The 110,764-nt window shown below is 42.8% G+C and overlaps 4 protein-coding genes across 6 annotated transcripts; 3 read left to right on the top strand and 1 right to left on the bottom strand.

The window, feature by feature from the left end:
* Positions 1-2,438: 2,438 nt before the first annotated feature.
* Positions 2,439-27,002, top strand: LOC139418914 (uncharacterized). The gene is made up of 7 exons (XM_071168699.1): positions 2,439-2,953; positions 15,114-15,244; positions 15,427-15,600; positions 18,964-19,122; positions 19,503-19,614; positions 19,939-20,066; positions 25,817-27,002. The coding sequence occupies exons 1-7, from the start codon at positions 2,659-2,661 to the stop codon at positions 26,732-26,734; spliced, it is 1,917 nt and encodes a 638-aa protein (XP_071024800.1). The 5' UTR covers positions 2,439-2,658; the 3' UTR covers positions 26,735-27,002.
* Positions 27,003-33,472: 6,470 nt separating this feature from the next.
* LOC139419701 (uncharacterized) lies at positions 33,473-49,579 on the bottom strand. Its single transcript, XM_071169687.1, has 6 exons — positions 49,001-49,579; positions 48,594-48,721; positions 48,230-48,403; positions 35,471-35,635; positions 35,062-35,173; positions 33,473-34,853 (listed from the first exon to the last, which is right to left on the bottom strand). The coding sequence occupies exons 1-6, from the start codon at positions 49,257-49,259 to the stop codon at positions 33,880-33,882; spliced, it is 1,812 nt and encodes a 603-aa protein (XP_071025788.1). The 5' UTR covers positions 49,260-49,579; the 3' UTR covers positions 33,473-33,879.
* Positions 49,580-51,933: 2,354 nt separating this feature from the next.
* On the top strand, positions 51,934-61,608 carry LOC139418920 (uncharacterized). 2 transcript variants are annotated; one of them, XM_071168705.1, is made up of 7 exons: positions 51,934-52,438; positions 54,165-54,295; positions 54,474-54,638; positions 57,728-57,883; positions 58,003-58,114; positions 58,263-58,384; positions 59,942-61,608. In XM_071168705.1, the coding sequence occupies exons 1-7, from the start codon at positions 52,162-52,164 to the stop codon at positions 60,893-60,895; spliced, it is 1,917 nt and encodes a 638-aa protein (XP_071024806.1). In that variant the 5' UTR covers positions 51,934-52,161; the 3' UTR covers positions 60,896-61,608. The 2 variants fall into 2 exon arrangements, 1 of the variants encoding a protein (XP_071024806.1); XR_011635365.1 differs by lacking the exons at positions 57,728-57,883; positions 58,003-58,114; positions 58,263-58,384; positions 59,942-61,608 and adding an exon at positions 57,080-57,360 and having other exon boundaries at positions 51,936-52,438; positions 54,474-55,933.
* Positions 61,609-80,977: 19,369 nt separating this feature from the next.
* Positions 80,978-107,294, top strand: LOC139418922 (uncharacterized). 2 transcript variants are annotated; one of them, XM_071168706.1, is made up of 7 exons: positions 80,978-81,488; positions 81,866-81,996; positions 82,194-82,355; positions 84,540-84,692; positions 85,081-85,192; positions 89,373-89,497; positions 102,575-107,294. In XM_071168706.1, exons 1-7 carry the CDS (start codon positions 81,212-81,214, stop codon positions 103,514-103,516), a joined length of 1,902 nt encoding a protein of 633 aa, XP_071024807.1. In that variant the 5' UTR covers positions 80,978-81,211; the 3' UTR covers positions 103,517-107,294. The 2 variants fall into 2 exon arrangements, with proteins under 2 accessions (XP_071024807.1, XP_071024808.1); XM_071168707.1 differs by lacking the exon at positions 102,575-107,294 and having other exon boundaries at positions 80,984-81,488; positions 81,866-81,987; positions 89,373-90,725.
* The last annotated feature ends 3,470 nt before the right edge of the window (positions 107,295-110,764 follow it).

The following is a 110,764-nucleotide window of genomic DNA, read 5'->3' on the forward strand; positions in this document are numbered from 1 at the left end:
GGAGTGTCCTATAAGGGTCATGGAGATTGAGGTGACAAATGTTAGGGCGATCAATCGAAAATAAAAAATGGAAAAGTGGTTTGTGCATATGTATTCACCTCCTTTGCTATGAAGTCCCTAAATAAGATCAGGTGCAACCAATTACCTTCAGAAGTCACATAATTAGTTAAATAAAGTCCACCTGTGTGCAATCTAACTGTCACATGATCTCAGTATGTATACACACCTGTTCTGAAAGGCCCCAGAGTCTGCAACACCATAAGGGGCTCTCCAAACAGGTCAGGGACAAAGTTGTGGAGAAGTACAGATCAGGGTTGGGTTGGGTTATAAAACAATATCAGAAACTTTGAACATCCCCATTAAATCCATTATTAAAAACAAACCTGCCAAGAGAGGGCCACCGAACAAAATTCACGGACCAGGCAAGGAGGGCATTAATCAGAGAGGCAACAAAGAGACCAAAGATAACCCTGAAGGAGCTGCATAGCTCCACAGCGGAGATTGGAGTATCTGTCCTTAGGACCACTTTAAGCCGTACACTCCAAAGAGTTGGACTTTATGGAAGAGTAGCCAGAAAAAAAGCAATTTCTTCCAATGATACAAGTGTTGGTACACGTTCAACTACTTCAACGATTTTCATTGGCTGATACAAAATTTGTTACAGGAAATAATCAAAGCCACCTGGTGAGATTAGCATAGGACTAAATGTGTAAATGTTTAATGGGAAATGTGCTAGTTTAACGTGTCTTCAGAAAGTATTAATACCCCTTGATTTATCACACATTTTGTGTTACAGCCTGAATTCAAAATAGATTAAATGTATTTTTATCTCACCCATCTACACACACAATACCCCATAATGATAAAGTGAAAATATATTTGTATTAATGTTTAGGAAATACAGATATCTAATTTGCATAAGTATTCACACCCCCGAGTCAATACATTAGAATCACCTTAAACAACAATTACAGCTGTGAGTCTTTATTGGTAAGTCTCAGCATTGCATACCTGTATTGTACAGTATTTGCACATTCTTTTTTCAATTCTTCAAACTCTTGTCAAGTTGGTTGTTGATCATTGCTAGACAGCTAAGTCTTGCCATAGATTTTCAAGCCTATTTATGTGAACTGTATCTAGGCCCCTTAGGAATATTCAATGTCATCTTGGTAAGCAACTTCATAGTAAATGTGTGCATATTTGGCCTTGTGTTTTAGGTTATTGTCCTGCTGAAAGGTGAATTTGTCTCCCAGTGTCTGTTGGAAAGCAGACAACCAGGTTTTCCTCTAGGATTTTGCCTTACAGCTGTGAGTCTTTATGGGTAAGTCTCAGAGCATTGTATACCTGTATTGCTCTATTCCATTTATTTTTATCCCTAGTCCTTGCCGATGACAAGCATATCCATAGCATGATGCAGCCACCACCATGCTTGAAAATATGAAGAGGTGGTACTCAGTGATGTGCTGTGTTAGATATGCCCCAAACATAACGCTTTGTATTCAGGACAAAGTTAATTTCTTTGCAACATTTTTTGCAGTTTTACTTTGATGCCTTATTCCAAACATATTTGTATTCTGTACAGGCTTACTTCTTTTCACTCTGTCATTTAGGATAGTATTGTAGAGTAACTACAATGTTGTCGATCCATCTTCAGTTATTCCTCTTGCACCCATTAAACTCTAACTGTTTTAAAGTCACCATTGGCCTCATGTTGAAATCCCTGGACGGTTTTCTTCCTCTCCGGCAACTGAGTCAGGAAGGACACATGTATTTTTGTAGTGACTGAGTGTATTGATACACCATCCAAAGTGTAATTAATAACTTCTCCATGCTCAAAGGTATAGTCAAGGTATTTTTTTTATTTTCACCCAGCTACCAATAAATGCCCTTCTTTGCAAGGCATTGGATTACCTCCCTGGTCTTTGTGGTTGAATTTGTGTTTGAAAGTCACTGCTCGACAGAGGGACATTACAGATAATTGTATGTGTGGGGTAGAGAGATGAGGTAGTTATTCAAAAATCATGTTTAACATGATTGCACACAAATTGCACGGAGTCACTCTGACTTGTTATGCAAATTTTTACTCCTGAACTTATTTAGGCTTGCCATAACAAAGGGTTGAATACTTATTGACTTTAGACATTTCAGCTTTTCATTTAAATAATTTGTGGAAAAAAATATATAAAAACATAATTCCACGTTAAGGTTATGGGGTTTTGTATGTAGGCCAGTGTAAAAAATCTAAATGTTATTAATTTAAAAATGAAGACTAAAAACAAATTGTGGAAAAAGTCAAGGGGTTTGAATACTTTCTAAAGGAACTGTATTTGTTGGGTGGTTGTGCAATTTCTTATTTCCTTTTTTTGTAAACGAAATGTGCAATACACGCCCCGACCTGTGTCAGGCAGCAATACACAACAAAACGTCTAGTCTGCCGGAAAACTACACGAAGAAAAACTAGTAAACGGAAGTGACCAAGCAGTGACCAAGACTACCTTAGCGGTTTTATAGTTATTTCGACATTTATTAACTCAAAATAAGACAAATATAATTTCATAGCAACACCTACCTACCACAGGCAGTCTTTAATTCGCGTTAGGGACAGCACTTGGTTAATTTATGTGTTATTTAGGTAACGCTAGCTAGCTGCTAAGGACAATGGCTAACTGTAATGGTAACGTTATGGTTTTTCACACTCAAATAGCCTCCATCATGGAGGTGCTAGCAAACGCAGCCGTGGCAGAGATCTGTAAACTCGTAGACGACGACTATGCAGTGTGTCGTTTAGAAATAACTCAAAGCCAGAAAGAAAACAGGACATTGCGGAGGAAACTACAGCTACTGGAACTGAAGGTGTCACGGGAGCGCGCAGAGAGGACAATGCGAGAGCGTGTCCTCGGCAACCGTCCCAGAAGTGTCAAGATCCTCGACCGATACAGAGGAATGGCAAGAGGTACATTTAGCCCCGTTCCCCTCTGCTCATGTGTTTGGATTGTATGCAATAATTAATCTGATGTGATTACTTGGATGTCTTGCAGAAAATTGTTAGTTTACATCCTTGCCAATTCTAGACAATCTCAAAACTGACCGAGAACACATTTCTTTTATATTGGGAATTCGGTGTATATTTTCTCTCGTCAATAGCTACCAAGCATGAGATAATACGATTTCGGATTAAACAAAGCGTACCATGACAATAATATTTTGAATCAGAAGATGGAGATATATCCACCACTTTTATTCGTTGTTGAATTATTATTATTTACGGATTTCAGTCTTCAATAGTTCTTAAATAGCATTCATTTTTCCATAGTTGCGGTCTCTGTACAGCTATTACAGTGCCTTCAGAAAGTATTGACACCCCTTGACTGTTTCCATATTTTCTTAATAAATTGCATGGACTCACTGTGTGCAATAAGTGTTAAACATGCTTTTTGGATGACTATCTCATCTCTGTACCCCATAAATAATTATCTCTAAAGGTCCCTCAGTTGAGCAGTGAATTTCAAAAGACCAGTGAGGTTTTCCAATGCCTCGCAATGAAGGGCACCTTGACAGAGCGTGAATAATACAAAATAAGGTGTAAAAATTGTACAATCCACGTGTGCAAAGCTCTTAGACTTATCCAGAAAGACTTACATCTGTAATCACTGCCAAAGGTGATTGGCTTTGGAACTTGTTCAGTTTGTCTCAGTTGTTGGATCTTGTTATGTTCATACAAATATTTACTAGAGGTCGACCGATTATGATTTTTCAACGCCGATGCTGATTATTGGAGGACAAAAAAAGCCAATACCAATTAATCGGGCGACTAAAAAAAAAAAAATAAAAAAAAAAAATAATAATAATAATTTTAAATGTTTTTTTTTTTTTTTTAATAAATGTATTTGTAATAATGACAATTACAACAATACTGAATGAACACTTATTTTAACTTAATATAATAAATACATCAATAAAATCAATTTAGCCTCAAATAAATAATGAAACATGTTCAATTTGGTTTAAATAATGCAAAAACAAAGTGTTGGAGAAGAAAGTAAGTGCAATATGTGCCATGTAAGAAAGCTAACGTTTAAGTTCCTTGCTCAGAACATGAGAACATGAAAGCTGGTGGTTCCTTTTAACATGAGTCTTCAATATTCCCAGGTAAGAAGTTTTAGGTTGTATTTATTATAGGAATTATAGGACTATTTCTCTCTATACCATTTGTATTTCATATACCTTTGACTATTGGTTGTTCTTATAGGCACCTCAGTATTGCCAGTGTAACAGTATAGCTTCCGTACCTCTCCTCGCTTCTACCTGGGCTCGAACCAGGAACACAACGACAACAGCCACCCTCGAAGCAGCATTACCCATGCAGAGCAAGGGGAACAACTACTAAACGCATGAAAGTGCTGTTTGAATGAATGCTTATGAGCCTGCTGGTGCCTACCATCGCTCAGTCAGACTGCTCTATCAAATCATAGACTTAATTATAACATAATAACACACACAAAATGCGAGCTTAGGCCATTAATATGGTTGAATCCAGAAACTATCATCTCGAAAACAAGACGTTTATTCTTTCAGTGAAATACGGAACTGTTACGTATTTTATCTAATGGGTGGCATCCATCAGTCTAAATATTCCTGTTACTTTGCACAACCTTCAATGTTATGTCATAATTATGTAAAATTATGGCAAATTAGTTCAATGAGCCATTGACTCTGCGTGCAATGAACGCAAGAGAAGTGACACAATTTCACCTGGTTAATATTGCCTGCTAACCTGGATTTCTTTGAGCTAAATATGCAGTTTAAAAATATATACTTCTATGTATTGATTTTAAGAAAGGCATTGGTGTTTATGGTTAGGTACACGTTGGAGCAACGACAGTCCTTTTTTGTGAATGCGCACTGCATCGATTATATGCAACGCAGGACATGCTAGATAAACTAGTAATACCATCAACCATGTGTAGTTAGTTATAACTAGTGATTATGATTGATTAAGTTTAACGCTAGCTAGCAACTTACCTTGGCTTTTACTGCATTCGCGTAACAGGTGTGCTCCTCGAGGCAGGTGGTTAGAGCGTTGGACTAGTTAACTGTAAGGTTGCAAGATTGAATCCCAGAGCTGACAAGGTAAAAGTCTGTTGTTCTGCCCCTTAACGAGGCAGTTAACCCACCGTTCCTAGGCCGTCATTGAAAATAAGAATGTGTTCTTAACTGACTTGCCTAGTTAAATAAAGATTAAATAAAAGGTGCAAAACAAAACAAAAAAATTGCCGTCCAAAATTACTGATTTCCGATTGTTATGAAAATTTGAAATCGGCCCTAATTAATCGGCCATTCCGATTAATTGGTCGACCTCTAATATTTACACGTTAAGTTTTCTGAAAATAAACACAGCTGACAGTGAGAGGACGTTTCTGCACTTCATTTTCAATACATTTCATGACAAGCATTCTAAATTTGGACATTCTGACATAAAACATTTTATTGTAAACATAAACATTGGGTGCCTGGAGAAGAGAGGATTTCCCATTATTGCATTTTTACCACCAGCCAATGTGATCACATCACACCAGAAAAGCTCTTGCCATTCAAATCTCCCCGCCAATTCACTGTGAACACTGTAGCCTATTTTTTTATCCAGCAAGCAAGAGCAAGGTGCTTCTTTCGTCAAATATACTGTACCAGTCAAAAGTTTGGACACAGCTACTCATTCCAGGGTTTCTTTATTTTTACTATTTTCTACATTGTAGAATAATAGTGAAGACAAACTAAGAAATAACACATATGGAATCATATAGTAACCAAAAAGTGTTTTTTTTATGTTTCATCCTTTGCCTTGACAGCTTTGCACACTCTTGGCATTCTCTCAACCAGCTTCTCCTGGAATGCTTTTCCAACCGTCTTGAAGGAGTTCCCACATATGCTGAGCACTTGTTGGCTGCTTTTCCTTCACTCTGCGGTACAACTCATCCCAAACCATCTCAATTGGGTTGAGGTCAGATGATTGTGGAGGCCAGGTCATCTGATGCTGCACCCCATCACTCTCCTTCTTGGTCAAATAGCCCTTACACAGTCTGGAGGTGTGTTTTAGGTCATTGTCCTGTTGAAAAACAAATGATAGTCCCACTAAGCACAAACCAAATGGGATGGCGTATCACTGCAGAATGCTGTGGTAGCCATGCTGGTTAAGTGTGCCTTGAATTCTAAATAAATCAGACAGTTTCACCAGCCAAACACCACCACACCATCAAATCTCCTCCATGCTTCATGGTGGGAACCACACATGGTGAGATCATCCGTTCACCTACTCTGCGTCTCACAAAGATACGGCGGTTGGAAACAAAAATCTAACATTTGGACTCATCCGACCAAAGGACAGATTTCCACTGGTCCGTTGCTCGTGTTTCTTGGCCCAAGCAAGTCTCTTCTTATTATTAGTGTCCTTTAGTAGTGGTTTCTTTGCAGCAATTCGACCATGAAGGCCTGATTCACTCAGTCTCCTCTTGAACTCTGTTAAGTATTTATTTGGGCTGCAATTTCTGAGGCTGGTAACTCTAATGAACTTATCCTCTGCAGCAGAGGTAACTCTGGGTCTTCAATTCCTGTGGCAGTCCTCATGCGAGCCAGTTTCATCATAGCGCTTGATGGTTTTTGCGACTGCTCTTAAAGAAACCTTCAAAGTTCTGGAAATGTTCCTTATTGACTGACTTTCATGTCTTAAAGTAATGATGGACTGTTTCTCTTTGCTTATTTGAGTTGTTCTTGCCATAATATGGATTTGGTATTTTTACCAAATAGGGCTATATTTTGTATACGTTTTGAGAATGACACAAATATTAATTTCCACAAAGTTTGCTGCTTCAATGTCTTTAGATATTTTTGTCAGATGTTACTATGGAATACTGAAGTATAATTACAAGCATTTCATAAGTGTCAACGGCTTTTATTGACAACTACATGAAGTTGATGCAAAGAGTCAATATTTGCAGTGTTGAGCCTTCTTTTTCAAGACCTCTGCAATCCGCCCTGGCATGCTGTCAATTAACTTCTGGGCCACAACCTGACTGATGGCAGCCCATTCTTGCATAATCAATGCTTGGAGTTAGTCAGAATTTGTGGGTTTTTGTTTGTCCACCTGCCTCTTGAGGATTGACCACAAGTTCTCAATGGGATTAAGGTCTGGGGAGTTTCCTGGCCATGGACCCAAAATATCGATGTTTTGTTCCCCGAGCCACTTAGTTATAACTTTGCCTTATGGCAAGGTGCTCCATCATGCTGGAAAAGGCATTGTTCTTCACCAAACTGTTCCTGAATGGTTGGGAGAAGATGCTCTCGGAGGATGTGTTGGTACCATTCTTTATTCATGGCTGTGTTCTTAGGCAAAATTGTGAGTGAGCCCACACCCTTGGCTGAGAAGCAACCCCACACATGAATGGTCTCAGGATGCTTTACTGTTGGCATGACACAGGACTGATGGTAGCGCTCACCTTGTCTTCTCCGGACAAGCTTTTTTCCGGATGCCCCAAACAATCGGAAGGGGGATTCATCAGAGAAAATGACTTTACCCCAGTCCTCAGCAGTCCAATCCCTGTACCTTTTTATAAATATCAGTCTGTCCCGGATGTTTTTCCTGGAGAGAAGTGGCTTCTTTGCTGCCCTTCTTGACACCAGGCCATCCTCCAAAAGTCTTCGCCTCATTGTGCGTGCAGATGCACTCACACCTGCCTGCTGCCATTCCTGAGCAAGCTCTGTACTGGTGGTGCCCCAATCCCGCAGCTGAATCAACATTAGGAGACGGTCCTGGCACTTGCTGGACTTTCTTGGGCGCCCTGAAGCCTTTTTTTTCACAACAATTGAACCGCTCTCCTTGAAGTTCTTGATGATCCGATAAATGGTTTAGGTGCAATCTTACTGGCAGCAATATCCTTGCCTTTGAATCACTTTTTGTGCAAAGCAATGATGACGGTAAGTGTTTCCTTGCAGGTAACCATGGCTGACAGAGGAAGAACAATGATTCCAAGCACCACCCTCCTTTTGAAGCTTCCAGTCTGTTATTCAAACTCAATCAGCATGACAGAGTGATCTCCAGCCTTGTCTTTGTCAACACTCACACCTGTGTTAACGAGAGAATTACTGACATGATGTCAGCTGGTCCTTTTGTGGCAGGGCTGAAATGCAGTGAATATGTTTTGGGGGATTCAGTTAATTTGCATGGCAAAGAGGGACTTTGCAATTCATCTGATCACTCTTCCTAACATTCTGGAGTATATGCAAATTGTCATACAAACTGAGGCAGCAGACTGTGAAAATGAATGTGTGTCATTCTCAAAACTTTTGGCCACGACTGTACTTTTGGGACACGCATTGGGCTAGGCAACTAGTTCAAGAGCTATAAGAGGAATAGAGAGGATGGAAGAGCGAGAGGCCAGGTCCCAGTTTGAAGTAAGGACCCTTATAGGATGGTAGGAACATCGTACTTTGTCTGGCACCCGCTTTGTTCCTTTAATTAAGTACCATACTGTGTCACCAACGTTGAAGTGTGTCCTTGCGGCATTCTTGTCATACTGCTTTTTGGCATGCTTCACAGACTGACCCCGAATTTCCCTTTCAATCTGGTGAGCAAGTTCCAATCTGTCTCGTAGCTGTACAACATACTGTGGAGGGTCTTGGTGTGCTCATGATCGGGTTACAAGCCAGCCACCAGGTTGATGGGTTCTGTTACTTCTCTTCCAAGGAGCATCATATTCGGAGTGAACCCTGTTGAACTGTGCTTTATTGCTCTACAGGCTAACCTTTTATTTAACTAGGTAAGTCAGTTAAGAACAAATTCTTATTTACAATGACTGCGTACCCTGGCCAAACCCTAACGACGCTGGGCCAATTGTGCCCCACCCTCTGAGACTCCCAATCACGGCCGGTTGTGATACAGCCTGGAATCGAACCAGGGTCTGTAGTGATGCCTCTAGCACTGAGATGCAGTGCCTTAGACCGCTGTGCCACATTCTTTGGAAGACTTCAGAATCAAGCCTTGATTGCTGTGGAGTGTCTGTGGGGCTCCATAGCGACACACCCATTTAGCTGTCAGAACTTCAGCCACTGTCACGGCTTGATTGTTGGGCAGAGGGTAGGCTTCCACCCACTTTGTGAAATAGTCTTGAATAGAGTTGCAATCTTTCTGGTACATTTCTGGAATTTTTCCATGGGAAGTTAAGCCCTGGGGTATTTAGCTTAAATTCATCAAAAAAGAGCTTATAACAGTGAACCTTTGTGGGATACACATAAGGCAATTCAAGGTCTTGTGGCATATTTTGGTTAAACTCTCCCCAACTCAATGGAATTGCAACCCTCTGCATGCCCAGTGCATTCTTCCATCACATGTACAGCTGATTCTCAAGATCTTGTACACTAATGAGATGCTATTGGGCCCACATTACTACATTGTCTGAGCCAAGGACTATATCCTTTCTGGTAAGTTTTGATTACAATACTGGGTGGGGTGAATATATTTTATATGACATACATGATTTTTTGTTAACTAGTACATAGTAACAGGAAAATACCGTACATACAGTGGGGAGAACAAGTATTTGATACACTGCTACACTGCTCACCTCTCGTGGGGCATCAATGATCATGAGGAAGGTGAGGGATCAGCCCAGAACTATATGGCAGGACCTGGTCAATGACCTGAAGAGAGCTGGGACCCCAGTCACTAAGAAAACCATTAGTAACACACTACGCTGTCATGGATTAAAATCCTGCAGCGCACGTAAGGTCCCCCTGCTCAAGCCAGCGCATGTCCAGGCCCGTCTGAAGAGCATTGAAGATGGGTCATGGCTGGGTCTTCCATCATGACAACGACCCGAAACACACAGCCAGGGAAACTAAAGAGTGGCTCCGTAAGAAGCATCTCAAGGTCCTGGAGTGGCCTAGCCAGGCTCCAGACCTGAACCCAATAGAAAATCTTTGGAGGGAGCTGAAAGTTCGTATTGCCCAGCGACAGCCCCGAAACATGAAGGATCTGGAGAAGGTCTGTAAGGAGGAGTGGGCCAAAATCCCTGCTGCAGTGTGTGCAAACCTGGTCAAGAACTACAGGAAACGTATGATCTCTGTAATATTGTACCAAATATTTAGTTCTGCTTTTCTGATGTATCAAATACTTATGTCATGCAATAAAATGCTAATTAATTACTTAATCATACAATGTGATTTTCTGGATTTTTGTTTTAAATTCCGTCTCTCACAGTTGAAGTGTACCTATGATAAAAATTACAGACCAAGCTTACAAGCTTTATAAGTAGGAAAACCTGCAAAATCGGCAGTGTATCAAATACTTGTTCTCCCCTGTGTGTGTGTATATTACACACACACACACACACACACACACTGCTCAAAAAAATAAAGGGAACACTTAAACAACACAATGTAACTCCAAGTCAATCACACTTCTGTGAAATCAAACTGTCCACTTAGGAAGCAACACTGATTGACAATAAATTTCACATGCTGTTGTGCAAATGGAATAGAGAACAGGTAGAAATTATAGGCATTTTGCAAGACACCCCCAATAAAGGAGTGGTTCTGCAGGTGGGACCACAGACCACTTCTCAGTTCCTATGCTTCCTGGTTGATGTTTTGTTCACTTTTGAATGCTGGGGGTGCTTTCACTCTAGTGGTAGCATGAGACGGAGTCTACAACCCACACAAGTGGCTCAGGTAGTGCAGCTCATCCAGGATGGCACATCAATGCGAGCTGTGGCAAGAAGGTTTGCTGTGTCTGTCAGCGTAGTGTCCAGAGCATGGAGGCGCTACCAGGAGACAGGCCAGTACATCAGGAGACGTGGAGGAGGCTGTAGGAGGGCAACAACCCAGCAGCAGGACCGCTACCTCCGCCTTTGTGCAAGGAGGAGCAGGAGGAGCACTGCCAGAGCCCTGCAAAATTACCTCCAGCAGGCCACAAATGTGCATGTGTCTGCTCAAACGGTCAGAAACAGACTCAATGGGGTGGTATGAGGGCCCGACGTCCACAGGTGGGGTTGTGCTTACAGCCCAACACCGTGCAGGACGTTTGGCATTTGCCAGAGAACACCAAGATTGGCAAATTTGCCACTGGCGCCATGTGCTCTTCACAGATGAAAGCAGGTTCACACTGAGCACATGTGACAGAGTCTGGAGACGCCGTGGAGAACGTTCTGCTGCCTGCAACATCCTCCAGCATGACCGGTTTGGCGGTGGGTCAGTTATGGTGTGGGGTGGCATTTCTTTGGGGGGCCGCACAGCCCTCCATGTGCTCGCCAGAGGTAGCCTGACTGCCATTAGGTACCGAGATGAGATCCTCAGACCCCTTGTGAGACCATATGCTGGTGCGGTTGGCCCTGGGTTCCTCCTAATGCAAGACAATGCTAGACCTCATGTGGCTGGAGTGTGTCAGCAGTTCCTGTAAGAGGAAGGCATTGATGCTATGGACTGGCCCGCCCGTTCCCCAGACCTGATTCCAATTGCGCACATCTGGGACATCATGTCTCCAGACCTCCATGGGTTGATACATTTGATTTCCATTGATAATTTGTGTGATTTTGTTGTCAGCACATTCAACTATGTAAAGAAAAAAGTATTTAATTCATTCAGATTTAGGATGTGTTATTTTAGTGTTCCCTTTATTTTTTTGAGCAGTGTGTGTATGTATATATATATATATATGTATATGTATGTATGTATATATATATATGTATATGTATGTATGTATGTATGTATGTATGTATGTATATATATATATATATATATATATATATATATATATATATGAACCTTTGGGCAGAATTAAACTTGGTTAATGCTTTTCTAGAGTCTGAGTTATTTACTCTGAAAAATAAGAACCTAACAACATGGCACTGAAAATAATGGATATACTACAAGAGAGCCAAGGAAGTGGTTAGGTATGTGAAGGGTCATCAAGTTCTTGCAGCAATCTACCTCACCAAGCAAAGTGAGAAGAATAAGAGCACCACAATGAAGCTGCTCAGCAACACCCATTGGGGTGGTGTTGTCATCATGTTTGACAGTCTCCTGGAGGGTAAGGAGCCTCTCCAAGAAATGGCCATATCACAGTCTGCAGATATGGACAGCCCCGTCAAGAGGATCCTCCTGGATGATGGATTTTGGGAGAGAGTGGTAAGTAGCCTGAAACCTATAGCAGTAGCCATTGCAAGGATTGAGGGAGACAATGCCATCCTGTCTGATGTTCAGACTCTGCTTGCAGATGTAAGAGAAGAAATCCGTACTGCCCTGCCCACTTCACTGTTGCTCCAAGCAGAGGAAACTGCAGTTCTGAAATACATCAAAAAGCGTGAAGACTTCTGCCTGAAGCCCATACACTCCGCAGTGTACATGTTCGACCCCAAGTATGCTGGCAAGAGTATCCTGTCTGGTGCAGAGATCAACAAGCCCTATGGTGTTATCACTACCGTGTTTCGTCACCTTGTCCTGGATGAGTGCAAGGTTCTTGGCAGTCTGGCGAAGAACACTTCCAAGCAAGGGCTTTGGGCTGGAGATGCAATATGGCAGTTGTGGCAACATATCTCATCAGACACCTGGTGGAAGGGATTTTGTGGATCTGACGCTCTTTCCCCTGTTGCCACCATCATCCTCCAAATCCCACCAACATCATCCACCTCAGAGCGCAACTGGTCCTTGTTTGGGAACACACAAACCAAAGCCCACAACAGGCTTACCAAATACAAGGGTTGAAAAATTGGTGCCCACCCGGGCAAATTTTAGGCTTTTTGAGTCTGACAAGCTATCCTCAACTAGGTTGGAAAGTGACAGTGAAGATGAGGCCTCAGAGTCTGATGTTCAAGAGGTGGACATTGAGGTCGTCCAGGGAGAAGACAGGGCCTGAGAGGAAGACACCCAAAGCTTTAGTTTCTAGTCTATCATTTTACCGATGTATGTTGAAAATGTTTTTGGGGAGATGCGATGGATCATTGGGGATCATTCAATATTTCCTTTTGTTGTTCAGTGAAATCATCCCATGTGAAGAGTCAACTCTTAATGTTCAATTTGTAACTAAATTGTTATTTTTTTTATTTCTATTGGAAGGATTTAATAATGTGCAATTATGTCTAATTATAAGGTAAAAGGTTTGTCTCCATATGATATCGTAAATATATCCAATGTAAAAAAAACATCATTTAAATGGTATTAATATTAATTTGCAAATATTTCTGTTTATTTCCGTTAATTCCCAAAGTTTTCACCTCTGAATATTCCCCAAAATGTGCAACCCTAGTCTTGAACAACCAATAAGTAGTGATTGTAGCATTCTGTCTCGTTCATGGGGCCCATTAGATCAATGGTGATCCTCTCCTTAGGTACTCCCAAGCGGACAGTGCCCCTAGGTGCTTGGGGCTTCCTCGAAGGTCTGGCTTTAGCGGCACAGCTGGTACATGTACGACACCATAGTGTGACATCCTCTCTATTTCGGTACCAGTAGTGTCTTGTCTGCAGCCGGGCATTTGTGCATTCCACGCCAATGTGACCACCTACTGGGCCGTCATGCATCTGCTTCATGATATCTGTCCCGAACACACGAGGTAGGGGTATCTGTGGGTAAAACACTGCGCCTTCGGTACAGTAGAAGCACCATAAGAGAAATGAGACATAGTCTCATAAGAGTTCTTGACATAGTCTCTTCCACTGGCTCCTATATGCCTCAGTCGCTGGCCCGACTGGCGACACAGGCCCCCCACGATGGCCGTTCCTGACCTTCCTCGAGCCATCTCGGGGCCCATGTCAGTCAGCCATCTGAGCTTGACGTAATTCCTCAATAGTCAGTCCATGGAACAGAACAGTGAGGCTAATCTTTTCTACGTCCGACGTGTCATCTTCACTGTCCCGATGACCCGACTCCACGTCGCTGGTGCGTTGCAGAGCCCTAAAGGCATCACATTTCACTCAGAGGCCCTTCCTGCTGCAGAAAGCGGCCACCTTACCGTCGCTGGGAATAAGTTCTACCTGCCAGTAGCCTGACGTTAAGTCCAAAGTGCTAAACCATTTGGCCGTCGACAGGGTATCTAGAGTGTTTTGGATACGAGGAAGTGGATATGCATCCTTAACAATATGCTAATTTAGATCCCTGTAGTTCACACAGACAGTATGGCTGGTTCTTTTTGCGTACCATAACTAATCGGCGAAGCCCAGCTGCCGTGGCTTGGAGAGGCTACTCCGGTTTCAAGACTTTGCTGGTCTGCATTGAGCTGTTTTTCCTAATGTCCATTCAAAAAAGTATAAGTGAGGAGGAACAAATAGAACTGAAATGAGCATTAGATTGTAAAAATGTAAGCAAGTCATGATGACCAGCCAGTGCAAGGAATGAAGACGGGTGCCAGTTCTGCATAACTTTCCTCTTATTAAATCAAATGTAGCTCGATTGAATCTTGTAAGCTAATATTTTTTCTATCATTATTTCTCTCTCTCATGACGGAGTCATCTTTGAACAACATGATCTTGCATTGACACTGCCTTCTCACAAGGGAATTACCGCAGCAGGCATTGTCTTATGTCAGAGCGCGTTGGATTCCGCCATCTGACGTGAGACAATGCATAGTAGGTTAATTGTTGTTAAAATTCATTCTATTTTGCCAAATTTGTGCGGACGCCATGTTCCATAACGTTGTCATGGAAAATATTAATGCTGCCAACTAACAATCAGCAACCTTGCAGTAAATCCGTCTGCATAATGAATGTTGAAATTGCCAAACGCCCAGTCTCTTTGGAAAATGACAGGACTGGAATGTTAGCTAAGACTGGTACCGAGACTAACTCCTGAACAAAATGTGTCATGAATATGAAAATATGTTCTAAATCAGGGGAGGATGGATAAAAATCCACTTTTTGGGGCAGGCTTGGCACACTTTGTTTAAGAGCTATTGAAGATAGCATATATATAAATATTTAAAAAGGTATGGACTCGTTTAACTCCCCTGAGTTCTGCAACAAAATTGTACGCTTCGCCCTCGTGCGGCAATGTTTGCAAACACAGAAAGGGGTCTACACCGTTGAGCAGACAGTAGCTAATCTAACAACCCATTTTCCCCCCATCACTCTCTCAGGTGAAGGACATCTCACTGAAGGCCACAGGAGCTTTGTGAAGCCAGCAGGACACAGCACATGGACAGATGAACAACCAATCACTGTTGATGAGGGGAGTGGAACCTCAACCCAGCACGTTATCGTGATAGAGGTTAGTGGAATAGTGTTGCATTAAAAATGTGTTACTTTGTAAATCAAATGTGTCCCCAGCTATTCACTTGCTTACATGTACATCCTCATTTATCTGCCATAGGGCAGCTTGTGAGACTTCTCTATGACATTGTTATCCAATTCAACCATTGTACCGATAATAACCACTTCTTTTCTTGTCAGTCTGCAGATGCAGAAGCTGCAGGTCCTGGGTTCAAGCAGGAGAGGTCTGAGGGACAGAAGGACACACGGCACAGCAGAGACATCCAGACTGGAGAGTCTGGTGCGCCCCCTGTAGCCACGGAGAATCCCACTACCACCCCAACACAGCCAAGGACCCGACACAGCATCACGGAGGTCAGTGGAACGCAGAACGTCGTTCTCAAGTCAGCGACAGACACCAAGACGTTAACTGTAACACACAGGCTCTTACACACAGGTTCTGGCCACATATCAGAACCAGAGAGACTGGGGGTGCGGAGACTGGGCTGTCCTCCTGCCCCCGGCTCAGAGTGTTTACCAGGATTTCACCAAAGCCAGAGGACGGTTCATTCAAGTGGTCATGGTGAATCGTTAGACTCTGGCAGTGATGATCCGTCTTGTTCTTACACTACAGAGATGGACCCTGGCAACATGTCCTTGTGTTTAGAGACACAGACTGATCTGTCTAGAGGGGACTGGAACCATTACAGTAGTAGTGTATACTCTGAAGGGTGCCGAGATAAGAAAGGGGAGGGTCTAGTCGTAGATGAAGTGACTGTGAAATTGGAGGGTGACGTTGCCCCCACATGGAATGCAGATAGTAACCTAGGAGATGGACACCCACAGGGCAGAGATTTCTTAGATTACAGGGAAAGATTAGAGACATTTCCAAATGTTGCGACTCACTCTCCTTTACACTTGTTTAGGGATCACGACCCAGTGTCCACATCGATGGTTCCTTCCGATTCAGACAGCCACGTCCTTTTCGATCAGGTTTTGAACCCAAATGACAGGGCTAGAACCCAGGCTCAGGGAGGGGGAGCCACATCAAGCAATAGTAAAGAGAAACGGTTCAGCTGTACCCAGTGTCACATGCGCTTCACCGAGGCTGGCACCCTGAAAAGGCACAAGAGGGTCCACACAGGGGAGAAACCCTACAGCTGCCCCCAGTGTGAGAAGAGGTTCTCCCGCCAGGACCATCTAAAGATGCACCTGAAGATCCACACGGGAGAGAGGCCGTTTGCCTGTACGCACTGCGGGAAGAGGTTCTCAGAGAGGAGCTACCTCAAGATACACCTGCAAAAAAACCATTCCATAACATAGAAAGTAATCATTCCACTCGATAGCTTCTGATATTTAGATTAAACCCTGTATTGAAGGTAGATTCAGCAAGATGACGTACAGTGCCTTCGGAAAGTATTCAGACCCTTTGACGTTTTCCACATTTCTTTAGGTTACAGCCTTATTCTGAAATTGATTAAAACGGTTTTTTCCCCCCTCATCAAATGGACACACAATACCCCATAATGACAAAGCAAAAACAGGTTTCGAAATTTTTACTAATTTATTAAAAATAAAAATATGACATTTACTTAAGTATTCAGACCCTTTACTCAGCACCTTTGGCATCAATTACAGCATTGGGTCTTCTTGGGTATGACTCTACAAGCTTGGCACACCTGTATTTTGGGAGTTTCTCACATTCTTCTCTGCAGATCCTCTCAAGCTCTCAGGTTGGATGGGGAGCATTGCTGCACAGCTATTTTCAGGTCTCCAGAGATGTTCGATCGGATTCTAGTCCACTCAAGGACATTCAGAGACTTGTCCCGAAGCTACTCCTGCCTTGTCTTGGCTGTGTGCTTAGAGTCGTTGTACTGCTGGAAGGTGAAACTTCGCCCCAGTCTGAGGTCCTGAGCGCACTGGAGCAGGTTTTCATCAAGAATATCTCTGTACTTCGCTCCGTTCAGCTTTGCCTCAATCCTGACTAGTCTCCCAGTCCCTGCCGCTGAAAACAAAACAAAAAACAGCATGATGGTGCCAGGTTTCCTCCAGACATTATGCTTGGCATTCAGGCCAAAGAGTTGAATCTTGGTTTCATCAAACCAGAGAATCTTGTTTCTCATGGTCTAAGAGTCTTTAGGTACCTTTTGGCAAATTAAGTGCGCTGTTGTGCCTTTTACTGAGGAGTGGCTGCAGAGATGGTTGTCCATCTGGAAGGTTCTCCCATCTCCACAGAGGAACTCTGGAGCTCTGTCAGAGTGACCATCGGGTTCTTGGTCACCTCCCTGACCAAGACCCTCCTCCCCCGATTGTTCAGTTTGGCCTGTTGGCCAGCTCTAGGAAGAGTCTTGGTGGTTCCAAACTTCTTCCATTTAAGAATGATGGAGGCCACTGTGTTCTTGGACTTTCGATGCTGCAGAAATGTTTTGGTACCCTTTCCAAGTTCTGTGCCTTGACACAATCCTGTCTCAGAACTCTACAGACAATTCCTTCGACCTCATGGCTTGTGTTTTGCTCTGACGTGCACTGTCAACTGTGGGACCTTATATAGACAGGTGTATGCCTTTCCAAATCATCTCCATCTTCCAATCATCTCCACAATTGAAATTACCTATAGGTGGACTTCAATCACGTTGTAGAAACATCAAGGATGATCAATGAAAACAGGATGCACCAGAGCTCAATTTCGAGTCTCATAGCAAATAGTCTGAATACTTAGGTAAATACGTTTTTTTAAATGTAATCTTTTTCACTTTGTCATTAGGGGGTATTGTGTGTAGATTGCTGATGATTTTTATTTAATCCATTTTAGAATAAGGCAGTAACGTAACAAAATGTGGAAAAAGTCAAGCGGTCTGAATACTTTCTGAAGGCACTGTAGTAGATGCATGCACAAAGTAAACCGCAGTAATGGATCAATTTCCACAAGAAACAAGCGTGTTGAAATGCAAGGCCCAGACATTGTGGAATATATAAGTCACATTTAGAGGACAGCAGGTAGCCTAGCGGTTAAGAGCTTTGGGCCAGTAACCGAAAGTTGGCTGGTTCGAATCTAAGACAAATCTGTGTGCCCTTGAGCAAGGCACTTAACCCTCATTTCTCCTGTAAGTCGCTCTGGATAAGAGTGTGCTAAATGACAAACAGTATAGCATAAAAAGTATGTTACATATTGTGTTTGTACTGAGTAGGCTATATGATGTTCACAAATGACTATTTCATTACTTCCAACTACTTTTTATCCCGAGACACTTTTAATGAGAAAAAGAATGCAGTTCATCAAGTTCATGTTGATTTCTAGTTGAGACGTGTGTATGTGTGGTTTTCATCTGGTGTATTTAAAGCTTGTTTATGGTTAATAAACACAAAATGTGACACTTCATTCCAAGACTTTCATTGAGACTCTTTAGTATACATCACATCTAATCTCACCCTATTTTGCATACACCTGACAGCGCTTTATAACCAATATACCAACACATACCTACATACTAAGAAACACCTACTGTACACGTCAAAATAATTTAGTCAGGTTTGTCTGACTTTTGACTAGCTGACTATTTACCCACAACATCATATTTATATCCACCATGATGGGTTTAACAACAATGAAGTCATTCTGTAACTACAGTATAGGACTCGGACGTAGTGGGGATGGGTTAATACTCCATGGTGAAAGTGTCTGTGTGTATATGTACCTGAGGGAGTGTATGTCTAATCTGTATCACCTGTCTCTTCCAGGAGGGTTCAGAGGTGCTGCTGGTGAAGGAGGAGGGGTGTGAGGAGAGTCTGGGGAACCCTGAGGGGACCATGGTCATGGCGGACAACGAGACTACACCTCCTCTTGAACCCACAGAGGAACCAGCTGAGCAGCACAGGAACACACACAGTCTCACTGAGGTGAGCCCTCTGTAAACTACTGTCTGAATTATATTAGGTCAGGGCCCAAATCCACAAAGACTCTGAGTAGGAGGGCTAATCTTTGATCAGTTTTGCCTTTTAGATCATAATGAATGAGATTATATGGAAAGATCCTAGATCAGCACTCTTTGTGGATACGGGACCAGGTCTTGATTCATTTTGTCTTAAGTGTGGGACCATGCCTTTGAATTATCAAACAATTAAAGAGTGTAAAGTAATCAAATCAACTAATACTTTTGCATAGTAACAAATTAACTGAATGTTGCATAGTACTCATACCCCAATCAGAAGATGCTCCATAGCAGGGTGCTCATATCAGATTTCTGATCCAACATCCTCTCACTCTGTATCTCTTACAGTCAGAAGACATGGAGGATGGGAAGCCTGACCTGCTGCTGGTCAAAGAGGAGACGGTAGAAGACGGACCAGAGAGCATTGACCTGCAGAGTGGACTAAAGATGGGGGAGCAAGGTAAGAGTGAAATACATATAACCCATTGTCTTCCGACAGGTGGCATCGCTTCTATGCAAGGCCCATCCCTCATCAGTCCTGGAGTAATCGTCTCACTATCTGACGTAAGACAATGCCTATAGTCTACATACAGTAACAGATCTTCAAAAGGAAAATTGATGCGCCAGGCTATTTTTTTCCTCATTCATAAAATAAAATCAATAGAACGTATGTTTACATACAAAAACACATTATAATGGCTGAACTTGACCAGTTAATTTACCAAAATGAAGTGAGTTTTCCCTGTCATGTTTGGAAAGTCTGTTTTCTAACCTCTTCCTGCAGGTGGTTGGCTGGAGGCTAATAGAGGAGACTGGGCAACCATCTTGGATTCCCAGACCCTGACCGGTGCAGCCAAGAGCCCAGGGGACGACATCACTGAGCAGGTCAGGACCAGAGGTGACATAGTGGAGGTCAGTGGATGGGACTGCGTCCTCAACTCAGGCTAGGGAATAACATATTAACCACAACCAGAAACACAGTCGAAAAACAAAACACACCACAGGTTAATTGAGAAGGGTGTGCTTGAGTGGATGCACATAACTCTGCAATGTTGGGTGTATTGGAGAGAGTCTGTCTTAAATCATTTTCCACACACAGTCTGTGCCTGTATTTAGTTTTCATGCTAGTGAGGGCCGAGAATCCACTCTCACATAGGTACGTGGTTGCAAAGGGCATCAGTGTCTTAACAGCCCGATTTTCCAAGGCAAGAAACTCTGAGCGCAGCCTTATCCAGAAATCTGGCAGTGGCTTCTGATTAAATTTGATTTTCCCAGAACCGTTTGTTGCAATTTTGATGAGGCTCGCTTGTTCAGATATCGGTAAGTTGACTGGAGGCAGGGCATGAAAGGGATAACTATTCCAGTTGTTTGTGTCATCCCCTTCGGGAAAGTACCTGCGTAGTTGCACACCCAGCTCACTCAGGTGCTTCGCTATATCACATTTGACATTGTGCGTAAGCTTGAGTTCATTTGCACACAACAAAAATCATACAATGATGGAAAGACCTGTGTGTTGTCCTTGTTAATGCAGACAGAAAAGAGCTCCAACTTCTTAATCATTGCCTCAATTTTGTCACATTGAATATAGTTGTGGAGAGTCTCTGTAATCCTAGATTCAGGCGAGAAAAAACATCATAGGCCAGTCATGTGAGAAACTCGTCATCATGCAAGCGGTCAGACAAGTGAAAATTATGGTCAGTAAAGAACTTTAAGCTGGTCTCTCACTAAAAACAAAGTGTCAATACTTTACCCCTTGATAACCAGCGCAATTCTGTATGTTGTAAAAGCGTTACATGGTCGCTGCCAATATCATTGCATAATGCAGAAAATACACGAGAGTTCAGGGGCCTTGCTTTAACAAAGTTAACCATTTTCACTGTAGTGTCCAAAATGTCTTTCAAGCTGTCAGGCATTCCCTTGGCAGCAAGAGCCTCTTGGTGGATGCTGCAGTGTAACCAAGTGGCATCAGGAGCAACTGCTTGCACGCACGATACCACTCCACTATGTCTCCCTGTCATGGCTTTTGCGCCATCAGTACAGATACCAACACATCTTGACCACCAAAGTCCATTTGATGTCACAAAGCTGTCCAGTACTTAAAACAATATCATCTCATGTTGTCCTGGTTTCCAGTGGTTTGAAGAAGATAATGTCTTCCTTAATTGATGTAACGGACATATACCAAGAGCTGTGACTGGCCCGCCACGTCTGTTGACTCATCCAGCTGTAACACATATAATTCACTGACTTGTAAGCGAAGCAGTAATTGTTTCAAAACATCTCCTGCCATATCACTGATGTGTCGTGAAACAGTCGTTTGATGAATGCATTGTCTATAGTTTTTTGGGCCTTTTCCCCCAGCATTGTCCCAGCCATATCTGCGGAGCAGGAAGAATGAAGTCCTTCACAATAGTATGGGGCTTGCCTGTCCTAGCCACTCAGTAGCTCACCATATAAAGACGCTTCTAGCCCCTTATTAATGCATATGTTCCTTTGATACATGTCATCTTTATTCTCAATCAAATGGTCATGTTTCGTTTCTAAATGTCTGCGCAAGAGTGAAGGCGTCCCACGAGAAGGTAACGGTTAATGTGATTGGATGTTAATTATTTGACTAGGCTACCTGTAGTTGACATTGTGTTGTTATTTCGCAGTGAAAACGAGGCTACTCAGGCAAAAAATAAACCTTGTCCAAATGTATAGCCCCGTTGGAAAATATAAATTTATGGTTTGAAAATGTGAAGAAAATTGTAAATGTGAATCACATTTTTATTTGGCGTACACCAGTTTGGGAATACCTGCACACGGGGAACAAACCGTTCGGCTGCCATCTGTGCCAGGTCAATGTTTCACACTTGTCCAGATGTAGCAGCAGAGAAATCCTACAGCTGCACCCCAGTGTGAGAAGAGGTTCTCCTGCCAACACCAGCTGAAGAATCACCCGAAGGTCCACACGGGAGAGAAGCTGATCGCACTGCGGGAAGATGTTCTCGGGGAGGAGCTACCTCAGGATACACCAGCAGAAAATGCACACGGCCCATTTATAGAGTATAGTGACATGCAATGTAGTACTAGTTAGTTTGCTGTTAATTCTGTTGATTGTGGATGTAGTAGGGAACTGGTTGAGGTGAACTGAGGAAGGAATGAGTATGATGAGGCTGAGTAGATATGGTGATGGTTGGTGTGATGTCTGTAAAAATGTTTCACCGATTTAAGTGTCATGTTTACTTGACAAAGTAGTGAAGATGTGTGTGATGAACTTTTTCCAAAGTATTCTAAATTGTATTTTAAAAGCGAAGGTACAGAAAAGTCTATCGACAATGTACTCAGGTTCTCCCTCATTTAGAGGCACAACCCAGTTTCCCTTTTTATAAAAAAAATAGTTTAAGACAAAAGAGGAAGATACTGTATAAATGGGTCTGTATAAAGCAGATCGGGTTCACATTATTTAGGTAAAATGCCTAATGCATAGAGTTCTAGTAGCCTATCAGAAGCTCATATAGCTATTCAGGTCTAACAAAGGCCAAATCTGAAACCAAATACGGAACACAATGTAAGAAATACAGCATGGCTAAAATGCATGGTTTAAAGATGAAAATGCAATTGGTTTTGCATGAAATGCACTGAGAATCTCACTGCAGATAGGTACCTATCACAGTGGGAGGTCGTTCCTTCTCTTGCAAGAACAAAAGCGGTACCTGCTGTGTGCCGAACCGGTAGCGACGAACCTGCCGTTTCTACTTGCAGAATCATAATGCTCGTCATTGGCCAACAACTTGACTTTGAGCCGAGAGCACGAACTGGGGGAGTAAAAGGACTGACAACAAAAGGGGGGGAAATAGGGCATTTTCTCTACATCCACGGTTAAATGTCATGAGCCAGTCACTCTTCATATGCAGTGTAAGCTATTGGATGTTAACGTTAGCTAGCTAAGTGCACAGACGCAATGCATACAACAGTAAATACTTCCTCCCAGCAACCTAACCACTGTAGCTAGTAATGAAAGCAAAATGGATTAGTTTCCATGAAACAGCTACCTGTGTTAGTGCAGTGTACTTAGCTAGCTATATTGTGCTAGCTAGCGAATATGCTAACGATAGCTAAACATTTGGCCATGGTCTGGTACTGGCTGTCGACACTGTTCAGAGGTACTGTCGGCAGGCAAACGTTTGACAATCCTACCAGTGTGTCTGAGCTTTCACAAAAATCAATACAATCAGCAAAAAGTAACAAACCGTTTCTTATCTGTAACCCACACGGAATGACTCAAACGGGCTAGTTACACATTATCAGGCTTCCCTTTTGAGAGAAATGGAGCATGTCATGTACTTCATTTATGAATAGCGACAGTAACTAATCTGCATTACAATAGTCAACGTGTCCAAAACAGCGACGCAACGCATGTTCTCACACACACTGTATCCCCGTCTGTCGGTTGTAGCTCACCGTGAAGCAAGAATACCGGACCGATGACCATTGTCTAACTGCGCGCAACACTGCTTGAATAACACGCTTTTTTAGCAAAGCGTGGTCAGTGTTGGCCAAGTAAGAGAGACTGCAGACTGCCATACTGTTTCCCTTTAATCTTCCGGTACCAAGTAGGGTCGGGGTCTGACCCCAAACTTCTACCTGGTTACATTAACAGTGAGAAAATATATTTTACTTGTCACGTATCGTTTTGTGCGATAAAGGTACTGTACTTCAAAGTTATGTGAGCTTATGACTATTCTGTTGAAATTAAATACAGAATTGACTCTGCTAACTAGATTTTTTATTTGTATTTTTAGGGACTCAGTTTCTCTTATCTCAGTCAAACCAAAACATTATACTTCATTCTTAAATCAACACACATGGAATTGTTTTAATAATACACTCCAATGGCTCCAAATTGTTAAGGTACTTACAGTGCCTTGCGAAAGTATTCGGCCCCCTTGAACTTTGCGACCTTTTGCCACATTTCAGGCTTCATACATAAAGATATAAAACTGTATTTTTTTGTGAAGAATCAACAACAAGTGGGACACAATCATGAAGTGGAACGACATTTATTGGATATTTCAAACTTTTTTAACAAATCAAAAACTGAAAAATTGGGCGTGCAAAATTATTCAGCCCCTTTACTTTCAGTGCAGCAAACTCTCTCCAGAAGTTCAGTGAGGATCTCTGAATGATCCAATGTTGACCTAAATGACTAATGATGATCAATACAATCCACCTGTGTGTAATCAAGTCTCCGTATAAATGCACCTGCACTGTGATAGTCTCAGAGGTCCGTCAAAAGCGCAGAGAGCATCATGAAGAACAAGGAACACACCAGGCAGGTCCGAGATACTGTTGTGAAGAAGTTTAAAGCCGGATTTGGATACAAAAAGATTTCCCAAGCTTTAAACATCCCAAGGAGCACTGTGCAAGCGATAATATTGAAATGGAAGGAGTATCAGACCACTGCAAATCTACCAAGACCTGGCCGTCCCTCTAAACTTTCAGCTCATACAAGGAGAAGACTGATCAGAGATGCAGCCAAGAGGCCCATGATCACTCTGGATGAACTGCAGAGATCTACAGCTGAGGTGGGAGACTCTGTCCATAGGACAACAATCATTCGTATATTGCACAAATCTGGCCTTTATGGAAGAGTGGCAAGAAGAAAGCCATTTCTTAAAGATATCCATACAATTGTCGTTTAAAGTTTGCCACAAGCCACCTGGGAGACACATCAAACATGTGGAAGAAGGTGCTCTGGTCAGATGAAACCAAAATTGAACTTTTTGGCAACAATGCAAAACGTTATGTTTGGCGTAAAAGCAACACAGCTCATCACCCTGAACACACCATCCACATTGTCAAACATGGGGGTGGCAGCATCATGGTTTGGGCCTGCTTTTCTTCAGAAGGGACAGGGAAGATGGTTAAAATTGATGGGAAGATGGATGGAGCCAAATACAGGACCATTCTGGAAGAAAACCTGATGGAGTCTGCAAAAGACCTGAGACTGGGACGGAGATTTGTCTTCCAACAAGACAATGATCCAAAACATAAAGCAAAATCTATAATGGAATGGTTCAAAAATAAACATATCCAGGTGTTAGAATGGCCAAGTCAAAGTCCAGACCTGAATCCAATCGAGAATCTGTGGAAAGAACTGAAAACTGCTGTTCACAAATGCTCTCCATCCAACCTCACTGAGCTCGAGCTGTTTTGCAAGGAGGAATGGGAAAAAATTTCAGTCTCTCGATGTGCAAAACTGATAGAGACATACCCCAAGCGACTTACAGCTGTAATCGCAGCAAAAGGTGGTGCTACAAAGTATTAACTTAAGGGGGCTGAATAATTTTGCACGCCCAATTTTTCAGTTTTTGATTTGTTAAAAAAGTTTGAAATATCCAATAAATGTCGTTCCACTTCATGATTGTGTCCCACTTGTTGTTGATTCTTCACAAAAAAATACAGTTTTATATCTTTATGTTTGAAGCCTGAAATGTGGCAAAAGGTCGCAAAGTTCAAGGGGGCCGACTACTTTCGCAAGGCACTGTATATCACAGTATTAGTAATGGGCTTGGCTGTGGTTAACAGTTTATAATATCATGTCATGTTTCTGTGTGTACAGCAAATCGTTTTTTTATATAAACCTTTAAGCTTTTCTGTACAATCTTTTTTTGCAGTCTGCAGTCGAAGAAGATCTGCTGATATCCAGTGTTACTGGTGGGGGAGAGTGGACCTCTGAAGCGGCTGATCACCAACCCTGGCCCCGGATCAGGATCCTGAACCAGGAGCCATCCCTCTTCCTTTCTGAGTCAGAACCAGGACCCAAACGCGAGTTTGAGAGACTCCACCACCACACAGAACACAATCAGTGGACAGGTGGACTGAACAACCTCAGTCCTGGTGGTCATCAGAGCGACGGAGGCTCCAGTCAGGGATCCAGTCTGCAGCCCAGACCCTTCTCTTCACAGTCTCAGTGCAGGGATGAAGCAGGGCCTGGGGCTGATAGAGAGAGATCCTCCTTTTCATATGATGCAAACACCATAGTATCCATGATGAATAGAGCAGGTCACCCTGGGCTTCAGCCTTCACAGAGAGTGGTGGGAGACCGTGGTAGTCTTTCAGGAAGTCGGTCTTCTCCTTCAGGGTCTCATCTAATGTCTGGTGACTGGGTTCATAGAAGGCCTGGACCAGGACCTAGCCTTCCTCAGCTGCCTCATGGTAACCCCACGAATGCAGACAGGGTCAGGATAGGTGTTCACCATGAGAGTTACCTAGCCTATAACACAGCACACAATCCCAACAACACCCAAACAATGGCTAGAGGAGGTAGCTCGAAGTTGGCTCCTACTTCTCCCTCTACCTCATCTGGTGTCATTGGGTCACAACGTGGTAGGCCGAGCATTAAGACGGACGCCGACAAGCCGTATGCCTGCCCCACGTGTGGAAAGCGCTTCGCTCATGCGAACTATGTGAAGCAGCACCAGACTGTTCACACCAAGGAGAGGCCCTTCATGTGCAAGCTGTGTTACAAGAGCTTCTCCTTTCAGAGTAACCTTATCAAACATAGGAGTGTCCACAATGAGGAAAAGTCATAGCCGTGTGGCTTAAGATGTATACAGGGGATGTCTGGGAACCATTGTCATTACCGTGTCTTGCGGTAAGAGGGTTTTTTGGATTACTAAGCGCTGTTCAATGTCAGTCCTGGAGGGCCAAAACCCTTCTGGGTTTCATCTTCTCCTAATAAGGGACTAATTTAGACCTAGGACACCAGGTGAGTGCAATTAACTACCAGGACTGAACAGTAGTTAGTTTTGTACTAAATAAATAGGTGAGCAAATTTGTTAATAAATGAGATATGTTGTCTTTTTGATGTGTTGATTTTGTATTTGCTTGTTTATCATTTTGAATTCAAATTGGCCTTAGTCTCCTTGGCTTCCTTCAAACCTATAGGTGTCTGTCCTTGCCAACCATTCCTTTTAGGTCATTTACAGTAATTTTTCTTAACAAGCCTGCTCTGAGCTTGAAAGATACTGATCATGGCCTTTTCTCAATTGGTTTTGAGCAACTCCGGAGTCTTCTCTTCTCCGGCCTCCTTTTGAAAAAGGTCAAAGGTAGAGTAGAGGGAATGTGGATGAAAATGCGCTTGAATGAAATGAGACTGCTTCTACATATTCGCGGGTCATGAGGCAAATAATGTTTAGGGCTTGATCCCAAAATAAATGTGTAAAGTGATAATTAAGTTAGTTGTGCAAGAAATGTTATAGATAAAACATAAGTAACATACAGTGGCTTGCAAAAGCATTCATCCCCCTTGGCATTTTTTCCATTTTGTTGCCTTACAACCTGGAATTAAAATAGATTTTTTTAGGTGTTTGTATCATTTGCTTTAAACAACATGCCAACCCCTTTGAAGATGCACAATATTTTTTATGAAACAAACAAGAAATAAGACAAAAAGCAGAACTTGAGTGTGCATAGACATTCAACCCGCCCCAGTTAATACTTTGTACCTTTTGCAGCAATTACAGCTGCAAGTATTTTGGGGTATGTCTCTATAAGTTTGGCACATCTAGCCACTGGTATTTTTGCCCATTCTTTAAGGCAAAACTGCTCTAGCTCCTTCAAGTTGGATGGGTTCCGCTGGTGTACAGCAATCTTTAAATCATACCACAGATTCTCAATTGGATGGAGGTCTGGGCTTTGACTAGGCCATTCCAAGACATTTAAATATTTCTCCTTAAACCACTCGAGTGTTGCTTTAGCAGTGTGCTTAGGGTCATTGTTTTGCTGGAAGGTGAACCTCTGTCCCAGTCTCAAATCTCTGGAAGACTGAAACAGGTTTCCCTCAAGCATTTCCCTGTATTTAGCACCATCCATCATTCCTTCAATTCTGACCAGTTTCCCAGTCCCTGACGATGAAAAACATCCCCACAACATGATGCTGCCACCACCATGCTTCACTGTGGGGATAGTGTTCTCGGGGTGATGGGAGGTGTTGGGTTTGTGCCAGACGTAGCGTTTTCCTTGATGGCCAAAAAGCTACATTTTAGTCTCAGCTGACCAGAGTACCTTCTTCCATATGTTTGGGGTGTCTCCCAAGTTCCTTTTGGTGAAAGCCAAACGTATTTGCTTATTTTTTTCTTTAAGCAATGGCTTTTTTCTTGCCACTCTTCCGTAAAGCCCAGCTCTGTGGAGTGTACGGCTTAACCTCTTAGAGCTACTTTTTTCAATTTCCGCCTGAAGACATACCCAAATCTAACTGCCTGGAGCTCAGGCACAGAACCAAGGGTATACATATTCTTGGTACCATTTGAAAGAAAACACTCTGAAGTTTGTGTAAATGTGAATTGAATGTAGGAGAATAACACAATAGATCTGGTTTAGATAATACAATGAAAAAAACATATGTTTTCTTTTTGTTGTTGTATCATCTTTAAAATGAACAAGATTAAACAAACATTCAGATAGGATGATGGGGACAATTTCAGTGAAAAACATAAGAGGGCAACAGTACTTGTGCAAAGTTTCAGAATGATAACTTACAAAATGAGTGTGCTACATGACATTTATCATGAAGTCACCCAGGTGTCCCACACAAGTAGCCCAAATGTACAAGTGGCCAAATTGGTGAAGTTATACATTTTGAAGGGAATAACTATATATACAAAATACCAAAATGGTATTCGAACACCCCCCCCCCCCCCCAAAAAAAAAACATTTTTTTTTAGAAAAAACATGAAAAACAAAATAACACTTTCAATATTTGGAAGACCCTAAGTCCTCTACACAATATTATGCTGCTGATGCTAGGTGCCATAGCACATCCATGCCTGCAGAAATACATTTGGGCAGATGAACACCACTTGTGGCAGGAGCTGGATGAACCAGCTTCAGTGGGGGATGGACCCCATTAGCACTGGGGGCTCCCAGTTGGAGTCAGTGTCACTGTGAAAGAAAATGTTCAGTTAGAATAGTTTCACATATGAGCCCTGTATCAACAGGTATAATAAACAGATATATATAGAGTACAGGGAACATAAGGTTGAATATATTATTATAGACCTGCTAGATCTACTGTCTCATTTATATTATGACATTTCAGCTAGATCTACTGTCTCTATTATATAATAAGACCAGCTAGATCTACTGTCTCCATTTCCCTTTGGCCATTGTTGTGGGCCTGCCCTCCCCTCAACAGCCTCAAATAGGCTATTTCATTTCACAAATAATATTTTATATTATTAATTTCAAACAACGGCATTAGCATGAGAAGAACTTACCAGTCCAAAACGATGTCCTCTCCGTTCAAAAAATATTCCTCCATTTGGGAATCGCTAAATGAATTGTCCTTGATCAATTTCTTCTAAAATTGTGTGTACATCTGTATATCTAGACTTAGATGTAGCTTTTCCTGACTTAGTTGCCACACTGATTGATATATAAACAGGAGCGTTGCTCCTTCCGGTATGAATCGTCAATCGCGAATAAACCTCTTTACGCCGGAGTTTACTACATGGGTTGGTCTTCCAACACATAAACATTACATATTGCCGTTTACCTCAGCTCATTGGCTATCTACCCAGCTAGATTTCAAGACGATCAGTGGTCATTGGGTTAAAATAGTCAATCAACGAAACATCGGGCAAATCATTGGTGCACAATGTCATTACTTGTCTTCAAATCGGTTTCTTTCAGTCAATACGTCCCGCAAAATGACCCATCAGGCTTAGTTGTGTTACAAACAAACCAGTTGATTGCAATGAAACCAAACATGACTGGAAAAGACATGTTCTGTGTGTGTACTTACCTCAAATGTGTCGTCAAAAATGGAATGAGACGGAATTCACAACACAAGCGGTTCACAAAATGTTTCGTGTAAGGCTATAAAAATGGATTTTATCAAACAAAAAATCATTAATTGTGTAACAATGAGCATTGAGATTGCAAACAGAGGAAGATCGTCAAAGGTAAACAATTTATTTTATTGCAGTTTGTGATTTTGTTACGCCTGTGCTGGTTGAAATAGTTGTTTTTTATGGGGCTCTATCCTCAGATAATCGCATCGTATTCTTTCACAGTAAATCCTTTTTTAAATCTGACAACGCAGTTGGATTAGCAAGATTCTAGGCTTTCGAAACCTGTGAGACACTTGTATTTTCATGAATGTTTAATATGACTATTTATGTAGCGATCACCGTATGTTGTCGAATTTCATCCCGCTACCGGGTTCCGTGCACAGAGGTTAACCCCCCTGTTGATCTTCTGCGCTAAACTCTTACACCCAACAATGTCTCTGCTGCTGTCACTACCACATCTATTTCCTGGGATTTATGCTCCATCAGTGCAGTATATTTAATAACCATAGCAATAAACTCAAATCCTACCTTACTAAAAATCATCCTCTCTGGATCTCTCTCTTCAGACCTACTCACTAGGTGGCTCCCTGTCAAATTACTCACCCCGATCCTCTCTTTACTGCCTCAGCATAGGAAACTTTCTGCCCCACTCGAACTGTGGTAATCTATCACTAAAGCTCTGTTGAGGGCCCTAACAGAATAGCAAATGTAACGTTATGACTACTGTTCCCTGAAGGAGGGAAACAAGGTATAACATACTATGATTGGATCTGAAATCCACTCCTCGCTGGCAGTCCCGCCTTCCATAGGTGATAAGCGTAAGGCTCGGACTCATTCCTTCAATTTAATACCACTCTTCACAGAGCCCAGTAACGGGTGGTGCGAGTCCAAACGGCTGTCTCCGCAGTAAGCATGCTGTGGGCTAAACACGGAGCAGTGACATCCAAGCGATAAAACCTCACAAAAGTGTGTGGTGATGCCCAACTCGCCACAGCACAAATATCTCCTACAGTCAACCCTTTAAACAACGCCCAACACGCTGCCAGACCCCTAGTGGAGTTGGCGCGTACCACACTACAGTAGGTAACCCTTGCTGCTATATGCCAGGGAGATCCTCCACAACCCAGTGGGAGAGACTCTGCTTAGAGAGCGGGCTAGGTACCTCTTGTGGTGAACGCCCATCCTGCCCCTGTCTGTATTGGTGGGGTAACCATGAGGTAACTGAGGAAGTCTAGACCCAGGTCCAGACCTTCTATGAACCCAGTCAGCAGGCATTAAACAAGATCCTGAAGGAGATGACAGACTTGGGATAGACTCTCTGTGGAGGCTGAAGCCCAGGGTGACCTGATTTTTTAATCATGGGCACTGGTGTTTGTATCATAGGAACAGGAGGGTCTATCAGCCCCAGGCCCTGCTTCATCCCTGCACTGAGACTGTGAAAAGAAGGGTCTGGGCTGCAGACTGGATGCCTGACTGGAGCCTCTGTCTCTCTGATGACCATCAGGACTGTTGTTCAGTCCACCTGTCCACTGGTTGTGTTCTGTGTGGTGGTGGAGTCTCTGTCCCTCGTGGTTGGGTCCTAGTTGCAACTCGGGAAGGAAGAGCGACGGCTCCTGATCCAGAGTTCTGATCCGGGGCCAGGGTTTGTGACCAGCCGCTTCAGAGGTCCACTTTCTCCTGCAAGCAACACTGGATATCAGCAGGTCCTCATGAACTGCAGACTATAAACACTAATTGAACAGAAAAGCATAAAGGTTTATAAAAGAAACTCTTTGCTGTACACACAGAAACATGACATTATAAAATATTAACCAGTCAAGCCCATCTCTAACACTGAACAATATGGAGCCATTGGAGGTTATTATACAAACGTTCCATATGTGTTGATTGAAGAATTAAGTATATTTTGGTTAGACTGAGATAAAGGAAACTCAGTCCCTGCAATGATACAAAAATAACCATGTCTGTCAGCACAGAGTCAATTTTGTATTTAATTTTAACAAAATGGTCATACACTCAACTTTGAAGTACAGTACTTTTATTGCGATACATGTGAAAGTAGAATGACTTCTCACTAAGGTAACCATTTTCTGTAAATCTGGTACCCTCACTTTGATAACATTTATTTTAGAATACTTTTGAAAAGGTTCAACATTACAGTACACACATATTCACTACTTCATGTCAAGTAAACATGAATTAAGGCACTATCATTATCTGACTATACAACACCAGTATCAACCTAAAGGGACAAAGTTTGTCACTCTTCATCAGTGAAGCATTTTTACAGTGTGTTTGTCTACAAGGCTGAAGAAAGAGGTAGCTCCTTATTAAATTAATTATTGATCTCAATTTTCAAACGGTTGGCTGTAGGCTACATGTAATTTATTGTGGGGGGGGGGAGAAAACGTGAGATTCGAACCCTTGCCACATTCTGCGACAGTTACATGGAGCTAGGCACTCCATACAAAGAGCAATTTGACCAGTCAGTGAAATACACTTGATGTAGTTGCTTTAATTATCAGTATGTGCTGTTGTACTTCTCTGAGGAAGCTTCCGTGAACAAGTCCAAGGGTTTTAATTGGCTGATACATAATTTGTTACAGGAAATAATCACAGCCACGTGGTGAGGTTATCATAGGGCTAAATGTGCAAGGTTATGTAATGGGAACAGCTAACATGTAGCTTTTGATCACGCGCGACTACATCAATGATTTTAATTGGCTGATGCTTAACCTTGAACTTCTACTTTTTCCTAATGTTCAAAAGTATGGCCCCGAAGTGTTTACCCATCCCCACTGTTTGAGTCCTATACTGTAGTTACAAAATTACTTAATTGTTAAACCCATCATGGTGGACATGTGTTGTGGGTAAATATGAGTCAGCTATAAGTCAAAAGTCAGACAAACCTGGCAAATATTTTGATGTGTACAGGAGGTGTTTGTTAGCATTTGTAGGTATATTAAGGCTTAGATTCAATATGATCCATCATTAACCGGCTATAGCAGACACCTGCATGGCTGTTTTGGTGGCGGAATTGTCAAATCGGTGACCAGCAGCTCGTGATCATTGCCACGAAGCTACACCCGTCCCACTCTCGTTACAAGTTCAGAATGAGAAAGTGTAGGCTGTACAGAAAGTGACGCTCAAATTGAAAATCATTCAAACAAAATGAGGCCTAATCGGGGTATAGATTACATCTCAAATTCCATTGTTCAAAATTGTAAAGAGGGCTGCATGGGATTTCTCTTAATGCGACTTCGTGCAGCCAATGGCAATGTCCGCTTTAGGTATAATGCCTGGAGCCGCTTGTGGATTTGACAGTGCTACCTCCAGTTCCACCTCCGACACCTCAAAACGTCAGCTATGTAGATATTGTCTAAAGTGGATTTGATTGAATCGGGCCCTTTGAAGGTTGTATTGGTGTGTGCAGAATAGGGTGAGATCAGATGTGATGAATACTGAAGACTCACAATGAAAAGTCCCATTTTGTGTTTATTAAACAAGGTGTCAAATACACCATATGAAAATCACACATACACATGTCAACAACAAAAATCGGCATGAACTTAAAAAACTGCATTCATTTTCTCATTAAAAATGTGAAAAAATTTGTCGTTCTATGGATGTAATGGAATATGAATTTGTGAACCTCAACCTACTCAGTACAAAACAATATGTAACAGACTTTTGGGCTTATATATGCTCTATATATCACACAATGTCAGGATGCAATATTCTACCTAGGAATGTTCAACACTGAAATCTGTTAACCTCATTATTCAAAATGCACCTGTGGATCTTTTTGGCTGACAACAATGAACATTGTCTTAAATGCAGAGCTTGATCTAAATGTAAAATAATTAAGTGGAATTATGTCTATTTTATAGAATGGAATGGTTTTTCTGCTGGTGTATCCTGAGATAGCTCCTCTCTGAGAACCTCTTCCCGCAGTGCGTACAGGCGAACAGCCGTTCTCCCGTGTGGACCTTCAGGTGCCTCTTCAGACTGCCAGCTTGGGTGAAGCGCATGTGACACTCGGGGCAGCTGTAGGGTTTCTCCCCTGTGTGGACCCTCTGGTGCCTCTTCAGGTTGGACAACTGGGAGAAACTCACCCGGCAAAGATGGCAGCCGAAAGGTTTCTCCCCCGTGTGCATCCTCTGGTGGATCTCCAACTGTTTGGGGAAACTGAAGGCTTTCCCACAGAAAGAACACGGGAAGTGCTTCTCTTTTCCACCGGATCTGCTGATAGCGTCACAACTACTGTCATTTGTCAAAGGGCTTGTGTAGCCATTTAGTGCACTGGCATTGTCTGAGGTCTGGTTTAACATTAGGAGAGTGTGAGGAGGATGAAGGCCAGGGAGTGTCTGTGTTGTTGCAGGGTCCATGTTCCAGTTGATAGATCCTATAGAAGGCAGGCTGTAGGCAGCACCTGTTAGGGGGTTAACCTGAGGCGCCATCAGTCTCTCTGAATCACAACTATAGGAGCAAGATGGAGCATCGCTAGCAGAGTCTGTGTCTGTTCTCTCCTGCCGCATACTGACACCACCTCGTCCCTGCGGACCAAATCTATGCTTCGTCCTGGTCGCAGCCAATCTGTTGTCATGGAGACTAAATCTGGATGTTATTTTGTGTTCCAGTTTGGTTTTTGTTTTGTGGTCGACTGTCTGTTTCTGGTTGACAGTGTTGTTCCCCAGCCCAGAATTGAGGACACTGTCCCATCCACTGACCTCCACTATGTCGCCTCTGGTCCTGGCCTGCTCAGTAAGGTTGTCCCCTGGGCCTTTGGCTGCACCGGTCTGGATTTGGGAATCCAAGATGTCCACCCAGTCTCCTCTGTTAGCCTCCAGCCAATCACCTGCAGGAAAAAGTTAGAAAATATACTTTATAAACACGACAAAAAAAACTCCACATATGTGTTTTGTCAAGTTTCTATATTGTGTTTTTGTATTTAACATAAAATTGTATTGATTGAAAAAATATATAGCCAGAAGCGTCACTAGAAGCGTCACTATTCCCATTGAATAACTATTACTGTATGTAGGTTTTATGTATTTCTCCCTTACCTTGCTCCCCCATCTTTAGTCCATTCAGCAGATCAATGCTCTCTGGTCCATCTTCTATTGTCTCCTCTTTGACCAGCAGAAGATCAGGGTTCCCATCCTCCATGTCTACTGACTGTAAGAGATACAGAGTGAGAGGATGTTGGATCCAGAAATCTGATATGAGCATCCTGCTATGGAGCTATGAGGGATTGCTTTGAGTACAATGCAAACATGTTAGTTAATTTGATTACTTGACATTCTTTAATAGTTTGATAATTCAAAGGCATGGTCCATATATCTTTCCATATAAATCTTGTTCAATATGATCTAAAAGGCAAAACTGATGCTAGATCAGTACTCCTGCTCTGAGGTTGTGTGGATTCAGGCCCTGACCGAATACCATTCAGACAGTAGTTCACAGTGGGCTCACCTCACTGAGACTGTGTGTGGTCCTGTGCTGCTCAGCTGGTTCCTCTGTGGGTTCAGGAGGTGTAGTCTGGTTGTCCTCCACGACCATGTTCCCCTCAGGGTTCCCCAGACCCTCGTCACACCCCTCCTCCTCCTTCACCAGCAGCACCTCTGGAACCTCCTCCTCCTGGAAGAGACAGGTGATACAGATTACACAGACATACACTCCCTCAGGTACACACACACACACACACACAGAGAGATAATAAACACACTTTCAGGAGGGTTTACCCATCCCCACTACGTAAACAATTTTGACGTGTACAGTAGGTGTTAGTATGTGTAGGTATATTTGCTTATAAAGCGCGGTTGTGTGTACACAGAATAGGGTGAGATCAGATGTACGTATACTAAAGAGGCCCTCAATCAAGTCTAAAACAAAATTAGATTTTATTCTATTGAACATACATTTAAAAAAAAATCTGCATGAACTTGAACTGCACACATTTCCTCATTCAAAAAAAGTGCCTGTAAAAAAAAAAAAAAAAAAGTAGTTCAATGGAAGTAATGAAATAGGCATTTGTTATCATATAGCCTACTCAGTACAAACACTATGTACCAGCCGTTTTAGGCTTATACAATGCCAATGAAAGTATTCATACCCCTTGACTTATTTCACATTGTTGCGTTACAGCCTGAATTCAATGGATTTCTCTCTCATCCATCTACACACACTATCCCATAATGATAAAGCGAAAAGATGTTAAGATATTTTTGCAAATGTATTGAAAAGGAAATTTTAAAAAGTATTCACACCTGTGAGTCAATACTTTGTAGAAGCACCTTTGGCAGCAATTACAACGGAGTATTTCTGGGTAAGTCGAAGAACTGATGGATTGTGCAATATTTGCCCATTTATACTTTTCTAACATTTTCAAGCTGTTATATTGGTTGTTGGTCATTGCTAGAAAACCATTTTCAGTTCTTGCCATAGATTAAGTATATACAGTGGGGCAAAAATGTATTTAGTCAGCCACCAATTGTGCAAGTCCTCCTACTTAAAAAGATGAGGCCTGTAATCATCATAGGTACACTTCAACTATGACAGACAAAATGAGGAAAAAAGATCCAGAAAATCACATTGTAGGATTTTTAATGAATTTATTTGCAAATTATGGTGGAAAATAAGTATTTGGTCACCTACAAACAAGCAAGATTTCTGGCTCTCACAGACCTGTAACTTTTTCTTTAAGAGGCTCCTCTTTCCTCCACTCGTTACCTGTATTAATGGCACCTGTTTGCACTTGTTATCAGTATAAAAGACACCTGTCCACAACCTCAAAAAGTCACACTCCAAACTCCACTATGGCCAAGACCAAAGTGCTGTCAAAGGACACCAGAAACAAAATTGTAGATCTGCACCAGGCTGGGAAGACTGAATCTGCAATAGGTAAGCAGCTTGGTTTGAAGAAATCAACTGTGGGAGCAATTATTAGGAAATGGAAGACATACAAGACCACTGATAATCTCCCTCGATCTGGGGCTCCACGCAAGATCTCACCCCGTGGGGTCAAAATGATCACAAGAACGGTGAGCAAAAATCCCAGAACCATACGGGGGGACCTAGTGAATGACCTGCAGAGAGCTGGGACCAAAGTAACAAAGCCTACCATCAGTAACACACTACGCCGCCAGGGACTGAAATCCTGCAGTGCCAGACGTGTCCCCCTGCTTAAGCCAGTACATGTCCAGGCCCGTCTGAAGTTTGCTAGAGAGCATTTGGATGATCCAGAAGAAGATCGGGAGAATGTCATATGGTCAGATGAAACCAAAATATAACTTTTTGGTAAAAACTCAACTCGTCGTGTTTGGAGGACAAAGAATGCTGAGTTGCATCCTAAGAACACCATACCTACTGTGAAGCATGGGGGTGGAAACATCATGCTTTGGGGCTGTTCTTTTTTTTATTTTTTTGAATTTTACCCCTTTTTCTCCCCAATTTCGTAGTATCCAATTGTTGTAGTAGCTACTACTATCTTGTCTCATCGCTACAACTCCCTACGGGCTCGGGAGAGACGAAGGTTGAAAGTCATGCGTCCTCCGATACACAACCAACCAAGCCGCTGCTTCTTTAACACAGCGCACATCCAACCCGGAAGCCAGCCGCACCAATGCGCCGGAGGAAACACCGTGCACCTGGCCACCTTGGTTAGCGTACACTGCGCCCAGCCCGCCACAGGAGTCGCTGGTGCGCGATGAGACAAGGACACCCCTACCGACCAAGCCCTCCCTAACCCGGGCGACGCTAGGCCAATTGTGCGTCGCCCCACGGACCTCCCGGTCGCGGCCGGTTACGACAGAGCCTGGGCGCGAACCCAGGGACTCTGATGGCACAGCTGGCGCTGCAGTACTGGGGCTGTTTTTCTGCAAAGGGACCAGGACGACTGATCCGTGTAAAGGAAAGAATGAATGGGGCCATGTATCGTGAGATTGAGTGAAAACCTCCTTCCATCAGCAAGGGCATTGAAGATGAAACGTGGCTGGGTCTTTCAGCATGACAATGATCCCAAACACACCGCCCGGGCAACGAAGGAGTGGCTTTGTAAGAAGCATTTCAAGGTCCTGGAGTGGCCTAGCCAGTCTTCAGATCTCAACCCCATAGAAAATCTTTGGAGGGAGTTGAAAGTCCGTGTTGTCCAGCAACAGCCCCAAAACATCACTGCTCTAGAGGAGATCTGCATGGAGGAATGGGCCAAAATATCAGCAACAGTGTGTGAAAACCTTGTCAAACGTTTTCTGTACGTCTTCACCTCTGTCATTGCCAACAAAGGGTATATAACAAAGTATTGAGATAAATTATTTGGTATTGGTCAAGTATTTGTTCAATAACAAAAGTGTTCCACCATAATTTGCAAATAAATTCATAAATCCATAATGTGATTTTCTGGATTTTTTTTCTCATTTTGTCTGTCATAATTGAAGTGTACCTATGATGAAAATTACAGGCCTCTCTCATCTTTAAGTGGGAGAACTTGCACAATTGGTGGCTGACTAAATACTTGTTTTACCCTGTGTGTGTGTGTGTGTGTGTGTGTGTGTGTGTGTATATATATATATATATATATATATATTATATTTATACCATTTATGAATAATCAATTCAATTGGGTTTATGAACACTGAGAACAGGGAGTTATTAACAATAGCTAGCACTTTTCAGATATGCAATTAAAAACTGTTTTAAGGTGGTGGGGATAGGATCGAGCAGGCAGGTAGGGCATATCTGTCAACCAGTGAAAATAAATCCATATTGCCTTTGCGTGGTAGGCTAGGGCACATACTTTGTATATATAGTGTAAGTGAACACCCCTTCAAATGAATGGATTTGGCTATTTCAGCTATACCCATTTCTGACAGGTAGGTACAATTGAGCTTACATCCATGCAATCTCCAGACATAGTCGCTGTAGAATGGCCTTACTGAAGAGATCAGTGACTTTCAACATGGCACCATCATAAGATGCCACCTTTCCAACAAGTCAGTTTGTCAAATCTCTGCCCTATTAGAGCTTCCCCGGTCAACTATAAAGTGCTGTTACTGAAGTGGAAACGTCAAGGAGCAACAAGGGCTCAGCCGCAAATTGATAGGCCACACAAGCTGACAGAACGGGACCGCAGAGTGCTGAAGCGCGTAAGGATTGTCTGTTCTCTGTTAAAACACTCATTACCAAGTTCCAAACGGCTTCTGGAAGCAACATCAGCACAAGAACAGTTTGTCGAGAGCTTCATGAAATGGGTTTCCATGGCCGAACAGCTGCACACAAGCCTAAGATCACCATGAGCAATGCTAAGTGTCGGCTGGAGAGGTGTAAAGCTTGCCACCTGCCCCAATGCAAAGTGCCAACTGTAAAGTTTGGTGGATGAATAATGGTCTAGAGCCCCTTAAATTACAGTGAAGGGAAATGTTAACGCTACAGCATACAATGACATTCTAGAAAATTCTGTGCTTCCAAATTTGCGGCAACAGTTTGGGGATGGCCTTTTCCTGTTTCAGCATGACAATGGCCCTGTGCAAAGTGAAGTCCATACAGAAATTGTTTGTCGACATCAGTGTGGAAGAACTTGACGGGCCAGCACAGAGCCCTGACCTCAAACCCATGAATTGGAATGGTACTCAGTAATGTCTTGTATTTTCCCCAAACATGACTTTCTATTAAGGACAAAAAAGTGAATTGCTTTGTAATATTTTTTGCAGTATTACTTTAGCGTCTTGTTGCAAACAGGATGCATGTTGTGGAATATTTTTGATTCTGTATAAACTTCCTTTTCACTCTGTCATTTAGGTTAGTATTGTGGAGTAACTACAATGATGTTGATCCATCCCCAGTTTTCTCCCATCACAACCATTAAACGAGGTAACTGTTTTAAAGTCACCATTGGCCTTAGTGAAATCCCAGAGCAGTTTCCTTCCTCTCCGGTAACAGAGTTAGACAGTCTCTTTGTAGTAACTGGGTGTATTGATACACCATCCAAAGAGTAATTAATAACGTCACCATGCTCAAAGGGATATCCAATGTATTTTTATTTATTTTTTACCAATTGCTGCCCTTCTTTGTGAGGCATTGTAAAAACCTCCCTGGTCTTTCTGGTTGAATCAGTGTTTGATAAAAATATATATATTTAGATACTTTTGTATCTATATCCACAATAACACGAGTCCTATAGTCGACATAACCTGAAAGGCCACTCAGCAAGGAAGAAGCCACTGCTCCAAACCCACCATTAAAAAAAAAAACAGACTACGGTTTGCAACTGCACATAGGGACAAAGATTGTACTTTTTGGAGAAATGTCCTCCGGTCTGATGAAACAAAAATAGAACTGTTTGGCCATAATGACCATCGTTATGTTTGGAGGAAGAAGGGGGAGGCTTGCAAGCCAAAGAACATCATCCCAAATGTGAAGCACGGGGGTGGCAACATGTTGTGGGGGTGCTTTGCTGCAGGAGGGAGTGGTGCACTTCACAAAATAGATGGCATCATAAGGCAGGAAGTTAAAGCTTGATCACAAATGGGTCTTCCAAATGGACAAGTTGGTGTGGGGGCTGTGCTTTGGCAAAGTGGGTGGGGTTATATCCTTCCTGTTTGGCCCTGTCCGGGAGTATCATCGGATGGGGCCACAGTGTCTCTTGACCCCTCCTGTCTCAGCCTCCAGTATTTATGCTGCAGTAGTTTATGAGTCGGGGGGCTAGGGTCAGTTTGTTATATCTGGAGTACTTCTCTTGTCCTATCCGGTGTCCTGTGTGAATTTAAGTATGCTCTCTCTAATTCTCTCTCTCGGAGGACCTGAGCCCTAGGACCATGCCTCAGGACTACCTGGCATGATGACTCCTTGCTGTCCCCAGTCCACCTGGCCGTGCTGCTGCTCCAGTTTAAACTGTTCTGCCTGTGATTATTATTATTTGACCATGCTGGTCATTTATGAACATTTGAACATCTCCACCAGGCACAGCCAGAAGAGGACTGGCCACCCCACACAGCCTGGTTCCTCTCTAGGTTTCTTCCTAGGTTTTGGCCTTTCTAGGGAGTTTTTACTAGCCACCGTGCTTCTACACCTGCATTGCTTGCTGTTTTAGGCTGGGTTTCTGTACAGCACTTTGAGATGTCAGCTGATGTACGAAGGGCTGTATAAATAAATTTGATACGATTTTGATTTGACAATGACCCCAAGCATACTTCCAAAGTTGTGGCAAAATGGCTTAAGGACAACAAAGTCAAGGTATTGGAGTTGCCATCACAAAGCCCTGACCTCAAGCCCTGAAGATTTGTGTGGGCAGAACTGAAAAAGCATGTGTGAGCAAAGATGCCTACAAACCTGACTCAGTTACACCAGCTCTGTCAGGAGAAATGGAACAAAATTCACCCAATTTATTGTGGGAAGCTTGTGGAAGACTACCTGAAACATTTGACCCAAGTTAAACAATATAAATGCAATGCTAGCAAATACTAATTGAGTGTACGTAAACTTCTGACCAACTGGGAATGTGATGAAAGAAATAGAAGCTTAAAAGATATCATTCTCTACTATTATTCTGACATTTCACATTCTTAAAATAACGTGGTGATCCTAACTAACCTAAGACAGGGATTTTTTACTAGGATTAAATGTCAGGAATTGTGGAAAAACTGAGTTTAAATGTATTTGGCTAAGGTGTATGTAAACCTGCAACTTCAACTGTATATCACAGTGTCTGGATGCAATACTTTTACGGGAATCTTCAACACTGAAATGTTTTACTCTCGTAATTGCAAATCAAATGTTATTTGTCTCATGCGCCGAATACAACATGTGTAGACCTTACAGTGAAATGATTACTTAACCAACAATGACGTTTTAAGAAAATCCCTAAAAAATAAGAGATAAGAATAACAAATAAAGAGCAGCAGTAAATAACAAGCCTCTTGGAAGCCTCTTGGACCTAGACATGGCGCTCCGGTACCGCTTGCCGTGCGGTAGCAGAAAGAACAGTCTATGACTTGGGTGGCTGGAGTATTTTTGGGGCTTTCCTCTGACACCGCCTGGTATAGAGGTCTTGGATGGCAGGTAGCTTGGCCTCTGATGTACTGGGCCGTACGCACTATCCTCTGTAGTGCCTTGCGGTCGGAGGCCGAGCAGTTGCCATACCAGGCAGTGATGCAACCCGACAGGATGTCCTCGATGGTGCAGCTGTAGAAGCAGTCTCCTGAGGGGGAATAGGTTTTGTTGTGCCCGCTTCACAACTGTCATGGTATGCTTGGACCATGTTAGTTTGTTGGTGATGTGAACACCAAGGAACTTGAAGCTCTCAACCTGCTTCACTACAGCCCCGTCGATGAGAATGGGGGCATGCTCGGTCCTCCTTTTCCTATAGTCCACAATCATCTCCTTTGTGTCTTGATCACATTGAGGGAGAGGTTGTTGTCCTTGCACCACACGGTCAGGTCTCTGACCTCCTCCCTACAGGCTTTCTCATCATTGTCAGTGATCAGGCCTACCACTGTTGTGTCATCAGCAAACTTAATGATGGTGTTGGAGTCGTGCCTGGCCGTGCAGTCATGAGTGAACAGGGAGTACAGGGGGGGGACTGAGCACACACCCCTGAGGGGCCCCCGTGTTGAGGATCAACGTGGCAGATTTGTTACCTACCTTTACCACCTGGGGGTGACCCGTCAGGAAGTCCAGGATCCAGTTGCAGAGGGAGGTGTTTAGTTCCAGGGTCTTTAGATTAGTGATGAGCTTTGAGGGCACTATGGTGTTGAACACTGAGCTGTAGTCAATGAATAGCATTCTCACATAGGTGTTCCTTTTTTTCCAGGTGGGAGAGGGCAGTGTGGAGTGCAATAGAGATTACACCTGTGGATCTGTTGGTGCGGTATGCAAATTGTAGTGGGTCTAGGGTTTCTGGGATAATGGTGTTGATGTGAGCCATGACCAGCCTTTCAAAGCATTTCATGACTGCAGACGTGAGTGCTACAGGTCAGTAGTCATTTAGACAGGTTACCTTAGTGTTCTTGAGCACAGGGACTATGGTTGTCTGCTTAACCTGTTGAGTGTAGGGGGCAGTATTTTGATGTTTGGATGAAAAACGTACCCAAATGAAACTGCCTATTTCTCAGGCCCAGAATCTAGATTATGCATATAATTGTCAGATTAGGATAGAAAACTAAAGTTTCCAAAACTGTCAAAATATTGTCTGTGAGTATAACAGAACTGATATTACAGGCGAAAACCTGAGGAAAATCCAACCCGAAAATGCTGTTTTTCCTGAAAGCTCTGTTCCATTGACTGCCATCGCTCCATTTAAAAAGGGATATCAACCAGATTCCTTTGCCTATGGCTTCCACATGCTGTGAACAGTCTTTAGACATAGTTTCAGGCTTTTATTTTGAAAAATGAGCGAGAAAGATCACCGCGTCATTGTATGGCTGGGTGCCAGCAGCGTTTTGCATGCGCAACAGCTTGGAGCAGACATTTTCTCTCTCCTATTGAAGAAGCTACAGTCCCGGTTGAAATATTATCGATTATATATTTTTAAAACAACCTGAGGATTGATTATAAAAAACATTTGACATGTTTCTACGAACTTTACGGATACTATTTGGAATTTGTCTGCTCCGTCGTGACCGCTCGAGCCTGTGGATTTCTGAACATAACACGCCAACCAAATGGAGGTATTTTGGATATAAAAATAATCTTTATGGAACAGAAGGAACATTTGTGTAACTGGGAGTCTCGTGAGTGCAAACATCCGAAGATCAAAGGTAAGTGATTATTACTTTTCTGACTTTCGTGACCAATCTACTTGGTTGCTAGCTGTTTGTAATGTTTGTCTGCTGAGAGAGATGTCCTTACATAAACGCTTGGTATGCTTTTGCCGAAAAGCTTTTTTGAAATCTGACACGCCAGGTGGATTAACAACAAGCTAAACTGTGTTTTGCTATATTGCACTTGTGATTTCATAAATATTTTTTTGTAATTTAATTTGGCGCTCTGCAATTCAGCGGATGTTGACGAAAATGATCCCGCTAACGGGATGGGCGCATCAAGAAGTTAAAATATGTTGGTATTACAGGCTCAGACAGGGGGAGGTTGAAAATGTCAGTGAAGACACTTGCCAATTGGTCAGCGCATGCTCGGAGTACACGTCCTGGTAATCCGCCTGGCCCAGCAGCCTTATGAATGTTAACCCGTTTAAAGGTCTTACTCACATCGGCTGCAGAGAGTGTGATCACACAGTCTTCCGGAACAGCTGATGCTCTCATGCATGTTTCAGTGTTACTTGCCTCAACGTGCGCATAGAAGTTATTTAGCTCATCTGGTAGGCTCGTATCACTAGGCAGCTCTCGACTGTGCTTCCCTTTGTAGTCTAATAGTTTGCAGGCCCTGCCACATCCAACGAGCATCGGAGCCGATGTAGTACGATTCGATCCTGTGATGGTTTGTCGGAGGGAATAGCAGGATTTCTTATAAGCTTCCGGGTTAGAGTCCTGCTCCTTGAAAGCGGCAGCTCTACCCTTTAGCTCAGTGTGAATGTTGCCTGTAATCCATGGCTTCTGGTTGGGTATGTACGTACAGTTAATGTGGAGACGACGTTATTGATAAAGCCAGTGACTGGTCTGGTGTACACCTCAATGCCATCGGAAGAATCCCGGAACATATTTCAGTCTGTGCTAGCAAAACAGTCCTGTAGTTTAGCATCTGCTTCATCTGACCACTTTTTTACAGACTGAGTCACAGGTGCATCTTGTTTAAATTTTTGCTTGTAAGCAGGATCAGGAGGATAGAGTTAAGGTCAAATTTGCCAAATGGAGGGCGAGCTTTGCACGCGTGCGTCTCTGTGTGTGGAGTAAAGGTGGTCTAGAAAATATTTCCCTCTGGTTCCACATTTAACATGCTGATAGAAATTAGGTAAAACTGATTTAAGTTTCCCTGCATTAAAGTCCCCAGCCACTAGGAGCGCCGCCTCTGGATGAGCGTTCCTGTTTGCTTATGGCGGAATACAGCTCATTGAGTGCTGTTTTAATGCCAACGTCGGTCTGTGGTGGTATGTAGACAGTAGAGGTCGACCGGTTAATCGGAATGGCCGATTAATTAGGGCCGATTTCAAGTTTTCATAAAAGGAAATCGGTATCGCATTTTTTTTTACACCTTTAACTAACAAGTCAGTTAAGAACACATTCTTATTTTCAATGACGGCCTAGGAATGGTGGGTTAACTGCCTCTTTCAGGGGCAGAACGACAGATTTTTACCTTGTCAGCTCGAGGGATTCAATCTTGCAACCTTACAGTTAACTAGTCCAACGCTCTAACCACCGGATTACATTGCACTCCACGAGGAGACTGCCTGTTACGCGAATGCAATAAGCCAAGGTAAGTTGCTAACCAGCATTAAACTTCTTATAAAAAACAATCATAATCACTAGTTAACTACACATGGTTGATGATATTACTAGTTTATCTAGCATGTCCTGTGTTGCATATAATCGATGCGGTGCGTATCGTTGCTCCAATGTGTACCTAACTATAAACATCAATGCCTTAAAATCAATACACAGAAGTATATATTTTTAAACCTGCATATTTAGCTAAAAGAAATCCAGGTTAGCAGGCAATATTAACCAGGTGAAATTGTGTCACTTCTCTTGCGTTCATTGCACGCAGAGTCAGTGTATATGCAACAGTTTGGGTCGCCTAATTTGCCAGAATTCTACATAATTATGACATAACATTGAAGGTTGTGCAATGTAACAGGAATTTTTAGACTTATGGATGCCACCCGTTAGATAAAATACGGAACGGTTCCGTATTTCACTGAAAGAATAAATGTCTCGTTTTTGAGATTATTGTTTTCCGGATCTGGCCATATTAATGACCTAAGGCTCGTATTTCTGTGTGTTATCATGTTATAACTAAGTCTATGATTTGATAGAGCAGTCTGACTGAGTTATGGTAGGCAGCAACAGCATTCATTCAAACAGCACTTTCATGCGTTTGCCAGCAGCTGTTTATGACTTCAAGCCTATCAACTCCCGAGATTAGGCTGGTGTAACCAATGTGAAATGGCTAGTTAGTTAGCGGGGTGCGCGCTAATAGCGTTTCAGACGTCACTCGCGCTGAGACTTGGAGTAGTTGTTCCCCTTGCTCTGCATGGGTAACGCTGCTTCGAGGGTGGCTGTTGTCTTTGTGTTCCTGGTTCGAGCCCAGGTAGGAGCGAGGAGAGGAATGGAAGATATACTGTTACACTGGCAATACTGAAGTGCCTATAAGAACATCCAATAGTCAAAGGTTAATGAAAAACAAATGGTAGAGAGAGAAATAGTCCTATAATAACTACAACCTAAAACTTCTTACCTGGGAATATTGAAGACTCATGTTAAAAGGAACCACCAGCTTTCATATGTTCTCATGTTCGGAGCAAGGAACTTAAACGTTAGCTTTCTTACATGGCACATATTGCACTTTTACTTTCTCCTCCAACACTTTGTTTTTGCATTATTTAAACCAAATTGAACATGTTTCATTTGAGGCTAAATTTATTTTATTCATGAATTATATTAAGTTAAAATAAGTGTTCATTCAGTATTGTTGTAATTGTCATTATTACAAATAAATAAAATACAAATCTGCAGATTAATCGGTATCGGCTTTTTTTGGTCCTCCAATAAATCGGTGTTGAAAAATTATAAAATCGGTCGACCTCTAGTAGAGCGCTACAAATTAACTCTATCTACCTAGAGAGTATCTCATGATAAGCTGTAGACCACACTCTCAGGTGAGCAAAACCCTGAGACTTCCTTAGATATTGTGCACCAACTATTGTTACAAATATGCATAGGCCCCCGCCCTGTGTCTTACCAGAGGCTGCGGTTCTGTCGATAGCGTATAACCCGCCAGGTGTATATTCTTACTGTCATCGTTCAGCCACGACTCGTTGAAACATAAGATGTTACAGTTAACGTCCCGTTGGTGGGATATACGTGCTTTCAGTTTGTCCCATTTATTTTCCAGCGATTGAACATTAGCTAGCAGTACAGAAGGCAAGGGCAGATTAGCCACTCGTCACCTGATCCTCACAAGCCAGCCTGATCTCTTTCTGCGAAACCTACGTTTACTTTGCCAGCGAATCATGGGGATCTGGACCTGGTCGGGTGTCCATTGTATATCCCTCACATCCGACTTATTGAAGAAGTCCTCGTCCAATATGAGGCGAGTAATCCCAGTTCAAATGTCCAGAAGCTCTTTTCGGTAATAAGAGACGGTAGCAGCAACATTATGTACAAAACAAGTTGCGAACAACGCAAAAAAACAAGCAAAATAGCATGGTGGGTTAAGAGCCGATAAGACGGCAGCCCTACCCGCCGGCGCCATCTTCAGTATGCATCAAACGCATCCGAGGATGTTTTAAGCTGACAACAATCACAATACATCTGTCTTTAATGCAGGGTTTGATCTAAACGTCAAAAGCTATCGAGTGGAATGGTTACTTTCTATGTTCTAGAATGGGATTTTTTTCTGCTGGTGTGTCCTTAGGTAGCTCCTCTCTTAGAACTTCTTCCTGCAGTGTGTACAGGCGAACGGCTTCTATCCCCTGTGGACCTTGAGGTGCATGTTCAGCTGAAGCTTGCAGGAGAATCCACCCTCTGGTGGATCTCCACCCTCTGGGGGCAGCTGAAGCCTTTGTGAAAGAATATGCAGAGGAATGTTTGTCTTTAATATTGACTCATGTTGCTCCCCCTCCCCACGACTTGGCCCTTTGAGTTCAATACCTGATTGAAAAGGACGTTTGAATCAGAAGGCCCCATCGATGAGGAAATTGGGTCGCAATCCCTGAACGTGTGGAAAGGGGAGTGGGTCGTGACACTTGGATTTGTCTCTAAGCTTTCCCTGTAAACTAAGAAATGTCTGCTAGGTGACTATCTGCATTCCATGTGGGAGGAACGTCACACTTCGCTTTCACAGTCACTTCATCTACAACCAGACCCTGCCCTTTCCCATCTAGGCACCCTTCAGAGTATACACTACTACTGTACAGGTTCCAGTCCCCTCTAGACAGATCAGTTTGTGTCTAAACCAAATGGGATGTCGCCAGGGTCCATCTCTGCAGCGTAAGAACAAGACGGATAATGGCTGCCAATGTCCCCCCCCCCCATCTCTCTGGGTCTGATCTGTGGTTAGATCCTGCATGTTACATTTAAAGTCTCGGAGTGCGTCTGACTTGAGGACGGTGTTCGCCGTTCCACTGACCTCGCTGATGTTGCGTTGGGTCCTGGCCTGGGGCATGGTGACGGTGGGGCAGTCACCCATCGCTACAGGGGGCGTCACTCCAGCCTCGGCGCCAGTCTGGATGTCTCTGTTGTGTCTTGGGTTCTCTCCTTCAGTCCTCTCCTGCTTTACCCCAGGACCTGCAGCCTCTGCAGACTGACACAAGAAGAGATTATTATCTGTACATGATTTGAATTGGATAACAATGTTGTAGGGAAGTCTCACAGCACCCCTATGGCAGATAAGGATGTACATGTAAGCAAATGAATAGCCGAGGGGAGCCTTTCTGAAATAAACAGGCCACATTTGATGTACTCCAATTTTGATGTAATACTACGACACTAACCTCTATCACAATAACATGCTTGGTTGAGGTTCCACTCCCCTCAACAGCTATGGGTTGGTCATCTCTCCACGTGTTGTGTCCCGCTGGGTTCACAAAGCTCATGTGGCCTCCAGTGGGATGTCCTTCACCTAATAGGGTTATTGGGGGGGTTAAATTAGGTATTGTCCACGTAGTGTAGATTTTGACTAGGTGGGATGCAGCGAATGTCAGAAGTCACTTTCCGTATCAGGTTAGCAGACTTTACGAAGCAATATAGGATCCTTAACCTAACTATAATAACCTGCTACCTTACGTTAAGGTTAAGAAAAGTACAAGCTAAAATCCCAAAATTCTCACCGACTCAACTTTTGACATTAGCGGGATGACATCCCTTCTAGACATGACCCACAGCCTTCTGCAAAATGTACCTCTTGCCATTCCTCTGTATCGATCGAGGATCTTGACACTACTGGGACGACTGGCGAGGACGCGCTCCCGTGCCACCTTCAGTTCCAGTAGCTGTAGTTTCCTACGCAATACCCTGTTTTCTTTCTGGCTTTGATTTATTTCCAGACGAAACACTGCATAGTCGTCGTCTACGAGTTTACAGATCTCGGTCACGGCTGAATTCGCTAGCAGCTCCATGATGGAGGCTATTTGAGTGTGAAAACCCATACAGTTAGCCATTGTTAGCTAACGTTAACAGCTAGCTAGCGTTACCTAGATAACATCTATCAAGTAAGTCCCGTCTCCAACGCGATTTAAATTATACCTGGAGTGATGTGCGGTTTTGAGTTCCAGGGTGTTAATAAAAGTCTAAATTCCAACAAAAATGCTAACGTGGAAATGGTTCTTGATCATTGTTTACTTGCGTTTACACAGATGTTATTGGTTGAAGTCAGCTCAAATGGTGCGGCTAAATAAAAAGTCTATGCGCGCTGTTCTTTGAAATACGGTATTGCTTATTACGTTACACATCAAATCTATTAATTGGCCTTTCCGTATTTGAGAAAAAAAAAGTATGTCCTCCGTGAACCGGAAACCGAAAGGTGGTCTTCTTTGAGGTTTAACGGGGGTTGGCATGTTGCATTACCGCCACCTACTAGACTGGAGTACACCTCCCGTATACTTTGCTTGGAAAAAATAAAAACAAATACCCTACCATCTAACACTACACTCACAAAAAAATAACAACCCTTGTCCACTATTTAAATCTATGTAGTCTACCTCAGGCCAACAACCTGACACCACCACTTAACACACCCATTAACTCTGATGTCAGCTACCTCTTTGCAGCTGCCACCACAACCTCAATTTTCTGCAACTTACATTCCATCCCTGCAGTACAATTGATAATCATTGCTAGAAATCCAATCTCACTGAAACACATGTCACTTGTTGTCCTATCACTCTACTGGTACAGATATTCTACTCACACCACTCCTCTCAGGATCCCTCCTCCTTGACCCATCTTCCTCTACTTTCTTCACTGCCTCAGCCAGCCCAGCCTCACATTCAATTCAGCCCAGCAGCATATGACAACTTCTGCACTACTCTAACCCTGGAAACCTCAACCTGCCTCTCGCTCTGGACATTTCTGATCTCAAGCACCATAGGCACCCCTTCAGGTAACACATACCACTACTTTCCTGACCAGCAGAAACACAAAATTATCACAAGACCACTTCTAGTTTCCCTCACCGATTCCACAGCACCAAACTCTTTTCACCCACCTGAAACCACAAATGGATCAGCCAAAAGGGTCCACTTTTTCCAAACTTCACTCCTACGGTCACAGATTCATCAATATCCTGACCCTCAGTTCTAGCCTCGGGCTCAGAGAACTTCCCCACACCGACCACCTCCAATACTTCGCCCTCATTCACTTCCACTTCTCCTCCTGTCTTCAGCTCACTCTGCTTACACTTTCTACCATTCTTCTTTAACAAACCATCTCCTTTTTCCCCATAATTTTTAACCAACTCAAGCCTCACCATCTTCCTCTCTCAGACCTCCTCTGCATCTCCTTTCCCCCCCTCCATATTCCAAGTATACATCTCCTTATGATAATATTGCACTTCTACTGACATACATATTGTTCTTACCTTGTCAAGGGACGCAATTTTAACGGCTGTCACAATCTCGTACAGTCAGCACGAACCCCTCGGGATGTATTTCTCAACAGTGTATCCCACTTATAAAGCATCTGTTTCGTTTTGATGTTCTTTATCAAAAGCTATCGTGCCGCTTTTCCTTTTCAAACAAGCGCGCTCTTCCAACCACCCTCCACCCGGGTGTGCCTTCCGACCTCCGATAAGTGGCCAGAGGATATAAATTCGTTAGTAGTCCAAAGGAAGTGTCCTCCCCTCCTTGATAGTCTTTTTGGAATCTACCATGCCACCTTTGAATCAGCTTTTGTTTTGTTGCTGGAGAAAAGCATGCAGCTGTTTAAAAACAAATACAGTGCCTTACAAAAGTATTCATCACCCTTGGCGTTTTTCCCATTTTTGCTGCATTACAACCTGTACTCTAAATAGATTTTTATTTGGATTTCATGTAATGGACATACGCAAAATAGTCCAAATTGGTGAAGTGAAATGATTTTTATTTTTAAATGTTCTAAAAAATAAAAAACGGAAAAGTGGTCTGTGCATATGTATTCACCCCCTTTGCTATGAAGCCCCTAAATAAGATCTGGTACAACCAATTATCTTCAGAAGTAACATAATTAGTTAAATAAAGTCCACCTGTGTGCAATCTAAGTGTCACACGATCTGACACATGATCTCAGTATATATACACCTGTTCTGAAAGGCCCCAGAGTCTGCAATACCCCTAAGCAAGGGGCACCATGAATACCAAGGAGTGCTCCAAACAGGTCAGGGACAAAGTTGTGGAGAAGTACAGATCAGGGTTGGGTTATAAAAAAATATATCAGAAACGTTGAACATCCCATGGAGAATCTATAAATCATTATAAAAAAATTGAAAGAATATGGCACCATGACAAACCTGCCAAGAGAGGGTCGCCCACCAAAACTTACAGACCAGGCAAGGATGGCATTAATCAGAGAGACAACAAAGACACCAAATGTAACCCTGAAGGAGCTGCAAAGCTCCAAAGCGGAGATTGGAGTATCTGTCCACAGGGCCACTTTAAAGAGAATATGTTCCACCCAGACTGTTCTCCTGGAGTAGGATCTGGTGGGGATAGGGGTGGTTGGTTTTTGGGGTATAGTGGTGTATATGTGTAGGGTTAGATGGTGGTGCGATTTACTTTTCACTTCCCTTTTTAACACCTCTTTTTGTTGCAAAAGTGTAATTCACACTCCGACCTGTGACAGGCAGCAATACGCAACACAGCGTCTCGTCTGCCGGAAAATCACACAAAGACGTGACCAAGAAGAATTTCCAAGTTTGCGTTTTTATTGTTGTTACTGAAACCTTTATTAACACCCTGGAACTCAAAATATGACTAATTTAACTGCACAGCGTCACATATTTACCCCATGTAGTGTTTAATTCGCGTTGGAGACAGGTTGATACATGTTATCTAGGTAACGCTAGTTAGCTGCTAACGTTAGCTAACAATGTCTAGCTGTATGGTTTTTCACACTCAAATAGCCTCCATCATGGAGGTGCTAGCGAATGCAGCCGTGGCAGAAATCTGTAAACTCGTAGACGACGACTATGCAGTGTTTCGTTTGGAAATAACTCAAAGCCAGAAAGAAAACAGGGCATTGCGGAGGAAACTACTGGAAATGAAAGTGGCACGGGAGCGCGCAGAGAGGACAACGCGAGAGCGCGGCCTCGCCAGTCGTCCCAGTAGTGTCAAGATCCTCGATCGATACAGAGGAATGGCAAGAGGTACAGTACATTTAGCAGCAGGCCGAGACTTTGCGGCCCGTCCCCCTTTCCCCTCTGCACCCATAATTGGGTCTAGGATTTCTGGGGGGATAGTTCCCCAAATTATTTAGCTATAATGTGCAAAGACACAATCATATTATAACCAGATTATTGTTTTACTGCATTTCTTAGTATTTAATCAATGAAAACAATGTGATGCATGGAACATCATAATAATTGATAACTTATTGATATACTATCTATTTATGAGACGTGTTACCTTACATCCTTGCCAATTGTTGACAGTGACAATAAAACAAGTTTTGAGAATGACACAAATATAAATGTTCAGTCTGCTGTCTCAGTTTGTCTGATGGCAATTTGCATATACTCCAGAATGTCATGAAGAGTGATCAGATGAATTGCAATTAATTGCAAAGTCCCTCTTTGCCATGCAAATAAACTGAATCCCCAAAAAACATTTCCACTGCATTTCAGCCCTGCCACAAAAGGACCAGCTGACATCATGTCAGTGATTCTCTCGTTGACACAGGTGTGAGTGTTGACAAGGATAAGGTTGGAAATCACTCTGTCATGCTGACTGAGTTAAAATAACAGTCTGGAAGCATCAAAAGGAGGGTGGTGCTTGGAATCATTGTTCTTCCTCTGTCAACCGTGGTTACCTGCAAGGAAACACGTGCTGTCATCATTGCTTTGCAGAAAAGGGCTTCACAGGCAAGGATATTACTGCCAGTAAGATTGCACCTAAATCAATCATTTATCGGATCTTCAAGTAGAGCGGTTCAATTGTTGTGAAGAAGGCTTCAGGGCGCCCAAGAAAGTCCAGCAAGCGCCAGGACTGTCTCCTAAAGTTGATTCAGCTGCAGGATCGGGCCACCACCAGTACAGAGCTTGCTCAGGAATGGCTGCAGGCAGGTGTGCGTGCATCTGCACGCACAGTGAGGCAAAGACTTTTGGAGGATGACCTGGTGTCAAGAAGGGCAGCAAAGAAGCCACTTTTCTCCAGGAAAAACATCAGGGACAGACTGATATTTAGCAAAAGGTACAGGGATTGGACTGCTGAGGACTGGAGTAAAGTAATTTTCTCTGAATCCCCTTTCCAATTGTTTGGGGTGTCCGGAAAAAAAGCTTAGTACCAACACATCCTCCAAGTGCAACTTCTCCCAACCATCCAGGAACAGTTTGGTGACGAACAATTCCTTTTCCAGCATGATGGAGCACCTTGCCATAAGACAAAGTGATAACTAAGTGGCTCGGGGAACAAAACATCGATATTTTGGGTCCATGGCCAGGAAACTCCCCAGACCTTAATCCCATTGAGAACTTGTGGTCAATCCTCAAGAGGCGGGTAGACAAACAAAACCCCACAAATTCTGACAAACTCCAAGCATTGATTATGCAAGAATGGGCTACCATCAGTCAGGATGTGGCCCAGAAGTTAATTGACAGTATGCCAGGGCGGATTGCAGAGGTCTTGAAAAAGAAGGGTCAACACTGCAAATATATGACTCTTTGCATCAACTTCATGTAATTGTCAATAAAAGCCTTTGACACTTATGAAATGCTTGTAATTATACTTCAGTATTCCATAGTAACATCTGACAAAAATATCTAAAGACACTGAAGCAGCAAACTTTGAAAATGAAAACTTTTGGCCACGACTGTACAATGTAGCCTTGAGCATTTACAGTATCTAACCTAACCACCACTTTTCCCCCACTTTCAGGTGAAGGACATCTCACTGGAGGCCACAGAAGCTTTGTGAAGCCAGCGGGACACAATACATGGAAAGATGACCAAACGATCACTGTTGATGAGGGGAGTGTAACCTCAACCCAGTACTTTATTGGGATTGAGGTTAGTGGTGCATAAAGAATGAGTTACTTTGTAAATCAAATGTGCCTGTTTATTTCAGTAGTGCTCCCCTCAGTTATTCACTTGCTGATATGTACAGTACATCCTCATTTACCTGTCATAGGGGAACTTGTGAGACTTCCCTACGAAGTACTGTTAATAACCCCTCTTATTGTGTCAGTCTGCAGATAAAGAGGCTGCAGGTCCTGGGGTCAAGCTGGAGAGGTTTGAAGGAGTGGAGGACCCACTGCACAACAGAGACATCCAGTCTGGAGCGCCCCCTGTAGCCAATGAGGACCCCACCACCACCCCAGTGCAGTCCAGGACACAATGCCTCATCACGGAGGTCAGTGGAACGCCGAACGCCATCCTCAAGTCAGAGTCACACACGAAGACTTTAACTGTACACACAGGAGCTGACCACAAATCAAACCCAGAGAGACGCGGGTTTGGGAGACTGTGCTGTCATCCTACTGCCAGCTCAGAGTATTTACCGGTATTTCACCAGGGGACGGTTCATTCCTGTGGGGATGGTGATGGTGACGCATTCGACACTGGCGGTGATGATCCATCTTGTTCTTACGCCACAGAGATGGACCCTATCAACATATCCTTGGGTTTAGAGACACAGACTGATCTGTCTAGAGGGGACTGGAACCGGTACAGTAGTAGTGTGTACTCTGAAGGGTGCCTAGATAAGAAAGGGGAGGGTCTGATTGTAGATGAAGTGACTGTGAAAGTGGAGGGTGACGTTCCTCCTACATGGAATGCAGATAGTCACCTAGGGGACGAAAACTCACAGGGCAGAGATTTATTTGATTACAGGGGAAACTTACAGACAAATCTAAATGTTGCCACCCACTCCCTTTTACACACGTTCAAGGATCGCGACCCAGAGTCCACTTCGATGGGGCCTTCCGATTCACATAGCCTCGTCCTTTTCGATCAGGTATTGAACTCAAACGACACGACTAGAGCCCAGGTTCAGGGAGGGTTAGCCACATCAGGCAATAGTAAAGAGAAGAGGTTCCTCTGCATGTTCTGTAACAAAGGCTTCAGCTGCCCCCAGAAGGTGGAGATCCACCGGAGGGTCCACACAGGGGAGAAACCGTTCAGTTGTCCCCAGTGTCACATGCGCTTCGCCCAGGCCTGCAGCCTGAAGAGGCACCAGAGGGTCCACACAGGGGAGAAACCCTACAGCTGCCCCCAGTGTGAGAAGAGGTTCTCTCGCCAGCACCAGCTGAAGACGCACCTGAAGGTCCACACGGGAGAAAGGCCGTTTGCCTGTACGCACTGCGGGAAGCGGTTCTCAGAGAGGAGCTACCTCAGGATACACCAGCAGAAAAAACATTCCACTCTATAACATGAAAAGTAACCATTCCACTCGATAGCTTCTGATGTTTAGATGAAACCCTGCATTAAAGACAAAGATTAATTTGTTGTCAGCAGAAAAGACCCACGGATTCATTTGGTATAACGAGAGTTACAGATTTCAATGTTGAATATTCCTCAGTAGAATATTGCATCCAAACATTGTGTGATATATAATGCATATACAGTGGGGCAAAAAAGTATTTAGTCAGCCACCAATTGTGCAAGTTCTCCCACTTAAAAAGATGAGGCCTGCAATTTTCATCATAGGTACACTTCAACTATGACAGACAAAATAAGAAAAACAACACGGACTTTCAACTCCCTCCAAAGATTTTCTATGGGGTTGAGATCTGGAGACTGGCTAGGCCACTCCAGGACCTTGAAATGCTTCTTACGAAGCCACTCCTTCGTTGCCCGGGCGGTGTGTTTGGGATCATTGTCATGCTGAAAGACCCAGCCACGTTTCATCTTCAATGCCCTTGCTGATGGAAGGAGGTTTTCACTCAAAGTCTCACGATACATGGCCCCATTCATTCTTTCCTTTACACGGATCAGTCGTCCTGGTCCCTTTGCAGAAAAACAGCCCCAAAGCATGATGTGTCCACCCCCATGCTTCACAGTAGGTATGGTGTTCTTTGGATGCAAACACGACAAGTTGAGTTTTTACCAAAAGTTATATTTTGGTTTCATCTGAGCATATGACATTCTCCCAATCTTCTTCTGGATCATCCAAATGGTCTCTAGCAAACTTCAGATGGGCCTGGACATGTACTGGCTTAAGCAGGGGGACACGTCTGGCACTGCAGGATTTGAGTCCCTGGCGGCGTAGTGTGTTACTGATGGTAGGCTTTGTTACTTTGGTCCCAGCTCTCTGCAGGTCATTCACTAGGTCCCCCCGTGTGGTTCTGGGATTTTTGCTCACCGTTCTTGTGATCATTTTGACCCCACGGGGTGAGATCTTGCGTGGAGCCCCAGATCGAGGGAGATTATCAGTGGTCTTGTATGTCTTCCATTTCCTAACAATTGCTCCCACAGTTGATTTCTTCAAACCAAGCTGCTTACCTATTGCAGATTCAGTCTTCCCAGCCTGGTGCAGGTCTATAATTTTGTTTCTGGTGTCCTTTGACAGCTCTTTGGTCTCGGCCATAGTGGAGTTTGGAGTGTGACTGTTTGAGGTTGTGGACAGGTGTCTTTTATACTGATAACAAGTTCAAACAGGTGCCATTAATACAGGTAACGAGTGGAGGACAGAGGAGCCTCTTAAAGAAGAAGTTACAGGTCTGTGAGAGCCAGAAATCTTGCTTGTTTGTAGGTGACCAAATACTTATTTTCCACCATAATTTGCAAATAAATTCATTAAAAATCCTACAATGTGATTTTCTGGATCTTTTTTCCTCATTTTGTCTGTCATAGTTGAAGTGTACCTATGATGAAAATTACAGGCCTCTCTCATCTTTAAGTGGGAGAACTTGCACAATTGGTGGCTGGCTAAATACTTTTTTGCCCCACTGTATAAGCCTACAAAGTCTGCTACATATTTTGTTTGTACTGTATTCCATTCAATTACTATTTTTTTCCCAAGACACTTTTAATGAGAAAATGAATGCAGAAATTTTTTTGAGACGTATGTGTGGTTTTCATATGGTATATTTCAGACTTGTTTATGGTTAATAAACACAAAATGGGACTTTTCATTATAAGACTTTCATTGACTCTCTTTAGTAAATCTGATCTCACCCTATTCTGCATACACCTGCGCTTCATAACCAATATACACTTACTAAATATAGCTACAAATACCCATATAACTAACACCTACTGTACATCAAAATAGTTTAGTCAGGTTTGTCTGACTTTTGACTTATAGCTGACTCATATTTACCCACAACACATTTATGTCCACCATGATGGGTTTAACAACAATGAAATCATTCTGTAACTACAGTATAGGACTCAAACATAGTGTGGATGGGTAAACACTCCATGTTGAAATTGTGTTTATCTGTGTACGTACCTGAGGGAGTGTATGTCTGTGTAATCTGTAGCACCTGTCTCTTCCAGGAGGAGGAGGGTCCAGAGGTGCTGCTGGTGAAGGAGGAGGAGGGTCTGGGGAACCCTGAGGGGACCATGGTCATGGAGGACAACCAGACTACACCTCCTCCTGAACCCACAGAGGAACCAGCTGAGCAGCACAGGACCACACACAGTCTCACTGAGGTATGGATAAGGGCCAGGTCTTGATTAATTACTCATTGTCCAATCAGAAGATGCTCCATAGCAGGGTATTCATATCAGATTTCTTGATCCAACATCCTCTCACTCTGTATCTCTTACAGTCAGTAGACATGGATGATGGGAAGCCTGATCTGCTGCTGGTCAAAGAGGAGACAATAGAAGACAGACCAGAGAGCACTGACCTGCTGAGTGGACTAAAGATGGGGGAGCAAGGTAAGGGAGAAATACATATAACCTACATACAGTAATAGATCTTCAATGGGAATAGTGATGCACCTGGCTATTATTGATGACAAAAAAAATCTAAATGTAGAGTTCTCTGCCATGTTTGTAAAGTCTATTTTCTAAACTCTTCCTGGAGGTGGTTGGCTGGAGGATAACAGAGGCGACTGGGCGGCCATATTGGATTACCATACGAGTGCAGCCAAGGGCCCAGGGGACAACATCACCGAGCAAGCCGGCACCAAAGGCAACATAGTGGAGGTCAGTGGATGGGACAGCGTCCTCAACTCTGGGCTGGTGAACAACACTGTTAACCACAACCAGAAACAGACTGACGAACACAAAACAACAACCAAACTTAGTCTCCATGACAACAGATTAGCTGAGAACAGGGCGAGGTGTAGATTTGGTCTGCAGAGACAGGGAGGTGTCCATATGCAGCGGAAGAGAACAGACACAGACTCGGCTAGCGATGCTCAATCCTGCTCCTATAGTTGTGATTCAGAGAGACTGATGGTGCCTCAGGTTAACCCCCTAACAGGTGCTGCCTTCAGCCTGCCTTCTATAGGATCTATCAACTGGAACATGGATCTATCAACTGGAACATGGACCCTGCAACAACACAGACACTCCCTGGCCTTCATCCTCCTCACACTCTCCTAATGTTAAACCAGACCTCAGACAAGCCCATTGACAAATTACAGTAGTAGTGCTATCAGAAAATATAGTGGCAAGGAGAAGCGCATCCTGTGTTCGTTCTGTGGGAAAGCCTTCAGTTTCCCCAAGCAGGTGGAGATCCACCAGAGGATGGACAAGGGGGAGAAACCATTCGGGTGCCACCTGTGCCAGGCCAGTTTACCAGACACATCCAACCTGAAGAGGCACCAGAGGGTCCACACAGGGGAGAAATCCTACAGCTGCCCCCACTGTGAGAAGAGGTTCTCCCACCAGCACCATCTGAAGATCCACCTGAAGGTCCACAAGGGAGAGAGGCCGTTCGCCTGTACACACTGCAGGAAGAGGTTCTCAGAGAGGAGCTATCTCAGGATACACCAGCAGAAAATGCACACGGCCCATGTATAGTGACATGTAATATAGTATTAGTTTGTAATGAATTCTGTTGGTTTTGTAGGTAGTAGGGAAGTGAGGAAATAATGTGCATGATGAGGCAGAGTAGATGATATGGTGATGGTTGGTGTGATGGTGTCTGTAAAAATGCTTCACTGATGAAAAGTAAGAACCTTGTCCTGTTTGATGCTGTTGTTTATAGTGAAATACCAAGTGTCTTATTACATTTTTCCCTCAAAATATTTAAAAATGTATTCTATCAAAGTGAAGGTTCTAGATTTAACTGTATGACCATTTATTTAGTTGAACTGAATTACAAAATTGATAGACAATTTTTAAAATAATTGCAGCGACTGAGTTTCCCTTATCTCAGTGGAACAAAACATTATCATTTTTTTTCAATCAACACATATGGACATTATTTATATTTATGTATTTATAATACACTCCAATGGCTCCAAAGTTGCAAGTTCAAATCCCGAGCTGACAAGGTACAAATCTGTCGTTCTGCCCCTGAACAGGCAGTTAACCCACTGTTCCTAGGCCGTCATTGAAAATAAGAATTTGTTCTTAAATGACTTGCCTAGTTAAATAAAGGTAAAATAAAAATAAATAAAAATTGTTAGGTACTTGAATCCCAGTGTTTGATATGGGCTAGACTGTGGTAAACATTTTAAAATGTCATATTTTTGTGTGTACCGCAAAGTTTATGTAAAACGTTATACTTTTCTGTTCAATTTGTGTTTAAAGTCTGCAGTCCATGAGGACCTGCTGATATCCGGTGTTGCTGGCTGGAAATACTGGACCTCTGAGGTGGCTGGTCACAAACCATGGCCCCGGATCAGAACCATAGATCAGGGGCCATCACTCTTCCTTCCAGAGTCGGAACAAGGACCGAACCACGAGGGACAGAGACTCCACCACCACACAAAACACAACCAGTGGACAGGTGGACTGAACAACCTCAGTCCTGGTGGTCATCAGAGAGATAGAGGCTCCAGTCAGGGATCCAGTCTGCAGCCCAGACCCTTCTCTTCACAGTCTCAGTGCAGGGATGAAGCAGGGCCTGGGGCTGATAGAGATAGACCCTCCTGTTCCTATGATACAAACACCACAGTATCCACGATGAACAGAGCAGGTCTTCCTGGGCTTCAGCCTTCACAGAGAGTGGTGGGAGACTCCCCTGGTGGTAGTCTATCAGGAAATCTGTCTTCTCCTTCAGAGTCTCCTCTAATGCCTGGTGACTGGGTTCATAGAAAGCCTGGACCTGGGTCTAGCCTTCCTCAGTTACCTCATGGTTACCCCACTAATACAGACAAGGTCAGGATGGACGTTCACCACAAGAGGTACCTAGCCTATAACACAGCACACAATCCCAACAACACCCAAACAATGGCTAGAGGTCAAGGAGGGAGCTCAAAGACTAACCACCTGAGGGTGGTCGCTCCTGCTTCTACCTCCTCTGGTGTCATTGGGTCACAACGTGGGAGGCCGAGCGTTAGGACAGACGCTGACAAGCTTTACTCCTGCTCCACATGTGGGAAGCGCTTCGCTGAGGCAAACTATGTGAAGGAGCACCAGACCGTTCACACCAAGGAGAGGCCCTTCAAGTGCAAACTATGTTACAAGAGCTTCTCCTTCCGGAGTAGCCTTATCAGACATAGGAGCGTCCACAATGTGGAGAAATCGGAGCAGTGTGGCTAGAGAGGGCTCCCGAGTGGCGCAGCGGTCTAAAGCACTGCATCTCAGTGCTAGAGGCATCACTACAGACCCTGGTTTGATTCCAGGCTCTATCACAACCGGCCGTGATTGGTAGGCCCATACGGCGGCGCACAATTGGCCGAGCGTCGTCCGGGTTGGGATTTGGCCGGGGTAGGCAGTCATTATAAATAAGAATTTGATCTTAACTGACTTGCCTAGTTAAATAAATAAAAATGTGAAGATGTACACAGGGGACCATACTTTAGCTATCATGTGAAGTGACCTGGAGTAAGAGCAGTGGCGTTCTGGAGGTGGGCAGAACGCCAGTGGGCAATTAGTATACTCACTTCTTAATCCCCACGATGCATATCAAAGTAGTGTAGTGGAGGTATACACTGTGTCAATGTTTATCTTACAATGTTGCTAAACTATTATTTCATCACATTTTCGCAATGTGCACACAGTGTTAGGCCTATGCGCAAATGATTCAAAATGCAATTTGTGGGAAAATAACTTTGTGCAATCGTGAGGAATAAAATTGGCTACTTCAAAATGGAGATAGGCTCAGTGGCGCTGCCCATAATGGCACGGATACAGTGATGAGGCCTCTTTCCATCTACGTTTTGGCCTGACTGTGAAAGATCAATATGGATTCTATTTTTTTTAGGTCATTTAGTGTGTATGTCACTTTCACATTAAATTAATTACACAGGGCACCTTTTCTTCCTGTTTGGGAATTTTTTTGGCACCACTTCACCACTGGGCAAGAGGACAATTAACCACTCATTAACCTTTTGTTAATTTGTCATTTGAAATAAGATTGTGTAAGTACCTGTTTTTAGAGAGACAGTACCTAGGCAAGAACAACCTAGACTAGAACAAGGACAGTTGAATATTTACCTTACTGAGGTGACGTAGATGGAATAAAGTCATTCTATTATTTTCTACTCTATTGTTGCTAACACACTTTTCTTTCTAAACAAGTCTGCTCTCAGCTTGAAAGATACTGATCATAGGAGATGTGGGGCTCTATTTCCGGCTGGCGTTATGGCAGGGCAAGTACAGGTTAGTTTGCAATTTCAGTATGTAAAAACTGACACTGGCATTTTCCAACACATGCGCAAGGTTCAGCAATTGACCTGACTAATCTCAGCTCACTAGCTCTGAGGTGGGAGGAGTGGCAATATTTAAGGTGTGTCCTTGAAAACGTGCAAAAGTGACACTTTCATGCAGCGCATATCGAGACATTTAAGACCAATGAAAAGCAGGTCTTAGTTGTAACTCACTTGGTAATGGCATGGATTTTGTGAGCGGAAGTGCAACTTGTCCAGCCGTGACACAGATTGCATTTATACTCATGGAACAAGAGACGATACGTGCTTTTTATGCCGGTAACTTGTATTAATAAACATTTTTATTTTTCATTTGGTTGAAATGGATTAAAAACCAAGCATAATAGCCTCTCTTCCCTTCAATGAAGGTTGGAGGTTAAAGTGCAGGCTGTCAGCTTTAATTTGTATTTTCACCCATATTGAGTGAACCGTTTAGCTCTGAAATCTCCACTGTAGAAAGATGATACCGGAGTTTCCCAAGAATCAGTGGGTGCAAACCATTAAAAATAAGTCCAGAAATGTATGAAGTAACTGCAAATTTTCCCTTTAAAGGGGCAATCTGCAGTTTCTACGTACATTTTTGTTCTCATAAATTAATGTGTACCCATTGATTCTTGAATAATATAACTTAGAATTGCCTCATGAGCTTAGTTCAACTGTCTAACCCCATCAGAACCCAAAATATACAATTGTCCAATATTTGTAAACAAACACTATTTGCCTCAAAACATGGTTAAAACTAGAATTTTTATAACATTTACAGTGACACCTACCCCAGCCAAACCCAGACAATGCTGGGCCAATTGTGCACTGCCCTATGAGACTCCCAATCATGGCCGGATGTGATACAGCCTGGATTCGAACCAGAGACTGTAGTGACTCATCTTGCACTGAGATGCTGTGCCTTAGACCACTGCACCACTCTGGAGCCCAAGTGGATGGTCAGTTCTTGCATCCATAGCTTTACCTATGAATTTGAGGGCAGTTAAATTTTTCCAACCGCATCCCTCAAATCAAATGTATTTATTTAGCCCTTCTTACATCAGCTGATATCTCAAAGTGCTGTACAGAAACCCCAAACAGCAAGCAATGCAGGTGTAGAAGCACGGTGGCTAGGAAAAACTCCCTAGAAAGGCCAAAACCTAGGAAGAAACCTAGAGAGGAACCAGGCTATGAGGGGTGGCCAGTCCTCTTCTGGCTGTGCCGGGTGGAGATTATAACAGAACATGGCCAAGATGTTCAAATGTTCATAAATGACCAGCATGGTCAAATAATAGGTCTGGGACAGGTAGCACGTCCGGTGAACAGGTCAGGATTCCATAGCCGCAGGCAGAACAGTTGAAACTGGAGCAGCAGCACCGCCAGGTGGACTGGGGACAGCAAGGAGTCATCATGCCAGGTAGTCCTGAGGCATGGTCCTACGGCTCAGGTCCTCCGAGAGAGAGAAAGAGAGAATTCGAGAGAGCATACTTAAATTCACACAGGACACCGGAGAAGACAGGAGAAGTACTCCAGATATAACAAACTGACCCTAGCCCCCCGACACATAAACTAATGCAGCATAAATACTGGAGGCTGAGACAGGAGGGGTCAGGAGACAATTTGGCCCCATCCGATGATACCCCCAGACAGGGCCAAACAGGAAGGATATAACCCCACCCACTTTGCCAAAGCACAGCCCCCACACCACTAGAGGGATATCTTCAACCACCAACTTACCATCCTGAGGCAAGGCCGAGTATAGCCCACAAAGATCCCCGCCACGGCACAACCCAAGGGGGGCCGCCAACCCAGACAGGAAGATCACATCAGTGACTCAACCCACTAAAGTGACGCACCCCTCCTCAACCCACTAAAGTGACGCACCTGTAAGCCAGTGACTCAGCCCCTGTAATAGGGTTAGAGGCAGAGAATCCCAGTGGAAAGAGGGGAACCGGCCAGGCAGAGAGAGCAAGGGTGGTTTGTTGCTCCAGAGCCTTTCCGTTCACTTTCACACTCCTGGGCCAGACTACACTCAATCATATGACCCACTGAAGAGATGAGTCTGTGTGTCATCTGCATAGCAGTGAAAGTTAACATTATGTTTTCGAATGACATCCCCAAGAGGTAAAATATATAGTGAAAACAATAGTGGTCCTAAAACGGAACCTTGACGAACCATTCACAGAGACAAACTGATATCTTTCCGACAGATAAGATCTAAACCAGGCCAGAACTTGTCCGTGTAGACCAATTTGGGTTTCCAATCTCTCCAAAATAATGTGGTGATCGATGGTATCCAAAGCAGCACTAAGGTCTAGGAGCACGAGGACAGATGCACAGCCTCGGTCTGATGCCATTAAAAGGTCATTTACCACCTTCACAAGTGCAGTCTCAGTGCTATGATGGGGTCTAAAACCAGACTCAAGCATTTCGTATACATTGTTTGTCTTCAGGAAGGCAGTGAGTTGCTGCAGCTTTTTCAAAAATTTTTGAGAGGAATGGAAAAATCGATATAATCTGATCGTTTTTTATATTTTCTGGGTCAAGGTTTAGCTTTTTCAAGAGAGGCTTTATTACTGCCACTTTTAGTGAGTTTGGTACACATCCGGTGGATGGAGAGCCGTTTATTATGTTCAACATAGGAGGGCCAAGCACAGGAAGCAGCTCTTTCAGTAGTTTATTTGGAATAGAGTCCAGTATACAGCTTGAAGGTTTAGAGGCCATGATTATTTTAATCATTGGGTCAAGAGATATAGTACTAAAACACTTGAGTGTCTCTCTTGATCCTAGGTCCTGGCAGAGTTGTGCAGACTCAGAACAACTGAGCTTTGAAGGAATACGGAGGTTTAAAGAGGAGTCCGTAATTTGCTTTCTAATAATCATGATCTTTTCCTCAAAGAAGTTCATGAATTTATTACTGCTGAAGTGAAAGCCATCCTCACTTGGGGAATGCTGCTTTTTTAGTTAGCTTTGCGACAGTATCAAAACATTTTTTCAGATTGTTCTTATTTTCCTCAATTAAATTGGAAAAATAGGATGATCGAGCAGCAGTGAGGGCTCTTCGATACTGCACGGTACTGTCTTTCCAAGCTTGTCGGAAGACTTCCAGTTTGGTGTGGCGCCATTTCCATTCCAATTTTCTGGAAGCTTGCTTCAGAGCTCGGGTATTTTCTGTATACCAGGGAGCTAGTTTCTTATGACAAATGTTTCTAGTTTTTAGGGGTGCAACTGCATCTAGGTTATTGCGTAAGGTTAAATTGAGTTCCTCAGTTAGGTGGTTAACTGATTTTTGTCCTCTGATGTCCTTGGGTAGGCAGAGGGAGTCTGGAAGGGCATCAAGGAATCTTTGTGTTGTCTGAGAATTTATAGCACGACTTTTGATGCTCCTTGGTTGGGGTCTGAGCAGGTTATTTGTTGCGATTGCAAACGTAATAAAATGGTGGCCCGATAGTCCAGGATTATGAGGAAAAACATTAAGATCCACAACATTTATTCCATGGGACAAAACTAGGTCCAGAGTATGACTGTGACAGTGAGTAGGTCCAGAGACATGTTGGACAAAACCCACTGAGTCGATGATGGCTCTGAAAGCCTTTTGGAGTGGGTCTGTGGACTTTTCCATGTGAATATTAAAATCACCAAAAATGTGAATATTATCTGCTATGACTACAAGGTCCGATAGGAATTCAGGGAACTCAGTGAGGAACGCTGTATATGGCCCAGGAGGCCTGTAAAACAAGTAGCTATAAAAAGTGATTGAGTAGGCTGCATAGATTTCACGACTAGAAGCTCAAAAGACGAAAACTAAAAAAAAAAAAATTAATTGAAATTTGCTATCGTAAATGTTAGCAACACCTCTGCCTTTGCGGGATGCACGGGGGATATGGTCACTAGTGTAACCAGGTGGTGAGGCCTCATTTAACACAGTAAATTGATCAGGCTTAAGCCATGTTTCAGTCAGGCCAATCACATCAAGATTATGATCAGTGATTAGTTAATTGACTTTAACTGCCTTTGAAGTGAGGGATCTAACATTAAGTAGCCCTATTTTGAGATGTGAGGTATCACGATCTCTTTCAATAATGGCAGGAATGGAGGAGGTCTTTATCCTAGTGAGATTGCTAAAGCGAACACCGCCATGTTTAGTTTTGCCCAACCTAAGTCGAGGCACAGACACGGTCTCAATGGGGATAGCTGAGCTGACTACACTGACTGTGCTAGTGGCAGACTCTACTAAGCTGGCAGGCTGGCTAATAGCCTGCTGCCTGGCCTGCACCCTATTTCATTGTGGAGCAAGAGGAGTTATGTTGGTAGATAAGATAAGAGCACCCCTCCAGCTAGGATGGAGTCCGTCACTCCTCAGCAGGCCAGTCTTGGTCCAGTCCCAGAAAGAGGGCCAATTATCTACAAATTCTATCTTTTGGGAGGGGCAGAAAACAGTTTTCAACCAGCGATTGAGTTGTGAGACTGCTGTGGAGCTCATCACTCTCCCTAACTGATAGGGGGCCAGAGACAATTACTCGATGCCGACACGTCTTTCTAGCTGATTTACACGCTGAAGCTATGTTGCGCTTGGTGACCTCTGACTGTTTCATCCTAACATCGTTGGTGCCGACGTGGATAACTATCTCTATACTCTGTACACTCGCAAGTTTTAGCTTTAGCCAGCACCATCTTCAGATTAACCTTAACGTTGGTTGCCCTGTCCCCTGGTAAACAGTGTATGATCGCTGGATGATTATTTTTAAGTCTAATACTGCAGTTTTTAATGGTGTGAGGCTTCGGCGTCTCAGACCCCGTAACTGGAGGAGTAGAGACAAGAGAAGGCTCGGCCAAAGACTCCGATTCGCTGCTTAATAGGGAAAACCAAATCCCTCAGCTTTTTACAGAAACAGGGAGGGGATTTGTTTCAACTACTGAACGGCGCTTTGTTGTGTAATGTAATAAGCAGTAACATTACCTTATTTGGATTTCAAACAGCGCGCATACCTTTTTCATTTCACCATGCGGTTTGAGCTATGACGCCAACCAATAAAATAATTTCTCTTCAGTGTAAACGGAAGTGAGCAGTGACCAAGAACAACTTCCACGTTAGTGTTTTCATTTTTGTTACTTAGACGTTTATTAACACACTGGAAAAAAAACATAATTTAACTGCAAGCAGTTTAATTTGCATTGGAGACAGGACTTGCTGTAACGGTTCTCCTCTTGTGAAGTAAAGGCGGACCAAAGCGCAGCGTGGTGGTTGTTCATTGTATTTATTGACGACACTATACATGAACAAACTAACGGAAAAAAACAAGAAACGTGAGAACTCAAAACAGCCCTGTCTGGTGCAAACACAAAAACAGGAACAATCACCCACAAACAAACAGTGAAACCCAGGCTACCTAAGTATGATTCTCAATCAGAGACAACTAATGACACCTGCCTCTGATTGAGAACCATACTAGGCCGAAAACATAGAACTGACCCAAAACATAGAAAAACAAACATAGACTGCCCACCCAACTCACGCCCTGACCATACTAAATAAATGCAAAACAAAGGAAATAGAGGTCAGAACGTGACACTTGCTTGATAAATGTTATCTAAGTAACGCTGGCTAGCTTCTAACAATGCCAACAATGCCAAACTTTAACGGTATGGGCTTTCACACTCAAATAGCCTCCATTATGGAGGTTCTAGCGAATGCAGCCGTTGCAGAGATATGTAAACTCGTAGACGACTATGCAGTGTTTTGTTTGGAAATAACTCAAAGCCAGAAAGAAAACAGGGCATTACGGAGGAAACTACAGCTACTGGACCTGAAGGTGGCACGGGAGCGCGCAGAGAGGACAATGCGAGAGCGCGTCCTCGCCAGTCGTACCAGTAGTGTCAAGATCCTTGACCGGTACAGAGGAATGGCAAGAGGTACATTTTGCAGAAGGCCGAGGTCGCGGGGGCTATCGCCCCGTTCCCCTCTTCATATAGCTCAGTCCCTGTTGCCCGGTTCCCCGTTCCCCTCTGCACATGTGTTCAGATGTGTTACCCAGAATTGGGTGTTGGTCAGTTTTTGGATAGTATGCAATATTTTGCCAGATTACTACACTACATGACCAAAAGTATGTGGACACCTGCTCCTCGAACATCTTATTCCAAAAACATGGGCATTTAATATGGAGTTGGTCCTCCCTTTGCCTCATGAGCTTAGTTCAAACTGTCTAACCCCATCAGAACCCAAAATATGCATTTGTTTTACTCCAATATTTGTAAACAAAGTAAATGTTAACAAACACTATACAGCCTCAAAATATAGTTAAAACTAGAATTGTGATATCATCGATGGTCAGTCCTTTGGATGGTCAGTCCTTGCATCCATAGCTTTGTCTATGAATTAGAGAGCGGTTACATTTTTCTAGCCCCATCCCTCAGCTTTTTACAGAAACAGGTGAGGGAACATCACTTTGTTTCAACTACTGATTGGCACTTTAATGTTCAATGTATCCCATGGCTGGCTTGCTTCTGAAGCTAAGAAAGGTTGGTCCTGGTCTGTCCCTGTGTAACAGTATAACTTTATAACCCCTCGCCCATACCCGGGCGCGAACCAGGGACCCTCTGCACACATCAACAACAGTCACCCACGAAGCATCGTTACCCATCGCTCCACAAAAGCTGCGGCCCTTGCAGAGCAAGGGGAACCACTACTTCAAGGTCTCAGCAAGTGACGTCACCGATTGAAACGCTATTTAGCACGCACCACCGCTAACTAGCTAGCCGTTTCACATCCGTTACACCTGGATGGGAGAGCAGATGCTGCTGGAAGTGGCCAGTAGGAGGCACCCTTTCCACTGCCTTAGGCATTGCCCTCTGTTGGGTGCTGTCTTTCGGATGTGACGTTAAACGGGTGTCCTGACTCTCTGTGGTCACTCTGGGGTGTTAACCCCGGTGTCCTGGCTAAATTCCCAATCTGGCCTTCATAACATCATGGCCACATAATCATCCTCAGCTTACAATTGGCTCATTCATCCCCCCCTCATCTCCCCTGTAATTATTCCCCAGGTTGATGCTGTAAATGAGAATGTGTTCTCAGTAAACTTACCAGGTAAAATAAGGGTTAAATAAATAACAGCCTCCATTCTTCTGGGAGGGCTTTCCACTAGATGTTGAAACATTCCTGCGGGGACTTGCTTCCATTCAGCCACGATCATTAGTGAGGTCGGGTACTGATTAGAGGTAGACCGGTTATGATTTTTCAATGCCGATACCGATTATTGGAGGACCAAAAAAAAGTTGATACCGATTAATCGGCCAATTTCTGAAATTGATTTTTTTTTTAATGTATTTTTTATATGATATATTTATTTGTAATAATGACAATTACAACAATTCAGAATGAACAATTAACACTTTTACTTTAACTTAATATAATATATACAGTTGAAGTCGGAAGTTTACATACACCTTAGCCAAATACATTTAAACTCAGTTTTTCACAATTCCTGACATTTAATCCAAGTAAAAATTCCCTGTCTTAGGTCAGTTAGGATCACCACTTTATTTTAAGAATGTGAAATGTCAGAATAATAGTAGAGAGAATAAATTCTTTCAGCTTTTATTTCTTTCATCACATTCCCAGTGGATCAGAAGTTTACATACACTCAATTAGTATTTGGCAGCATTGCCTTTAAATTGTTTAACTTGGGTCAAACATTTTGGGTAGCCTTCCACAAGCTTCCCACAATATGTTGGGTGAATTTTGGCCCATTCCTCCTGACAGAGCTGGTGTAACTGAGTCAGGTTTGTAGGCCTTGCTCGCACACGCTTTTTCAGTTCTGCCCACACATTTTCTATAGGATTGAGGTCAGGGCTGTGATGGCCACTCCAATACCTTGACTTTGTTGTCCTTAAGCCATTTTGCCACAACATTGGAAGTATGCTTGGAGTCATTGTCCATTTGGAACATTTGTGACCAAGTTTAACTTCCGGACTGATGTCTTGAGCTGTTGCTTCAATATATCCACATCATTTCCTCCCTCATGATGCCATCTATTTTGTGAAGTGCACCAGTCCCTCCTGCAGCAAAGCACCCCCAAAACATGATGCTGCCACACCCGTGCTTCACGATTGGGATGGTGTTCTTTGGCTTGCAAACCTCCTCCTTTTCCTCCAAACATAACGATGGGTATTATGGCCAAACAGTTCTATTTTTGTTTCATCAGACCAGAGGACATTTCTCCAAAAAGTACGATCTTTGTCCCCATTTTTTTTCTGAGGTCTTGGCTGATTTATTTTGATTTTCCCATGATGTCAAGCAAAGAGGCACTGGGTTTGAAGGTAGGCCTTGAAATATATCCACAGGTACACCTCCAATTGACTCAAATGATGTCAATTAGCCTATCAGAAACTTCTAAAGCCATGAAATAATTTTCTGGAATTTTCCAAGCTGTTTAAAGGCACAGTCAACTTAGTGTATGTAAAATGTATGTAAAATTACTTGTCATGCATAAAGTAGATGTCCTAACCGACTTGCCAAAACTATAGTTTGTTAACAAAACATTTGTGGAGTGGTGGAAAAACAAGTATTAATGCCTCCAACCTATGTAAACTTCTGACTTAAACTGTAAATAAAATTGATTTAGTCTCAAATAAATAATGAAACATGCTCAATTTGCTTTACATAATGCAAAAACACAGTGTTGGAGAAGAAAGTAAAGGTGCAATATGTGCCATGTAAAAAAGATAACATATAACATCAGAACATACACTAAGTTGACTGTGCCTTTAAACAGCTTGGAAAATTCCAGAAAATGATTTCATGGCTTTAGAAGTTTCTGATAGGCTAATTGACATCATTTGAGTCAATTGGTGGTTAAAATTTTTTTTAACTAGGCAAGTCAGTTAAGAACAAATTCTTATTTTCAATGACGGCCTAGGAACAGTGGGTTAACTGCCTGTTCAGGGGCAGAACGACAGATTTGTACCTTGTCAGCTCGGGGATTTGAACTTGCAACCTTCCGGTTAATAGTCCAACGCTCTAACCACTAGCCCCCTCAATATTCCCAGTTAAGAATTTTTAGGTTGTAGTTATTATAGGAATTATGACAGACTATTTCTCTTTATATCATTTGTATTTCATATACCTTTGACTATTGGATGTTCTAATAGGCACTTTAGTATTGCCAACCGAATCTCAGGAGTTTATAGGCTTGAAGTCATAAACAGCGCTGTGATAAAGCATTGCTAAGAGCTGCTGGCAAACGTTTGAAGTTAATGCTTACGAGCCTGCTGCTGCCTACCACCGCTCAGTCAGACTGCTCTATCAAGTTTCAAATCATTAACTAATGAGATGCTATTGAGGCCACTCTACTACACTGTCTGAGCCAAAGACTACATGCTTTCTGGTACGTTTCAATTACAATAATGGGTGGGGTGAATATATTCTATGACATACATACTTTTTTTGTTAACTAGTAAATAGTAGCCTACAGCAAAGTGTGTTTAAATAATTTATAACTTGTGAACAATTTCTGCTAGTTAGTTTTTGCTACCATGTGGGTTGCTTGAGCCTGCTAACTGAGGAGTGTTAATTCGCCTCTTTCCATACATGTTTCATTTAAACATTTATCTTACAAAGGAGTTGTTTAATCTAACTGCTTAACTATTTATCTGTACATGGAATTGTATATTTATTTTTTTTTCTAATCTTAACAGGAAAATGCCTTGGGCACTATCTGATGTGTGGAGACATTTCACTGCAGCTAATGTAGAAGGAAAAGCTATGTACATTTGCAAATACTGTGCCAAATCATATGTGAAGAATGCAACAAAGATGCAGAATCATCTGGCATAAAGTTCCCTTAGCACTCACAACAAGCAACCTCTGACAAAAGTCCCTCTACTTCTATTCAAGGTGAAAATGATGAATCAGACACCTTATCGATAGTAACAGCTCATGGTCCTCCTAGAATCAGCAGTTTTTTTTACTCTTTGTAGGATCGTAGTCAAAGAAATGCTGATGAATGTCTTGCTCGAGCTGTGTATGCAACTTGTTCACCTCTGATGCTTACAGGCAATATGTATTGAAATACATTTCTGAATGTTCTTTGCCCAGCATACACCCCTCCAACGAGACATGCTTTATCTACTCATTTACTGGATGCAGAGTTCAAGTAAAGGTCAAGCAAATCATAGAGAAAGCAGACTGTATTGCAATCATGTCTGATGGGTGGTTGAATGTTCGTGGGCAAGGAATAATCAACTACATCATCTCCACCCCTCAACCAGTATTCTATAAGAGCACAGACACAAGGGACAACAGACACACCAGTCTCTACATTGAGGATGAGCTGAAGGAAGTCATCAATGACCTTGGACCACAGAAGGTATTTGCACTGGTGACAGACAATGCTGTGAACATGAAGGCTGCTTGGTGTAAAGTGGAGGAGTCCTACCCTCACATCATACCCATTGGCTGTGCTGCTCATGCATTGAATCTGCTCCTCAAGGACATCATGGCACTGAAAACAATGGATACACTCTACCAGAGAGCCAAGGAAATGGTTAGGTAGCAGCAATCTACCTCACCAAGCAAAGTGAGAAGAATAAGGGTACCACATTGAAGCTTCCCAGAAACACCCGTTGGGGTGGTGTTGTCATCATGTTACCCAGTCTCCTGGAGGGGAAGGAGTCTTTCCAAGAAATGGCCATATCTCGGTATGGACTGAACATCCTGTCTGATGTTCAGCCTCTGCTTGCAGAAGTAAGAGAAGAAATCCGTACTGCCCTGCCCACTTCACTGTTGCATCAAAAAGTGTGAAGACTTCTGCCTGAAGCCCATACACGCCGCAGCGTACATGTTGGACCCCAAGTATGCTGGCAAGAGCATCCTGTCTGGTGCAGATACCACCATGGCCCGGATGAGGGCAAGGTTCTTGGCAGTCTGGCGAAGTACACTTTCAAGCAAGAGCTTTGGCATGGAGATGCAATTTGGCAGTCGTGCCAACATATCTCATCAGCCACCTGGTGGAAGGAATTTTGTGGATCTGACGCTCTTTCCCCTGTTGCGTCCATCATCCTCCAAATCCCATCAACATCAGCCACCTCAGAGCCCAACTGGTCCTTGTTTGGGAACACACACATCAAAGCACGCAACAGGTTGTCCAATCCAAGGGTTGAAAAATTGGTAGCCAGCCGGGCAAATTTTAGGCTTTTTGAGCCTGACAACGAGCCATCCTCAACAAGGTTGAAAGGTGACAGTGAAGATTAGGCCTCAGAGTCTGATGTTCAAGAGGTGAACATTGAGGAAGTCCAGGGAGAAGACATGGAAACCTGAGAGGAAGACAACCAAAGCTTTAGTTTCTAGACTATAATTTTACAGATGTATTTGGGAGATGCGATGGATCATTGGGGATCATTCAATATTCCCTTTTTTTGTTGTTCAGTGAAATCATCCCATGTGAAGAGTCCACTCGTTTAATTTAAGTTCAATTCATGACTTAAAAATATATATATATATCTATATTGGAAGCATTTAATCATTTGCAATTATGTCTCCTTATGATAAGGTACAATGTTTATGTTTCTGTCTCCATATGATATGGAAAATATACCCCATGCATTTTCTTTAAATGGAAAGTTTTGGAACGTTTCCACCTCTGAATATTCTCCAAAATGTGCAGGAGTCTTATGACTTAGGGGTAGCAGCTGTTAAGAAGCCTTTTGGACCTAGACTTGGTGCTCCGGTACCGCTTGTCATGCGGTAGCAGAGACAACAGTCTATGACTAGGGTTGCTGGAGACTTTGGCAATTTTTAGGACCTTCCTCTGACACCGCCCGGTATAGAGGTCCTGGCCCCAGTGATGTACTGGCAGGAAGTTTGGCCCGAGTGATGTACTGGGCCGTATGTACTACCCTCTGTAGTACCTTGCGGTCGGAGGCCGAGCAGTTGCCATACCAGGCGTTGATGCAACCAGTCAGGATGTTGCAGCTGTAGAACGTTTTGAGGATCTGAGGACCCATTTCAAAATATTTTCAGTCGCCTGAGGGGGAATAGATGTTGTCGTGCCCTCTTCACAACTGTTGGTGTTTGGACCATGATAGTTCGTTGGTGATGTGGACACCAAGGATCTTGAAGCTCTCAACCTGCTCCACTACATTGAATGCTGTAGCGTTAAGATTTCCCTTCAATGGAAACTATGGGGCCTAGCCCAAACCATGAAAAACAGCCCCAGACCATTATTCCTCCTCCACCAAACTTTACTTTTGGCAGTATGCACTCTGGCAGGTAGCATTTTCCTGGCATCCGCCAACCCAAATTCATCCGTCGGACTGCCAGATGGTGAAGCTTGATTCATCACTCCAGAGAACGCGTTTCCACTGCTTCAGAGTCCAAAGGCTGCAAGCTTTACACCACTCCAGCAGGCCTGATTCACACAGTCTCTCCTCTGAACAGTTGATATTGAGATGTGTCTCTTACTTGAACCCGCAAAACACCAGTCTCCACATCAACAGTGAAGAGGCGACTCCGGGATGCTGGCCTTCTAGGCAGAGTTCCTCTGTCCAGTGTCTGTGTTCTTTTTTCCATCTTAATCTTTTCTTTTCATTGGCCAGTCTGAGATATGGCTTTTTTCTTTGCAGCTCTGCCTAGAAGGCCAGTATCCCGGAGTTGCCTCTTCACTTTTGTTGTGGAGACTGGAGTTTTGCATGTACTATTTAATGAAGCTGCCAGTTGAGGACTTGTGAAGCGTCTGTTTCTCAAACTAGACACTAATTTACTTGTCCTCTTGCTCAGTTGTGCACCGGGGCCTACCACTCCTCTTTCTATTCTGGTTAGAGCCAGTTTGCGCTGTTCTGTGAAGGGAGTAGTACACAGCATTGTATGAGATCTTCAGTTTTTTGGCAATATCTTGCATGGAATAGCCTTAATTTCTCAGAACAAGAATAGACTGACGAGTTTCAGAACAAAGTTCTTTGTTTCTGGCCATTTTCAGCCTGTAGTCGAACCCACATGCTGATGCTCCAGATACTCAACTAGTCTAAAGATGGCCAGTTTTATTGCTTCTTTAATAAGCACAACAGTTTTCAGCTGTGCTAACATAATTGTAAAAGTGTTTTCTAATGATCAATTAGCCTTTTAAAATTATAAACTTGGATTAGCTAACACACCGTGCCATTGGAACACAGTAGTGATGGTTGCTGATAATGGGCCTCTGTTCACCTATGTAGATATTCCCTAAAAAACTGCAGTTTCCAGCTACAATAGTAATTTACAACACTAACAATGTCTACGCTGTATATCTGATCAATTTCATGTTATTTTAATGGACAAAAAATGTGCTTTTCTTTCAAAAACAGGGACATTTCGATGTGACCCCAAACTTTTGAACGGTAGTGTAATATTTTTGATTCTTCAAAGTAGCCACCCTTTGCCTTGATGGCAGCTTTGCATACTCTTGGTATTCTCTCAACCAGCTTCACCTGCAACTATGTTCCAACCGTCTTAAAGGAGTTCCCACATATGCTGAGCACTTGTTGGCTTCTTTTCCTTCACTCTGCGTTCCAACTCATCCCAAACCACCTCGTTTGGGTTGAAGTCAGGTGATTGTGGAGGCCAGGTCATCTGATGTAGCACTCCATCACTCTCCTTCTTTGTCAAATATACCTTACACAGCCTGGAGGTGTGTTGGGTCATTGTCCTGTTGAAAAACAAATAATAGTCCCACTAAGCACAAACCAGATGGGATGGTGTATCGCTGCAGAATGCTGTGGTAGCCATGCTGGTTAAGTCTGCCTTGAATTCTAAATAAATCACTGACAGTGTCACCAGCACAGCACCCCTTCACCATCACATGCGGAGGCATCTCTTCACCATCACATGCGGAAGCATCCGTTCACCAACTCTGCGTCTCACAAAGACACAGTGGTCAAATTTGGACTCATCAGACCAAAGGACAGATTTCCACCGGTATAATGTCCATTGCTTGTTTTTCTTGGCCCAAACGAGTCTCTTCTTATTATTGGTGTCCTTTAGTAGTGGTTTCTTTTGTAGCAATTCGACCACGAAGGCCTGATTCACACAGTGTCCTCTGAATAGTTGATATTGAGATGTGTCTCTTACTTGAACTCTGAAGCATTTAGTTGGGCTGCAATTTCTGAGGCTGGTAACTAATGAACTTATCCTCGGCAGCAGAGATAACTCTGGGTCTTCCTTACATGTAGCGGTCCTAATGAGAGACAGTTTCATCCTAGCGCTTGATGGTTTTTGCGACTGCACAAAGTGCTTGAAATTTTCCAGATTGACTTACCTTCGTGTCTTAAAGTAATGATGGACTGTCGTTTCTCATTGCTTATTTGAGCTGTTCTTACAATAATATGGACCTAGCCCTATTTGGTAAAATACCATCTTCTGTATACCACCCCTACCTTGTTGCAACACAACTGATTGGCTCAAATACATTAAGAAGGAAAGAAATTCCACAAATTCACTAAACAAGACCCATTTGTTAATTGAAATGCATTACAGGTGACTGACTACCTCATGAAGCTTATTGAGAGAATGCCAAGAGTGTGCAAAGCTATCGTCAATGCAAAAGGGTGGCTATTTTAAGAATCTCAAATATAAAATATATTTTTTATTTGTTTAACATTTATTTGGTTACTACATGATTCCATATGTGTTATTTCATAGTTGATGTCTTCACTATTATTCTACAATGTAAAAAATAAAGAAAAACCCTTGAATGAGTAGGTGTGTCCAAACTTTTGACTGGCACTGTATAGGATGCCCATGATTTTCTCCCAAGATGTTCGACAAGCAGGTGTCCACATACTTTTGGTCAGGCAGTGTATCTTGCACAAAGACCATATATAATATTCAAGGTTGAGGAGTAACGGATCACATGTAACGGATTACAAAAATACTAATTGTAGCCTAATCCATTACATTGCCAGCTAAAAATATTGTAATTAGATTACAGATTCCTTTTGAAAAACTAGATAATTACTTTGAGGATTCCTTAAAAATTTAGAAACTATGTTTTACGGAAAAAAATGGAGACCTTTCTGTTTTCTCAATAGATAAATTTTCATCCAATTGGTGGCAGATTTTCATGCGAATATTCTAAAATCTGCATAAAGAAGGTACGAGCATTTTATCACCAGGGGTGTGTTTCCACCAAACAGACTCGTTTCACATAAAAATCAGTGCATGATGATGCATTTTTCGCTTAAGTTTCAATACACCAAATAAAAATATAATGTTCAAAGTGTTTCCATCCCATTTTCAACTCTACCGATAGTTTTGTCACAAACTGTTGCGTTAAATCGCAAATGTCCTTACTCTGGTTTTGGCACGTGCACTCTAGCCGTCAGCTCGCAAATACAGTCTGCTCAAACTCACACACTTTTAATAGCACTTTTGACAGCTGCAAATTATTGAAATATCTAAGTATCACTAACAAAAACGTAAACAATAGGCCTGTAGCAAATGCAGCATATGGCATACATTTTTCACATGCAAATAGCACTTTTCAGTAGTGCTCAAAGCATGCCATTCTAAGAGCAGCATTTATTTTTCATCACGAATCAATTATGAGCCCAATCAGTCCTCCATGACAACAAAATCATAAAAAACAGATAAATAAATCCTTTGTTTTGGGATTATGCTCAGGTAAAACATTTAGGCTAATCTAATATTTCCATAATTCCAAGTCCTACTCTTAAAGATCAAGGGGTATTGAATGAATTGTAATGACTGGAAATGTGACAGAATTTGGTTTTGAATGTACAAATTTAGTCTAATCGTAGTATTATGTTGGCGAAAGCAATGTGTTAGAAGAAGCCTACATAACCAACCCATAAAGTAAAATACAACATCCATTTATGGCCAGCAATGTAAACTCTAACATAGATGCAATAGATGTTGTTCAATTGGTAATATACATTTTTGTCTTCTTCTAAAGCCATTTAAGGGGAAAGTAATCTAAAGTAATCAGATTACGTTACTGAGTTTGGGTGATCCAAAAGTTACGTTACTATTTACAATTTTGGACAGGTAACTGTTACCGGATTTCATTTAGAAAGTAACCTACTCAACCATGAATATTCTAACCAGATGCGCGTGATTTTTGGATGCAGATTGCAGAATAATCTGTCACCCGGTCACCCAGGTCAGTCAGCTTCACGAAGAAACATTCATAGGTTGTTGTAACCACAGCAATATATTTTTGGGATGTCTTACACTTACAGTGTTGTTTTGATTATTGCTGGAACAGTCACCAACATTATATTTGGTTGTGATCTTTGTACAATATATATTTTGGATGTAGCAGTTGTTAGCTAGAATGCTAACGCTCATTCAGATAGGCTGTAGCAGTTAGCCAAAGAGCCATTTTACTGGGCCAAGTGTTTTAAAAAAAATATTATGCAGTTGATTTGCGATGATGACACAAAGCAGGACATTCATATGAGCCTTAAAATACAATTATAATCCAAAAGTAGTTTGAAATGCATTCATAAGAAACATGTAAATAGATGTTTTGGGGGCGGCCTTCTATAATAACTCCCCCGTGTTCTGCAACCAAATTGCGCGTATCGCCCTCATGCAGCAATGTTTGCAAACACAAAAAGGGGTCTATACCTTTGAGCAGACAATAGCTAACCTAACAACCTCTTTCCCCCCAATCACTTTCTCAGGTGAATGACATCTCACTGGAGGCCATAGGTGCTTTGTGAAGCCGGCAGGACACAATACATGGAGAGATGACCAACCAATCACTGTTGATGAGGGGAGTGGAACCCAGCACATGATAGAGGTCAGGGTAATATTGTTGCAAGTACTTTGTAAATTAAATGTGGTCTATTATTTTTTTCCCCCAGAAAGGCTCCACTCTGCTATTCACTTTCTTACATGTACATCTGCCATAGGGGAGCTTGTGAAACGTCCCAAGGATATTGTTATCCAATTGTACTCATGTTCCGGTAATAACCTCCTCTCTTCTTGTGTCAAAGGCTACAGATTCTGGGGTGAAGCTGGAATGGAGGACCTGCGGCACAGCAGAGACATCCAGACTGGAGAGGCCGGCGCGACCCCTGTAGCCACAGAGGAACCCACCACCACCCCAGTGCAGCCCAGGACCCGCCGATCGCCGTCCTCAAGTCAGAGACAGACACCCAAGGCTTTAACTGTAACACACAGGCTTTTACACAGGATCTGACCACAGATCAGACCCACAGAGACTGGGTCTGGGGAGACTAGGCTGTCCACCTGGTATATATCACCAGAGCCAGAGGACGGTCCATAACCATTGGTGATGGTGACACGTTAGACATTGAAGTTGATGATCCGTCTTGTTTTCGCCACAGAGATGGACCCTGACAACATGCCCCTGGGTTTAGAGACACAGACTGATCTAGAGGGGACTGGAACCGGTACAGTACTAATGTATACTCTGAAGGGTGCCTAGCTAAGAAAGGGGAGGGCTGTACCCAGTGTCACATGTGCTTTGTTGAAGCTGGCACCCTGAAGAAGCACAGGGAAGAAACGCTACAGCTGCCCCCCACTGTGAGAATCGGTTCTGCCACCAGCTATCACGCCTGCTCCCCCTCTCTGGCGCTTGAGGGCGCCAGGCGGCCATCATCACATACACCTGTCACCATCGTAACGCGCACCAGCACTTCTTTGGGCTCACCTGGACTCCATTACTTTGTTGATTGCCCTTCATATATCTGTCTGTTCCTCGGGTTTGATCCCCGTGTCAGAATTATTGCTGTTATGTTTCCCCTGTCCAGACACTGTCCTTGTTTGTTTCATTTTTTTATTAAATGTTCACTGTACTTGTTTCTCGTCTCCCAGCGTCTGTCCTTACAGAATGCTGACCCCAATATTGGAAGCATCAGGGAGTTTTGTTTTGGTTGGTGACGTCCGGTCCAGGTGCCACTGCCGATGGAACGGGGGATGCCTCTGCAGGCTCGTCAGGTTTTCACGCCTTAGCTGGCTCGTCGGGCTCCCCCGGCTCGTCGGGCTCCCACGCCTCAGCCGGCCCGTCGGGCTCGCCCAGGTGGGATGCCGGGTGGCACCCCTAGAGGGGGGTGTACTGTCGCTCCCGCTCCCCCTCAAGGGCGCCCGGCGGCCCATCATTACGCACACCTGTCACCATCGTTATGTGCACCAGCGCTTCTTTGGACTTACCTGGACTCCATTACTTTGTTGATTGCCCCTCCTATATCTGTCTGTTCCTCGGTTTGATCCCGGTGTCAGCATTATTGTCTTTATGTTTCCTCTGTCCAGACACTGTCCTTGTTTGGTTCATGTTGGTTATTTATTAAATGTTCACTCACTGTACTTGCTTCTCGTCTCCCAGCTCCTGTCCTTACACCAGCACCATCTGAAGAGGCACCTGAAGGTCCAAACAGGAGTGAGGTTTTTCGCCTGTACACTAAGGGAATGGAAAATAAGTCTGGCAACCATACAGTAAATTGACAAATCACGTAACTAAACTAAACAAAAACGAGAAGAAACTATACAATGGAAATAAGATAAATAATTTATTAATTATAATAAAAATCTTGTGTGCTTAAATAAAATTCTAGGCATTAAAGCTAATTCGGCTCCATCCTTCATTGAGGCTGATGGCTCATTCATAACAAAACCCTTTGATATTGCCAACCACTTTTTTGTTTTTGTTGACAAGATTAGCAAACTTATTTGTGCTTCCCATGACTGTGTTTTTTATTTTTTGTATTTATAAAATAATTGTGTGAACAATACGTGTAGTTAGTTATATTGTATTATACAGAGCACAATATTTCTACCCTGTTAAAATAAAGGTTCAATAAAATAACGCTCCAGCTACTCTGTTTATTATATATCCTGATGACTAGTCACCTTACCCCACACACACTTATTATTTTTTTATTTTAATGAACTTTTACGATATAGACAATTTAGACTTTGTGGCTGTGGTAACCCTGTGAAAGGCGGAAATACGTAAAACAACGTCTAGTCTGCCGGAAACTCACACGAAGAAGTAAACGGAAGTGAACAGTTATGAAAAAACAATTTCCACGTTATCGTTTTTATTGTTGTTGTTTAGACGTGTATTAACAGACATGAACTCAAAATATGACTAATTTAACTCCATCGTATCACACCCCATATCGTGTTTAATTCACGTTGGAGACAGGACTTGGTTGATAGCTGTTATCTAGGTAACGCTAGCTAGCTAGCTGCTAACGTTAGCAAAAAATGGCTAACTGTATGGTTTTTCACACTCAAATAGCCTCCATCATGGAGGTGCTAGCGAATGCCGCCGTGGCAGAGATCTGTAAACTCGTAGACGACGACTATGCAGTGTTTCGTTTGGAAATAAATCAAAGCCAGAAAGAAAACAGGTCATTGCGGAGGAAACTACTGGAACTGAAGGTTGCACGGGAGCGCGCAGAGAGGACAATGCGAGAGCGCGTCCTCGCCAGTCGTCCCAGTAGTGTCAAGATCCTTGACCGATACAGAGGAATTTCAAGAGGTACAATTTGCAGAGGCTGTGCGACCTGTCGCTGTTCATTTATAGTTCAGTGCCTGTCGCCCGTTCCCCTCTGTATATGTGTTCAGATGTTATCTAGAATTGTCAGTTTTTGGGTCTTATACAATAAATCCCCTGATTACTTAGCTTGTGCAGAGACATTATCATATTATAACCAGATTTTTGATTTACTGCATTTTCCATTATTTACTAAATGAAAACAATAAGATGCATGGAACATAATCAATACATAGTATATCAAGAAGTTATGAGAAGTGTTACCTTACATCCTTACCAATTGTGGACAGGGTCAAACGTGTACAATATAGCATTGACAGTAGCTAACCTAACCACCTCTTTTCCCCCAATCACACTCTCAGGTGAAGGACATCTCACTGGAGGCCACAGAAGCTTTCTGAAGCCAGCGGAACACAATACATGGAGAGATGACCAACCAATCACTGTTGATGAGGGGAGTGGAACCACATCGCAGACTTTTATGGTGATAGAGGTTAGTGTAATCGTGTTATATAAAAATTACAGTTATCAAATGTGGCCTGTTTAATAAAGAAAATCTCCCCTCAGCTATTCACTTGCTTACATGTATCATCGTCATTTATCCTCAGTTAAATAAAGGTAAAACTTTTTTTACATTTTTATCTGCCATAAGGAAGCTTGTGAGATGATATTGTTATCTTCTTGTGTCAGTCTGCAGATGCAGAGGCTGCAGGTCCTGGGGTCAAGCAGGAGAGGTCTGAAGGAGAGGAGGACCCACGGAACATCAGAGACATTCAGTCTGGAGCGCCCTCTGCAGCCACGGAGGACCCCACCAACCAAGCGCAACCTAGGACCCGACGCAGCATCACGGAGGTCAGTGGAACACAGAACGCCGTCCTCAAGTCAGAGACAGACACCAAGACTTTAACTGTAACACACAGGCTCTTACACCAAGGATCTAACCATAGATCAGACCCAGAGAGACTGGGTCTGAGTAAACTGGGCAGTCCTCTTGCTCCCGGCTCCGAATATTTACCAGTATTTCACCAGAGCCAGAGGACGGTTAATTCCCATGGGGATGGTGATGGTGACGCGTTAGACACTGCCGGTGATGATCCGTCTTGTTCTTACAATACAGAGATGGACCCTGGCAACATGCCCTTGGGTTTAGAGACACAGATTAATCTGTCTAGAGGGGACTGGAACCGGCGCAGTAGTAGTGTATACTCTGAAGGGTGCCTAGATAAGAAAGAGGAGGTTATAATAGCAGATGAGGTGACTGTAAAAGTGGAGGGCGACGTTCCTCCCACATGGAATGCAGATCATCTCCTCGGAGACAGACACTCACAGGGCAGAGATTTCTTAGATTACAGGGAAAGCTTGGAGACAAATCTAAATGTCACCACCCACTCCCCTTTACACGTGTTCAAGGATCGCTACCCAGTGTCCACGTTGATAGCACCTTCCGATTCACACGGCTGTGTCCTTTTCGATCAGGTATTGAACTCAAACGACAGAGCTAGAGCCCAGGCTCAAGGAGGGGGAGCCACATCAGGCAGTAGTAGAGAGAAACGGTTCCTCTGCATGTTCTGTAACAAAGGCTTCAGCAGCTCCCAGAAAGTGGAGAGGCACCAGAGGGTCCACACAGGGGAGAAACCCTTCAGCTGTACCCAGTGTGAGAAGAGGTTCTCTCGCCAGGACACCCTGAAGAGGCACCAGAGGATCCACACAGGGGAGAAACCTTACAGCTGTTCACAGTGTCACATGCGCTTCGCACAGGCTGGTCAACTGAAGATGCACTTGAAGGTCCACACGGGAGAAAGGCCGTTTGCCTGTACACACTGTGGGAAGAGGTTCTCAGAGAGGAGCTACCTCAGGATACACCAGCAGAAAAAACATTCCACTCTGTAACATAGAAACATACCAATTCCACTCGATATCTTCTGACGTTTTTATCAAAGCCTGTATAAATAAAATTAAAAAATGATCCACAGATGCATTTGGAATAACGAGAGTCACAGATTTCAGTGTTGAATATTCCTCGTTACAATATTGCATCCAAACATTGTGTGATATATAAGTATGAAAAGTATTTTACATAGTGTTTGTCCTGTAATGTTTACAAATGGCTATTTCATTACTTCCATTCAACAATAAACATTTTTCTCAAGACACTCCTGTAATGAGAAAGTGAATATAGTTTTGGTTTAGACATGTCTATGTGTGGTTTTCATATGGGGTATTTAACCCATGTTTATGTTTAATAAACACAAAATGGGACTTTTTATTCTGACTTTCATTGAGACTCCCTTTAATGTACACTGAGTATACAAAACATTAAGAACATCTGCTCTTTCCATGACATTGACTGACCAGGTGAAAGCTATGATCTGTTATTGACATCACTTGTTAAATCCACTTCAATCAGTGTAGATGAAGAGGTGGAGACAGGTTAAAGAAGGACTTTTAAGCCTTGAGACAATTCATAGCACAGGTGACGAAGGAGATTATGAAAATGCAAATAAAACGTTGGTCTACATTTAGGTGTAATATAGCCTATGCAACATGATTATTTGACAATAGCAGTGTCTTTGTGTGCGGGGGGGCGACTCATGAGATTTGAACCCTTTGCCACAATCTGCGACAATTACACGGACTAGGCACTTTACACAAAGAGCAATTTGACCAGTCAATGAAATACACGTGACAGCCTTGTTGCTAAGGACGCTTCCATGAACACGTCCAACTATGTATACGACTTGTCTGCAGAAGTTGTGCTGGGATGTAATCGCTGCCAACTAGTGAGGTTAACAAAGGGCTAATGTGTGCCATGCTATCTGATGGGACCAGCTACAATTTAGCTTTCTGTCACATACAAGTAAAACAAACATTTTAATTGGCTGTTGTGCATTTTGTACGTGAGAACCTGTTTAACTTTAAATGCTTGCTTATGTTTGCAAGTGTGGCCCCTCCATGTGAAGTGTGTTGATTATCTTGTTTGTGTATGTACCTGAGGGAGTGTATGTCTGTGTAATCTGTATCACCTCTCTCTTCCAGGAGGAGGAGGGTCCAGAGGTGTTGCTGGTGAAGGAGGAGGGGTGTGAGGAGGGTCTGGGGAACCCAGAGGGGACCGTGGTCATAGAGGACAACCAGACTACACCTCCTCCTGAACCCACTGAGCAGCACAAGACCACACACAATTTCACTGAGGTAAGCCCACTGTAAACTACTGTCTAAATGGTATTAGGTTAGGGCCCGTATCCACAAAGCCTCTTAGAGTAGGAGTGCTGATCTAGGATCAGTTTAGCCTTTTAGATCATAATGAATAAGGCTATGTAGACGGGTGGGGACCTGATTCTCGGTCAGCACTTCTACTCTGAGACTCTTTGTGGATACGGAGCCAGGTCTTTCTTGATTAATTGTGGGACCATGCCTGTGAATTATCAAACCATTAAAGATTGTCAAGTAATCGAATCAACTAACAGGTTTGCATAGTACTCATAGCAATCCCTCTTTGCCCAATCAGAAGATGCTCCATAGCAGGGTGCTCATATCAGATTTCTTGATCCAACATCCTCTCACTCTGTATCTCTTACAGTCAGTAGACATGGAGGATGGGAAGCCTGATCTGCTGATTGTCAAAGAGGAGACAATAGAAGATGAACCAGAGAGCATTGACCTGCTGAGTAGACTAAAGATGGGGGAGCAAGGTAAGGGAGAAATACACTGAGTGTACCAAACATTAAGAACACCTTCCTAATATTGAGTTGCACCCTCCCCTCCCCACTCAGAACAGCCTTAATTCGTCTGGGCATGGACTCTACTAGGTATCAAAAGCGTTCCATAGGGATGCTGGCCCATGTTGACTCCAATGCTTCCCACGGTTGTGTCAAGTTGGCTGGATGTCCTTTGGGTGGACTAGTCTTGATACACACGGGAAACTGTTGAGCGTGAAATACTTAGCAACGTTGCAGTTCTTGACACAAACCGGTGTGCCTGGCTAAGTGCCATCAGCTGGTGGCAAATAGCTATCGGTCTCACAGTTATTGACCGTTAGTTAACAAACACATTTAGCATCTCCTGGCTGCCACACATAGCCTACAAGCCACTGATGTTGACCTTTGGAACATCTACGTTTTAAAAAGTCTAATAAATCCATTTAATATAGCCTACACATCACAATAAATTAATTATTTATTTTAGACAGCTCTAAAGAAGCATGATATGAAGAAAATGTAGTCTATTTCAGAAGAACAGAATAGCATACTCTGAATTGTCCTTATGTTACGTCCTGATCTGGCTATACCAAATGGCTGTGGGCTACACTAGTTCATTTAGCAGACAAGGTTTTCTTAGAATTCCGTGGTATTATTTTATAGTATGAAGAATACAATTGAATAAAGGATATTTTCTCCAAACGGTTTGAGAGTGCGCACATGCGGCTATTCTGGGTTGAGCGGTTAACAAAGAAATAGGTACTCCTATATGCTTAATTTAAAGTTATTAATGTCCCTTTAGTTGTTCTACAAATGTTGGGCTATATGTTTTGATTGTTAATACATTGTGCGGCTGCATGAGGAGACTCTAATGATGATTTGAAAAAAGTTGCTTGAAAGGCATGAGCTCTGCTTTGTTTTTTTGCGCACGCTGTACACGCTACTTCAGTCACGCATTCACAATTGGACAAGCATTAGATAATGCCTAGAATTTCCCGGCGGTATCCCCTTTGTGTGGCCGTAATGCACCCTAAAACAATCCATGCCTTTTGCAGCCAGTGGCAGTTGTGCCCTTCTCCCGGAGTGCTGCTCGCTCTGTCACGTGATCGGGTCTTTCTCACAGGCTACAAGTGAAGACAGACACATTGGGGGACGCAACTGCGTGCATCCTTATCCATTTCCGAGGTGCATATTGAAGATATTGGAAGAACTGTCCACATTTACTTTTCGGCAGCCAACAAAATGAGTAGGCATAATGAACAGCAAAAGCACTAGCCTATGTCAATCTACTATCCTCCATAGTACAAAAGTCTACCTATTCTATTCTGTACGAGAAATAAATATTCCAAACATAGTCTGGGACAGTTGTGGGAAGCGATAGATCCCAAATTAATACAACCACTCGAATAAAAAAACTTTTTTATGCAATGTGGCTGACAAAACAAATCATAACGTTTAGCTTTAAATGTTGATAAACTATTAGGCTATTTATTCACATTATAAGCACAACAATGCGCTCATGGTAGTAGGCTATATGCGCGAATGTTCCATTAGTGGAAAACACCATTATCAAAAATGACCGCAAATGTAATTATGCATGTAATGCTTTTATTATAAAGGTGCATTTTTATGGTGAAAATTATCTTCCCCAAACTTGAAACTCACGTGCTGCCTGTTATGCTCTACACCCCTTGTAAAGTGGATTAATGTGCTTAATATTAAGAATTTATTTGGACATTTTAGTTGTGATAAAAACCTTAATAAAACATATAGGCCCATGGGCTAAGCTATATGAGGTGTGCGACTATGAACTGTAAACTGTAAACTATAAACTGAACAATTTCCACAGACATGTGACTAAAAGAAATGGAATAATGTGTCCCTGAACAAAGGGGGGGTCAAAATCAAAAGTAACCGTCAGTATCTGGTGTGGCCACCAGCTGCATTAAGTACTGCAGTGCATCTCCTCCTCATGGACTGCATCAGATTTGCCAGATCTTGCTGTGAGATGTTAACCAACTCTTCCACCAAGGCACCTGCAAGTTTCCGGACATTTCTGGGGGGAATGGTCCTAGCCCTCACCCTCCGATCCAACAGCTCCCAGACGTGCTCAATGGGATTGAGATCCGAGCTCTTCGCTGGCCATGGCAGAACACTGACAGTCCTGTCTTGCAGGAAATCACGCACAGAACGAGCAGTATGGCTGATGGCATTGTCATGCTGGAGGGTCATGTCAGGATGAGCCTGCAGGAAGGGTACCACATGAGGGAGAAGGATGTCTTCCCTGTAACGCACAGCGTTGAGATTGCCTGCAATGACAACAAGCTCAGTCCGATGAGGCTGTGACACACCGCCCCAGACCATGACGGACCCTCCACCTCCAAATCGATCCCGCTCCAGAGTACAGGCCTCGGTGTAATGCTCATTCCTTCGACGACAAACGTGAATCGGACCATCACCCCTGGTGAGACAAAACCTCACTTTTTGCCAGTCCTTTCTGGTCCAGCGATGGTGGGTTTGTGCCCATAGGCTACGTTGCTGCCGGTGATGACTGGTGAGGACCTGCCTTACAAAAGGCCTACAAGCTCTCAGTCTAGCCTCTCTCAGCCTATTGTGGACAGTCTGAGCACTGATGGAGGGATTGTGCGTTCCTGGTGTAACTTGGGCAGTTGTTGTTGCCATCTAGTACCTGTCCTGCAGGTGTGATGTTTGGATGTACCAATCCTGTGCAGGTGTTGTTACACGTGGTCTGCCACTGCGAGGACGATCAATTGTCCGTCCTGTCTTCCTGTAGCACTGTCTTAGGCGTCTCAAAGTACAGACATGGAAATTTATTGCCCTGGCCACATCTGCAGTCCTCATGCCTCCTTGCAGCATGCCTAAGACACGTTTACGCAGATGAGCAGGAACCCTGGGCATCTTTCTTTTGGTGTTTTCAGAGTCAGTAGAAAGGCCTCCTTAGTGTCCTAAGTTTTCATAACTGTGACCTTACTTGCCTACCGTCTGTAAGCTGTTAGTGTCTTGACGACCGTTCCACAGGTGCATGTTCATGAATTGTTTATGGTTCATTAAACAAGCATGGGAAATAGTGTTTAAACCCTTTACAATGAAGATCTGTGAAGTTATTTGGATTTTTACGAATTGTCTTTGAAAGGCAGGGTCCTGAAAAAGGGACGTTTCTTTTTTTGCTGAGTTTATAATTCACAAGTGATAGGCTATTCTTGATTTAATCTTGTCTCTAAATAATATGTGTGAAATTTGTTTTGATTTAGAATCAACCATTATCATGCACCTGTATCGAAACAGGGGCAGCGGGGAAAAATACATGTCATCTATGCACTTAAATAGCAAATACAGGACGTTTTTTCCCAGTGGTTAATTTTCATCTCAGCCAGGTAGACTATACTCCTGTTGTAAAGAGAAGCAATGTGCTTAATATTAGGGAAGTTGAGAAATAAATATAGTAGGCCTAGCCTATATGAAGCTGATGGGATCCTCCTCTTTTTAGGAGGCCATCACTCTGTTTTCTTGCGCAATTGCATAGCCTATTGAAATGTTGCGCAACATGAGCTCATGGGCTCTCATGAAGAGGGACAATATATTGCTGATTAGAGGGACAATAGAATGCTGAGTACCAGGCAGTTAGCAAGTTTGGTAGGCCGCTAATGACCAGCAGCAGCATCAGAGCTTGGAGAAGCCTAATTACTGTGACTATACGGTCACATGGAATTTGACTGCCTTCCTGACTTGTGACCGCTGGTGTGGTGGTAATACAGTCACCGCAACAGCCCTATGCCTGGCACCTACTACCAAACCCGTTCAAAACCACTTAAATCTTTTGTCTTGCCCATTCAACATCTAAATGGCACACACATAAACAAGCCATGTCTCAATTGTCTCAAGGCTTAAATATCATACTTTAACCTGTCTCCTCCCTTTGAGTCTATGTCATCTCAATGTCATGGAAAGAGCATGTTTTGTATACTCAGTGTACATATAGCCTACACACAGTAATAGATCTTCAATGGAAATAGTGATGCAACTGGCTATTTTTTCTTCATTAAAAAAATGAAATCAATACAACTTATGTTTACATACAAAAACACAAATTATAATGACCTGGTAAGTGACATTTTTTTTAAAAATAAGTCTATTTTCTATCCTCTTCTTGCAGGTGGTTGGCTGGAGGCTAACAGGGGAGACTGGGCGGCCATCTTGGATTCCCAGAACCAGACGAGTGCAAACAAGGGCCCAGGGGACATCACTGAGAAGGCCAGGACCAGAGGTGACATAGTGGAGGTCAGTGGATGGGACAGCGTCCTCAACTCTGGGCTGGGGAACAACACTGTTAACCAGAAACAGACAGTCGAACACAAAACAACCAAACTTAGTCTCCATGACAACAGACTGGCTGAGACCAGGGCAAGGTGTAGATTTGGTCTGCGGGGACGGGGAGGTGTCTGTATGCGGGGGGAGAGAACAACAGACACAGACTCAGCTAGCGATGCTCCGTCCTGCTCCTATAGTTGTGATTCAGAGACACTGATGACGCCTCTGGTTAACCACCTAACAGGTGCTGCCTTCAGCCTGCCTTCTATAGGATCTATCAACTGGAACATGGACCCTGCAACAACACAGTCACTCCCTGGCCTTCGTGCTCCTTACACTCACCTTATGTTAAACCAGACTTCAGACAATGCCGGTGCCTCAACACTAAATGGCTATATAAGCCCGATGACAAATGACAGTAGTAGTAACGCTATCTGTAGATCCGGTGGAAAAGAGAAGCGCTTCCCATGTTCTTTCTGTGGGAAAGCCTTCAGTTTTCCGAAACAGGTGGAGATCCACCAGAGAATGCATACGGGGGAGAAACCCTACAGCTGTACCCATTGTCACATGCGCTTCGCCCAGGCTGGTCATCTAAAGAGACACCAGAGGGTCCACACAGGGGAGAAACCCTACAGCTGCCCCCAGTGTGAGAAGAGGTTCTCCCACCAGCACCAGCTGAAGATGCACCTGAAGGTCCACACGGGAGAGAGGCCGTTTGCCTGTACTCACTGTGGGAAGAGGTTCTCAGAGAGGAGCTACCTCAGGATACACCAGCAGAAAATGCATACGGCCCATGTATAGTGTGTAGTGTTGACATGTAATGGAGTACTAGTTAGTTTGTAATTCATTCTCTTGGTTTTGGATGTAGTAAGGAACTGAATGAAGTGAACCAGGAAAGAATGAGTATGATAAGGCAGATTAAAGGATATGGTGATGGTTGGTGTGAAGGTGTCTGTAAAAATTCTTCACTGGTGTAAAGTAGTGAAAATGTGTGTAATGTAATGTTGAACCTTTTCCAGAGTATTCTCAAAGGAATTTATCAAAGGGAGGGTACCAGATTTACAGAAAATGTAAAGTGTTACCATAGTATTATACTTGTCACGTATCGTTTTGTGCAATAAAAGTACTGTACTACAAAGTTATGTTAGTGTATGACCATTTTGTTGAAATTAAATACAATATTGACTGTGCTGACCTACTTGGTTATTTTTGTATTATTTTAGGGACTGCGTTTCCTTTCTCAGTCTAACCAAAATATTATACTTCATTTTTTAATCAACACATATGGACATTGGCTCCATATTGTTAGGTTCTTGAAAACACAGTGTTAGAGATGGGCTAGACTTGATTTATTATTTTACCCATCTCCCCACATTTAGAGGAACTAAACGATTTGTTATAAACTGAGCAAAAAAAGAACTGCGTTTATTTTCAGCAAACTTAAATATTTGTATGAACATAACAAGATTTAACAACTGAGACATAAACTGAACAAGTTCCACAGACATATGACTAACAGAAATGGAATAATGTGTCCCTGAACAAAGGGGAGTGTCAAAATCAAAAGTAACCGTCAGTATCTGGTGTGGCCACCAGCTGCATTAAGTACTGCAGTGCATCTCCTCCTCATGGACTGGACCAGATTTGCCAGTTCTTGCTGAGATGTTACCCCACTCTTCCATCAAGGAACCTGCAAGTTCCTCTACATTTCTGGGGGGAATGGCCCTAGCCCTCACCCTCTGATCCAACAGGTCCCAGACGTGCTCAATGGGATTGAGATCCGGGCTCTTCGCTGGCCATGGCAGAACACTGACATTCCTGTCTTGCAGGAAATCATGCAAAGAACGAGCAGTATGGCTGGTGGCATTGTCATGCTGGAGGGTCATGTCAGGATGAGACTGCAGGAAGGTTACCACATGAGGGAGGAGGTCTTCTCTGTAACGCACAGCGTTGAGATTGCCTGCAATAACAACAAGCTCAGTCCGATGAGGCTGTGACACACCGCCCCAGACCATGACGGACCCTCCACCTCCAAATCGATCCCGCTCCAGAGTACAGGCCTCGGTGTAACGCAAATTCCTTTGACGATAAACGTGAATCGGACCATCACCCCTGGTGAGACAAGACCGCGACTCGTCAGTGAAGAGCACTTTTTGCCAGTCCTGTCTGGTCCAGTGACGGTGGTTTTGTGCCCATAGGGGGACGTTGTTGCCGATGATGTCTGGTGAGGACCTGCCTTACAACAGGCCTACAAGCTCTCAGTCCAGCCTCTCTCAGCCTATTGCGAACAGTCTGAGCACTGATGGAGGGATCGTGAGTTCCTGGTGTAACTCAGGCAGTTGTTGTTGCCATCCTGTACCTGTCCCGCAGGTGTGATGTTAGGATGTACTGATCCTGTGCAGGTGTTGTTACACGTGGTCTGCCACTGCGAGGACGATCAGCTGTCCGTCCGTAGCGCTGTCTTAGGAGTCACACAGTACGGACATTGCAATTTATTGCCCTGGCCACATCTGCTGTTCTCATGTCTCCTTGCAGCATGCCTAAGACACGTTTACGCAGATGAGCAGGAACCCTGGGCATCTTTCTTTTGGTGTTTTTCAGTCAGTAGAAAGGCCTCTTTAGTGTCCTAAGTTTTCATAACTTTGACCTTAATTTTCTACCGTCTGTAAGCTGTTAGTGTCTTAACGACCGTTCCACAGGTGCATGTTCATTAATTGTTTATGGTTCTGTCGTGTCTTTGGCTATGCCGGATTAAGTGATATGACATGCTATTCTATAAAATAATTTCTCCGTAATTAATATTACCTGATTGAGTTTATCATGTAAATGTAATTAACTAGAGAGTCGGGCACCACAAAATAATATTTATAGAGCTGTTATCTTCCGAATAAACTCTTAAAGACCTAGTAATATCTTACATCAATAGCAGTCAATATTAATCGTCATCTTAATTCAGTCTCATCTGAAAGTTGTAAATTCTTAGTTATCTGCACGAACCCTGGCTAACAAGTTGAATCAGCAATATAAAATTGGGTTTAATTATTTATTTACTAAATATACAGAATTACACATACACATAATTAAATCATAACTTGATTACAAATTACGTCATAAAGGAAAACGTCCCTAGCGGGCGGAACAGATATGACAGCTTGTTACACAAAAGAAAAGGGTCTGGGTGAAAGTGAAAGAGCGGGAAGACTGAGGAACAAAGGGCGAAGCTGTGCTATCGTAAATGCATTATCTTATAAATTCTAAATTACCGCCCATTTGGAAAAGGAAAATGCAATAAATATTTACTTTGAGCTGCGCTTCGGTAGGTTGGTGGTAGATGGAAGGCAGTGTTGTCCAACCAAGTCCTTTGTCCCTTGAAGAATGTCTCTGCTGGTAAATTGAATACGTTGTAGTAACGTCGTTGTGTGGTAGACGGGATACTCTGTCCGTTCCTTCCTAACCCTCGTTTGCAGCGGCTGTTGCTAACTCAACGGCTAGGAGGTATCACTGCTGAAGTGAATAAGAGTTCAAAGTTCATACCATTCGCAACCAAAGCTCACGCTGATGTTGGCTTCGTTCTGTAGTTATTATCTGAACCATTCTGACATCAGACCGTCGTCCTCAGAACAGAAGGTTATATCGTCGTCAAGGGCTTATATAGGAAGGGAGAGGAGAGCGTGTTTGAAAAGTTTTATAGCCCATGTCCCTTCACAGGGGCAGACCACTGATTGAGCAGCCCTATCTTATGAAAACCCAAATCTCACATTTTAGAAGTTAAATCACATTTCATACCATCACAAATAATTTAATATTCAAACATTTAAATTGAACAACAATTCCATGTGAATCCGATAACTCTGATGTGTAGACTTTCCACTGTAGAGTTTGTTATCTTATCATTGATGAGAATGTCTCAGATGACAACCGAACTGACATCATATTCATTAAGTACCACCGCATATGTTCAATTGGTCGGATTACCAGAATATAGTTCATTTCCCCCCACCTTCAGATGTTCCCAGAATCTCTGTTACCCAAGGGTTTTGCAAATGTAACATCAGTAGGGTAGAGAGAGGAAAAAGGGGGGAAGAGGTATTTATGACTGTCATAAACCCAGGCCAACGTCATGACAGTTCATTGAACAAGCATGGGAAACAGTGTTTAAACCCTTTACAATGAAGATCTATGAAGTTATTTGGATTTTTACGAATTATCTTTGAAAGACAGGATCCTGAAAAAAGGAATGTTTATTTTTTTGCTGAGTTTACAAATATAAGGAGACATAATTATTATTTTTGCGGGTTTTCTTTCCTTGTATTTTTTTTGACAGATGTTACAAATAGCCTTCCCACAATAGGGAAGTGGGAGCTAAAGTTTCATGGTCCCACAGACTACCCGCCAGACCACCCCACCCTCTTCAGTCCACTACCTCGGTGTTGTAGACACACAAAAGAAAATAAGCAATTATCTTAAACTAGAAAAGGACATAAACAGGAATCACATGCAAACATACAAACAGAATCGTCATATGACTGGCAATCAGGAGCACCTTTCTTGAAATCAGGCCCATCCTTGATGTGTTATTTGGTCCCACTTATCAGTAAAATCTGGAGACCTCACACTTTCTTTTGCAATCTAATGTATAATAGTGTTTCACAGTTAGGTTGAAAGAGTCCAAGACTAACATTTATTTTCTGAGTTTTAAAAATGAAACCTTCCCCAGCAGAATCAATAGATTGTATATTGTTTTGTATCTGTCCCTGCACTCAATATAACTGTTTGTGGAAAAATAACAAAATCATATAAAACAGGGAGTAACCACTCTTGTACCTTTGCCCAAAAGATAACTATTAAGCAATACCAGAAAATATGTAACAAATCCAGCACTTCCACACGACAAAAACAGTAGAAAGAGGATTCTTCTATGTCCAATATGTGTAACATCTTGTTAGTAGCCAGAAATATTTACAATATCTTCAACTGAAACATTCAGATTGTGGAGTCTGTTGTTCTATACATGCTTTTCCCAGTAAGAGTTGAATTTGTGTGGGAAGGTAACTCTTTTGTTGTTTTCCCAAATGAAAATGGTACTTGTCTTTATCTCCAGTTAACCATCTGTGAGATTTAATATGAGACCTACAAACAGTTTCTATTTTCTTTCCCTTAACTTTTTCTTCCATTCTGTTTGAATTGCTGCCAGTACCTGATAGTAAATATGTTCCCATACAATTGTGCACAGTGTAAAATTCCCATTACTATCAATGATATTTGTTTTATTATAAGATCCTCTTTTTCAGAAACACATTCCCAATTTTTATTTTATGTATCAGTGTATTTGAATTAAACCATATGATCTGGCTCTGAATTTTCCTGGGGACATTCCTGCTGTCAGTATGCAATAAATATTTAATTGATTATTTGAAGAATGGGTATACAGTGCCTTCAGAAAGTATTCATACCCCTTGACTTAATACAAAGTGTTTTTTGAAATATTTTTTAGCACATTTATTGAAAATTAAATATCTAATTTACATAAGTAAATCAATACATGTTAGAATCACCTTTGGCACCGATTACAGCTGTGAGTCTCTTTGGATAAGTCTTTAAGAGGTTTGCACACCTGGATTATACAATATTTGCACATTATTATTAAAAACATTCTTCAAGCTCTGTCAAGTTGGCTGTTGATCATAGATAGACAGCCATTTTCAAGTCTTGCCATAGATTTTCAAGCTGATTTAAGTCAAAACTGTAACGAGGCCACTCAGGAACATTAAATGTCTTGGTAAGCAACTCCAGTGTGTATTTGGCCTTGTGTTTGAGATTATTGTCCTGCTGAAAGCTGAATTTATCTCCCAGTGTCTGTTGGAATGCAGACTGAAGCAGGTTTTCCTCTAGGATTTTGCCTGGCCTCTATTCTGTTTCTGTTTATCCTAAAAAAAACTCCTTAGTCCTTGCCGATGACAAGAATACTCATAACATGATGCAGCCCATCACCATGCTTGAAAATATGAAGACTGGTATTCAGTGATGTGTTGTGTTGGACTTAACTGAAACATAACACTTTGTATTCAGTATATAAAGTTAATTTCTTTGCCATATTTTTTGCAGTTTTACTTTAGTGCCTTATTGCAAACAGGCTGCATGTTTTGGAATATATTTATTCTGTACAGGCTTCATTATTTTAATTATGTAATTTATGTTAGTATTGTGGAGTAACTAAAATGTTGTGGATCCATCCTCAGTTTTCTCCTACCACAGCCATTAAACTTGAACTGTTTTAAAGTCACCATTGGCCTCATGGTGAAATTGGCCATGATTGGCCTCATGGAGCGGTTTCCTTCCTCTCCGGCAACTGAGTTAGGAAAGATGCCTGTGTCTTTGTAGTGACTGGGTGTATTGATACACCGTCCAAAGTTTAATTAATAACTTCACCATGTCCAAAGGGATATTCAATGTCTGCTTGTTTACATTTTTACCCATCTACCAATAGGTGCCCTTCTTTGCGAGGCATTGGAAAACCTCCCTGGTCTTTGTGGTTGAATCAGTGTTTGTTTGAAATTCACTGCTCAACTGAGGGACCTTACAGATAATTGTATGTGTGGGGTACAGGGATGAGGTAGTCATTATAAAATATGTGTCATTCTAAACACACTTATTGCACACCGAGAGAACCCATGCAATGCATTATGTGACTTGTTAAGCACATTTTTACCCCTGAACTTATTTAGGCTTGTCATATCAAAGGGGTTGAATACTTATTGACTAAAGACATTTTAGCTTTTAATTCATTTGTAAACATTTCTAAAAAGATTATTCCATTTTGACATTATAGGGTAATGTATGTAGTCCAGTGACACAAAATTCAGGCTGTAACACAACAAAATGTAGAAAAAGTAAAGGGGTGTGAATACTTTCTGAAGCACTGTAGATCAACTGAGAGGCAAGGAAGGTGTTTTTCAAGGTTACTCTGCCATATAAAAGACAAAGCTTTACCTTTCCACAGCAATAGTATTTTGTCAATCTTGGCTAGTTTCAAATCTAAGTTCTCCTTTACAAGATCCTTCTTTCTTTTGGAATGTGGATGCCAAGCATGTCCACTGGGCCATTGCTCCACTTCATTGGTACGCAAGACAATCCCTTAGGACAAAGAAGCCATATGTGGAGATCCTAGGCTGGTGTCGTTACACGTGGTCTGCAGTTGTGAGGCTGCTTGGACGTACTGCCAAATTCTCTAAAATGACATTGGAGGTGGCTTATGGCAGAGAAATTAACATTAGATTCTCTGGCAACAGCTATGGTGGACATTCCTGATGACAGCATGCCAATTGCACACTCCTTCAAAACTTGAGGTAGTATTGTATTGTGTGACAAAATTGCACATTTTAGAGTGGTCTTTTATTGTCCCCAGCACAAGGTGCACCTGTGTAACGGGCATGCTGTTTCATCAGCTTCTTGATATGCCATACCTGTCAGGTGGATAGATTATCTTGGTAAAGGAGAAATATTCCCTAGAGAGAAATACGTTTTTCTTGTGTATGGAACATCTCTGATCTTTTATTTCAGCTCAAGAAACATGGGACCAACGCTTTACATGTTGTGTATATATTTTTGTTTAGTATATATTGGAATTGTTCCTGATTGGGATGGCCAGCATCTCGATAGCTAATAAGAATAAATAAGGTGAAACTGAATCCCTTTGTCGAACCCCTCTAAATAAATAAATACCCAATATTCACTACTTTACTCACCAGTTTCTGATATAAGACTTTAAACGATTGAATAAATTACTTGCCAAAGTTAAAATACTGAAGGCATCTATATAAATGAGATTCCATCTTGTCAAAAACTCCTTAGTCCTTGCCGATGACAAGAATACTCATAACATGATGCAGCCCATCACCATGCTTGAAAATATGCACTTGCCTTTTCTTCTATTTCACAATGTTCAATAGTTCCCAGAAAAATACTGTCACCTATGTAGTGACCCTAAATAAAGCCAGATTGCTCACTTTCAGTCATTTTGCTTATTACTTTTGTCATTCTAAGTGCTAAACATTTTGATAGAATATGGGTGTCACAGCATAAAGTGAGGGGTCTTCAGTTTGAGGTGCACAGAGCTTATATAATGGCCATTTGCTTCCTGCTTCAATAGTAATGTAATCAGTCAATCTCTTTGGGTCGTTGATCATTCCCCCTGTTCAAATGAAACATTTAAGCAGGTGAACAAAGGTTCTTTGTTTTCTGTAAAAAATAAAAATAAACTCTTACACCTCAATTGGTATACCGTCAAAGCCAGGAGATTTACCAGTTTGGAATGAGTTAATTGCCATTAGTAGTTCATCGTCAGCGATCAATCCCTCACATGATGCTTTTTGTATTTTTGTTAAACTGCAATATGTCACTTTTTGGGTGACCCGACCAAATTCACATAGAAAGCCAAGTTGTAACTTTTTCATCTCGGTATAGCTTGCGGTTAATATAGAGCTTGTCAACAACAATATAAGCACCAAGCCTAGTCTATTTCTTTAAAGCTGCAATATGTAACATTTTGGGCGACCCAACCAAATTCACATAGAATTGTGCGTTACAGATCTGTCATTCTCATTAAAAGCAAGTCTAAGAAGCAGTAGATCTGTTCTGTGTGAATTTCTATGCTTCCCGTCCTTAAGTTTTGTTTTTGTGTCTTTTACTTTCGATTTTGTGCACCAGCTTCAAACAGCTGAAAATATAATATTTTTGGTTATTGAAAATATATTTCACATTGGTTTCGATGGTATAATGATGCTCTGCACTGATTTCATGTTTTGTCACAAACTGAAATTATGCAAACTATTAGAATTTTAGCAACCATTCCATCAACCAGTGTGCATCATTGACCATATTTAAGCATCGAGTAGAGTATTTTCCACCTGTTATTTATTTCTTTAGGAAACTGGTCAGTAAGCCCAAAGTTTGTACTTTGTAATTGTCTACCCTTGGATTTAACCGGTACCTTTTCTTTGTAGGCCTAATAACCGAATTTGGCCATGATGTGCCGATTTTTGATACCTCATCTGCTAGGATATGTAGTTTTGTTTGTATAATGTATTTTCCATCATTATTCTCAGAAATACCTGTGAAAACCAGGTTCTCTCTCATCGAATGGGACTGTAAGTCTAATAAATCCACCTAGAGTCCACCGGTGCGTAACATAAGTAACAATTTTAAAAATCCCATCAAAATCTTTCAGTTTAAGCTAGATATCTGTTTTTTTTTGGCATTGGCTGCGTCTCAATCCATCTGCGGTGGAAGGTGGCCAAGCTCCATTGGTGTTTGTCAGACATCCTGAAAATCGGTCTTCTCACGATAATGGCTGTGGCACGTCTGAGTGGTTTGGCCTACAAACTAACATGGAAAGATGAGACTATCGCGAACATGATGGTGTTCTCCATTTTGCTCAACGACCCCCACAAGTGTCACGGGACTCATGTGAATGTAACCGGTACTGGCTTAAAAAAAAATGAATGGAAGTATGGAGGTCATTTTGTACCTACCCCCAAAAAGGGGTTAAATATGTGTAAAAGAAAAGCATAAATATTTCCTGAGCTTTCTTTTATCTCCTAGATATAGGACAGACACTCCAAAACATTATTCATTGTGATTTATTTTTTAACTGTCTTTTTTCCATTTATGAATGTGTTATTCAATAAGTTTTTATTGGATTTGGTACTAAAGGCCAAAGTCAGTATTTGATCAAATTATATACAGTACCAGTCAAAAGTTTGGACACACCTACAGTTGAAGTCGGAAGTTTACATACACTTAGGTTGGAGTCATTAAAACGTGTTTTTCAACCACATCCAAAATCAACATAATTAACTGCAAAACAAACAAGTACTACATAGAAAGATGTGGATTGTGGTGTGAGGGGATGACAGAGGCTCGTCTAGTAGGAGACTGTTGCTGATTACTGCCCAGGTGTGGTGGCCTCCAGGCACTTACTGCTGCCGATGCATCACCCAGATGGGTGCTACACATTCGGTGGTGGATGTTCCAGCCTACCTACAGAGGAGGAAGGGGAGCTGTGAACTGCAGAGACAGATGTGCCTGATAAAGCTTCGGGCCTGACTGACTGTCTCCCTCCCTGGCTGTACCATCGACGCTGCCTCCAATCAAGCTACACCTTTACTGAACTGCATCATCATCATCTAGCTGTGGAAGACCCTCTCCCATGAACTGCCAGCTCCCTTGTTTTTTTTTTAAGTAAGAGATTCTGTATGAAAAGTGCTATAGACAGTTGAAGTCGGAAGTTTACATACACTTAGGTTGGAGTCATTAAAACTTGTTTTCAACCACTCCACAAATGTCTTGTTAACAAACTATAGTTTTGGCAAGTCGGTTAGGACATCTACTTTGTGCATGACAAGTAATTTTTCCAACAATTGTTTACAGGCAGATTATATCACTTATAATTCACTGTATCACAATTCCAGTGGGTCAGAAGTTTACATACACACTGTGCCTTTAAACAGCTTGGAAAATTCAAAAAAATGATGTCATGACTTTAGAAGCTTCTGATAGGCCAATTGACATAATTTGAGTCAATTGGAGGTTTACCTGTGGATGTATTTCAAGGTCTACCTTCAAACTCAGTGCCTCTTTGCTTGACATCATGGGAAAATCAAAATAAATCAGCCAAGACCTTTATAGGCCTCCACAAGTCTGGTTCGTCCTTGGGAGCAATTTCCAAACACCTGAAGGTACCACGTTCATCTGTACAAACAATAATACACAAGTATAAACTCCATGGGACCATGCAGCCATCATACCGCTCAGGAAGAAGACGCGTTCTGTCTCCTAGAGATGAACGTACTTTGGTGCGAAAAGTGCAAATCAATCCCAGAACAGCAGCAAAGGACCTTGTGAAGATACTGGAGGAAACAGGTACAAAAGTATCTACATCCACAGTGAAACTAATTCTATATTGACATAACCTGAAAGGCCGCTCAACCAGGAACAAGCCACTGCTCCAAAACTGCCTTAAAAAATCCAGACTACGGTTTGCAACCTCACATGGGGACAAAGATCGTACTTTTTGGAGAAATGTTCTCTGGTCTGATGAAACAAATATAGAACTGTTTGGCCATAATGACCATCGTTGTGTTTGGAGGAAAAAGGGGGAGGCTTGCAAGCCGAAGAACACCATCCCAACCGTGAACCAGCATCATGTTGTGGGGTGCTTTGCTGCAGGAGGGACTGGTTCACTTCACAAAATATATGGCAGCATGAGGGAGGAAAATTATGTGGATATATTGAAGCAACATCTCAAGACATCAGTCAGGAAGTTAAAGCTTGGTTGTAAATGGGTCTTCCAAATGGACAATGACCCCAAGCATACTTCCAAACTTCCAAAGTGGCAAAATGGCTTAAGGACAAGGTATTGGAGTGGCCATCACAAAGCCCTGACCTCAAGCCTATACAAAAGGAGGCCTACAAACCTGACTCAGTTACACCAGCTCTGTCAGGAGGAATGGGCCAAAATTCAAAACTTATTTTGAATTAGTTGGTGAACAGATGATCTCCGCATGTGTGGTTCCCACCGTGAAGCATGGAGGTGGTGGTGTGATGGTGCTTTGCTGGTGACACTGTCTGTGATTTATTTAGAATTCAATCAGACTTAACCAGCAAGGCTACCACAGCATTCTGCATTATACACAATCCCATCTGGTTGCGCTTAGTGGGACTATCATTTGTTTTTCAACAGGATTTCCAGGCTGTGTAAGGGCTATTTGACCAAGAAGGAGAGTGATGAGTGCTGCATCAGATGACCTAGCCTACACAATCACCTGACCTCAACCCAATTGAGATGGTTTGGGATGAGTTGGATGTCAGAGTGAAGGAAAAGCAGCCAACAAGTGCTCGGCATATGTGGTAACTCCTTCAAGGTGGTTGGAAAAGCATTCCAGGTGATGCTGGTTGAGAGAATGCCAAGAGTGTGCAAAGCTGTCATCCCGGGAAAGGGTTGCTACTTTGAAGAATCTAAAATATATTTTGATTTGTTTAACACTTTTTTGGTTACTACATGATTCCATGTGTGTTATTTCATAGTTTTGATGTCTTCACTATTTTTCTACAATGTAGAAAATAGCAAAAATAAATAAAAACCCTTGAAAGAGTAGGTGTCCAAATTTTGATTGGTATTGTATATATTTTTTTAGACCTATGAATTCAAAATCAAATAGCTTACTAATCCATGGTGACCATCTTAGAACAATAATAACCCCTCAGTCTTAGACTCTAGAGAAATAATGTTTATTTCAGCATGTTATTGTCGCTTGATAATGAATTAACAATAGTTGTGAGTGTTTTGACATTACCTTTGAGCTGTAGGTTGTCTTTGATAAGGTATTTTATTTGGAGCTGGCTTAATGCCATACTGGCCGGAAGGTCACTGATATTTGTGTACAAATTATTTTGTGGGATTTTTACTGTTTTTTCTCCACCATTTTGTGATATCCAATTGGTCGTTAGTCTTGTCCCATCGCTGCAACTCCCCTACGGACTCGGGAGAGGCGAAGGTCGAGAGCCATGCGTCCTCTGAAACACAACCCTGCCAAGCCGCACTGCTTCTTGACACACTGCTCTCTTAACCCTTGAAGCCAGCTGCACCAATGTGTTGGAGTAAACACTGTCCATTCATGCACAACTTATAGCATTGATCATTTCTTTTTTCAAGGACTGTAGTACATTGGTTTCAACCGGAGTTGTTTCCAAATCGGCGTTGTCTGTAAATAGTTTCTGCATCTTTTCGCTCCTTGGGGAGCTTGTTCTATTGACTGTGGTTAATGTTTTATCATAGAAAGAGAAATGGGTGTACTCAGTTCAAATGTTCGTAGTGACAAAAGTTCTGCGGGTGCCACTGATGAAAGCTGCCGGCGAAAAGCATCCATTTGTTCTGGCCTCCGTTGCTAAACATTATATTTTATAATATCATGTCATGTTTCTGTGTGTACAGCAAATTGTTTCTTATATAAACCTTTATATTCTCTTCTGTACAATTTGTGTTCACAGTCTGCAGTCCATGAAGACCTGCTGATATCAGGTATTGCTGGCGGAAGAGACTGGACCTCTGAGGCGGCAGGTCACAAACCTTGGCCTCGAATCAGGACAGTGGATCAAGAGCCGTCACTCTTCCTTCCCGAGTCGGAACCAGGACCCAACCGTGAGGGACAGAGACTCCACCACCACCACTACACAGAACACAACCAGTGGACAGGTGGACTGAACAACCTCAGTCCTGGTGGTCATCAGAGAGACAGAGGCTCCAGTCAGGAATCTAGTCTGCAGACCAGACCCTTCTCTTCACAGTCTCAGTGCAGGGATGGAGCAGTGCCTGGGGCTGATAGAGATAGACCCTCCTGTTCTTATGATACAAACACCACAGTGTCCATGATGAACAGAGCAGATCACCCTGGGCTTCAGCCTTCAAAGAGGGTGGTGGGCGACCCTCCTGGTGGTAGTCTTTCAGGAAGTCTGTCTTCTTCAGGGTCTCGTCTAATGCCTAGTGACTGGGTTCATAGAAAGCCTGAACCTGGGTCTAGCCTTCCTCAGTTACCTCATGGTTACCCCACCAACACAGACAGGGTCAGGATGGGCATTCCCCACGAGATGTACCTTGCTTATAACACAGCACACAATCCCAACAACACCCAAACAATGACTAGAGGTCAAGGAGGCTCAAAGACTAACCACCTGGGGGCGGTGGCTCCTGCTTCTACCTCCTCTGGTGTCATCGGGTCACAACGTGGGAGGCTGAGCATTAGGACAGACGCAGACAAGCCATATGCCTGCCCCACATGTGGGAAGCGCTTTACTGAGGCAAACTATGTGAAGAAGCACCAGACAGTTCACACCAAGGAGAGGCCCTTCAAGTGCAAACTATGTCACAAGAGCTTCTCCTTCCTGACTAACCTTACCAGACATAGGAGTGTCCACAAAGGAGAGAAATCATAGCATTGTGGCTTGAGTTTTACGCAGGGGATAACTGGGAACCATTCTTTAGCTGCCAAACACTACATGGCCAAAAATATGTGGACTCCTTCTCGTTGAACATCTCATTCCAAAATCCTGGACATTTATATGGTCTCCCCTTTGCTGCTATAACATCCTGCACTCTTCTAGTAAGGCTTTCCACTAGATGTTGGAACATTGCTGTGGGTCTTGCACTGTCTTGGCACTGTTGTTAAGTGATTAGGCCTGGCTTGCAGTCGGTCATTCCAATTCATCTCAAAGGTGTACGATGGGGCTTAGGTCAGGGTTCTGTGCAGGCCAGTCAAGTTCTTCCACACCGATCTCAACAAACCATTTGTGTATGGACCTCACTTTGTGCACGGGGGCATTGTCATGCTGAGACAGGAAAGGGCCTTCCCCAAACTGTTGCGACAAACTTGGACACACAGAATCTTCTAGAATGTTCTTGTATGATGTAGCATTACCATTTCCCTACACTGGAACTAAGGGCTTAGCCCAAATCATGAAAAACAGCTCCAAACCATTATTCATCCTCCACCAAACTTTACAGTTGGCGCTATGCATTCAGGCAGGTAGCGTTCTCGTGGCATCCTCCAAACCCAGATTCGTCCATTGGACTGCCAGATGGTGAAGTCGTTCTTCCAGATGGTGAAGCGTGTTTCATCAATCCAGAGAATGCGTTTCCACTGCTCCAGAGTCCAATGCCTGCGAGCTTTACACCACTCCAGCCGACGCTTGGCATTGCGCATGATGATCTTAGGCTTGTGTGCGGCTGCTTGACTATGGAAACCCATTTCATGAAGCTCCAGACGAACAGTTCTTGTGCTGACGTTGCTTTCAGAGGCAGTTTGGAACTGGATAGTGAGTGTTGCAATCGAGGACAAACTATCTTTACATGCTAGTTTCTTCAGCACTCGGCGGTCCGGTTCTGTGAGCTTGTGTGGCCTACCACTTCACGGCTGAGCCGTTGTTGCTCCTAGACGTTTCCACTTCATAATAACAGCTCTTACAGTTGACTGGGGCAGCCCTAGCAGGGCAGAAATTTGACAAACTGACTTGTTGGAAAGGTGGCATCCTATGACAGTGCCATGTTGAAAGTCACTAAGCTCTTCAGTAAGGCCATTCCACTGCCCGTGTTTGTCTATGGAGATTGCATGTCGGTGTGCTCAATGTTATACACCTGTCAGCAACGGGTGTGGCTGAAAAAGCCGAATCCACTAATTTGAAGGGTGTCCACATACCTATGTATATACAGTGGGGAGAACAAGTATTTGATACACTGCCGATTTTGCAGGTTTTCCTTCTTACAAAGCATGTAGAGGTCTGTAATTTTTTTTATCATAGGTACACTTCAACTGTGAGAGACGGAATCTAAAACAAAAATCCAGAAAATCACATTGTATGATTTTTATGTAATTAATTTGCATTTTATTGCATGACATAAGTATTTGATACATCAGAAAAGCAGAACTAAATATTTGGTACAATATTACAGAGATCATACGTTTCCTGTATTTCTTGACCAGGTTTGCACACACTGCAGCAGGGATTTTGGCCCACTCCTCCATACATACCTTCTCCAGATCCTTCAGGGCTCGGGCTGTCGCTGGGCAATACGGACTTTCAGCTCCCTCCAAAGATGTTCTATTGGGTTCAGGTCTGGAGACTGGCTAGGCCACTCCAGGACCTTGAGATGCTTCTTACGGAGCCACTCCTTAGTTGCCCTGGTTGTGTGTTTCGGGTCGTTGTCATGCTGGAAGACCCAGCCACGACCCATCTTCAATGCTCTTACTGAGGGAAGGAGGTTGTTAGCCAAGATCTTGCGATACATGGCCCCATCCATCTTCCCCTCAATACGGTGCAGTTGTCCTGTCCCTTTTGCAGAAAAGCATCCCCAAAGAAGGATGTTTCCACCTCCATGCTTCACGTTGGGATGGTGTTTTTGGGGTTGTACTCATCCTTCTTCTTCCTCCAAACACGGCGAGTGGAGTTTAGACCAAAAAGCTCTATTTTTGTCTCATCAGACCACATGACCTTCTCCCATTCCTCCTCTGGATCATTTAGATGGTCATTGGCAAACTTCAGACGGGCCTGGACATGCGCTGGCTTGAACAGGGGGACCTTGCGTGCGCTGCAGGATTTTAATCCATGACGGAATTCTTACTGGTTGGTAGGTGATCAAATACTTATGTCATGCAATAAAAGAGCTTCTCCTTCCTGAGTATCCTTATTAGAGAGTGGGAAGGTCCACAATGGGGAGAAATCATAGCAGTGTGGCTTGAGATTTATTGGTATTGGTATTTTATTAGGATTCCCATTAACTATTGCAAATGCATCAGCTTCTCTTCCTGGGGTGCACACAAAACATGATACAATAAGAACATTAATAGTCAAGAACAGCTCAAGGGCAGAACTACATACATTTAAAACGTCACACAGATTACAAATGAGTACATACACACAAAAAATCTAGGTCAAATAGGGGAGAGGTGCTGTGCCGTGAGATGTTCATTAATCTGTTTTTTAAAAACAGGTTTGCTGTAAACTTGAGCCATTTCAGATGGAAGAGAGTTCCATGTAATCATGGCTATATATAATACTGTACATTTCTTGGATTTGTTCTGGATTTGGGAACTGTGAAAAGTCCCCTAGTGGCATGTCTGGTAGGCTAAGTGTGTGTGTCAGAGCTGTGTGTAAATTGACAATGCAAAGGATTTGGAATTTAACACATTGACTGCATCACCTTTTTTCATAAGGAAACTCCAAGTGGGCTGTCATGTGCCTTTTACTGAGGAGTGGCTTCCGTCTGGCCACTCTACCATAAAGGGCTGATTGGTGGAGTGCTGCAGAGATGGTTGTCTTTCTGGAAGGTTCTCTCGTCTCCACAGAGGAACTCTGGAGCTCTGACAGAGTGACTATCGGATTCTTGGTCACGTCCCTGACCAAGGACTTTCTCCCCGATTTCTCAGTTTGGCCGGGGCAGCCACCTCTAGGAATAGTCTTGGTGGTTCCAAATTTCCTCAATTTAAGAATGATGGAGGCCACTGTGTTCTTGGGGACCTTCAACGACCTTCATTTTTTTGGAACCCTTCCCCAGATCTGTTCCTCAACACAATCCTGTCTCGGAGCTCTACAGACTATTCCTTTGACCTCATGACTTGGTTCTTGCGCTGACATGCACTGTCAAATGTGGTACCTTATATAGACAGGTGTGTGTGTTTTTTTTTTTCAGGGGGTGGATCAGCTTTAATATTGCGGATAGATCGTTGCTTCCATCAATGTAATTGTCTGCAACATTTCCAATCCCCCACATATTTTTGGGTAACACACTTTTTTTTGGACTATACCGTTATTATTCCTCGCAAACCCTACCACTCCTCCCCCAATTGGAGTAAACTAAGAAACAATAACACTTAGGCTTCTACCTTCAGTTTATACATATTATATACATATCTATTTTACAATAGTTGGATTTTGTTTGTTTTAATCTATCCTCTATTTCCGATGTCCATCCGGTTTGTGCGATTTAACAACATTTCTGAACCTATTTTATAGACCTGTATGTTTTACATTGGTTATCTTGTTGTTATTAGTCCCACCCTTCAGCTCCATTCAACCCCTCCCATCTATCTCTTAAATTCCATTTTGGATTTCTATTTGCCATATATTTTTCAACTGTGCTGTGATGCTTCACAAAAGTACTGAACCTTTTTATTTTCATAGCTTCTACAGATTGTAAATAAAATATTTAAAAAATCAATCATATAATAATTATTTTAGATCAATTGACTATGACTTTTCAAATCATCCAGTATTGCTATCTACAGAGTTAGTTCTAGGTAAATGTTGCAATTCTTCAGCCATTCCTGGACCTGTGACCAAAAACAAGCTCCATATGGACAGTACCAAAATAAATGATCTAATGTCTCTTCTTCCTCGCAGCAAAATCTGCAGAGCTGGGAAGATTGTATCCCCCACATATATATATAATATTCTATTGGTTGCAAGAATTTTGTATAATCATTTAAATTGAAAAATTTGAAGTTTTGAATCTGTCATCGTTTTGCGTGTCAATTCATAAACCATGTGCCATGGAATCGGTACATCAAACATCTCTTCCCAACTATTTTGCGATTTACATGGCACAGCTGTCAATTTTTTGGTCCTTAAATTAAATTGGTATATACTTTCATTTATCACAGTTTTCTTTAACCATTTTTGGTCTTTAATACAGGGCCTGACAGACAAGTTCCTTACTTTTCCCCCCTTCCGCTTGCCTCTTCCATTTTTGTGGTAATGAGGCGATTAGTTGGATGTAATTTGGGGTATAGCAGACATTTCCATATGTCTGTGTTAGCTGCATGTGTGACATAACTCCACCAGTCCTATTTATGATATCATTTGCAAAAATTATACCTTTTTTAAAGATTTTATCAAAAAAATACATTTTTATCAATTAGTATATATGAAAAAATAAATATTTGAGTTTTACCACAATATTTGTATTTTTTCTGTCTTTTCAGGTGGATTAAACTGAAATTGCAAACAACTTCAAATCAAATTTTATTTGTCACATACACATGGTTAGCAGATGTTAATGTGAGTGTAGCGAAATTCTTGTGCTTCTAGTTCCGACCATGCAGTAATATCTAACAAGTAATCTAATCTAACAATTTCACAACAACTACCTTATACACACAAGTGTAAAGGAATGAATATGTATGTACATGTATGTATATATACATATAATATGTACATAAAAATACATGAATGAGTGATGGCCGAACGGCATAGGCAAGATGCAGTAGATGGTATAGAGTACAGTATATACATATGAGATGAGTAATGTAGAGTATGTAAACATTATATAAAGTGGCTAGTGATACATTTATTACATCAATTTTTCCATTATTAAAGTGGCTAGAGTTGAGCCAGTATGTTGGCAGCAGCCCCTCAATGTTAGTGATAGCTGTTTAACAGTCGGATGGCCTTGAGATAGAAGCTGTTTTTCAGTCTCTCGGTCCCCGCTTTGATGCACCTGTACTGACCTCGCCTTCTGGATGATAGCGGGGTGAACAGGCAGTGGCTCGGGTGGTTGTTGTCCTTGATGATCTTTTTGGCCTTCCTGTGACATCGGGTGGTGTAGATATCCTGGAGGGCAGGTAGTTTGCCCCCGGTGATGCGTTGTTCAGAACTCACTACCCTCTGGAGAGCCTTGCGGCTGTGGGCGGAGCCGTACCAGGAGGTGATACAGCCCGACAGGATGCTCTCGATTGTGCATCTGTAAAAGTTTATGAGGGTTTTTGATAACAAGCCAAATTTCTTAAGCCTCCTGAGGTTGAAGAGGTGTTGCTGCGCCTTCTTTACCATGCTGTCTGTGTGGGTGGACCATTTCAGTTTGTCTGTGATGTGTACGCCGAGGAACTTAAAACTTCCCACCTTCTCCACCACTGTCCCGTCAATGTGGATAGGGGGCTGCTCCCTCTGCTGTTTCCTGAAGTCCACGATCATCTCCTTTGTTTTGTTGACATTGAGTGTGAGGTTATTTTCCTGAAACCACACTCCGAGTGCCCTCACCTCCTCCCTGTAGGCCGTCTCGTCGTTGTTGGTAATCAAGCCTACCACTGTAGTGTCATCTGCAAACATGATGATTGAGTTGGAGGCGTGCATGGCCATGCAGTCATGGGTGAACAGGGAGTACAGGAGAGGGCTGAGAACACACCCTTGTGGGGCCTCAGTGTTGAGGATCAGCGGGGGGGAGATGATGTTACCTACCCTCACCACCTGGGAGTGGCCCGTCAGGAAGTCCAGGACCCAGTTGCACAGGGCGGGGACGAGACTCAGGGTCTCGAGCTTAATGACGAGTTTGGAGGGTACTATGGTGTTAAATGCTGACCTGTAGTCGAAGAACAGCATTCTTACATAGGTATTCCTCTTGTCCAGATGGGTTAGGGCAGTGTGATTGCGATGGCATCGTCTGTGGACCTATTGGGGCGGTAAGCAAATTGGAGTGGGTCTAGGGTGGAGGTGATATGGTCCTTGACGAGTCTCTCAAAGCACGGAAGTGAGTGCTATGGGGCGGTAGTCATTTAGCTCAGTTACCTTAGCTTTCTTGGGAACAAGAACAATGGTGGCCCTCTTGAAGAGCAGACTGGGATAAGGATTGATTGAATATGTCCGTAAACACACCAGCCAGCTGGTCTGCGCATGCTCTAAGGACGCGGCTGGGGATGTCTTCTGAGCCTGCAGCCTTGCGATGGTTAACACGTTTAAATGTTTTTCTCACGTTGGCTGCAGTGAAGGAGAGCCCGCAGGTTTTGGTAGCGGGCCGTGTCAGTGGCACTGTATTGTCCTCAAAGCGAGCAAAGAAGTTGTTTAATTTGTCTGGGAGCAAGACATTGTGGTCCACGACGCTTGTTTAAAAAATAACGATATTTTGGAAATTATTTCGTTTTCAAAGAACCGAAAGTGAGCAGTTGTCATCTGAATAAAAGGAAAAAGGCCATTCTTGAACATGGGGTGAGACATTCTTACTAATTTACTAGAGAACCATTTTGGATTTAAGTATAACTTTTGTATGACTGATACCTTTAGTGAGAGGTCTAATGCTTTAATATTTAATCATTTCTGCCCTCCGAATTCATATTCGTTATATAAATAGGCCTTTTTAATTTTGTTTGGCTTGCCATTCCAAATAAAATGGAATCTTTTTTGTTCATATAATTTAAAAAGCAGGTAACTAGGTGTAGGCAAAACCATAAGCAAATAGGTAATAGGTGATATGGCTAAACAGGTATTTTCCTTTCCATGGTAGCAAGATTTTATCTATTTTTGCTAACTTTCTATAAAAATGTATTGGAGTGAGATCATTTCTTTATTTTAGGATATGTATACCGAGTATGTCCACATCCGCTTCAGACTATTTTATTGGTAAACTACGCGGTAATCGCTGTACTGCAGCGCCAGCTGTGCCATCAGAGTCCTGGGTTCGCGCCCAGGCTCTGTCGTAACCGGCCGCGACCGGGAGGTCCGTGGGGCGTCCGTGGGGCGACGCACAACTGTTTCAGTAATAATGAAATCAGACATTGTTGCGTGTCCGATAATCTACCACTTATATAGGAGTGGTTAAAACATGCTAATAATGGTCCTCTGAGTATATCAAAAAAAGTTTTGTATACTTCCACTGGTATGCCATCTAGCCCTGGAGTTTTCCCAGACTTAAAGGCTTTA

Source organism: Oncorhynchus clarkii, chromosome 10, assembly GCF_045791955.1.
Source record: "Oncorhynchus clarkii lewisi isolate Uvic-CL-2024 chromosome 10, UVic_Ocla_1.0, whole genome shotgun sequence".
Classification (NCBI taxonomy): domain Eukaryota; kingdom Metazoa; phylum Chordata; class Actinopteri; order Salmoniformes; family Salmonidae; genus Oncorhynchus; species Oncorhynchus clarkii.

Excerpts from the sequence above, each read along its gene's own strand:
- LOC139418914 (XM_071168699.1), top strand. The coding sequence starts at position 2,659 with ATGGCTAACTGTAATGGTAACGTTATGGTTTTTCACACTCAAATAGCC. Across the intron at positions 15,245-15,426 it reads AGCACGTTATCGTGATAGAG|TCTGCAGATGCAGAAGCTGC; the intron begins GTTAGTGGAATA and ends TTTTCTTGTCAG. Across the intron at positions 19,615-19,938 it reads ACTAAAGATGGGGGAGCAAG|GTGGTTGGCTGGAGGCTAAT; the intron begins GTAAGAGTGAAA and ends CTCTTCCTGCAG.
- LOC139418920 (XM_071168705.1), top strand. The coding sequence starts at position 52,162 with ATGTCTAGCTGTATGGTTTTTCACACTCAAATAGCCTCCATCATGGAG. Across the intron at positions 52,439-54,164 it reads ATACAGAGGAATGGCAAGAG|GTGAAGGACATCTCACTGGA; the intron begins GTACAGTACATT and ends CCCCACTTTCAG. Across the intron at positions 54,296-54,473 it reads AGTACTTTATTGGGATTGAG|TCTGCAGATAAAGAGGCTGC; the intron begins GTTAGTGGTGCA and ends TTATTGTGTCAG.
- LOC139418922 (XM_071168706.1), top strand. The coding sequence starts at position 81,212 with ATGGCTAACTGTATGGTTTTTCACACTCAAATAGCCTCCATCATGGAG. Across the intron at positions 84,693-85,080 it reads CCACACACAATTTCACTGAG|TCAGTAGACATGGAGGATGG; the intron begins GTAAGCCCACTG and ends TATCTCTTACAG. Across the intron at positions 85,193-89,372 it reads ACTAAAGATGGGGGAGCAAG|GTGGTTGGCTGGAGGCTAAC; the intron begins GTAAGGGAGAAA and ends CTCTTCTTGCAG.
- LOC139419701 (XM_071169687.1), bottom strand. The coding sequence starts at position 49,259 with ATGGCTAACTGTATGGGTTTTCACACTCAAATAGCCTCCATCATGGAG. Across the intron at positions 35,636-48,229 it reads CCCAACGCAACATCAGCGAG|GAGGAGGAGGTTCCAGAGGT; the intron begins GTCAGTGGAACG and ends TGTCTCTTCCAG. Across the intron at positions 35,174-35,470 it reads CCACACACAGTCTCAGTGAG|TCAGTAGACATGGAGGATGG; the intron begins GTGAGCCCACTG and ends TATCTCTTACAG.